Below are 144179 nucleotides of genomic sequence, written 5' to 3' on the forward strand. Positions count from 1 at the left end.
ATGCTCTGTTTACAAGCAGCACTAGGCTGTAAAATCTAAAAGTAGATTTTCTTGATTTCTAAGCCTTCACTGTACATGTATAGGATAACCGTTTAAATTGTTTATTATCATTGATGAATTTGGAAAAAAAAAATCTAGGAAATTTAGATTGAAGCCATAAACAATTCCCTCCCTTGCAGTAGTAGCCTAATTTTACAAGGAAATGCTTTCCTTTTAAACCTTAATGTTTCATCTCCAGCATCTTTTGAAAAGTGGGCTCTAAAAATAATTAAAGCTGTAGGCCGACATGAAGCCTACATTTTTGACATGTGAATACCACTTAATACCAATACCATGGTTGTAAAATGTTCATATGTCCAGCATGCATAAACAGCTTGATAACATTCCTGATTGTATTTTTAGAATTTAGGACAATTATGTTCTGATTATGTGGGCAAAGAACAAATAAGTTTGCAACAGATATGAAGATTTGGGCCTACATTTAATCAATGATTACTTCATTCACCAGTACTGTACTGTATGTAAAATTATGAGGTGGATTTTACGATTTACAAAAAGAAAAAAAACTTTCCAGGACTAAGACCAATAGGATTTGAAGCTTATACAGAAAATGATCTCTGCTAATTCTGAGAAACGTTACAAGGCACTTTAATAAAAACCACCATGGACCCATGAAACCACAAACACTAGTCTTCAGTCCCCAGTTCACCCACACACTTTATCACAGACCATATTGTACAAGTGAGAAGTACCTGTTGTTTGCTTGACAAGGGCTAAGGGAGGGTCTACTTTGCTGAGTTCTATATGTGGCTGTCTGAAGCCCCTCACAGGCCAAGGTCCATTCAACCATGGACACACAACAGAAACATTGCACAATCCAGACCTTTAAACCCATTCATTATGTACATAAGCTTCCTGGATTGCTTGTGTAAGGGGGGGCTTGTTGTGCAATCATACCAACTGTCAGTTCAGAATTAAAAGGGAAGGAATACCTATTGTTTCACAGCAGTTGATGAAAGACCTTCTGCTTCTAATACTCAGTCAGTCAATATGACCTGTTTTGCAATCATCATGGTTATCCCGATATTGACACATGTAATGCATGTTGAAACAAGACCTGAAGAGAAAATTCCCCATTTTAGAGTAAGTTTGTTGGAATTTCCATGGGCCTTCACCTGCATATATAGAAGTGCAAAGGTAAATACCATAAAGCCTACACACTATAAAATTGCAATGTCACTGTTAAAGATTTTGACCGCTCACTGTGCAATTTAAAACTAAGAGTGAGGATACTTTTCTGTTCTAAATATTCTATTTATTCAATTCTTGGTCCCAAAAATTACAAATTTCCTTTCTGAAAAATATGACAGTAAGGTACCTAAATTTGAGATGATGCATGTACATTTCAATGAACTGATAGACAGATATATAATGATTTCAAAATCAATGCTTTAGAACCATTTGAACTGACAGAATTGTACCGGTAAGTTTTGTGAACAGAGAAGTTCATAATACTAATGCAATTGCCAGCCATCAATTAAATGCACAACTGTCTTGTGCACCTTCACTGAGAAGTTTGGAATACCTTAGCTATTTCAAGCTTTACTGCACATTATTCATGCAAAATCAACCTGAAACTTAGCCCATGTCAATATGCAAATTTGGACCCCCATTACATGTATTTCGAGGAATCATGGCACTGTCTGTGCCTGGGGTTCGAACAAATGTACATGAACATACTATGTAACTGTAAGACATCACATTCCATAACACGACCTTCTGCTCTGAGACACGCACATTTCAAAGTTGTAGCAATGATTTCCAAATGTAAATGTAATACTTCTCCTGACCCAGATATGCCACAAACATATCAGTTGGCAGGGAGGGGAAAATAACATCTGAATGGAACCAAAGTTTGCGCAAGAATACGCATTTCATATTGTCCTTTTACAAAAAAATTGTCTAACGTGTCTGAACATAAATTGGCAAGTCTGAGTCATAACCAAGAATAAACAGCATTGGATATTTTATTCAATACACAACTATAAAAATATCCATAGTACCTTTTTAAAGCTTTCTGTTCCAAATATTTGAGATAACACATAGTCTTAAAAAGTAATGAGGAAAACATGTCAGTATCCATTTTCAGTCAGTCTAGTGGACACTGATTAGTAACAACTAGTCCACCTACGATCAACATTGTTATTTCTCAACTCATTTTTGTGATTATTATTATTATTAGGGTCATGTCTGTAGCTATTCATGTGAGGAATGAATCTTGGCTTCCCATTGTAGCTGGAGTTGTAGGCATTGTTCTTTCCCTGCCGGGACTTGAAGGGAATGTTGTTGCGATATCTTCCTTGGCCTCTGTTGCTGTTGTTGTAGTGTTGTTGCTGATGGTGTGGTTGGTGGTACTGTTGATGATGGGAAGGGACGGCAACAGAATGCCAGCTGTTGCTGTGATTGGTGGTAGGGGATGTTGGTGGTGGCGGCACCGCGAATGTGACTGGAAGCTGCGAGTACAGATTGACCGGTTTCATTGAGGTCGACTGGAACGCGAGTGACCACTGAACACTCTGGGCAAAGTCCGTGATCAGCTTGAGAGTCTGCCGACGCTCATGGCTCATCAGGCACACTGTGCTGGCATCTATGACTCTCCGAAGGATTATCAAATATTCGTACTTGTCCACATCTTCCGCAAAGTGCGTGCTCAGATAGCTTTCAAGTTTCTGATGCTGCTGAAGAACGTCTGAGAAGTCAATGAAGAATCGAGAACACATGTACCTCTCCATCTTTTTTATCTCATCCTCGCAGGCAGGGCTGTAGTCCCGTGACAAGAGGTTGCAGTACTTGAGCAACCCACCGCCCCGGATCTCTTCCGGATTTCTCGTCGCAATCAACTTATTGTGAAGGTGGTACAAGGCTTCCTCAAAGTTTCCAAAGACACTCTCTCCCACAACAGAAGGATAGAAATGCCTGGTCATGGGCACTTCAGATATCTTCCGGAAGAAGAGAAGAGAATCCAGAACAATCTGGAAGGAATCCACACTGAACTCAAACTGTCTTCTCATTCGATCAACAAACTTCAACTCGATATTCTTGCCGGCCATGTTCAGGAGACTTATCAAGCTCCAGCGGTCGTTATCATTGTAGATTTTCACCATTTTCTCCGTGTAAGCTTCCTGCATGGTGCACGATGACATACGTTCCTTATTAACTTCCTTGGGGAGAAAGTTGAGCAGGCATTCGAACACAGCATCACGGATAATTCCTGTGTTTTCCAACTTTGACAGGTCTACTCCAAAAATCAAATCCAAGTCGTTGTACGATTGATTCTCATCCGTACTCAAGATATAGCTAGCTGCACCCCCATTCAATCGAATGCATCGGACATCAATGTTGCTGTCAACCAGTTTTTCACGAACATTTTCCACTAAATCCAAGAGAGTAACATCCAAGGTTGGGAAGTTGCCCCTGCCATGCACGGCAACCGGGGTTGTCAGCACCTCGTCCAACCGCACAACCTGCGGGTAGCTAAGCACCTGAAATCGTGCGCCAGACTCGGTTGATGCCATAATAAACTGGAGAAAAAACACAATTTCCTGAGGATAATTGTGCGAATCGAAGTGGTTGTGCGACGAAGAGTATTATAAATCACTGCATAAAGTATGTTTCAAGAGAAAAAAGTCCATATGCTTGACGAAGTTTAGGTTTTCGACTTGTTCACAGCTGCAACATAAACGGAATGGAGAGAGATTGGTTCTGGAAAACAGCTGTTTAGAATGCGTCGACTGCTGCTGTACGTATTTGGTGCGATGTTGCGACATGTACGTAATTCTCCAGCTGTGACAGCATAATATCCCTCCGCATTAAAGCAACGATAAACTGGAGATTATTTTGACATGATTTCACATTTTTTTCGGAAAAGAAGTCATTCTACTATATGATAATATCATAAAACACTAGAATAATGTAAATAAATTGGTTTTGTCAGAATTATATAGAACACTATCCGATCTATATTTCGACGATGCGCATAGATTTCCACACAATCCAATTATCTCGAGAGTAGTGCTTCGGCACTGTCAGTTTTGCACCCCTCCCCCTTCGAAAGACTTCGCACTGATTGGCTGATTAGTCTGTATCCCATGGCAATCGGAAGGCAGGTGCCTCGCCCACGTTGAGAGAACGTTCATTCATAGAATCGTGGTGCAATAATTCCATTCATAATGGAAAAAAATCATCACATTGCATCTTTCAAAAAATTAGGCGGTTTGTACCAAAAAAAATGTGTGGTGATTACGGTGGAAATACAGAAAGGAAATTGTAGTTGGGGTTTTCTTTAGGAGAAAACCACATTTTCGACGCAGTTGGTTTAACTAATTATTTTCTTGCCTCTCTGTATTTGAAATATAATACATTTAAGCTATTTAACAATCGCAAGCCACACATTTAGACGCAATTTGCTGCTCCAGAGAACGTTATTATTTTTGTGTGAGATATTTATTATTTGTTTGTTCGTTATTGTTTATTTTTATAATTATATATTTTAATCATGGTTTCATGTATCGGCACACACATATTCCTATATCATGCATGGTCGCTTTTCCAACATATAAAATAAATTGGGAAAATATTATTTGTATGCATGTCCATAATATGCCTAGAAAATATCGCACTGTTAATGGCATTGACTAGCTTTGCGAAGATGTTCACGAGTACATGTGATGTATACAAATCCTGAAAACAAACATTATTGAGAATGAATAGCTACAAGAACACAGCTGACCACGAATTAATATTTTCGCGTCTTGGAGTCATTGATGGAACACATAATATGAAGAGCTCAATTGCAAAAAGGGGTTAGATCCGTTTTTTTTTATCAAATCTGATTTTATTTTTTTTCTCAATGTATAGATTTTTAGTAGCTCTATAAGATGATACCAAAGAAAAGTTGAAATTCCCATTTAGAAGTGAACAAAAATGGCACTTCACCTTTTTTCAAAAGGGGTTAGATCCATTTCAGTGTGTTTGCAAAAGGGGCTAGATCCACAAAGGTAATTTTTTGGGGGGGAAAATATAAAAAATATGAAGACAGCTAGGCAGATTTATTTTATGTTCATATATTGCAATATATGAGGAAATAACAAAATTATTTTCTTGGAATGGTGTAAAGTGGATCTAACCCCTTTTGCAAACAAACTATCCTGAAGAGCTCATTTGCAAAAGTGGTTAGATCCATTTTACTTTATTTTGGTCTCAATCAGTGGCGTACCTGGCATATTTCGTCAGGGGGGGGGGCAAGCGACAAGAATGAGCAAGGTGGGGGAGGGGTAGTAGGCATGGACGTATAGGCACATTTTTTTTCAAGGGGGGCTGATAATCATTGCCCAAATATCAACTTCACAGTTTTTAATTTTCGAGCGAGCGAACATCTTTTTCAATTAGTATTTAGTCTTATAAAGATAATATTTGCGAGCGCGAAGCACGAGCTGAATTTTTTCTAAAAATTTTGACCTAAAATGATACATTTTGTGCACTTAATTATGAATAGGATGGGTATCTTCCTTAATGAATTATGCGAGCGCGAAGCGCGAGCTAAAAAATTTGATATTCCTAACTGGCACTAGACATTCTAAGCAGTTTTACAGGATGGGTATCTAAACAGTCGTGCGGGCGCGAAGCGCGAGCTAAAACTTTTGATATTCCGACTTAAGATCTGGATATTCTAAGCACTTTTAAAAACCATGAACAAATTGGTTTCTAACTGAATAATTAATTGATGCGACCGCGAAGAGCGAGCTAAAAATTTTGATATTCCTAACTGGACACTAGACATTCTAAGCACCTTTTTTTTTTTTTTACTATGAACAAGATGGTAGTTAAAAACAATTAATTGGTGTGAGCGCAAACTAATTTTTTTTTATATTTCGACCTGAAAACTTTACATTCTAAGCACTTCATTTAATTATGAACAGGATGGAATTTTATGCGAGTGCGAAGCTCGAGCTGAAATTTTTATTGTTATAATTATATATTACATAAAAGTTGTTCTCTACCTTTTTCCTGTCCCTGGTCAGCCCAGTCCGTCCACATTATCGGTACAGAGAGCTCTAAAAGTCGCATTTCGCAAAATGCCAAAGAAAATTCACTTTTCTTTTTATCAAAAAGGGGTTGGATCCATTTCAGGGGCTAGATCCACAATGGTACATTTTTGAAAAATTTATTTAAAAAGTAAAAGAAATACAGAAACAAGATTTTCTCGGAATGGTCTAACCCTTGCAAACAAATTCTTCATAGTGTATGAGAAATTAATAAATGATAAATGATAAATCCATAATTTATTGTTCGAAATAGACATGAAATGAAATACTCCGAAAATTTGCTTTGCCCAATTGATCGTGGGCCCGGCAGCCGCTGTGCAGCGCCAGATCGACGAGGCTCTATCCCTTTAATCGTTGAACGCCAAACAGGGTAGCAGCAACTCCCATCTTTTAACGTCATTTGGTCTGACGCGGCCGGGGTTTGAACCCCCGACCTCCCGGTTGTGAGACGGACGCTCTACCAACTGAGCCAACACACCGGTTTAAGATGGTGTGTACTGTCACTATATTTCACGTGTTTAAAGTACTATAGATAATGATTTTCGGACGCGACCTTTTTTGTGTATTCTGGGTTTCATTTGTTAAATTTTTGGTAACATGTCACAGACACATGTGAAAAGTGGGGACCTTGCAGGAGTTGTTGAGCAGATTTTTAAAGTCAAATCAATCTACGAAATATTTTTGAAGCACATTGATTTACACGATGTAAGTTTTTATTTGCATTATTTCACATTTTACAAAGGAAAAATAAATGCTGAACTTCATTATTTTGTGATTTACCTTAATTTTTTTATTCATGGGGGGGGGGGGGGCACAAACATTACTCGTATTCAAGGAAAATAATGATAGTCGCTCTAATGAGCAAAGGCACGCTTTTTGTTTGTTTGATTTTAAATTTGAGTTCGTCTGACGATTTCACTGAGAATTATTTTCAAATTGGATTGTCTGAAGAAATAATATCTTTAAATCAAAGTTTGTGGCATTATTTTATTCACATATCCACGCTACGGAAATGCAAGTTAAGGGGTGAATTGATCTACCCCCCCTCCCTATCAATACACGTGATGACATAACTTTTATGCCTAAATAATAATGACCCATACCCAATCTGCAATAATTATAGTCTTTTTCTATGCCATGATAATAGGCATGTTTCTGTCTGCAGTGGGTTTGGATATTTTTTTAGGCATGTATACCTGTATGTCTCCAATGAGCCCCTCCTCTCACTGTCTCTTTCTTTCTCTCTCTTTCTCTCTCCCCTCTCTCTTTCTCTCTCTCTCTCTCTCTCTCTGCATTACCAATATCATCTACCCCGTCCTTGCCCTTCTTTTTATGTCACGTCCCTGGTATGATGAAAAATACCACAGCGAGAAATCAGTGAAGATCGAGGGTCGATAATGATTGTGACGTCATCAAGTTACAAGGCTTCGAATCTCACACTTTTATACCCCTTTCATAAACCTATCCTCCAATTAGCCGCCTAATAGTAATGCGGATAATTCAATAAAAATTGCGTTCACAAACTCCGAAAATTATCCGCATTATTTTTACGAGCGCCCGACCTGAAAAAGGCGGATAATCGTCATGACAACTGGACACGCCCCCTCCGATGCGGTTGTGTTGGAAAAGGGTGACCTTGTGACCGCACCATGGCAATTATCCGCATTATTTGGAAATACGTTCATAAACTCAAAATCTTGTCCCGATGCTGCTATTATGCGGATAATTGCAGCATCAAAATAATGCGGATAACTCTGGTCTTCCTCTGATTTTACGACCAAACTATGCTGCTATTAGCCGCATAATTGGGTTTATGAAAGGGGTATTATTGTGACGAACAGACGAACATCTGGTGAAGACAGGAACTTGTTGAAATACCTCGATAAATGAACAGATGTGTTACAGAAGCTAATTCTACGAATCCAGGTCAATACGGCATTCGAAACAATGGTACAAATGAAAAGAAATTATCAGATTCCGTTTCTGAATGGCTCGTGACGACAGTTTGCATACGTTCGCGGAGAGGGGGGGGGGGGTGGAGGGGTGGCTTTCTCGAAAGGGTGAGTTGAGGGAGGGGAGTTAAATCAACGCACCCTTTTGAGACAACCTGGGTATTGTGTGTCTGTGTAAGTTTGGGTGTATTGCGGGGGGGGGGGGGTCCTAGAACTTTATCAATTATTATGCAAATTTATTCAAATTCAAATCAGTTGCAAGCTCTTTCCTTTTCTGATTTCAAATCAATCATTAATGTTATTATTCAATATATACATATTTTCTTATGGAAACGACTGCTTTAGAAAAAATACTCAACACAGCTTTTCTATACCCCTCCCCGCCTATTATTATTATCATTATTATTATCATTATCATTCGTTTGGCGTCACCTGTGCCTGGGAGGCGCATAGCGAACTGAATCACTGTGACCTGCAGGTCTCTCCTCCCGATATGATAACTGATTGGGGCATTGCAGATGAACCACTGCACCGGGGTTTCCCCCAACTCTTGGGTTCTCGTGCAAAGGTGGTGACTGACTCCCCTCCCTCCATGCAGGGGCGTCAGCGCAGATGATTATCTATCTTTTGAGGAGGAAAACAATAGATGCCCCCCACGAACAAACGACAATCCTCTGCGCTGATACACATGCTTCCCTCAACCCACACCCATTCGTGAGCCACCGCCCCCCCCCCCTCCCGTCCCTGTTACTCTCGAAAGGGTGCGGTCATCCTCCACCCCCAATTCGTGATCGCATGTAGACTGTCGTAAGCCGCGCTAGTTCTTCGTTCCCTATATCCAGAATGGAATACACTGTCTGACGTCAATAAATTTTCTGTTTAAAAATCAAGTACTTCAATTCATCACAAACTATAGTGTAGTAGGTTTCACGGTACACCATGTATCTTTCTTGGGTAAGAAAGATATAAGGTGTACCGTGATACCTACTATACACTATTCTTCCTCGCCATGGAAACCTTCACAAGTTACAACAAACTATAACTTATATCAAAATATGTTATTCAAGATAATTCATTCTACATGTTCTGTGCGATTGACCGACGTGATGAACAGACCCCTTTCAGAAAAAAAGGAGTACTTTGTGATGTATGGAAAAAAAACATTTAGAATATAGATAGGCCTATATGCCACAAATAAGAATAGGGCAAATGACAAGTATCTTATTTCTAGGCACAAACGAAAATATAATGTATAAATAATAAGCTAGTTCGGATAAATGCCAGGAACTGACAATGTTATAGAAAATATAAGACTTCCTTTTTTATTTGAAAGTACCAAATGAATTATTGATTAATACCAGTATAAAACATAATATCATTATATTATGTATGATTGCTTAATTATTGATGAATAAAAGATGAATATACGGCTGGCTCAGATTAATCAGATAAATCCCATCCGTTTACTTATTAGCCAAATTCATTTTGGTTTTCATCGGTTCTTATTTCTCCTATCTTCTATTTTTATTTAATTATATTTATTTAATATTAAAGATTGACAATGAACTTTGTAACCTACGACTTACTGACCGTATACTTTGATTGAATTTTGTTAATTATATTTTGTGAACGAAAAAATGAATCTCAAATTTGAAATGAATTTAAATATGAATAAATAAATTAGTGAAAAATCAAACAAAACACCCAAACTACTCCCAATGGACCCCCCCCCTCTTTCCCTCTCACAACCTCTTTTCTCTTTCTCTTTCTCTTTGAGACGTTTTATACAGCCCTTAAAAAATAGAAAACGGTGAAGTTTTGTCAGTATAATATGTTTCTCCGTAATTAAAGGGCGATAAATCGGCATTTTTTCCTTTACTCACCATGTTTTTATATTTCTCAAATCAGTCATTGTCCTTCAGAATAACAAGGTGATAATTATAACACAAATATTAAAATACATAAAAAGTGGAATTAATTTTTCCGGCGCCGACAAGAGGATCCTTGCATATAGATGCTGGCATGTACACTGTCAATGGCGGGTCGGAAACGTTTAATCGACGATTGCATTTTTCAAATGAAAAGATCACAAATTGCATTTAATGGGGGCCACGGAATAAGTTTCAAAGTGGGGGCTAACATATTCATAATTATTTTGATTGTTATCTTCACCGTATATTTGTAAAAATCTAGCAGCCTAATTCGGTTCCATAATAGCCCAAGCACGATGAATGTTCATTGTTTAGTTTACGAATATTCCCCTTTTATGCAAGTAATTTTTTGTTCTTAATTGGGTCCCCTTCTACCCCTAATTATGCTCTCTCTTTCTTCATTGTTCTTTTTTTCTCTCTCTCTCTAAAAAAGATAACTGGTACACATAAACAATTTGGGGTGGTAAATGGTGTCCTGTCAAAAGAATGTAAAAATACTTAATTTATTGCTATCTTGATTAATACGAACTAAGACTTTTTTGTCGTACTTTGTGATTTTGATCAATCATGATATTTTTAAGGAGCAAGCACGATTAATTTACACCGATATAATATAATTATGTATATCTGTCGATCGCTTTAGAAAATCAAGACAGTGTTATCAAAGTATGAAATCATATATGGTTTTATCATTTTTAAATCATATATTTTATAATGCAATAATTATGATGCAGCCTCGGATCTATCCCCATGTTATTAACCGGATTGCATGAAACTTTTAAGTCATCTGAATAAGGTGGTCATTTCCAAGAAAAATATAATTAAGTAATCTAACCAGGCAGAAAGCTGTGATGAATGGGGTGTATTATTAAGTAATGCATATTGGATTCCACTTATCTCTCGTTTGACCGGAATAGCGATGAGGATGGCGGGATGGGTGACAATGCGTGGAAATAACTTCTTGTTTAATTTAACTTAACTTATCATCTCTGAAGATAAATTCATACTTCCATTCGATGTAAGGAGTGGCATAATTTGAGAATTGATAGGAAATTTTACTGGAACAGATTAGTTATCTTGAATTTTCTCCATTTAAGTTCACCATCTATACCTAATTATTGCAAAATAAAAGATGGGTTACGATGAAGCTTTTCATGCGTTTTTTTGTGAACACTGCTATTTAAGATTAGACCCTAAAATCAGGGCCGCGGAAACGGGGGGGGGGGGGCTTGGTGGTTTCAGCACCCCCCTCCCCACCTTATTTCCAAAACCGTGACTGTACAAAAAAACGTAAAATTACCATCTGATTGCGATTTTTTCATGGTCACCCGCCCCCCCCCTTCAAAACTGTTCCGCGGCCCCTCATAAGTCAGTAGGCCTATAATCCATGGTGCTATATAGGTTTAGGGGGTTAGGGTAATTCTAAGTACATAGTTTTGATTATAATACTACTTTGTATATTGTATACTGTCGTCATGCTGTGTTTAAACCAAACTGTAAACAAGTAGACACCCAAATATCACACTAAACATACTAACATGTGGGGTTCTCTTTAATAACTCTACGTAATCAACTCCTATATACGTACTTTTCTGTTCCGGAATAAATAGATCGACAATCCATCAAAAATTTAACTATTCACAGTTTGCTTCACAAGCAATGGAAAATATTTTTTTTAAGGAGAGTTCACGCACATGTCAATGAGTTGCTATCTTGATTAGATAGGCGACCGCCCCCGTACACACGGCTTGTCTCGTAGTGCACGTCGGACTGGTGGATTCATTTACGATACTCTATAGTAATCATTACCCCTGCATCGTAGTAAACAAACGCCCCCGCACTCACCCTTTCATTCCCCTAAGGATGGAGTACGGGGGACACCGGTCCTCCCACGCTGCGGGAGTGCGTACCCAAAGTCACATGGATTTTGATTGTACATGGTGCTAAAAAGAAAAAAAAAAGAATAAGTAAGGTGGGGGTACTCTCTACCGAGATGTTGTGCATTACAGTTTTTCTTCTGGTTATACTCACTGGGTTTTAACGGAAATTTTATTTTCGAACACCGAATATAACGTATAGGGGCGGCGGAACATATTTTCGTGGGCAGGAGGGCAAGCAATAAATGGAACTTAATGTGTCAAAAGGAGCGTTCGGTGCCAGTAGAAATTTTCACCATCCGAATTTTGTTTCTGCATTGAGAAGCCGTGTATTTCGTGGTAACGTAATGTGAGAAAAATATTTCCAAAGAGGTTTTCTGATTAATATTAAATTCAAATAAGCATGCATGTATATAAAATTTTATTGTTGTTGTTATTTTTAGGAGGTATTCCCACTAAAAGACTGCATGTGTATCTAAACAATTAATGCGAGCGCGAAGCGCGAGATGAAAGCTTTATTATAGTGACCGGAAAAGGAACCTGTTAAGGAATGTTTGCAGTGACTCGAAGATGATACCTATCGCACCAATCAAAAGAGGAGATGATTATATTTTTACTGACTTGAAAACTGGGCATTTGAAGCACTTAAAAAACCAACAACAATGAACCGGATAGGTATCTATAAACTAAACGATCGATGCCAGCAGCGCAAAGTGCAAGCTCAAACATTTTTTCTCTTTATTCAAGGCATCGCATGCTCACCTTTTAAATATGTCAGGTAAGATCACTTATCTTTTCAAAGGACACCCTGTACTGAGGATGTTATGACGTCACAAGATCTCAAGCAATTATTTATTTTGAGACGTCTTTCATTCATCTAGCGTTTTCCATCGAGGCGGAACTCATCTTTACACCCTCCTAAAGTAGTCCCGGCCCTCGGCTCATGAATAATTACGAAATCATTCTGTTAACCGTAAGTCAATGAAGATCGATGTTGAAAACACGACAAATGACTTCATCTCAGAGGTTTTTTTTCCTTAATTTGATGTTGCAATGTAAGTTTCCATATACACTTAGCTTCGCTTTCCCATAATCGGTTTTTTCCCTTTTATTTGACGGTGATTGGTTACCATATGGCACTTGTTTACACAAAAATACCCTGAATAGAATAGCAAGTCTATATCAGGAAATAATTTGACAGTAGACAAAGGAGTATATAGGCTGGCCTTTGCCGAACTTGCCATGATTTGCAAGGAATTAATGATAACAAGATTTTGTACAATAATGAATAAGGAGTGGCATAATCACCAAATCTTTTTATAATCTTTTAAAATTGTTCATTTTCCGTCTGTAAATATCGGATTTAGCTCTTGGCCAATATATGGAAGGCCTCTTCTCTATACATTCTAGAAGTTTCGAGCCCCGTCCGGATTAGTCGCCTACGCAAACGGTGACGTCAAAATCGTCATACGGCAGCGACGGGCAGCGTATTACGTCGCAGGATGCATAAAGCAGACAATGTCCCGAAACTGTGTGCAGAGTGGCGCCGTTTTTAAGTGATATTCAGAATAGATGACAGTTCACGTTCACAGTGCCACATAGTCCATTTGCATTGGTTGGGAACCAGTCATGCGGCACTGGAATCATCAGTGAAAATGAAGTAGAATAACAACCCCCCAAATCATACAACTTGGTTTAAAGAGGGGTAAATGAATTATCTGTTATCGGCCTGTTATATTCCATAAGTCTATGTTGCTATTCTGATTGATGGAAAACGTGGTCAATTAGAAAGCAATCGAACAAAAAGCGGTATTCTGGCTTTTTGTTGAAATTCCTATTTAAAGTGATTGGTTAACATTGGTTGAGCTAGAAGGTCACACTTGTCACCTGTGTCTGTGATATGTTACAAAAATGAAGCCCAGAAAAAATTGCGTTCGAAAATAATTATTTAGTGCTTCAAAAATTGAAATATAAAGTGACCGAAAACACCATCTTAATTTCATCCCATACACTTATGTGTACTATTTAGGCGTCTATAAGACGCCTATTTACAAAATCGGGGTTTGCCTTGTAGTGTTCGCTTTTCATTCTCAATAATGGTTGTTTTCAGGGTTTATTAGTTCTAATACATGCACTTGTACACATGTTTAATCTTGGTTTGAGAATTTTTTAAATCGGCTGCTCACAAAGTTAAAAAATACCTTTAAGTATAAAGGGAGGGGGGTCAATTTTTTCATTTGATTAAGTTCAGTCAGGTACTCACCCCTGCCCCCATAGAATTTTGGTTTCAGTGGGTGAAACAAGCTATAATTTCTCAGTGACAGATAACGTTGGTAGCGTATTGAGTCTAATTTTTAACGGGTATAGAGCAAGGTGTATGTATACATGGGCAAACTTTTTAAATTTGCGAGTGAGCAAAGCATGCGACCAAATAAGATCGACCTTTTCTAAAAACGAATATATAATTTTGTGATAGATTTTGATAATATGCCTTCCAAGAGAATATTTTTGATATTTTACCATTATTCCTTCCGTTTTTTTCTTACTTTTTTTTAATCGTGGAACTTTTGGGGAAAACTTTCCCCGCGCGCCCCCCCCCCCTCCATTATGTACGCGAGTGATCGAGTTCCCTTAGAAAGAAATATTTTTCTAATATCTTCTTACACAAGTTTAATAATTAACCTATGGAGGCAGCATGTTGTTTCATAACATAAGGTCTACGATCCTCGTGAACGCTCGCGCTCAGATTCATGCTTTGTAATCCCCGCTACTTGTTTAATATCTACAGAAGATAGCTTGATGTTTCTACGAAGTGCAATGTCTGCCTCAACGAAGCAACCACCTTGCCCTGAATCTCTGTGTGACGTCAGCACTCATTCACTGTCGCACACCGTCCCGAGCGGGCAAACAGTCTACCAAACTCGGCTATTTTTAGGCGCAAAGGACTGTTCTGTATGCAGCGATTGAAGGCTTTGTTCCCATTAGTCGAATTGTGCAAGAGCAAATCGAAACATTTGGATTATTAGTTTCGAATCCTGCTCCTTTAAAACACAGGGCTGACTGAATTCGTTGATTTCTGCGAATCCAGTCCAAAATGTTTATTTTCGCAGCCATACTGTCCCTTATTATTTTAAAATGTGTAAAGAAAAAGCCTCTGATGCAAACCAGATCAGACTGTTTTATTTTGGATGTCTTTATTTAGAATGAGGATTCTATTTCAACAAGATGGTCATGACAGTCATTCTTTTTTATGTATATTTAAACAGGATTTTTTGCAACATCCTCCTAGAAACCACCCCCTCCCTCCATTACAACAACATCATCAACAACAACTTTTTGAGAATTTTCCATTGGGTAATATTGCTGCGAAATGCTGTTATATTTTTATTATTTTTGTGTGTGTAAACATCCCCTCTCGATTTGCCCTGCATTATATAGGCCTAATTATTAATTTCTATATTCATTTATTCATTCGCTTATTAATTTTTTATTATTTATTTATTCATTCATTCATCTGAGACTCAAACTATATTTCATAGGAAGATACTACTAATCAAATACAGCAGCAGTCAGAATGAATATTCGAGAGGCATGCAGGCCGCGGGGGTTATTGTCAATAACACATTCCGTATGTTTTCCTTTAATCTGAAGAAAATATGAAATTGCATAAGTATGGATTTAATACTCGATAATTCAGGACTTTGACACAGATTTTGTGTGCAATTTATTTAAAAGTTGGAGCTATCATTAAAAATTCGGGGAGAATACCTCTTCCATACTGCTTTCGATGTCACATTATGCGGGCTAGTGAAAACGCACCTTTGTCAAACATCGAGAGGAGCATTTGGAAAAACCCGTTCGCCTGATGGGCTGGCGTCCTCTCAATTGCATGTTATAGCTTGTAACATACCATCCTCCTCACACATCTTATCGTTCCGAAATAAAACAAGTGGGAATCGAGACAAAAAAAAGAGAAAATCGATGGCTTAAAGTCATGATATTTCTGACAACAATAGGATTTGGTCTGGTTTATAATTGGTTGTTTATATATATTTCAATTCTATTGATATTGTAAGATGAGATGAACACAATACGGTAAATGTTTATTTCGATATTCTTCTGTTCTCTGGAGATCTTTCTTATTCTTTAGATAATTGTGTTCTATTTACGGTGTGCTTAATTTTGGGGAAAACGAGACTGTCATAGCAACCGTGTCGTCGACGTCATAATAACAAAATGGGAGCATTGATTGCTGCAGGATGAATGTGCTACATGTACGGATTTGTTTAGCTTCGGAGGTGAAAATAAAGAGTCGTTGAGAAAAGGTATATGTGTTGGGTTCATCAACCATGTAAACTGACAATACACCCCATCATGACTGTGGCGGTAGTGGCCGGATTTATAAAACAGGGTTAAATGAAGCCCCTCTCCCTGTCCCTCTGCTTTTAAATCAAATCCCAGTACAACTGAGGGATTGAACCTTTTGATACAGTACATACTAATTTCTGAAATGTATTCTTACGTGGGCGAAGCGAGCGTAAGCCCAAAGTATCGACGTTTTTCTTCAATGAATAAAAAAACTAATTCTCTCATAAATATATAGATTCTGATGACTAATTTCAATTTGAATAATACGAAGAAGAAGAAGGAGGAGGGAAATGGCGTAATGAGCCAAAAAAAAATGAAGGGGGTAGATATGGCGTATTGCGTAAAATTTATAACAAAAAGTTGCGAGCGAGCGAAGCGCTCGCAAGAATTTTGACATTTTTAATACAAAAATCAAATTTTGTGATAGATTTTGTCATAATGTTTAGAAAATTATTTATTTGTTTCACCCTTTTCTTTTTAATTCTTGGTCATGAAAACTTTTTTTCTTTACGCCACTGGAGGAGGATGAGAAGAAGAAGAAGAAGAGGGAGAAGAAGAAGAAGAAGGATAAGAAGAAAAAAAGGAGGAGAAAAGGAAGAATGGAAGGAGGAGTACTACAGGGGAAAAAATACGTTCATGTGCCGACAAAGGAGAAACAGACTATGCAAGTTTGCCTCTCAAATAAAAATGTTAAAAAAAAACCTGAACAATAAAACAAATAATCTGCTTGCAATGACCATGCCCGATATCTTATACAATCTCGTTCCAAAATAGTAGTTCTGATCTGCAATGGGGAGGGGTTATAGCCCCCTCCCTTCTAAATTTTGGAAATTAAACAAAAATGTTTGATAAAATGTTGTTCATAAATAATGCTAAGTTTTACAAAAAAGAAAATAACATTTTTTTTGTTCGCAAAAAAACATTTTTTGTTCGCTAAAGAATCAAAATGTCTTCTTTACTTAGGAAGAAAGGGGGCGGGGGTCAAACGCACCGTTCAATTTCCAAGTGTACCTTGATATAATTATGTTAAGCGTTAAGTTTCCCTATTAAAAATCATATTCTTTAATAATGATAATAATAAAGATAATAATAATAATAATCCGCATAGCGCTTAATACATCAGAACGACGTGTCTAAGCGTTTTACAGATATACATTATTATTACCTCGGTCGCTGAGTTCTCTCAAATGAAACTTGATAATATCAGGAGTGACGTCTGTGGCACCACCCAAATTGGAGCCATCACATCCCGTCTCGGGTGTCAAAATAAATTGCCCCCCCCCCCCCCCTCCGCTCCCCGCACGCAAAGACCCTTTTATAGCATTCAATACAACATATTCCACAATTTATTTACGTTATTCTTTGGCGTAAATACAAGCGTTGAACCCATTATTCAAGGGGGGGGGGGGGCAGTGGGAGGCTATTGTTACACCCCCCCCCACCTAAATAGTACAACTTCATGGATTTACGCCCATGACGTTATCCATTGCCCTTTAATCTGTATGAGGACTCGGGCCTATTATGGTGGCGCCTTGCTTATGAGCAGAACAGCTAAAATGAGCCGATTATAGAGCTATCCTGGTTTTATTCGGAATTATCTTTAAACCGAGGGTCGCAAGACCGGATGGGAAAATGCAGATCACTACATAATCCTTGTGTGCATTTATCCACCCATGGAGGTATAAAATGCGACCCAATCACAGATGACGGCTGGATTGTTATAAAGGAAGGGAAGATGACCCCCGCCCCCTCCCCATTGAACCCATTATTTTTTGTTCATTATTTTCCTTTTTTATACAATATTTTTTTAATTGATTTTATAAAATGTGATGCGATGTCGACTGGTATCTCAGCTGAATACAATCCCTACAAATACATGTACATGATGTATTATCTCTTCTTACGTTGGCGTCATGACTTAATTCAGCGTACTTATACAATGGCAGTTAGGATAATATCCAAATTGTTTTTCAATCCGTGGAGAAAATTAAGTGTCGACAATAATGGAGATAGGATAAAGAAAAAGTTTTATTTGAAATGAACACCTGTTCAACCCAACATAATCCTTAATCTCATAAAAGAAGGAGAAATTTGTTTCATCATTTAGTGTGTGCATTGTCTTTTGGCAACATATCATGAAATAAATTTTTCATAATGTTGCCGTTTTATGTTTTTTAACAACATCTTTTCATTATATTTTACACCAAGTAATTTTGATGGGACAAAAATCATGTTAAAATCATTTTAGGAATATTAGTCAAGGGTTTATGTTTAAACAGTATCACAAAGAAACAGGGTGGTTTTGAAAGACTGATCAATGGTCAATCGCGGGGTCAAACGTATTTAGGGTATGTTTTTCCAAAGCTCTTTTTTAAAAGACTATATAGCCAAACGTGTTTGGGGTATTTTTTTCCCCCAAGCTTTTCCCCGGGGTCATATTCTGGCGACAACTTGTTTAGGGGCCAAAATGTGTAATGAAAGCCCGCGAAAAAAAAATTAGGGTGTTATTTTACACACAGAGAAAAAAACTGGTTTAGAAATGGTTTTGTGTAGTTTAGCAATGGTCATTCTTGATATCAAGAAATCAAATTCTTCATATCAAGAAATCAAATCAATTAGAATTCTTGATATCAAGAAATGAATTCTTGATATCAAGAAATATGATTAAATGTTAAAATGGCTTGCCATACGACCGGTTCATCCTATTAACAACTAAAACAGTGAGAATAATATTAACGTTTTCTGAAAACCTAAAATTATACATATTACAGGAGAATGAAACTCTTGGAGCAAGTTAGCTTTTGTGAAAGCAGAAAAATCAAAGAATAAGATCAACAAAAGTTTGAGTAAAATAGGACTAGCAATAGAAGAGTTATGAGCATTTGAATGTCGAGATCACTAATGCTATGGAGATCCTCCCATTCTACTTATTCTACTTATATTTTAATGTTAATTCTTAATTCAGATATTTTTTTACTGTCTACCACATAAAAGGCACGCGTGCAACGCACAGTAGACTGACACAAGATGGCGCTCTTCCAGTTTCTAATGCGGGGAATATTGCGTGTGAAGATTTTTGAAGTGCATTTTTTAAGTGAAGATTTTTTAAGTGAGCATGTGTGAGTGTCTGGGTAGAGAAATTAGGGGGGGGGTACGGGAGTAAGGTGAGTGGGTAGGGACCATTTAGGCAAAATAACCTTCCTCTAATTAACGTTTAAAATAACAAAAAAAAATAATATTTTATCCATTTTTTTTCTTGTGCAATAATTATTATGTGCAAAAATTTATATTCTGTCGGGAAAAAAGTTATCTTTTACAAAGTCTGTTTTATTTGTCGATTGATATTCCCCCCCCCCTGCTTTCACATTGTTATGTAAGAGAAATTGAGCAGTTCAATTTTATTTGAAATAATTCTGAAAATTTGTAATCTCATTGATATTGATATATGTCTTTGTTTCATATACATGTACAAGAAAACAAATGGATAAAAGATAATTTTTTTTGTTACTTTTGATATTGTCAATAATTTTTTTTTTTTTAAAGTAAGTTGGGTCGGCCGTTTTATAAGGATATTTTTTTCCTTTTTGGCTGCTTCCCTCTCACTGCTTTTTTTGTATTACTTTTATGTCTTTGATGTTATGTAAACTTTGTTCCCATGTATTTTACCACAATTATGTTCATTTTTATGCAAAGAGCAAAATAAACTTGAATTGAATTGAATTGAACATGTACAAAATCATGATTTATATGAATTGTGATTGTACACTTATTGATTTGAAAGAGGAAGAAAATAAAATATTATTTAAAAAAAGATTGCTTATAGAAGTTGGACTAGCCTGCTCTAGTGGGAGCATTAATGATCTATCAATTTTATTTTTATTATCTAATATCAGATAATCAGAGAGCAAGATCATCCCACTATATTCCCCATACAGATCAGTGGATTGGTGGGTTTGATCTTGCTATTTGATTATCTGATACAATTACCCGGGGGGGGGGGGGGGCAGTCAAATATATTGCTGTACATACGCGTGACCCCCCCCAAAAAAAAACGTGTTTAAAGGGGCGTTTTTCAGTTTTGGACGCGGGCCGCGTTTGCACTCGTTAAGGGTATCAAAAACACTGATTTTTTTTTAAAGAAAATTTTTTTTAAAGAACGACTGGTCAATGGTCAATTGCAGGGTCAAACGTATTTAGGGTATTTTTTTTTACAAATTACGTTTTTTTTTAGACTAGCCCTGAAACGTGTTAAGTGTACGTATGTCCCCCCCCCCCCCCCCCAAGTTTTTTCCCCGGGTTCATATTCTGGCCACAACTTGTTTAGGGGCCAAAATTGCCAAAATTTTGCACACAGAGAAGGCTCGTTTAGGGCCTTTGGAAATAATTTGGCCACACGTGTGCATGCAGCAATTCATTTGACTGCCCCCCCCCCCCGGGACAATTACAGTTAACTTTTCTCTGGGCGGTACTGCATGTTGTTTACGAGCACTAAATTAGGCTTTTGATTTTGTGTGGGCAGGGGCCGGGGGGTGCTGTTTGTCAACAACGAAAAAAAAAAACAGTCTACCAATTACTCCTACTCTATAGGCCGAATGTGTCAACTGCACATTTAAAGTAAAGTATAAAAAAAAAATGCTATCAAACCAAATCAGCCCCCAACATTTTTGTTTGTTCTGTTCTGTCTTCGAAGCCTTTAGCAAGAGACAATTCTGGAACCTTTCAGAATTATTGCTATTGTGAGATCCTTCAATGAAGGTAAATAAATATTCCTCAGCAGAGCGACAGGGTTCCTATAGCTGCCGGCAAATTGATTTCCCACTGAGACACCATTTCCGATATACAGCACCCATTTTTGTTTTTTCCCCTTTCATTTCCTCTTCACTTTTTACATCAATGATAGATTTAAAAAAAAATATATGCATACTAGCTCGTGAACACGACGTAATTATGATGGAAATCGGTGATAGGGTGTCATAATTGCCATTATTCAGGGGCCTGGGGAAACAAAAAAAAATAATATAAGATATGGGGCTACATCGATCGAATTCGTAGCAGGAGTCTTATCCCTATAAAATGGTCCTAAGACATGACTTGATAGACCAAGAACCCCAGGAAAAGAACCTTATGTTAAATTAATGGTAATAAAAAATCTCCATCAAATTCGTATTGACCTCTAAAAACAATTACAAATGAATAAAAAAAAATACCAATAATACCTCAAAGTAATGTTGAAAATGAAATTGTGTCGCATCGTGTATTGCGCAAGCGTAATAATATGTGTGCAATGCACTGCGTGTGAGGTAGGCAGGATTGCGCTATGCTTATCCCATGAACCTGTGCTGGAAAAAATATGTAATAGAGCCCACTGTCGACCGAATCGCTACCATACCCGGACCCGTAACTAACCCCGGAGTTATGGCGTGCTAACTAGCAGTGGGTTGCCTATTTTGCAGCTGCAGATATCTCGCTCGGCCGGGTATTACGGACGTGTTTACGTGACGTGTGCCGAGAACGCACGTACGGTACGGTGGTACATGTAGCGCAGTGTAAAGATTTCGATGAAGCCTTGAAGGTGAAAGTTACTGTTGAAAAAATAACTAATTTCTCTCTAATTTGTACTAACTTCTCACAAGCTGGGCTCTATCGGGAATATGAAGAGGCGAACTGCCGACTGCGGCAGACCAAGACGTCCTGTGAAACGTACGAAGATCACGGAGGGTATTTACGGCAGGTAATTTTTGAGACAAGAAAATGAATTGAATTTCCCTGTGCGTGTGACTGTCAACTGCTCTGCATCTGTCAAGTGTGTGTGTGTGTGATTTGCCAGAAAAAAGGCAGAATAAAATGGCAGATTGGGTGATTTCAATTCGAGTCAGTACGATGTTGAAATCTGGTGTTGGTATTGTGACAAGACCACCTACGGTACCTGCCCAACACTTAGTTAGACCAAAACTTTAATAATTAAGCTTCAGACAGTCTCTGTATTTTGCATTTTTGGTTGTTCCGCTGAACTGCGTTCTGTTCATTTTCATTTTGTTGGCTCCCCTCACCAAAATACACTGAACTCTGAAGTCAGACAAAAGTGAAGAGTTGTCTTGACTCTTGTTGGCCCGTACGTACAGACAACGTAGCAGTAACATTAGATGTAATATTCGGCGGAAAACCCAAATTTCGGATCGTTTTTTGTACATAAAAATGCATTCTTGAGGACTTCATGATGATATGTTTTTTTTTTTTGACATACTTCTTCATCATGGAGTCTTGACACTCTTCCCATAGTCATAGACGCATAAGAGACTGACCAAAACAAAGATGGATTTTCCTAGGAAATCCATCTTTCACGATAAAAATCACGTAAATGGTGGTGATTTTATTTATTTTTACACCTTCCTATGCCTAATGTGTATGAAGGTTTAAAAAATTGGTTAATAAAAATGTTAAAAATTGAAGGTTTCTTACCAGACCGATCTCGTGTAGATCCCTCTATCCGTTTGTCAACAAAGCAAATACAATTGGTCTGACACTTGAACCGCTTCGTTATGACGTAGCTACGATTAGCGATGTTACAAAATGCGTTTTGAAGAACAATTTATAGATAAAAATTATTACTTATAATAATATGACCCCTTTTTCTCCGTTAAGAAATATTAAAGACACATTTTCTCGTCAATGTTGGAAACGTAAAGAAAACAAAATAGAAGTTGGAAACATCTTAGATTAGTTGACGATCTATCAGGACATGTTTTAAAATTGTTTTGAACGGCTAATGAGTTAAAATATATTTTATATATCTTTCGCTATGAACTCTCGTTCTCCCAGAAGAAATATAATTGACGAATTATTCCAACATCGTCGGAAAGGAAAACAAAAATGAATCGGCCGATGATCAGTTACAGTGTTCCCTTTAAGAGTTCGCCTCGGCCTCCGCTAGCGCTGAAGAGAAGATATCGTAAACATATATTGTCAGAGACAATAGCGAAATACACGTATTGCATTCCATTGCATTATAGCTCGATTATGCGCCACGTAGCACTTGCACGCACGAGACATCACATTTCAGAGTCTAGTCAGAATCTGACTTTTTACTCTGACAAAGGTGCGTCAAGGAGACGGTTATGGTTGGTCAAAATCTTGAACTGGTGCGTCACTTTTTTCTTTCTTGGCAGGGTCATTGTAAGTTAAAGGTGCGTCATTGTTAAGACACACATGTGCGTCATGGTACCATAAAATCCGACTCACATTTGACAAGTGACGCACCATTCCCGGGGGTCGAGGGGTGCGTCTTACAATTGATAGGTGCATTAAGGTCACACTTTTTCAGCCGAGCACGCACCAGTCAATCGCCATGGAATTTTAAGATTGTGATACCAGCGAAACCCTTGACCTACCTTACAATTGGAACCGTCCAGCGAATTTGACTTTGGGATCTTGCCTTCCGTTTGGTATTAATGGTTTTGATTAATTTTGTGTGAGCCATGAAAAATTTTTGATTGAAAATCAACTTCATGATAATTTTTAAAATGTGCGCAAATTATGGTCACCCCATCATACTTTAGACCGCGGTTATTGCTAATTCCTTTCAAATGATGATCAAAACATAGTCCTCTTCTATCCATTCGTTGGTCAACGTAAGTTGTCATCTCAGATGATGTCATCATCCTTACAGACGTATTTACCAGTCGCTATATATCACGATTTGTGCCGCTGCTTTGCGCTTGCACATGTGTGTTCGTTCGGAACTTGTCGCTCGTATGATCGGCCAGAATATTGAAAATTCTAATTTAAAAACACTTGATAAAAGCCCAACTCGTTGAACGTAGAGGGCAGCAACACACGGTTGTCATTTTTCATCTCAGGCAGAAAAATTGAAAAAATAAGGAATAAATCATCGGTAACGTATATTTTCGATATTTTCTTGGAATATATAGTATCAAAAGAAAGATTAGAGTCTAACAAAAATAGTGGGCCTTCGTTCAAGATAATATAATGTCATTTAGAATTTAAAGAAAAATAAAAATCTAGACAAAACCTGGTCGCCCGAATTGGGCGACATGATAACACATGCAGGCTCGCACTATTACACACTACCGTCCGTGAATGGTCCACCCTAACAAAAAGCTGAAAAATCCAACAAGCAAAACACTGAAAATTTCATCAAAATCGGATGTAAAATAAGAAAGTTATGACATTTTAAAGTTTCGCTTAATTTCATAAAACAGTTATATGCACATCCTGGTCGGTATGCAAATTGGCAGACTGATGATGTCACCCACTCACAGACTCACTATTTCTTTTGTATTTTATTAAACCATCCTTGTCAAGTGAAACAAAGTTTTATTTCTACCTGAATGTGTGGAATTACCATCATTTTAACAGTTTATGGTTAACTTAAGATAAGTTGGTCCTTATTGTCAAATTTGTAAAAATTGAAATATTGTTTTATTCAAACAATAAAAAACAAAAGAAATAGTGAGTGATGGACATCATCGACTCTCTCATTTGCATATTGCTGAGTTGTGCATTTAACTGTTTCGTGAAAAATAAGCGAAACTAAAAAATGTCATAACTTTCTTATTTTACATCCGATTTCATTGAAATTTTCAGCGTTATGTTTGATTTTTCTCTATCGATTCAAATCAACAATATTCTGGGGCGGACTTGACCTTTAAATAAATCCCCAGAAACAACGGTTATTCCTGTCTACCCAACACCGTACTTGAAATGATGCTGATGTTGGGATTGACCTCAGAATTATGTCATGACCCTACTACTACTAGGCTCTACTCTCTCGACCAAAAAGCTTCGGTCTCTGTTATATTGGTTGTTCCGCTGAACTCCGTTTGCTCCACTCACCAATAAGGTATATTGCTAATCAGAACCGCAATGCATCATGGGATCGCAAAGGGGGCCGTTAGCTAGCTCTGCGCACGCGCATTGCGGACTGTCCGCTAGTGCTGTCGTTAGTGGATTTTTAAGATGCATCTTAATCAGTGACATGTCATAGAGCAGGCAGAAGAGGCAGACAGGGAGTGTGAGGAAAGAGGATGGAAGTTGTAAAGATTAGAGGGTCATTTCAAATGAGATCATTTAGAATGAAGGCAGGGTTCTCAAGATGTCGGAGATCCATGCGCTGCCCCATAAAGAGCTTGCAGGTTGAGTTGGAGCTCCTTCAAAATGTGGCCACTGGCCAAACGTTGTGTTGGATAAGTGGACGTACATTAAGCAACTGGGCTCGTAAGAACACAGATGGCTGAAGGTGGGTCTGGAGTGAAATGGGTAAAGCGAGGTCTTAAAACTATTTTCTTTCTTTTAGGAAAGAAAAATCTCAATTTCGGCAATATACAGACCGTAGAAACGTCGATCAAAAAATAAAGATTGTCATAGTATTTTGAGTAGAAAACAGGTGAGGGATGTCCTCAAATTTGTCACAAACGAAGACAAATCATGTCATGATGAATTGAGTTTGTCCTTGTTTATGAAAGTCTAAAGATTTTTTTTTTACTTCCCCCTGCAGGAAATACATGTACATTTAGGATGCTATTTCGGGAATTAAGAGTGCTTAAAATGGATTCTGTGACTTCAATTTCCCACAGTTCACTGTCTATTTTTTATGACTTGCTGTCTTACTACAACTGTTATGAAACCTGATATGTTTACGCATACTAGTGTATTTGTGTCATCACTGAATAATGCTGGACATGGTGGCTCAGTGGTAGACCGTCCACCTCACGAATGGAAGATTGTGGTCCGCCCGAGCCATACCAAAGACTTTAAAAATGGCCTTTATGTCAGTTGCTTGACATTAGATCACAGAAGGATGATAATAACGTAATGTGATGTTATACAGGGTCTGTAGGGAGAACAGTTCATACAGAGAGCTGAAGTGGCTAACCTGGGTAAATAAGAATTATTTAGTGATTCATTATGCACAGAGAGACCTTGCTTGCTGCACAACAAAATACATTCATTTGCCACGTTGTTTTGCAATTTCACAGCAGAGAAGATCTTATACATCAAGGTAGTTCAACAAATTTGACAGATTTGTGTGATCTGGAAAAAGAATGTACAGTGTACATGTATCTGAAAAAGATCTGTGATATTTTGTAACAATTTTTTTTCTCAACAAGATAGTAGAAGAATGAGAACAAATTTTCTTGTAAAATGTGAAAATCGCTGTTAATCTCAAACACTGGCATACAGATAGGTGCTGGAGCCATAGACCCCCAAAATATTTCATGATCAAGGCTAAAGAAAAAAGAGAAAAAGAAAGAAACGGAAAGAAAAAGGGTGAATATCATTTATAGGTGCTGCTTTTCCAACGGCGGCAGGGGTGGTATCTTCAACACTGTTAACCAAGGTTAAGTTTTTTTCCTTTATGATTTTTTTCTGCAGAAGTATTATTGAATATGAAATGTCAAGATGTTTCTTGACATTTCCTGGTAATTTCTTCCTACAGTATTCTTGACTGTCAAGGTTGGCAGGTACATGTATGTCATTATTTAAATGAGGGAAGAGAATATTGAGCTGGGAAGATTTTCACTGTCACCTGGATAATGATAATGTAATATCACAATTGAAGTGGTATCGAGTGGTTGGAAAACAGGAATTTACTGGTACATACTATAAGAAAAAAAATTCTCTAACCCTGGAAAATACTTGTAGGTTGGGCTAAGGTTGGGGATTGGGGTGTTTTGGTCCTATATACTCGGGGGTAAACCGTGGCCCACTTTGGTTTTAGAAATGGGCTGGCTAGCACCTCAACAAGTATGAGGCCATTCTCATTACGCTTTCTAAAACTAGTTTACTGGAAACCGATTCAGGAAACCACTTTGGAAGATCGCTTTGCTAGCGTTCCCACTTGATCACACGAAAGTGGTTTTTAAAATCACTTCACGTAAAGCGCTCTTGTTGCTATGGAAACGCTCTCAGTGGGGTGACACGTTTCGCGCAAAATTCGAAACCGCAGCATAGGCATTCTACACCTGTCGTGGAGTAGCGCGCTCAAAATGTGCGAAGATCGCTTCCCGAAGAACGGTTGTGTCCTCACTTACGCTAAAACCAGTTTAACGAGGCAAAGCGATCTTGAAAACTACATCGTGAGGTGGTTTTCCAAACTGGTTTGGAAGATCGCTTCCAAGACCGCTTCGACCGTTCTCACTACGCGTTAAACTAGTTTCCACTAAACTAGTTTCCAGTAAACTAGTTTTAGGAACGTAGTGAGAACAGCCTCTATGTAACCCTGCTTTTTAAGCAGGGTTACATGTACATACGTGTTGAGGTGCTAGCCAGCCAATTGTGGCTCTTACAGCTTATTGTGGGCGTGTCGTGGTCTAGTGGTTCTAACTCTCCGTCTTTCAAACAGAGGGTCGTGGGTTCGAATCCTAGCCATGGCGTGTTTTCCTTCAGCAAGAAATTTATCCACACTAAGCTGCACTCGACCCAGGTGAGGTAAATGGGTACGGCCAGGAAGTAATTCCTCAAAAAGCTGTGCGCACCAGAATCGGTAGACTAGCTTAGCCGGAGTAATATAGGAGTGCCTCGAGCACCTAGCAAGGTGGATACGTGCGCTATACAAATCCTATATTTATTATTATTATTATTTACAGCTGTACATGTAGATGTACCTCTGAAACTAAACCAGGCTGAAAAAAAGTCTGGGCTAAACAATTAGCCAGTCACAGAAGTCACAAGTTCATGTTAAAGGTTGTTCGTGGCAAAATCGTCAATATTCAACTTTAATAGTCTGGTCCAAGGGCTTTAACCTTGATTTGGCAAACTGGGGTTAAGAAAGACAGTCCGAGTGTCCTGAGAAAAAAAAATGGGTTTAAACTTTAAGGATAGTCCGGGTTTATAGTATGTAATGTACATGTAGCATCAAGAAATGAAAGGTGGTGTACATGTAGTATCTGACAGGAAAAAAAAAATTGATAGTGGAATACAATCCAAGAAGGGAAGAGGAAATGATAGAGGGATGCTTTGTGTTTAGAAATTACCCCACAACATGATGATTTTTATTCAAGCTTTTTCATATTCAATTTTGTTTAGTATTTTTGATCTGAACAGAGAGGAGCATGTATTGTTATGATATTGATGCGGATATGAACAAATACTCATATCATACCATACTGTAAATATTATGATCGCAATAGAAGGTGAATCTGTGACACTGAACTTGATGCATGTAGTAGATTGAAAAAAATAATGAGGATAAAGTGGGGGGGGGGGGGGGAGGGGGAGCAAAACAAACATTTTTTCTGCCCTCATTTTACAGCTTCAATAGTTCGACAGGTTTAAACAATCACCATAAAATCTATGTATGTCATCAATTGGAATAATTTTTTTTTCACATGAATCAGAATGATTTTGAATTTTTACCTTTAAATTTCTTTTTAAACACATACAATGCACAGTATGAAATTACCATTGTCCTTTTCCCCTTTTATAATTGACCGCTATAATGAACATGAAGTATGCACATGTGTAATATAATATACCTTCCACTGTGTGTTGATAGAATCCTTTGTATCACAATACAACAATAATACAGTATTCATAGTATCTGTCCTACAAACACTACCCATATAGCAGAAGAGTCCAGTATAATCCCTCATTATTCATGCAGCAGAACATCCATTACCAAACTCGACAAATTTTGCAAGCATGCGCCTTTCTCACCATTTCCCATAATTACATCCTATATGCACAACCCTGAGGCAACGTCCCGGTGATTTGTACATTTGAGGGATGCATCCAGAAATCTCCAGTTACCATGACAACGGTGGATGACCTAAATGCATGTTGCGCTGATCTCTTTTTCTTTTTCGTTTTTTTCCCAGCTGATCTTCGTTTGCCAGACCATTTCTTTGTTTGGTGTTCACTACATGTATTATGTTAATCATATAGTGGTTCATACAGATTTTGTACATATTTTGTACAATGTGAATTCTCTCAATGCCAACATTTGTATACAGAAATTAAATCCGAATATAAATGCTGCACAATATTTGCTTTAATACTGCAGTCCTGTCTTTATAGCTGATGATTTTATAATTTTTATTTATCCTGAAAATGTAGGAGATACATGTATATACTTCACTATTATGCAGGTTGTTTTTGGAATATCATTTTCCATTTCCCCATAGCAGAACAGTGATTTCAGCAGTAATGTAGGTTGTACAGTGTTCATGTACAAACTTAGCTTGGATTTGGTTTCATATGGAACCATAAACTACCTAACGATGTTTTAAAAAATGAAAATCGTGAAGCGGTTTCCTTGTACATGTACAGATAGAGTACATGTACTTGGGCCTTATGATTGAGCGTCATATGTTGCAATACACATAATTTGATGTGTGGTGTGCCATAGGTACATGTATACATATACATGTACATGCATACAGGCTGAACGTGTTTTGTATGATAAGCATACCAGATAATGATCTGTACAATACGTGTTGAATGTCCTTAAAATAATGAATTAAAAAAGAATTGTTTGATTAAGTAAAGGTCGTCAATACCTGCTGTAAGCTTCATCTGCTGTATTCTCAAATTTTGCATTTTCATTTTTATCTGCAGTATTCTCAAATTTTTAATTGAGGCCTCTAATATAAATTTGATGCCTATACATGTACATGTATAATTGTTCATGAATTTCGCAGGATGTTATTTAGTGGGAGTTTTATAGTACTGGGAAGAGAGGTGGATCTGTGGGAGGATTGGTGTACATACTGTACTATATTGTAGACACACAGAGGTTTGATATACCCCCAGTAAATTATTAGGTGCATTGTTCAAATCCTGCTATCTTGCACAGCATGAAAAGTACATAATACATGTACATGTACATACAAAATTGCTTTTAATTTTTACGTGGCATACCATATCCATAATAGATTATAATGTACCGGTAAATGTTATTTGTATATCTGTATGTAACAGGCATGAAACGGTCCAGTAATGATACACAAATTGTAAACAGTATTTTGAAGTGCAGTCAGCAGCGTTCATAGCGCCATCTCAAGTCCTCAACTGCTCACATCTGGCCAGCATAATGCACCCGGGGGGGCCACTTCCATTGACGAGTGGATAACATGCGCGACCACGGGGTCTTGAAAAGCACCCTAAACACATATTTTCCATATTCTGAAAATGCACCCCTTAACAAGTATTGGCGTGTGAAACCCTACCCTTAACAAGTATTGGAAACAAATACTATTGGCAAGTATTCCCAGAACTGAGCCCCTAAACAAGTACAGCGATGTATTTTCCATATTCTGAAAAGGCACCCCTTAACAAGGATTGGAAACAAAACAATACTCTTAGCAAGTATTCCCTGAAATGATCCCCTAAAAAAGTACAGAGATATTTTATTGTTATGTCATGCGTCCGTCGGTCGTCGGTTTTACCTGTAGACACCATTATTTTGGTTTAGTACGGCCCCACCTTCCACACCTCGCGCAAATCGGACTCTAAACACGATAGTGTTGGGGCAAAAAGGACATCCTTTATAAAACATTTTGGTTTTGTTTTATCATCCCCGCATATTTGACCCTAAACACGTATATTTTTCCGAGCGAAATAGATACCCTTTTTTCAATATTTTTGTGTTTTTGACACCCTTATCACGTTACGTACGTTACGTGCCCTATCTTGAAAAAGACATCCTTTTTACGTGTTTTTTTGGTCGCGCATGGTATCCACTCGTCAATGTAAGTGGCCCCCCCGGGATAATGCAGCATTCCAAGACTAAATATTTAAATAAGTCAGTGAGAGACTACACTAAGATCTGTCTCATTACACTTTCTAAAACTAGTTTTACTGTAGACAGGTTCAAGAAACCAGTTTGGATGATCGCTTATTCGCTTTGCTAGCGTTCCCATTTCATCACCCTAATAAAAGTGGTTTTCAAAATCACTTTACGTCAAGCGATCTTGTTGGTATGGGAACGCCTTCAGTGGGGTGACACGTTTCGCGCGAAATTTGAATCCGCAGTGTAGGCATTCTACTCACAGTGTGTGGAGTAATGTGCTCAAAATGGAGATCGCTTCAAGACGAACGGTTGTGTCCTCACGCTAAAATCAGTTCACTGAGGCAAAGCAATCTTGAAAACTACATCGCGAGGTGGTTTTATGAACCAGTTTGAAAGATCGCTTCGACCGTTGTCATTAAACTAGTTTCCAGTAAAATAGTTTTAGGAACGTAGTGAGAACGGTGTCTATGTGTTGGTCAGTTCGCTCCCCCTTTAATGCTTGATTGCTTTGCATGCAGGTGAAGTACACTGTGCATGTAATTGTTTGGTACCTCCAAAAGCCTATCCAATATGGTATCGCACTCAGTCCTCTCCTTTATCATTTACTGTAATGCCATTTTGTGATAATCTTTCAATAGTTATTGAAATCATTTAATGCCATCGATGTTCAATATATTTCTCTTTTCCTACTCCCCATTTTCTTTTCCCCATTCGCAGTAGTACTTTCCTCTACCTAAAATTTCTTGGAATATGGGGCTTTGTTCTGCTGCTTGATTTTCTTCTGGAGTTCCGCTTTGAGTATCTGTGGCCCGTCTGGCTCCTCCTGAGAAGCATCTACGACTCCTACAAGTACCAAGGCCTGGTAAGCTAGATATATTCACACACTTTAACTTTAATAGATACACTGTACATGTATGTGCCGCGCAATGCCTCTTTTCCATAGGGCATATATTACAGAACAAAAACAAATGGGAAGAATATAAAATGCCACATTACTTGTAAATCTCCAAGAGGGGCATCAAACTTCAAATAAAACTATTATGAATAAAATGTTTAATATTATTTTCAATCACTGCTTCATGAGAATAAAGGAGAAGGTGAACTACTTCTTGCATCAAACAAAAAAACGGGTTTTGAATTTCTATGTTTTTTTCTATGGAGCATATTTCTCTTATTACAGAACAAACAAAAAATATTCAAAGGGCATAGCAAATCTCCATAGCCAGTGAGTTATTCAACTGTTTCAGTCACCACTTTATGAGTGAACTACCTCTTGCAACCAACGAGCATGTCTAAAGTTTCAATAGAGCACATTCTACTGTGGATATTACATAACAGATGGGAATACATGTAATTGAAAAGAAAAAGGCATAGCAAATCTCCATAGCCAATGAGAGGGGCGTCAAAGTTTAAATTCAACTATGAATTTATAAAGTTCTGAATATTATTTGTAATCACTGCTTCATGATAATGAAGAGAAAATCAACTACTTCTTGCATCAATAAAACTGGAGCATATTTCCAGCATTACAGAGAAAATGGGAAAAGTAAAAAAAAAATGGCACAGCAAGTCTCCAGGGCAAATGAGAGGTGCATCAGAATTCATGTTCAACTTTGAATTTATAACTGAATATCACTGCTTCATGAGAAGGAAGAAGTGAACTTCCTCTTACAACAAACAAGTGCATTCAGGATCAGCTCAATGATATCAGACCTGTCATTTTAACACTCCACATGTCAATTTAGAACAGTAATTTCCAAACATGACCATATTTTACTTTTTGTTTTGCTTTATATACATGTACATTGTGCATACTGTTATGCATGTTTCACAAATGTCACTTCTTGGGTGAGAGTGGTTTCAGTAAAATAATGACTTTTCAAAAGGTATGATTTATGAAAAGTACCAGCAACCTTAAACAAAAACCAGGCATATTATTAAAATACAAGCAACCACAAACCATTTTTGTTTTTAATGCAAGTACCGAGGCATTTAAGGGCCTTTGTATTGGGGATTTACAGCAGAGTTGTATATTTTGATGTAAATATGTATCTGTTATTTTTTTGCTTCAATTTCAATGGTTTGCATTAATCACATTTATCTTCTATTTTAGATAAGTCATGTAAATATTGTAATATTTCCCTAACAAAATGACACCACATATTTTATCATTTTTTTTAATACAAAAAGTTCAATCGTCTAAAAAGTTATTTACATGTGTTATTGATGTTTAAACATTTTCTCTCATTTTCCTTTCCATGATTACATGTATGTATGTACATCTACATGCACCTTTAAATTTGTAGATTTAAATTCATTTCAAGCTTCATCCGCCTATGATATTGTGTTCTTTATATTTTTTTCTTGCAGGCCTTTTCGGTGTTCTTCATTTTCATTGCCTTTACTTCGGACATGATTTGCCTGCTATTCATCCCGGTGCACTGGCTGTTCTTCGCAGCCAGTACCTATGTGTGGGTCCAGTTTGTTTGGCATACTGGTGAGTATCAATCTCATGGGGAAAAAAATTATGGGGGCTCGGGGCAATTCCACTCCCAAAATGCTTAGATAAGCTCTTGAAATTAAAAAGGGCGTAAAAAAGACCCCATTCACTGCCATGTAATAAAGCTTATCGAATGTAGCAGATAGGTCTAGGCTGTACATTGTAAAAAGTAGCCCCTGAAAAAAAAAATTGCATGGTATCAACCCTTTGAATGCATTACCACCTACTCAGCTACAGTTGGGGTAATAATATGATGCCCAGTATAAAGCTCAGTAGAGTATATGCTTATACAGGGTTCCCAGCCCATCAGGGAAATTAGGGAAATTAATTTTACTTTTTTTCCAGTCAGGGAAAAATCACGGAATTTGATAAAAAATACCTCAAATCAGGGGAAAATGCCTCAAAACAAATGAGGGAAAAAGTCCAAAGCATGGTAGTCAGTCAGACTCTGTTATATTTTGTTGCATATCAAAATAACATCCATTGAATGACTGGTTATTGTGGTACTAATTAGTTTTACATTATTGTTTTATACTGAAAATCCATGTAATTCACTGCAACAACTTAGAAAGCATGAGAAACTGGGAATTGGTCTAAATAATTATCAGGGAATTCTTAAACTTAATCAGGGAAAAATCAGGAATTTTGTTTTCTTGAACAGCCGTGAACCCTGTTATAGTAACTGTGGTATATATATTATTATAATTTTAATATATATATATAAAATATTTCCCCTGGTAATTAAATCTTTGTGGGAAAGTCGGGCTTCATTGTGTTGTACACTTTCCCATACTCATAAATGTTGATCACTATTTCCTTGATCTCATATTACGTTTCATTTCCTCTTTTTTTTTTTTTTTTAGATCGAGGCATCTGTTTACCAACAGTAGCGTTATGGTTGCTGTTTGTTTACATTGAAGCATCAGTGAGACTCAGAGGGTTAAGATCAGTGGTTCCATTTCATCTGGATCTATGCAGGCCTTTCGCTGCTCACTGGTAAATAAAGTCTGTGTAATAATAAAATAGGGATGCATGATATGACAGTAATTTCAAAAGATTGTGACATTGAAACTTTAATGAACAGACGACATTGCATCCATGATTTATCGGCTCACACAATGTTGTAAATGATGGAAGTTTCATTGTGTTTCAGGGCCCCGTCTTACAAAGAGTTGCGATCGATCTCATCAACCGCAATTATGGAAAGTCAGCAACGTCATCATCTAAACTGCATGTTTGTTCAAAATATTTTCCATATATGATGTATATTTATACATTCATTGTTCTCTTGAAAATTTAATTTGGTGTGCTTCTCTTTATTTGCATAGGACATTGTGCAAATTTCCTGTAGTAGAAATTATGACATTGATTTCCATATAGCAGAGGTTGATCGGATCAATCGTAACTCTGTATATCATGGGGCCCAGACCTGCCTTCGAAACAATACATGCAACTTGGACATCCCTATTACACTAATCCAACTCTGGGGGTTCCCAAGGAAAGGGTCATGAAAATGTTACCCCCTCCCCACCAATATATTCTTCCCCCATCTTCACACCTGTTTTTTTTAAAATGACTATTTGTATCATGACATTGTTTGTATATGACTTGACTAACAACTATCTTAACTTTGCCAACTACCTTGGGAACCTTGATTGTGATTGGCTGTTGAGCCCTGTTACCATGGTCATTACAATAATGGCAAAGTTAACAATAGATGTAAGTCTTTATGAACGGGCCCCTGATATACAGGACGATTTCAAAGATTACTTTTGCTTGTTGGATGTGAATCCTAGCAGAATTTACTTTGTAAATACCACCGATGTATCTTATTATATTTCAGTATTGGCTATCCGGTAGTAACGCTAGGGTTCAACTTCAAAAGTTATGTGAGCTATCGTATGAGGCTGAGAAAGCAGAAAGAAGTTCAAAAAGAGAATGATTTTTATATGCAGCTCCTGCAGCAGGCACTGCCTCCAGAGCAACAAGCGGCCAATGGGGTCGCAGTCGCTCCAGCTGAAAAACCTGCAAAAGGTGAGTTTCTCAAGGGCTTACGAGGTGTTTGAGATCGGCATCGGTGTGTCATTTGTGTTGATATCAGAGAGATACATCAAGAAACTGTTTGGTCTGTGGCATCGCTTTGTATAATGGATATCATGATTTTATTGTTTTAAAATTATTTTTCGTAAAATAATGCAAAGATAAAATCGGAAAACATTTGAAAAAAAAGTATACATAATGTGAATGAATGAGGAGGCAACTAGAAAGGCAAAGCCTTATTAGTGCAGCCACCTTTACAAAAATATATGATATTGTGAAATATATGATGTAATGAATACTGAATACCAGATACAGCTGATCATAAAAATCAAGTGTGCGATCAATCCCTAACCTTTGTGTTTTGGGACCCAGATAGTACAAATATGAATAAGTTGTTCAAACCACATACGGTAGCATAACTTAAGCAAGAATTTTTGCTATCCTTATCCCTCCTAAGCTGTTAGTAAAAAGCCTGATGAGCCTGTCGCGAATGGAGTTGGCGGTAAAAAGGAATCACCGAGTAGCAAGCAACCAAAGAACCATCCTGCGGGGGACGGAGGGGGAGGGGGTAATGAGAGAAGCAATGTGACTAAAGACAGCCGTAATAAACATGTTGGAGCAAACAATGCCAGTACGCATGCCAAGTCCACGTCGACTTCTCAACAGGACGGCAATTTCATGGACACAAAGACTTGTCAACTCTCATCATCCTCCTCCTCTACAACTTCATCATCGTCATCGTCGTCGACAACGAGCAATCACTCCGTCAATGAGTTTGACAACATGAAGGAAAATCTTGCCAATGAGCAGACGCAAGCCAAGAATCTGAAGCAGATTTCGGTTGGGTCGTCGACACGGCAGCGCAACCCTTCACCCGTGATGAAAGAAAACAGTTCGTCGGGGCAGGGGAGTAAAAAGCCCAAGCCGCTGCCTTCCAAGCTAGAAAATAAAGATAAGGACACTAACGTGAATGCAGAGCAAGCAAGAACGATAAATAGCAACAATCAGCAAGTAAAAACGGATCCTTCAAAGTATACTATAGCAAGGTGAGAATAATGTTACGATTATTCCTTAATTTTATTTGTTCAGGACTTAGTATGTAGCAGGTATGGACAGTTAATTATTGTCGGGGAAAGAAGGTTCGGGGGTAAAGAGAACCTGGGTGTGTCTCACACAGAGTTAAGTCTGACTGAATATGATGCTCAAGCGCTAATGCACTCATATTTTAACCTGTAATTTCACTGATTAAGACGTGTTCAAGCACATCCCATTATAGTGGTCTGATAAATATGGTGATGTGTTATACACCACATGCAAATAAGAATTTAAAAAGTGTGAATTTTAGTCAGACTTGAATATTTGTGAACACCCCGGAAAGGTTTATCTCATAAGACAACAAAAAAGCAGTGTCAGATATTGGAAGTGGTGCAACTCCAGCTTTTGGTTCAACTTCAGAAGCGGAGGGGATCCATGTTGTTTTTAGCGCCAAGCTGCCAAGGGTTTTCTCCTACCTCAAGTGATGTTCATGTAGCCTCCACTTCACTTCACTACCGCTACACTTCGCTCCACCTACCCAAACGTCAAGGTGGTGAACTTGCTCTGATACTCCGGAGAGACAAAGATGGGATTTTATGGGGGAAAATAAAAAACTCATGCACCAACATGATTTTAAAAAGAATAAAAAACTTATCTTCCTAATTTTCATTCTAATTTCACTCCATATCCATCCTCCGGTTAGTCTAAAAATTGGTGATTTAGAGCCAGTATCGGGTTCCTCACACGTAATATTAATACGAATTAATACTATTAATTCACTGCCGATTCCAAAACATCGCTAATGCAAATTGGCATGCGCGGAAATCGCAGCTCAATTAATGATAGGACTATAGATAGGGATCTTTTCGCATTGGCATGCACAGATCTCGATCTAAAGTCCTATCATGAATATTCATAATTTGAGCTGCGTTTTCCGTGCATGAGCAACTTGCGTTTGCGATGTTTTGGAATTGGCAGTGAATTAATACGTGTGATGAACCTGATACTGGCTCTAAATCACCAATTTTGAGACTAACCGGAGGATGGAAATGGAGTGAAAATTAGAATGAAAAGTAGGAAGATAAGTGTTTTTATTCTTTTTAAAATCGTTTTGGTGCATGAGTTTCATATTTCCCCTCATAAAATCCCATCTTTGTCACTCGGGAGTATCAGAGCGAGTTCACCACCTTGATTTTCGGGTAGGTGGAGCGTAGTGTAGCGGTATTGAAGTGGAGTGGAGCCTACACGACCACCACTTGAGGTAGTTTTCTCCCAGATAGGTCACTGATTGTTTGTGAACCCTAAAGACTAAAGATGAATAATCTTTCACAGGTTGGAGTCTGATATAAAGAAGCTGAAGGCTGACCTTCAAGCCAGCCGTCAGGTAGAGAGTGATCTTAGAAACCAAGTCAACAGTCTTTTAGCTGATGAACTGCAGGATAAAGAAGTCTTGGATCAGTATAAAAAAGATAATGAGTCTCTTCAAAATAGGTATGTATCTTTTCAGTCTCATTTTCCCTAATCTCCTCTCCTTCTCTCTGCCTTTCTATGTCTGCTTTTCTTTCTTGATCTATGCCATGCTGTCAAGTTATTTTTCTTTCTGAATATTTTAGTTGATGTCTCTGCTTCTACCTCCTTGAATCTGTTGCTTTGCAATGTATTTATATAGTCACTGTCTTTTTTTTTGTCTCTGTAGCGCTCTCCCTCTTTCTATATCTATCTCCTTTTATTTTACTATCTCTAAGCCTATCTCTCATTCTATCTCTCTCTGCATGTACATTGATTTTGCTGTTTGGTCTGTTATTGGTCTGAGCTTTGAATTAAAATGAATTCTACTCTCAAAATGTAAATCACATGTAAATATACCTTTAATCGTGTTTTATGAGGCGATCTTATTGGTCATTAATCACCTGATTACACGGGGGCTCGGGGAAATTTTGCTCCTGAAATGTTCACAGAGCCCTAGAAAATAAAAGATTAGCCCTGTAAAATTCCCATTCTCTGCAATGTTAAAGCTGCAGATATACATTGCAGATGTATGTTGTGAAAAGTAGCCCCCAGAAATAATAATAATAATACAAAAGGAATGCCTGATCACCTCTGTTGTAATTTCTAACCTTTGACCTGTGTTTTGACAGATTGCATAACCTTGTGACCCAGAAGCAGCAGGACAAGCAGAATATAATTCAGCTTGAGAAGAAGGTGAAGCAGGAAAGGGACGGTAGAACATCCCTTGAGAACCTCCTCAAAGAAGAACGAAAGAGTAGAAAAGCTGAAGAATCCTGTAGGCAATATTCTCATGCTGGGTAAGAGATATTGCCGTCAATATACGGACATTGGTTTATTGTTGGCTTTCCATAGCAGTTGAGACTAAAATGATATACAGTATTTCACCTTTCAAGGGTAAATTGCCAATTCGTCTACTGCCAACTCGTCCACGCACCACATGGTCTAACTTCATTAATCTAATGCCATTCCGTCCAACATTTTGGCTGACAACTACTTGGTCCAATAACCATTTGGTTCAATCATCACTTCGTCTAATCACCAGTTCGTCTATGACCATTTCGTCTCGTAACCAGTTGGTCTAATATCCAATCTGTTTTCATTTATTTCACACAATTAGCACTTAGTCTAATTAGACCAAATGGTATATGGACTAAATCACTCTTGGACCAACTGGTTGTAAGAAGAAATGGTGAGTGGACGAAATTAGACAGTTAGACACTGTGAATAGTGGACGAACTGATGATAGACCAAATGATAGCAGATAGGTTGGTAATTGGACGAATTGGCATTTAATAGAGCAATTGAAAATAAACCATTTCAAGCACTCATGCTTCTGTGATTATTGGTATTGACCCAATTCATTTCAAACAGCCATTTCAAGGGTACATGTCATTTGGAAACTTCTATTCCTTGGAACTGTAATTTACCATCACTATTTCAAAATGTTTAGGTCTGTAATGATTGATGCAGAGCGCATTTGAAAAAGAAATAGATATAATGTGATTTTCAGGATTGATCACTTAAGGACGTTCCACAGTTAAAGTGAAATCCATGTCATTTTCACCATACTTTGCACATAAATACTTTAGAACCTTAATATTCGAAATATGCAAAAATTAACATAGGTCCATGTGCTTGATTTTTTGCTATAGAGCTTCAAAGTTCATCCAAATTGATGTTCTTAAGAATTGCGCATTCAAAAGAATTTGGCATTTTTAGACCGCCCAAGATTACTACAATGAGTTTAAACCTCTATTACTCAGTCAAAATACATGAAAAAGTCATCAAATTTCGCAAGAGAGTTAATAATTATATTATTAGAATGGAGAATCTATGTATAGTGCTATTTGTTTGCAATTTTAAATTTAACAGCACTGTCAGTTCTTAAAAATGGCGTAAAAGATAACAAAATCCCAATCTAAAAAATGTGAAATTTCAGTAACAAACTACAAACGTACAATAAATGCTGCACTTCATTCAAAATCCATGTCACTTTCACCAAAATTTGCAGAGTTGTAGAGGAAGGTATACCTAAGAGGTACAAACATTAAAAAATAGGGGTTCATGTGCTTGTTTTTAAACTATCAGCATTTTTATTACAGCAAATGTGCTTTTTAAAACACCAAAAATGCGCCGATTGCTTTGTATCTGTGTGAAGAAAAAATCTAAACCACTCTACCATTTATTCAAACTCGGGGTAATATTAGTGATTCTTGGCAGCACTGCAGAGTAAAGTATTTTTAAATTGTAGAGAATTTTTTTTTTTGAATGGTCCATGGAATAATTCCATTTTTTAGCATCATGAAATAACGCATCGGATCTGCTCATACCCGCAGCTAATTAATCACCTGTTCATCCATTGTGACGTCAGCGCGCAGAGTGTAAACTATGCGCAGATCATAATGCGCACAAACATAACTGTGGAACGTCCTTAAATGATACAAATTTGAAAGTTTACATAATTTTTCAGTTGTTTAGTGCAGATACTAAGCATTTTGTTAAGAAGTTTAGTAAGTTTTAGAAGATGACATGTTCACCTATATGCTATCGGTTCTCATACTTGGCATGGTTCAAGGAACTCGTTGCTTGCGATTCAATACTAAAACAGCAGCCAGTGCAGCAAGCCTGCAATTTGCTACAAATGGCCATAGCGGTCCTTGCGATGTACCAGTAGTCTGAGGTGTGGATATGAGAATCCCACAGAAAGAACTTCAAATTTTGTGCATTTTATTTATCTAGTTTCTCACCTTAGATACATAGTATTCAGTATATGGCCTAAGCTAAGCAAGCTCCTGTCGTAAAATTAAAATTGCTTACTGCTCCCTGGATATCTCCTGTTCCTAGATTAAATTTAAAAGCTGATCTTGGAAGCAGGATAAGGATGGAGAGAGAGAGGGGCACTGGGTCAGCGGCCTTGTCAGACCCGGGCGCTGGCACCACTGTTGTAGCTTGCAGCGCAAGGCAGAGCGATAGGAAATGTATGAAATATCAAAGGTAACCTTTGACCTTTTGTAGCGCATATTCTTGCTTAAACCCCCATTCCACAGAGATCAAGGCCGCTGAAAGACCTTTGAAAGACCATGAATTTTGGTTGATCTTTCAGAGTTCTTTGAGGGGTCTTTCTGAGCCATTCCACAGAGATGACAAATTTCAGTGATCTTGAAGACCGCTGTAAGACTTCACAAATTTTAAGTCTTTCAGTGGTCTTTCAACGGTCTCCATTCTGTGGAATGGGGGCCTTAACCAATAATAGTAATGTAGTTTTATCATTCTGTACCCTGCTACCGGCATTAAGTACAGTTATGCTTCTGCTGTGTGATTTAACCCTATCTTAACTGGGCTATTTCAGACCAACATATACTGGGGGGGGGGTCAATTTGACCCCCCTCAAATTTTGGCCGTTGATTGCGTGATCACCGCGAAAATTTGCACACGCGTAGAGCCAGATGTAAACTACAAGACTGTATAGTAACATTTTTTAAAAATTATTTGCTTATATTTTTTTATTAATTAATTATGCTTAGTGTATGAACTTTGCCCCAATTTTGTTTTTGGTGTATGTTTTTGCGTTTAACTCAATTTATAAGGCAGTTTATAATCACTCGCGTCGCGTTCTGGTTCGTAATCACTCGCGTTTTGAATTTTTGGCGATTTTTTTTATTTCGGTGCGATTTTTTTTTAACGGTGTCTTCAATGAGACAGACATGCAGGGAAATTTGAGTTTCGTTTTAAGCCGGCAATTAAAGAATAGAAAACAAGCTTGATCCGCCCCAGACAGCTGGCAGCAGTCTGTTTCGAGGAGTTTTTTTCAAACATTTTTAATTTTTTTTGTGAATTTCTCTGTATTTGGTGAGTGGAGCCAACGGAGTTCAGCGGAACAACCAACATAATAATTAATAGACACAAAGACCGAAGCTTTTGGTCAAGATCCGCCCCTGTGGCTGTGCGCGCTCTCACGGTAAAAATTCGCGCGACGATCAAAGCCAAGGTACCGTACCGTCCCGGTGCCTTCCTGAAAACAGTTGTCGGCTACGTCATTTATCCAGGCCCCTTAAACAACTCCAAGCACGAGGTAACTCAGATTGAGTCAGAAATAATGGATTGGAAAACAGAAGACATGGCTTCAGGGAGTCACAGTAGGCTGGATACATAAACATAAATAAAACATTGTGATCAACAACAAATATACACTTGTAAATACATTACAATACAAATTACAATACAGTGTAGATTTCTTGTCCTTGATAACCCCCAAATTTTTTCATATTTTTCACCCTGCAACGTCCTGCAAGATTAATGAAAATCCATTTTACCATTTTTAAATTTTGTTCAGTGCACCATCATTATATAAAAAAAACTTATATCACACACACACACGATTATTTGTATAAAGGAACAATTTTGTTGGTCCCTCGGACTTCTTTATAACCAGAGTGCACTTTACTCCCCCTCCTACTTCTCTTTCTTCTCAGTCTTCTTTTTATTCCCATTATTATGTCATCTTATTCTTCTCCCTGTTCTTCTACTTCTCAATTTCTTCCCTTTCTCCTTATTGTTCATTTCCCTTCTCACTTCTTCCTTTTCTCTTCTCAGTCTTCCCCTTATTTTATCTTCTCTTTCTCTTCTTCTACATCCTCCCCTCAATTTTCTCTTTTTAGTTTCATTTTTACCCCCTTATGTCCTCCATCTTCTTTTTTCTTCTTCTACTTCTCCTCCTCCTTCCTTCTTGCTTTTCTTCTTCAGCACTTTTTTCCTCCCTGATTTTTACGTTAGTGTAGAATAATTCACAAAGAAAGGGAGAAGCAAATAAATAGTGATATTATGAAATTGTAGCACCTCGCTATGCTTTATAAAGAATACCACAGACTTCAGGAAAATCCTCCAAAGGCAAAGCTAAATCGAGAGTAGCCTTTCCTCCTTTTTCTTCTTTATTCCTTTTCTCCTTTCTTTCTCCTTTTTTCCTTGCTTCTTTCTTTCTGTCTGTCTTTTTTTTCTTTCTCTTTTCTCCCTCTTTCCCTTCCTTTCTCCCCCTCTCTCTTTTTTTAGGGGGAGCCCCCCCCCGCTTCCGCCGCCTATGGCTCTAAGATTTAAGATGTGGAATGTGATTATGTTAAAACAGTAGTCAAAATTTGCTTGTTATCTTAAACAGTGGTCGAGAACGTTTTATTTAAGGCACTTACCAGCTTAAAATAAAACGAAACTCGAATTTCAATTTCATTTTATTTTTCCAGTACGTTTGTCCCATTGAAGACACCGTTAGAAAAAAAATCGCACCGAAAAAAAAAAAAATCGCCAAAAATAAAAAACGCGTGTGATTACCAACCCGACGCGAGTGATTACGAACGCGAGTGAATATAATAAGCCATTTATAAAGCTAGTAGAATGCTAATTTTTGGTGAACATATAGATTTTTACATTTCTAACAAAAATCTACAAAAAAAAATTGCTGAAAAATAATTAATTTATTATGTGTCTTATTGTTTTTTTATTTCTTATGTATTTCTTTGTTTTTCAAACCTTTGTTTTTATTGTTGTTTTCGATGAACTTTGTCGAGGACCCTTTTGCGATCATAAATAACATAAAATAAATCCATCCAAACCAACAAAAGTAGAAATAATCATACATTTATGATTTTTGGTTGAAAAACACAATTTACTTTGACTTTGTACACGTACAGGTAATCACGTTTTTGAGCAATTTTGGGACCGACATGCATTTACAAAATATTGCGTAAAAAGGTGGCGTAGCGGCAAAATTTGTTGAGGGGTTAAATAAGGGTTAATCCATGTAAATCCTATCAGCTAGGAATCAGTCTCCACACAAGATAGCATTGGGACAGTTCTAAACTGCTTGAGGTATTGGTATATGGAAAAAAAAAAGTGAATGCCCATTCATGTGGACATTATCATCAAAGACACTACTAGTGGAATGAAACGCTTGGGAAGAGCGTCTGACAGCGTTGAGTAAGTAGACTTGACGTACTGGTCACCAGTTTTGGTTGTGTACATAACATACATGTATGAGGGAAATGGTGGAAGGGTGAAGGAATAGGTGATTGTGTCATTTTAAGTTTTTTGTCTTCAATTTTTTTAGAGGTTTCTGGGAAAGAAAAGATGGAATTATCCCCATGCACCGCCCTTGTTCCCTCTCTCAAACCCCCTCTCATTTTCCCCATATGTTTTATACACAGCCACTTGCACTGTGCAAAGTTTTACTTACTAAATGCTAGTGGGCGCCCATCACCACTAGCAAAAATTCCCCTTGTAATGTCTTTGTTTTCATCCAATCATTTGGATTAGTATTCACTTTTTGATTGGTGCACTTCGAAAAGTGTGATATGTCCACATAAGCAAAAAAAAAGTTGATGTTAATGTCCACAATGAAATCTCAATATCTAATGAATGTATGTCTTTGTCTGTCTGTTGTAGTCGTTTGTATCTTTTGCCTTTTTGTTTTGTTTGACACAGTGGTGTAGATGAGTGCACAGAAAACTGTCGTATGAGACGCCAAGACCAGGAAAGCGAGATTCAGCATTTATTGAAAGAAACGAGAGACAAAGGGGATAAATTACGGGATTTAGAACAAAAGATTGAGGTAAGTTATGGCATTGCATATCATAGCATCATTCTTTCTTTTTAATAGTATCAAAGTTTAATGGATACTGCAGCTGAAAGTATGATTTTTTTTAATTGTTCACAAACCTTTTTGTTGTGATCTCATAAAGAAAAGTAAAAGAATATTTGCAAAGGAATTTTAACGTACATTCTCAGATGGTAACAATTTCTCTATCTGTATAGATAAAAGCACAATGATTAAGATGTCAATCTTAATGCTATACCCATGTGCACATTCTGATGAAATAATCAGTACATAGTATAGATGCCTTTATAACACAGACAGTAATGAATCTGTATTGTTTGAAATGTTTTGAATTATTAAATGTGTCTTTTGTATCTTGAATTATTAATGGCTTTAGCTTATAATGGGTTTGATGATGGTCGAACATTGACTCATTTCACAACGCCTGTGTGTTTGTAATCCAGCTATATTGTTGGGTTTCAAAGTTCAAACTGATTCAACATTTTAGCTGCCTCTTTCAGATAGTGACATGAGGTCGATCCGAAGACATCTGTAAAAATCCATATACATGTATACACTCAGATACACATAGATATATAATATAGACCCCTTTAATGGAATTCAATTTCAATTTGATTTGATAATGACAGTAGACTCTGATTAAATCGACCTTTGATAAGAAGAATATTCACCTATTAATCCAAACATTTTTTTTTAGACAAGAATATGCAATCCTGTCACTTATCTCTGTGAGGTCAAATTTTTGAACAGATATCTGTGGTCCTCCAAGATTTTAATTTGGCAGATGCGCTTGTAACTCTGAGAATTGAATTTTTCCCCTCCGCAGCTCCGGGAGCGTCAGGAAATCCAGAGTAATAACGAGAGGCTGATGAATGCCCTGGTTGCCATGCAAGATAAAACAGCTCAGCTGGAAAATAGTCTTAGTGCAGAAACCAGACTTAAACTAGATCTCTTCTCAGCTCTGGGTGATACAAGGCGACAGGTTGAAATAGCTCATAGTAAGTAATCATTGGAAATTCATTTTGGAAATGCATATTTTCAAAATCTCATTGTCATTTTGACACTGCATTAGACTTGTGTGGGATGTTGCAATCTTTCTTTACCTTTATTGATTTTAATTTATATTCTTATATATGTTAAACACTAAAATGCGTAGGCAATATTATAGGTAAGTTTTCTTTTACATTCAAACAATATATGAATTACAAATTGGGAAGTTATCTTTTCTGTCATGGCTTTGACCATATGAAACTACTTGTGGCAGTTACTGTAGTAAATCAAGAAAATATTTTTAGTGATACTTTTAATTGTACTTGTTTGTATGTTTTTAATGTACACAAGTAAGGCATATATTTCTATAATGCCTCTGGAAATCCTCAGTTTTATACCTCTTTCCATAGGTCATTCTCCCACTGAAAACTGAAATACATGTATATTCTACTTTTTATTTTTGTAATGTGCAGGTCAATTACATCACAAGGAAGTTGAGATTCGTGAGTTAAAGTCAACCATAGCTGACCTGATGGCAGTGATGCCCATGTCCAACTACCCCGCAACCTCCAGCTCTGGCAGTGCAGTGGCCTCCCCGCGGTACTCGGTCAACTTCTGCAGCCCGCGTCAGCCAAAGACCGATGAGAGCACCCCTCCAACAGTGGTCACCAAGCCCATGGCTGGGGTTTCCCCTCTCGTTCAGCAACAACCACCACAACCACCTCAGCCCCAACCGCAGCAACGCTCCAACCCAGGGACCCCTCCCCCTGGTGCGCAGTCGCAGGGTACTTCCCCCGCGAAGTCATCGGTGCTCGACCCCAACGCAGCCGTCTACAGACCTAAGAGTAACTAGAGTATAGAGAAAGGGAGAACAGATTTAAAAATACAGAATTTTCTTGCCAAGGTGTTCTTTAGTCATGTTGTGATGCTTCATTTTCGCTTGCTTATCAATGTCGGTGTTTCATTGTTTGTAACATAGCTCACATAGATCACAGTCTACAGAAACCATTTTACAGAAACACATTGTGAATGTGTGTTGCCTCATGAATCATCCAGAAATTCTAGAGTAGGCTGGTACAGTCAGTTCCTACTTACCATACCAATCCATCATACAACACTTATTTCACCCATTGGATTTAAAAGTTTTCAGTATACCACAACAGGGCTTTATAGTAATCCAAGGCCATGACTTTGTGTTTCCTATTGGTTGGTCTAAGTGCCCCTTTCACTAGCCTTTCATATTTTTTTTTCCCTTTTTCATTTTTCTTAACTGTGCCGTCATATGGAAATGTGCCCTTTTGAAAAGTGGCCTTGCTCCAGAATTATAGAAATTATGGCCCACCAGTGGATTTCAAGTTCTGGCATCTTTCCCGGTTTTGCTTCCATGGGTAGTATTTGTGTTGTGGACTAGAAGGATAGGCTATGCATTGAAGATTACAAGGTTTTTGTTTCCATGATTTGTTTTTTGTGTGCAGCCACAAGGCAGTCAACCCTGTGTTGAATTTCACACCATTCACATCATTCTTATCTATGGAAAGGCATTCATGCCATAATTTTTCATTTACTCTAAGATGCTTGTGCACTGAAAAGAGGCATGCTAATGAATAATAATTGCATCAGGATGACTTTTCTAAAGTGCTTTGCATATATATTGTTAACCTGGACAAAGAGTTGTGATTGATCCAGTCAAAGCCAGCAACCCCAACCTCCCCAACATCCAATATGCATGTTTCTGTTCAAAGTGTTTCTACATATCTTTTTCTTGACTATTCAGTGTGCTCTTCTGTTTCCAAAGGGACAGTGAAATTTTTTGAATGAATAAATTATGACATTGGGTCTTGTATAAAAGAATGAACACTCTTCTGGCATTGAGCTTCATCAAAACTTGGCTATCGTTTCATAAAGACTTTTTTATAATAACTATAGCAAACATACTATCAACCAATCAGATTGAAGTATATCAGCAACTTGACACTTTCATGGCGAATTGTTATTATAAAACATTTTATGAAATGGGCCCCAGGTATTTGTGGAGGATCTGTTGAGAGGATGCTATTAAATGGCCCAGGGGGGTGATTCATTATAAGGAGCAATTCCCTTCCTAGGAGCGATTTGTGGGCTTGATATTCGTACCAGCCTAATTTCAACCCCCAAATCTCTGATTCACTATTAAAACCACTGTTGTCACTGATCCAACCAACTCGAAGATTTGTTGTCTGTAATCCAATATCAGTCTTCTGGCATAAACCTTGATCAAATATTTCAATTTTGTTTATTTGGATTGCAATTTTACATTATTTAGAATTATATTTCTCATTGAATTTCCCTAAGATATTAAAGAAGCAGACAGACTTGAAGTTTGCTTGAATTCTCAGAACGATTTGTCAGGACAGCATCTTTGGTATCGGTAAAGACAAAATGACTGCTTGTATAAAAATCAAGTTTTCATTTTATGTTTGAGCTTCACTTCCACTGCTCACATGGCTAAAAAAAAAAAGTTTTTTGAAACAGAATTATATCCTGACTTCTAAATCCATTATATTTTAATATCAGCTAGAACATCATCCCTTGCACCACTCTGCTCTTTCTCCCCCCCCCCTCTGTTTTCTGATGACGAAATGCTAATTTTGACCCTTGGATTGAATGTCAATACAGCCTCCTCATTTTTGCTGTGATGTGCAGTTCAAGATACCATAATACACCCTTTGTTTTCTTTGTGTGCTAGTTGTCTGGCGATCATCAGTCATAATAATGATATAGGATTTCAAATTTACAATATTTTTCTTCAAACCATCTTCACCAAGTTTTCTAATCTAATTAATCATGTTATTTTTTCTTTCTTATGGTCCCTGATAAAAAGGAACAATATACTGTTAAAAAAAAAAGAGTATGAAAAAGGAAATATTATGTCTCTGGCACCAATATCCTACTTTTGACTTAACACTACAATCTACATTAAAGCAGCATTGCTAGTAGTATACTGAAATGGAGCTCTGCCACGTGGGAACATGACTTTTAATCTCTAGGACTACATGTGAACATAACTTGTAATGTGTAGAACCACATGTGAAAACAACTTTTAGTCTGTTTACCCACATGTGGGCATAATTTCTGTCCAGATGTCGTGAATAATGCAACCAAGAATTCTATGAACACATTTTTGTGAAGATAAATGTTGTATGTTACCCTCTATCTAGAAGTTCAGCAAGCAATGAAGCATCACATGTGAACACACCCTATTTTCTGTAGTCTACTCACACTAAATCAGCACTCGGTGAATGAGCCTCATTCACACTTAGTAATATAGTATGTAGCACAAGAAAGGGAACATGTTTGTACACGTTTGGTACATGTATGTAGGAAACACCTCTCAGATCTGGTAGCCTTGTTCCATTAGCAAATAATTTAAGTACCATACTCTAAACTCTGGTTTAAAGTTGTGGTTGAACTATGGATCGCCAATTGTCTCACGATCATCTAATGTTTATATTCAATTTATTGGTTATTTGGCACTTGAATCATTTATAGCTATCTTGAAACAACAATAAAAATTGTTTTTACATGAACTTGCATGAGAAAAGAGAAAATTGAATCTAAATTCTTAAGAGCCTATCAATTGATATTACATCACAAAGCATGTTTTTGGTATATGGCAGAAGTTTGCCCTTATTTTTAGATGAGAGACACCAGTTGCATGTAGACAGTGGCACCAAAGTATTGTGGTCAGGCAAAGAAATTGGAAGGTTGAACCATTGTTGAAAATGAATGCATTGAGTTGTAACGATTTCAAAATGAGTTAATGCAGAATCCAATAAAATTACCACCCAAGTGTCTGTATGTATGAATAAAAAGTATGCACCAAAGGATTTGAAAAGAAATTACTTAAAGTGATAGGTTAACATTGGTTTGACTTTAAAAAAATCTGAGCTAGAAGGTCACACTTGTCACCTGTGTCTGTGATATGTTACAAAATTGAAGCCCAGAAAAAATTGCGTTCGAAAATAATTATTTAGTGCTTCAAATATTGAAATATAAAGTGACCGAAAACACCATCTTAATTTCATCCCATACACTTATGTGTACTATTTAGGCGTCTATAGGTTTGCCTTGTAGTTTTAGCTTTTCATTCTCAATAATGGTTGTTTTCAGGGTTTATTAGTTCTAATACATGCACTTGTACACATGTTTCATCGTGGTTTGAGAATTTTTTAAATCGGCTGCTCACAAAGTTAAACAATACCTTTAATTGCTGAGAAATCAGCAAAATAAGCATGGAATTCCGCCCCGCTCAAATGTCAGGATTTTTTCTTCATAGAATTATAATACCCTGTCCCACATATGCTTATCTGTGTTTGCTATCTTCATTGTGATTGTTTTTCAACTCGGATTTTATGATTTCACAAAGTTCGGTGTATGTATTACTGTACCAGATCCAGATCTACAATGGTAAAGTGACAATTAAAGGGAATGGTCCGGGCTGAGAGTATTTATAGCTTAATAAATAGAGTAGAATTCACTAAGCAAAATGCCGAAAAATTTCATCAAAATTGGATAACAAATAACAAAGTTATTGAATTTTAAAGTTTAGCAATATTTTGTGAAAACAGTCATCCTGAATATTCATTAGGTGGGCTGATGAAGTCACGAGGCCCTGGTCTCATATGCACTGTTTAGCTGCTTATGTGTTCCTGGGGAGCGTTACATAAAAGGATGTGTCGGACGTTTTATCCAACAAGTCCTGTTTTATCGGAAAGTTACCGTAGCAACAGTGTCTCTCAGCCAATCAAAATCTAGGAAAGTTGTCAGATCTGACAACGTTTCGGACAAAAATGTTGATGAAACGCTCCCTAGGAGCACACTTACACAAATTTAGTATTATCCTGGTACCTATTGTTCAAAAGGCTTTTAGCTGACCAATCAAAAATTCTGTTTCATATGTTATACTGTATGTTTTTATGGTGCATATCAAGACAGACATACATTTATATTAAGAAAAGTAACATAATGATAATATCCTGCTTTTCATACCAGTGGCAAAATCCATGATGTCCTACTATTCAAGTGTGGGGGGGGGGGGGTGAAATAATAGTTATCCCCCCCAAAAAAACCAACAACAACAATAGGTTAACCCCTTGGATTTACATCTGTATTTGATACAGCACATGATGATCATTATCATTAGAATTTTAGATAGGCAAACATGCTTTTTGAAATGGGAATTACATAGAAATTTCAATCGGTTTCATGATTTGATGGAAGACCGTGAAGTGTTCACTGTTGGGTATATTTCCCTCACACAATTCACCGTAATTTGATAATACCCAAAATTGTTAAGTGGAGCAAGGCTACCTATCGTAAAATCTCAAGTCAGAGTTGTGTGTAGTTAACTGTAGGTCATAGTTACTTGTACGTGTATGTTTGAAAGCTGTAAGCTCATGCACCATGAGAAGAAAGAGTATAGTATTAGCTGTGTACATTGTATTGAATGTGTCACACTCACACACAGCATTAAGAGCACATGGGACTATACACAGAACTCTGGTTAAACTTCAACCTGGTCTGGCAATTGGTATTTTGCAATGAATGGTCACTTTTATCCTTCATAATAGATCTTAATTAGTGTATTGGGAATTTGAATGACAGATTTCATCAAAAGTTTCATTGTTATCTCCTCCCTCATAAGGCTAGAAACAAATCTTCAGAAATCTAGGGTCCTTGATACTTTGTGGAAGAAAGAACTTTGAACTTGACCCAAATTATTTCTCCCTCGAAATTCAAGTACATGATTGCTTCCTCTATCCAGTATGGGTACGGTTGCTGTATGAAAGGTAGCATCAAGAAGCCTGCAGACAAGACTGTAGTGCTTACTAGTAATATGCTTTTCACACTGCACATATTTTCCTTTTTCCCCAGGAAATTGGTGGGGCTAAAGGGGAGGGGGGTCTTAGCTCCACCAATTTCCCGGGGTTAAGCTTAGCCCACTTCGGTTTCACACTACGTTTTAGCAAACTGGGCTAGCACGGTAAACAGTATGGTACTATCTGGCCCTGTAAAAAGCAGGGTTAGCCAGCTTATTGCGGTGCTAGCACCACATTTGCGGTGCTAAGAAATCCAGTGTGAAACGAAGTGGGGCTAAGCATTAGCCAATCAAGTCAAAATTGCACGTTAATCACGTTCTGTGTGGCAAAATCAGTCTGCGATAGTCCGGGGTTAAGGCGTTAACCCCAGCTAAGCAAATAGTATGGGGTTAAGAAAGACAGTGTGAAACCAAAAAAAAAGATAGTATGGGGATAAGGATAGTCCGGGGTTAAGGATAGTATGGGGTTTAGGAAAAGCAGTGTGAAAAGTATATAAGTGAACTGTCAACTATCGTGTTGATGAGGTGTGCATGATTTTCACCCTTTTGGATCATGTGTTCCAAACTAGTTTGCTTTGCACTCTGTCTTATCTACAGGCTTTGATGGAGCAGGCCTATTGACAAATATATATTTTTTCTTATCAGGGTACGTTTCATGAAGAACTGTAATGGTGGCATTAATGCACAAATTATATAACAAGTTTACTATCAGCCAATCAAATTGAATGATTTCAGTAGCTTTAAACTGTTATTGCAAATTTGTTATTTTAAGAAGTTTTATAAAATGGACCCTTGATTGACAGCCAGCCACTTTGTAGATCATGTGTTGGAGGGATATTGTTAACTCTCAGGCTCCCATAAGCTCATGTTTCTATGCTTATTATAATGCTGTATCCACCAGACCTGCCCTTTGTGAAATCTGTTATACTGCCCTCTACTGGTACAACCAGACCAGGTTTTTTTCCCAGACCGTTCTTTTGTGCAGATGAGCACTACACTACTCTGTCAGGGCACGTCACTTTGCTTCTGTGTGTCAGTAATCGCGTTGGTCAATGTGTAATTCTTTTTAGGCTTATATTTCTGTGAGTATAGTGGCTAGTTAAAGTTGGTTTCTTGTGTCTAAAAATACTATTGAAGTAGAAGGTCTGTAGCAGCGGTGTTGGAAGGTCGTTATGACGTAAACAAAAACGTTTTCGGTTCAGAAGAAGACGTTTGAAATTCTGCAGAGTTTGACATTGCAATGTTTAAAACGATCTGCTCGTTTGGGTAATGAGTTTCGAGAATAAGTTATGAGACATTATGTTGACAGTTGGAGATAGATTTGATCCTGGCGTACGGTCAGATCCCAACTATTGCTTCACGTAATGTCATATGGGGTCAACGCATTCAAGTAAAATTGAAAAGAAATGCAATTTGTGGTACATGTTTTTTTATTCGGTTGCTATTTGTGATCATCTTGGAGGAGAATGTAGAAGTGCAAGACAGATAGATGAAAAGAGGGAGGGGAGGGGGGGGGGGGGGGGTGATAGTGTTATTTTAATACACGAGTATTTTCCAAAAGGGGATAGAGTCAGGATACAACCAACACAAATGGACATCTGAAATAAATTGTGAAATATATATATATACCATCACCCTCCGCTGTAATACATAGACATGCAGTTTCTGCTAGAACCACATTTATTTGCAGTTTGAAATCAAAGTGTATATATCATCCAGAGAGAGAGAGAGAGACATATATGTGTGTGTGGGGGGGGGGGGGGGGTCAGGAGCCAATCTGAAAACTAGAAAGAAAAAGGTCATCTATAAAAGAAGAAAGAAAAAGATAATGAAAGAAAGATGTTTTAGGTGAGGTATTAACTTCTGTCTGTAACGTTAGTAATTTGTATCGATCCCGTAAGAAAGGGAAGGAAGAAAAAGAGGAAGAAATTCATAATTGTATTGAATAGGCAAACGAAAGAAAAAGGTTGCAATTTTCGGTCAGAAAAATTAACTAGCAGAAAAAAGGGCCGCTCATATCAGCCTCCTGGATTATCATATTCAGTTTTTTTCTTAAAATCGTATAATGAAAGAAAAACATTCATCCTAAAAAAATCAATAGTAACGATATAAATGATGATAATAATAAGTAATAATAACAAAAAGCATTGGAATGATTAGGATGGGGGTATCAGTTCACATTTATTGCGATTTGGAGGATGATAAATGCCCTCGTGATGCTCCTACACAGATTGATAGCGAGCCAATGTAAATGCAATAAACAGTAACCCATACAAAACAAATCGCCAGGACTATATTTATTAGTTTACACCTTGCCCTATTGTACTTGAAAATGATATGTGTTTGTTCTTCCCGGATCTGTGTGTTTTAAACCAGCATACTCAGCACTTTTTCACATCACACTTGTCATATGCGACTAAAATACTCAAGGAGTACATGGCCGTGCGCAGCAGGGGGTGGGGGTTAGGGACAGTTGCCCCCAAGAAATTTTGAAAACTTACATTTTTCTTGACTGAAAACTTTCACAAAATTCACCAAAGGTATGCATGAAAATTGTTCAATTTCACATCACAAAATGCAAAAGCCTCTCAATAACAAGTTTACGCGTACTGCCCCCCCCCCCCCCAGCACAAAATTTAATTTCTGCGTACGGCCATGGAGGAGTATATCAACAGCAATGAACTTTATCAACCCAGATGACCATGGGCCTTTTCACACGTGAATCTTCAATCATCATTGTAATGATGATTGCTATTGTAATTGTAATTGTGACTGTGATTAGCGTTCGTGCCTCTAATCATGTTCTAGTTTGGTTTCACACTTGCTAAATATTCGTCATAAGCCTTATTTTTCACTGGAATCATATTTGTTTTTACCGTGTGAAAGGGCGGTATGAACAATCGAATCGAACTATTTGATATCAGCAGGGGCAGGGGACTGATAGCGCTTTGACTTACCGCCCTTTCACACGGTTAAAACGAATCGTAATTTGAATGATGATTCTAGTGAAAAATCAGGCTAATGACGATTTTTTTTTTTAGCACGTGTGAAACCAAACTAGAACATGATTAGAGGCACGAACGCTAATCACAATCACGAATTCAAATTCTACTCTGGAGGTGAATTCCAGTTAAAGGGGAATCCAGCCTTTGCCATAAAATGTTGTGTTGGGAAGGAGAAAAATAAATTAAACAGAATGGCGAAAGTTTGAAAGAAATCGGACAAGGAATAAGAAAGTTATAGCTGCTTTTAAATTGAGATCACTAGTAGTATGTAGATTTCAAATTGGCAACTGGGTAAGTAAATTATGACAAGGGGCAAGGACAACTTTCTCATAGGCCATGTGCTTTATCAGGGATTTGTGGTTTTCTCCTAAGTAGGCCTACCCATTACCCTGGGGCAGTAATCTAAATATAATCCAGGTAGTATATTGTTTTATGTCCTCATGAAACTTTTTGGGAAAATGACATTTTAGCCACATTATGTATCAACCGCGTAGCCAGGATTTCATTTTGGAGGGGGCGGTAAATGCACGCGAAGCGTGCCAACACTTACAGAGCGCGCAAAGCGCGTAGGGGGTGGGTGCAGGGAGGGGGAGTTTCCCCCTCCCGCGCGAAGCGCGAAGCTTTTGGTGTTTCATAAATTAAAATGAAAAGGAGCCGTCTCTCTTGTCTCTAGTACCTATATCAGCTCCAATTCAGTTGACTATATTGTGATTTTGAACATTGCTTTCAAAAGTGATTGTGAACGCACAAAAAGGAATACAATGGAGGAAATTAAAATCATAATAACCCCGCGCGAAGCGCGGAAGCTAAAGCGTTTTATCAATTTTTTTGCCATGAAAAGGGTCCCGAGAAAAGGGTATTCTCAATGAATACTTCCCTTGGAAATATCAGATTTGATTACAAACAATTTAGCGACAGTGCATATCTTTAACTCGCAAAACAGAGGAGAAGAAGTGTATATGCCGGGAGGAAGATATTCCTCCCCGCGCAGAGCAATAAAACTCTGAAATTTCAAAGGGCGGACGTTTCATCAAATGCAGATATATCTAATACCCCATCGGCTCTAATTCAATTGATTTCCTAAGATTATTGAACTTCATTACAAGGAAAATAGTGCGCAAAAAGTTGAAACTTCTGTGATTTATTAAAATTATATAAAAAAGGATTTCTTTGACTTATCCTGAAGCGCTTCATTTTGAATTATAAAGAAACCTAAGTGTCATTCCAAATTTCAAACTGAGGGCGCAAAACAGGACAGGAGATGAATGTGCAGGGAAATAACATGAAGATTAATAGAATTTGAAAAAAAATATTGTACTTTTTTATTTAATACGACACGAATTTTATACATTCCTCTTTTTAAATTAGGAACCTGTTTGCCCCAAATTATGGTTGTTTAGTAATGACCTGAAAAGCGGGAGAAGTTGACTTTATGGAGGTGACGGCAGAAATTGATATAACGATTTTACCCGCCCGGAGCCGACCCTACCAGAAGTTGCGTGATCAATTAAAAAAAAGATAACTTCATATACTTCGGCCTAACCTTCCTCTAATTCCATGCCTTAATCTATACATTTGAACTTTAACTGGCAAGAAACACATATAACCGAGGTGGAAAATCAGGGTTAGAGAAAGGGTGGGGGAAACAATAGAGAACTTCAATATTGTCATTTAACCGCGCGCAGCGCGGAAGCAAAATGCATATATAAATTTAGAGCAAAAGTGAAGGAGTTTCTTCTGAGAAAAAAAAATAAAGAATAAAAAGAAAAAAACCCGACAAAGCTACCTTTCTTCCCTTTCCTCCCTTCCCTTTTTCTTTTTTCCTCTCTTTTTTCCCTTCTTTTTTTTTCTTTTTGGGGACGTTTTGGGGGGGGGGGCGACCGCCCCCACCGCCCCCCCTGGCTACGCGCCTGTTATGTATTGGAGTACATGGAAGAGTAGTCCTTGCCTTAATTACATCACTATGACATCCCATATGCGGCCAATTTGAAGTCTCCATGGGTATAGTGATTACCAATATTTACAACTTTTAAAAATTCATAACTTTCTTGTTGTTTGTCCAATATTGTTCAAACTTTCACCTATCAACTTGTCTGATTTTTCTTTTCCTTATAAAAACAAGTTTTCATTTGGGTTGGATTCCCCTTTAAGTTTCACTCAAATTACGGCACGAAGTTTGCGTGTGAAAGGCTTGACCTCCAGAACATCTTTTTTTTTTTTTTTGCGGGGGGGGGGGGGGCTTACGTGACCTTTTAAGCACTTCTGTAGATAATACGATAATGTCATGCACTCATCGTAGTTTGTGTTTGCGATGCAGTGCTTTGACAATTCACCAAGGAGACATACCGCCTTCGCTCGGGAATTTTGAATTCAAATCACAGTTTTCAAGTGAGCGTGTGGAAGGTCCGATGATTCTAAAGACGAATTGCGATCATCATGACAATTAAGATTCTCGTGTGAATTAAGGCCCTTACATGATTCCTAATTCACGCATGAGTGAGCAAAAACAATTTGAAGAAAGGATACAAAAAAGTCATTTTGCTGGCAGTATCTGAGTTTCAAAAAGAAAATTACGTGTCTAAATATTCAATATCCGCTCTTTACTTTTATACTTCAATCACAGAAATGGTAAAAAGAACAAAGCTTTGTTTATTTGAAATAAATATGCAGAAATGTTAATGTCACACTTTCTTAAAGACACGAATGATACCATTCGCTGACGGAAGGATTTTTTTTTCTGGACGCGGGGAAGCAAGAAAGTGGAGAGCGACATCCTATGAAATATTTCACAGCCCTTTGGAAATACGAGAAGTCCCCTTAGTGTAATGGGCCTAAAATTTTGAGGGGGCCAGATGTCCATGGCGTATAGAGCAAAAGTCATAAAATGCTGCAAGGGAGCAAACATTTTTTTTTACCTTTTATAAAAAACACCTTTTTACATAGATATTTTAGCCTTGCCCCTTTCCTTTCCTTTTTTCTTTGTTGTAATCTGTTTAGTGGGTTGCATAGCCTACAATTAAGCCCCCATCTATTATAGATGGTAATAGATGACAATACGCTAGTGCCCTGGCAGGGCATATATACATGATTGAGGGAATGTGTACCTTGGATGTTAGTGGAACGTAGCATCTCAAATTTCTTACGTCCCCTGGATTATAATGTACATATATATATATGGATTATTTTTCATTGACAGAAAGCTGGATTGTGAGCCAATTAGCAATAATCATAAGACCATATTGAATACATTATCATTAGTTTACATCTAGTCACGTTTTTCGTCTGATATTGGCCTTTTTTCCAGACCTATTTCATACCACTTAGCTTAAGCCCCTTTCACAATTGACGTACGACCTGTTTACGACCACCTGCAACAATTTTTTCTTGTTGTTGCGCGATCGATCCCTTGGTGTCTTGCGAGCACTCGCAGTCGTTGTAGACGATCGCACAAACTCGAGGTGGTCGGAGGTGATCGTGAGTGGTCGCATCTGAACTTTGAACATGTTCAAAATCCAAACGCGATCAAATACGATTGATTCACTCGCAACAAGTCGTACCATCGGTCGGGCGACCATCGTGTTAGTGTTGTTTAACGTTGTACGACTTGGTGCGAGAGGTGGCACAACTAAGTATAGTCGCATTTAGTCGACTGGAGGTCGTACAACACTTGCACATGTGCTGGAGACCTACAGAGACCAGTCTTGCGACTGGGTGCGATAATATAAGACTGTTGCAAGATCGATCGAAATTATGGCTTACAACATTCCACTACCGTTGCATTCGCTTGTATGCGACTGTTCAGCCCCTTTCACAATTGACGTCCGACCAGTTTACGACCGCCTGCAACAGTTTTTTCTTGTTGTTGCACGATCGATCTCTTGGTGTCTTGCGAGCACTCGCAGTCGTTGTAGACGGTCGCACGAACTCGAGGTGGTCGTGACTGGTCACATCTGAACTTTGAACATGTTCAAAATCCGAACGCGATCAAATACGATCGATTCACTCGCATCAGGCCGTACCCGGGGTCGTACCATCGCTCGGGCGATCATCGTGCGAGTGTTGTTCAACGTTGTACGACTTGGTGCGAGAGGTGGCACAACTAAGTAGTCGCATTTACTTGACTGGAGGTCGTACAACACTTGCACATGTGCAAGCGACCTACATGTACATAGACCTGTCTTGCGACTGGTTGCGATAATAATATGGGCCATAAGACTGTTGCAAGACCGATCGCAACGGCTTACAATATTGCACTCCCGTTTCATTCGCATGTATGCGACCGTTCCACTCGCAATCCCTCGTGCAACACTCGCATGTGATCGCACGAGCACAATAAGAGCATATGCGACTTACTCGTGCAACGGGGTTTACTGGTTGTTTTTGTTGTACGACAGCTGTTGCAACTGTGAAAGCCTCTGTGCGATCTTATGAGATGACTAGCGATTGATGCCTGTTGCAGCCTGTCGCACGACCAAAAGGTCGCAAATGGTCGTACGTCAATTGTGAAAGGGGCTTTACTCAGCACTTTTCTTTCGTGCGACTAAAATGCTTGCCGAGTCGGATCCGTCTAGAACAAGGGAAGGACTGATGCCTTTCAAAATCTCCCATTTAACCTGACTAATGCATCGCCGGATCGAGGGTGTTAGGCGAAGGGTCCACCACCAATCACTGGCGGCGCCAACAACAGAAATAAGAGGGAAAATGAGAAGAATAGGGGGAGTGACGCTGGAGGAGAAGGCGAAATAAGAAAAGAAAGAATAATGAAGAATAGAAAGAAAAGTTTAAAATAAAGGGAACGGAAGAAGGCAAAGACTAAAACTTTTAGGTCACAATATCAAAATAAAATTGTTTTGAAAATTTTCAGTAGGCCCTAAAATGTCCCCCTGCTGACTATGACAATGTGTACTGCAGTTAGCTGCCCCCCCCCCTGCGATACTGGTGGTGTCGTACTCCATCAAGATCAAGTATCTATTTAACACCAACATGCTTCTATTTTCAAGTATTTATTTAACCTCAAGCTGGGAGAAAACATTTATTTTATTAAATAGCTTGGGTTCGTACGGAAAGGACACTCTGGTTTAGTCTCCGCAGTTCCGAAGTCTGATCACTATAAGGACCAAACACAAAGCGACAGATCAATATGCTGAATTCTAAAGGTAGGACCTGTACAGATATTTTCAATTATTAGATTTAAAAAAAATATTAGCATCGTGATAACATCCATTTGAAGTGTATGGAAATAAATAGCAATGTCGATGACTATTTCATTATGCGTGATTATTACTTTCATTATATCAGATTATTTTTTTTTTATTCAGTTGCATATGGAACTAATAAATTAAAAGTAAGCGTCAATGAAATATTGAAGAAATTCTGATGAAATCTAATCAAATTTCAAAAGACACTCTGAAAGATTGATCATGTTATGATTGCCAGATTAATATATCATTTGCTTATGGGCAATTTCTTCTTCTTCTTCACATATTTCCTTTTCTGCCAACTTTATTCTCTTTCTTTAACCTTCTTGTGGGCATGACTTTACCCGTGTATACCAAACGACGTGCAACTGACATTCAATATGTATTCATTTTGTTCGCACTCATTCAATTTGCAACAACAATTTGCATAGGTTTTGTTATCTTTCCCCAAAGCCAAAGCTACAATACATATAGCATGTAACCTAATATATTTTAATGACATTTGTCAAATTAGGTATCAGTCTGGATTGAAATTCCTACATGATAAAGCGACAAATTTTTACTTTGATGACGAGTGAACCTATACAAGAATTTAGTGACCTACTACATAATCGAATATATTGTTACATGTGTAAGCAAATGTGTCGGAACCATGACTGGAACGAATATTTTTCTTGTTCTAAACACTGTCTTGAACACTTAGCTCCTTTCAACCAGTTGAATGATAACGAGCTCGATGATGTAATATCGGCTGATGAACACTTAGAAGACAATTTTGATAGAATTTCTCATTTACATTTTGATCCTTTTTTAGCACATGCAAGCTTTGTCCCAAATGACGATGTTGACCAAGACTTCCAGTTCTATACTGAGAGTTCAAATGAATCTCGGTACTATTGTTCTGAAGAATTTAATACAAACTTTGAAAATATTGGTGTCCCGAGCAGCGGTAATTTTTCAAGCATTCACTTTAATGCTAGAAGTCTTTTAAATTATTCTGATGACATTTTAAGCTGTCTTAACTCTTTGAAATTTACATTTGATATAATTGCCATATCCGAAACCTGGCTAAGATTCGAAAGTTCCCTTGTTTATATGCCTAACTACTCGTTCGTTTGCAATAATAGGAAATATTCCAGAGGTGGTGGAGTTGGAATGTATATCCATGATTCTTTTAATTTCTTAGTACGCACTGACCTTAATTTAAGCGAAGCAACATGCGATTCTTTATTCATCGAACTGGAACAGTGCTCAGGGAAAAATATAATTGTAGGAACCTTGTATAGAGCCTCATCGTTGGACATTAATTCATTTATTGAGGAGTTTGATAGCATTTTGATCCGTCTTTCCAGGGAAAATAAAAGGGTATTTTTGACGGGCGACTTAAATATAGATATTTTAAAACACAACTCAAATTATCAAAGTAAGAACTTTGTGAATTGTCTTTCGGTAATTTTTTCTCCCTATAATTCACAGGCCCACAAGAATTACTAAGACAAGTGCCACCCTTTTAGATAATTTTCTGACAAATCAATTTGACTTAGATACCAAAGGTGGAGTAATATACTCTGACGTGTCAGATCACTTGCCAATATTTCATGTAACTTACATGAATGTTAGTAAAGTTAAATCGATAAATCATAACGTATTCCGTATAGTAGGTCTTTTACAACACAAACTATTGCGAAATTTAAAAACGAAATCGAAAATTCAAATTGGGATGAAATTTTCAATATGCAGGCAGGATACTAATCAATCATATGACATATTCATAACCAAATTTACTACATTATATAATAACAATTTTCCATTAAAAAAACACCCAGTAAGAAAATTAAATTGAAATGCTGGATGCTTCAATCTATTCGATATAAACAATCTATATACAAATATATATCCATAAACCAACAGTTAGAAACGAAATTAAATACAAAAATTCTCTTAAACAAGTAAACTGTTTGAAACGGCAGGCTAAAAAACATTATTATAAATCTAAATTTGAAGGATATAAAAATAATATAAACCGTACGTGGCAAAAGATCAAATCAATATTAAATAAAAGAAGAAAATCAACCTCCAACACCATAGTTTGTGATGAAGGTCGATCGTCAGACCCGTTCCGAATAGCAAATACTTTTAATATTTTTTTCGTTGAAATAGGTCCAAAGTTAGCTAATATCACTCCTCAAAATAATACAGATTTCAGAACTTATCTATCTGAACCAAATTCAAAATCTTTGTTTTTAAATCCGGTAAGCCAACGTGAAATATGAAACATTGTCATGCGTTTCGATAACAATAAAGCCCCGGGTCTTGATGAATGCTCACCCAAGATTGTTTAACTTGTAATCGAATTAATTAGCGAACCTTTATGTCATATATTCAATCTATCGTAAACCTCTGGGGTATTTCCTGAAGAAATGAAAATTGCGCGAGTTTCTCAAATTTTTAAAACTGGTGACAAAGAGCAGATTTGTAATTACAGTGCTTTCTATATTTTCTAAAATATTGGAAAGATTATTTATAAAAGGGCTTGTAATTTTTTTTTAAATAACAAGTGTCTTTTTGAATATCAATACGGATTTCGTTGTTACCACTCAACAGAACTAGCTCTTCTCGAATTAACAAATACCACAACTGACTACTTTGAGCACGACTCATTCGCAATAGGGATATTTATTGACTTGTCAAAGCGTTTTAAACAATTAATCATAATATACTTTTATCAAAACTAAATAAATATGGTATTCGTGGAACTGCCCTCGACCTTTTTTCTAGTTACTTCTTAAATCGTAAACAATACACCATTTATAACTCCGTTCAGTCTGGATTTTGGACAATTGAATGTGGAGTACCTCAAGGGTCATTACTTGGCCCACTTTTATTTATTTTATTTATTAATGACATTTATCGTTCGTCAAATCTCCTTTCCTTTCATGTACGCCGACGATACCAATATTGTTTATTCTGATAAAAATCTTTATCACTTGTGTGAAACTGTAAATACTGAACTAACAAATGTTTGTAAATGGTTTTGTGCAAACAAGCTTACCGTTCACTATAAAAAATGCAATTACATTATATTCCGTAACTCCACAAGGCGTATTGATCTTAATCATGTAGTGGTGAAGCTTAACAACCAAATTATTCCCAGGGTTGAAAATACTAGGTTTCTTGGCGTTATCATTGATATTAATTTAACATGGATACATCATATAATGAAATTGAGAACAAAGTTGCAAAAAATATTGGAATAATACATCGCCAAAGTTTTTACTTGCCTAAAACTGTATTGCATACATTATATTGCTCTTTAATCTTGCCATATTTTTATTACTGTAATTTGGTCTGGGCTACCAAATACCAAACCCATCTTAAAAAATTATGTTCCCTTCAAAATAAAATTGTGCGTATTATTTCTCCAGACGACAGGATACCACTAACAAATACTACAAATTTGTTTCATTCCCTAAAATTGTGTTGAAATTAGACGACATCAACAAACTTTAACAATGTCATTTTCTCTATAGGTGTTTAAATTATCAAATTCCACAAAAATTTCGTGATTCATTTACGCATGTTTCCAACATACATCATTTTGATACCCGCTCAAATAATCAAATATTTATCCCCAAACATAGAAAATAACAACATTCGTTATACTGGCCCCAAAATATGGAACGAAATTCCGGATTACTTAAAAAAAACCTCTATCAACAACTAGCTTTAAGTATAAAATGAAAAAATTGCTTCTGTCATTTTATATATGAATATTTTCCATCTTACGTTTCCTTTTGACTGTAAGTTAACATGATAACATGAACCATGGACAATTGGTGTTGCGGCATTTATATTTTGCCCCCACTGATACATTTGTTGAGCATTCTATATTTTATTTAGTAATTCATGCCCTCCTCCCCGCTCACGTCTCCCTCTCTCGTTCCCTTTCCTTCTCTTTTTTTCTCTGCCCTTTCCTTTGTATCGTTTATTGTATATATTGTATTTTTGTCTATATAGGCGCATCCCGCCACAAGCCTCAGCTTTTAGGGTATACGCCTACTTCCTTAAACCCAACATGTACATATCTATATTTTTCAAAACAAATTGATTTTTGTATGAATTAATGTACATGTATACCAAAAATGTAATGAAATGGAAGAAAATAAATGTTTATTTGAATTGAATTGAATTGAATTGAATTGAATTATTGACACTATTCGAGTTGTATTATCCAACACGAACTATAAGAACCCTTCAAAATACACATAGACCTATTGAATAACTAAGAATACATTCATAAAGAGTCATAACATTTTGCAAGGCAGAGCAGGGCGAATAGGGAACATTTTAAAATAGTTATGAGAGATCAAAAGTTTATCTTTTTAAAATTTATATTTTTTGGACAGAATAAACATAATTTCCGGAAACAAATTCATACTTTACCCCAATCACTTTCTTTTTTTCCCTTGGTCATTTATTATATGAAAGCATTCTTATGCCAGTCTTTTAAACTCTCTAATCCTTTTCGACAGGGACCGCGTAACGTGGTGGGGGGGGGGGGAGGGCTTCAGCCCACTGTTTGTCCATAAACATAAAAAACGTAAAAATGACCACCGGAAATGTGGGGTTTTTTTATTGTATTTTTATATTTATTTATTTATTCATTATATATATATATATATATATATATATATATTTTTTTTTTTTTTTTTTTTTTTTTGGGGGGGGGCATGGTCACCTCTTACACTTTCGGCTCAGTGCCACACTATGAAAACCATCCCGCGGCCTCTGTACAGTCACCGGTGCAGTATAAATGTGTCCTTATATACTTTTTTCACTGTGATAAGAGGGAACAATGTTATATCAAACACGTGTTAATAAATGATAGCCTTGAACGTATAAACAGTACATGTTCTTAGTGATTAAACTCAGGCAGTGAATAAAGTTGTATTCTGATAATTAGCATGGGCGTATGCAGCGGGGGAAGGGTAGTTCCCCCCTCCCCGGAATTGTTTTTCCTGAAAGATTTCACAAATTCATCAAAGGACAGTATGCACGAAATCCTTCAATTTTACTTTAGAAAATGCACTACAGCCGCAATGACCAATTGGCATGCTTCTTGCCCCCCCCCCCCCTCCCGCTATGGGCCAACATTATTTCACTAGTGTTTTATTTAAAGAGAAAAAACATGATAATTCTGATTTCGAGTCAATTATTTCTAGACCTATCTTACTTCGAATGACATTTTATAAAGCCTTAAACATGATAAACAAACCAATTTTCTTTCTGTGGGGTCAGTTATGGCGAACTGATCATTGATACTAATCATTTTATGGCAATAATGTAATAATTCATACAAAAAAATGCGGGAGATCACTATCTTAAGATAAGAGCTTGAAATTGAGGATGACCTAGAAAGGATAGAGAGAGCAAAGTATGTCGGGAAATATAAGAATCCCATCTTACATATATATATGTATTCATTTTTCAACCTTCGCAATGTTTCGTAGTGTGTTTTAAAAATGTCGTGAAAAGGAAGGTATGAGTTCAACATCTAAACCTTCCGTAATATCGTGTCCATCTTTTCATAGGTCTTATGGATAGGATAAAGGACGGGGAGACTGTCATTGTTGCTGAGGGGTATATCTTTGCATTTGAACATCTTGGATACCTGAAAGCCGGACCGTTCACCCCTGAAGTTGTAGTGGATCATCCCGAGCTTGTACGTCAGATGTACAAGGACTTCGTGCGCGCAGGAAGTGACGTAGTCCAAGCTTTTACGGTAAACTTTAAAGGGGTACTCAATTGAGAAGTTAGGGGAAATTTTCACGGGCGAGTCACACATCAATTAAGCCTACGAGTGCCACGATATTCTAATTTCGCGCCATAAGAATTTAATAAAATAGCTGATTGGCCTGAAAAGAAAGCGCAAGGAGCTCTCCATGACACACCGTGAAGGGTATCCTCTTCTCATTCCCCTTATTGTACATTTAGTTGTCCCCGTACGTGGCTCTTTCTCCCTTTTAGGCGCAAACTTCTCCTTACTCATTATTTTCTTCCCTTTCGGCTTTCTTTCCTTTCATAGAGGAGTCATCACGTTTTAATTTTACTTCCATTTCCCTCGTTTTATTCCCCTATGCCCTGTCGCGACGCCACCTAAGATCTGCTTTTCCACTATTGGAAGTAAGCCAAATGATCAAAAGTTCATACGAATAAAAAACATATGTATTTTCATCTAAAAGTTTCATTACCCAACATTGTGGATTAAAACAATCCGATAGTTTGTAAGTACATTGTATTTTTCATAAGAAGAAGAAGAAGAAGAAAAAGAGAAGATGAAGAAGAAGTATACATTTATTGATTCTTTTTTGCTTTTCAATTATATTTTGTTCTTATTACAAAGCAATCCAGGAATTTACAATGCTTATTAAAAAAAAGCGCCTCAGTCTATTTGCCCATAATCAAAAGCGCTGATGAAAATGAAAATTGTTTACCAGAAGCCTCTAATCATGATCATAGAAAGAAAATGAATACAATGAATATTGTTTCTTTTTTATAGATGAATCTCTTTACTTATATATTCATAACTATATAATCATAATTGCCTTTCTTTTCATTTGTTTCTGCAGTCTTTCATTGATTTTTTATTTTGTCCGTTTGTATTTAATAATCTATTCACTGTTTAGTAATCATATATTATTTACTCAATTTTAATATGATAAATTTATATATTTATTAGACGTTCCTTGTTTTATAAAGGACGCATGTCGCCTTTCATTTATTTTCCCCATTCGATGAGCAATTAAGTTTATCTTGAGTTTCAGTTACACCTTGCGGATTTTCCAGTAAAAAATATCACACTAACAGCAGCATATTATTCAAGAACATTATCATACACACATTGGTAAATAATACATGAAACTATACAACCTCATTATAAATGAATTACATATATGTACATTAAAATAATGGCAAAGGGATTTACATGTGAAAATTAGGTCATCGAAATAACGATTTACTTATTTCATTCATCACTCATTTCTTCATAATGTTAGATTATAATAGGAATTTATCCAATTATCTAGAGATATGTTTGTTAATATCCATACAATCCGTCATCTTTTATTGTTATTAATACTATTTACATCTGACAATTCTTTCATGAATAAAAAGGGTACAAAGCTTTGGCCAACCATTTGATATCCCCCTGTCATAATTAATTATTTATATCCATACAGTACTATGGTCATCGTAACAAGTTCAAGCTCGTCGGGCGGGAGGACGAGCTCGAGAAACAGAACCGTATTGCTCTCAAGTTGGCGAGGGAGGTGGCTGATGAGACGGGAACCTTGATGTGTGGTGACCTCAGCAATACGTTTGTTTATGAACCTGACAACGAGGAGGCGATCGCTACCACAAAACAGATGTTTAAGGTATAATGATCACATTCAATTCAATTCAGTTGTTTTATTTTCCACTTTCAATTTCAATATTATATTTACAATTATGCTACAATTGACATAGTAACACATAATCACATTTGAAGTATATATATATACAAAAATTATAACATTACAATGGACAATTATCAAATTGAAATATAAATAATTGAAAGGGAGGGAGGGCCAACTAAAAGGAAAGCTTGTATAATGAAGGCCCCCTGATATTGAAATTACGTGTTTATAGCAACCGAATAGTTTTTTTCTTTTTTTACAAAAAACAATATATACAGTTATGTAATATGTACATTATAATACAAATCATATGCGTCATATCAATAAAAGAGAAATCATACATATAGTGTATACAAATAATTAAAGGTTTCCTAATTAGCACTGAAGTCTTAATTTGTAATTGATGAATTAAATATTTAGTAATCATTCAGGAGAAATTATTTAAGTCTTTTTTTACATTTGAACATTATCCATATGCATGATATGGTATCATCTTATGGGGCGCTGCAAAAAAAAAAAAACCTTCAATTACAGAGTAAATCCCAAACCAAGAGTTTTAAGTCCTTTAATTTAGCGCAAATTTATAGTTGATTTGCGTTCAGTTGCAACTCAATTTTAATATAGCATCGGATCATTACCTGTATGCTTGGGTTTGGGACGCAAATTTCTTGTAACGCCTCAATAGTGTATATTGCACGGGTAGCTGGGATAGAATGAGGGGATAGGGCATTAATCACGTGAATGGGTAAGACTTTCATTCTACTCGTTTTATTCTATTCCTCATCATAAATTAGTTTTTGATAATGATGGTTATCATTATAATTTTGATAATAATAAATTTCATTATGATTATATTTCTAACAATTGAAATACATAAAATAGTTTGCAGTTGATAATATTCATTATAAAGTACAAAATTACAATGTAAATTTGTTTCTTTTTTTGTTGTTCATCTCTTCCTCTCGATCTCCATCTTCAATATAACCTTGAAAACTTACAGGAGCAAGTTGAGTGGGCGGTTGACGAGGGGGCCGATTTTATTGTGGGCGAGACATTTGGTCACCTAGGTGAAGCGATTCTTGCAACCAAGGCCATAAAGGAATATGGAAAAGGTTAGTATAAAAAGGAATGAGGTTTTCAAAAGTAAATACTTGATTTTGTGATTTAATTTTGGCCTGTTTTAAAGTCCCATCGGTCAGATATCAAAGGACATTTTTCAATTAGGACCCCTCGGTAGACCAGCAGCAACATGACTGATACTGCTGAGAAGGACCATCCTCCCGTTTTCAATTTGTTGATTTCACATGTTTTATTTGATATCTATTGCTACTTGTTTTTAACGGAAATTCAATAAAGCAAATTTAATGTTGCAAAATGAAAATATGAAAATACAGGGGGGGGGGGGTGATGGGAGTAGTAAATGGTCACTATGGTAAATTCTTCTTTTCATTACCCTCTCTCTCCACTCCAGGTGTACCGGCAGTTATCACCATGGGAACGCATTTCAGCAAGTATTCCGAAGATGGCAAGATATCGACCGCAGACGATGTCGAGTTCAACGAAGCCCTTCGACGTCTCGTAGCTGCTGGTGCCGATGTCGTTGGCTTTAACTGCATGTCGGGACCAACGTCTATGCTTCCCTTGCTCGAGAGCGCTGTGAAGGCTAATATCGGGGTAAGCAGGTTGATATCGGTGGAGAGGGCAGGGGTAAAAGAGGCACTTTTCCATTTTGAGGACTGTTTTGTGGCCGGGTGCTGTTAGATTTTTCGACGTTAAAGTTACTGTAGCTCATCTTGGATTAAAAAAGTTCGATTATTACTTACAAGTCGTAACAAAAATTCAATATAAAATTTATTGGGTACTATGTCCTTTCGAGCCAGAATATTCCTTTACAATTAGCACTTTATTCTTTGTTAACGCTTCAGTGTAAGTTAGTGCAATATAAATCAAATTTCTAATTTTACATACAGGCTCCTTTGGCTGCTCTACCAGTGCCATACAGGACAACTTTGGAAGAACCAAATTTCACATGCATCAAAGATCCAGCAACAGGTAGGACCTATGAATATTCGAAACTGTTTGCCAGTGAGGGCGATATTACTATTTCTAGTGGCCATTTGCTCAAGCACTTCTTCTTCTTTTTGTTTGGTTTTGCTGGCAACCACTACTGGCACCAGTTGCTGGTACTCACTTCGGTTAGGATAGTCTAGATCTGGACGTTAATAGTTTGTTTGTTCGGAAAACCCTACAAAGGCTACATTCACTCATCGCCCACAGAATACACACACCGTCTTTTCATGACTGTGTGTGGTGGGTGAGTGTAGGGTTTTCCGAAAAAAATAAGTACTAACGTCTGTTGGGAAAAAAGTGGAGCAAATATTCACTGCTGAATGGTATGCGCCGTATAAACTAAAACAACAACTACAACAGTTGTACAGTGGCCCATAACGCTCCATAACGGCTCAATCGAATTTCGACGTACTATTTCGGCGCTTCGAGACGCGTAGCGTCCATGCGTTGCCGGTCGAGACGCATATCGTCCTCGTTGTGCTGGTCGACCTGGCCTTCTGATAGTACTGAATCGTGAACAATACAACCGATGCGTCGGGAGTTACGTAGAGCGATGATAGACATGGAATATGTCGTTAAAATGGCTGCAGTATAAACATTTAAAATGAGATTTATACAGATTGTTGAAAGGACACTTAATCTGCGTTAACCTGCAAAGAATTACACAGAGCAAATCTTGTGTTTCATTTTCTTCATATACAGGACAGCGAGCCTTTTATGCCGATCTAGACTGCCTTCTCTGCTCTCGCACTGACATCGTCAAGTTCACTGAGCGTTGCGCCCAACTCAAAATACCATACCTGGGACTATGCTGCGGAAACTCGCCTCACTACACACGGACCATGGCCGAAACTCTAGGTAGGGTCACAGAGGCATCCAAGTTTTCACCAGACATGTCTAAACATGGATTCTACGGTTCAAAAGATGGAAAGGTCAACACGTACTACACCAAAATGACCCAAGATCTGCCAGCATCCAGACCCATTGTCATAAAGGAATAGAGAAGACTACACTCGGGGAGCGACAATGGCATCAAAAGTCGGAAAGGTGATTTTTCGAAGGGGGCAGCTTTAGTCGAAATGGACTTAAAACGAGAACATAAGGAGGAAGAAGGAGGACAATAAGAAAAAGAATGAATATTTGATTTTCATTATTGCATCGTATAGATAACGGATCACATATAACCTATAAAATACAGACGCGTTTTCTGTTTTAACGTGTCTAGGCAAATGAAAGTAGATATCCCGGCTCGTAAACTAATCTATTATATGTGTTAGATATGCAATAAATGAGTAGATAGTATTTTTAAAGTCATCAAAACAGTTAATTGGATATCACATAGTTTGATAATTACTTTTATAGTTGCTTCTTGTTGAGTTAAAAATGAAGTCTACCCAATAAAAAAAAGTTGATTTATAAAAGCGAAAACTCAAACAGACGCTATAGGCCAACAAACGTAATAAAAGTCAGATTGGAAATGAAAAATGTATGGCACTTTCGCTTGATTTAACTATACGACTTTCTGCACAACACTGAATGTATGCAAATAAGGGCAATTGATGACACATTTTCATTTTTTAAATTGTTGTCAATAGAATTGTGGGAGACCGCCATCTTGAGCTTGGAGCTTGAAATGGGTGGAGGCTTCGAAAGGAAAGGGAAGAGAAACACAGGCTATAGTGCAACAATCTAGAATTTATGATAAAGAAATTCGACATTCAGTCATAAAAAATTATAGTGATATGGATGCCGATATGATAACTGTACCTTTTGACCATATTTACGTGGAAGTATATCCAATCTACGTTTTACATTGGAGAAGGAATATTAAAATAGTTGATATACATTTAAAAAATACCAAGTAAATGTCATGTGCGATTACACATCACCCTCATTTGAATACTGCCCAAATTATGTATAACGAACGCTAAAATATAGGTGAATCTGTAATCGCTATGTAATACAAATGTCTTGTTTCACATACATCCAATTTTCGGCATTATTCTTGTTTCATTTGTAATTAAACCCCACATAATTGTTTGAGTTGAGTTTGGACTTACATTCATCACTGACCTGCCATCATTAGTACATGTACATGATTAAGCTTCGTATGTTTCTTTTATTATAAAAAAAAGTTCAATTCATGACATTTTATTCCTTAGTAACAAAATTACTTTATACAATGAATAAATAATCCAAACGAAATTATCCTGGAACATACGCAACTTGTAAACAAATGCTGTAAATTCATTTGGGAATAGCAATGAGAGCGGTAGACTTTATTGTATAATCTGATTGGTGATAAAATGAAATTAAGTATAGGAATTCACCTTTTTACAAGCAATGATTTACAAGATTTACTCCACACTTCAGTAATTAAGTATCTTGTTTTTTTTCATTTCAATATCTTATGTTTTGTATACTTAACTAATTATAATTGGGATTCGTAATTGGACTGTTGTTACAATAATTTTGTAATGTTTATCACTGTAATTTTGGTTGATTTGCAAACTGTGAATAAATGAAATGAAATGAAAAAATTTGTTTCGTGTTCAAGTATAAACGTCTTCTAATTCTCTCTTCTGCTGTGAATGAGTGCAAATGAAAAGACCTGTAGTCTATAAATATATCGGACTTTGTGGGGATCTAGGTGTCATGTTGGTCAGTGGCGTACCTAAGATTTTCCACAGGGGGGTGGGGGGGAAATTCGTCCGCCAAAAAAATTGACAAGAAAAAAAAAAAGGTCTTCAACCAAAAATAAAGGATTTCGTACCAGAAAAAAATTGACAAGCAAAAAAAAAAAAAAAAAAAGATCTTCAAGACTCGTCAGGGGGGCAGGGATATGTCATTTGCATGGGTTGTGACTCGTCAGGGAGGGGGGGGGGGGCAGTCTGCCCCTTCTGCCCCCCGTAGGTACGCTAGTGATGTTGGTTATCTGTTTGATTTGACGAAATCTGTGTATTTTCACAATAACATAACTCCTGACGGACAGCGGCGGACATGCTGATGATCCACTAAATTTGAACAATTACAGACGTAGGCCTACATGGAAATCCGATGGTCATCCTATTATTAATATTATGTTATTTGGCATTTCAAATAGATAGAAAATACAAAGTTACAACCAAGTCAATCATAACCTTTGCGTCTAATTGGAATATCTTCATTGAAAGTAAGAATCCGACGACTGGCGGGGGCAGTTTAATGACATCTCGGCAATATTCTGAGAGATGGTCTTCCATCCCACCGATGTATCTGATGTGATGCATAGTATGCTACATATAATGGTAAAACACTCATCATCACTGATTTCTCCTTTTTTAAACTTGGAATTTCTAAGCCCTTCATCTGACTGTATTCTCACTGTTTAACTCTTATATCTCAATTGTTGAAAATTTGGAATCTGAATGCATTTTATAATATTTCATCGAGAAAGATAAAATGTATATATTGAAATTATTTTCACGTTTTTATAACACCTGTCAATAAAGGCCCAATAATTATCATGCTTGGCTCATAAAGTCACATGTGTGTACCGCCGTAGAACAAACTCACATTTGCCTCATATGACCTTGAAGGAATTCATGCTCCTGAATTATATACAAAGGTCTACATCTAAATCAGGCATTTGTAATTAAAATGGTAACAATATGCAAAAAAAAACTAACGAGTCTAACCATAAAATTAACTAAAGAACGATTCCTCTCTTATGACCTTGCCATTGGCATGAAATGTTCAGGTTAACATGGTTAACGGATGTCGGACGAAAGTTCACCCATTAGTATTTGTAAATAGTTTCCACTGTTGTATTTGTTTAACCGAGGTAACCCAGAGGTTCTAGTACATTTTTGCGGGGTCCAGGGGGGAGGGGGCTTGGTTCATACGACAGTCATACACGGCCGATCAGTGGGAAGCGAATGGCTTAATTGTCAATTACCAAATACATTTTTTTTGCACTTGAACATGATTTCCTCTTTTTTTTTAGGGGGGGGGGGTGTCAAATGCGAAATGCGACGCTGCTCTCTTACTCTATTTCTTTCCAAAGCATCCTGATTTATATTTAGGAGTGGTAAGAGTGGGGGAGGACTAAATAGGCATTCATTTTCCTGGTGGAAGTGTTTGTCACCATACAGATGCAGTATATGCTGCTGCTGATGATGACGATGATGATAATGATGATGATCTTGATGTTGCGGTGGTTGGTGGTGGTGGTGGTGGTTGGTAGTAGTAGTTATGATGGTGATGAAGATGGTAATTATGGTGATGGTGGTGATGATGGTAGTGAAGATGGCGATGGTGATGATGGTGATGATGATAAGGATGATGATGATGATGGTGATGATGATTATGGTGATGATAATTATGATGATGAGAATTAAGATGATGATGATGATGATGGTGGTCGTGGTAGTGTCGATGATGATGATGATGGTGATGATGATGACTTTTCAGACTATCACAGCTCATTTCGCCTTACTTCGAAACAAACCATTTAGCTCTTTCTGTGTTTGCAGAGATGAACATTCGGCTTTTCTAGGAGATACTAGATATGAACGTAACCATAGTAACAAAGTAGGTTTGATCATCTCTATCGGCAAATTAATTTGCATCCGAACCTAACCCTTTCACGCCTTCCCTATATAAAAAAGAAAGGTCTTTATCTCTTTGGAAATGACAGCGAATGAAGAAAAATGAACAATCACAATGTTGTCGTAACTAAGATTAACATATACCATATCTGAAAGATGATTTTGTTTCCAATGATAATACTTGTTGAATATTATTCTTATATCGCTTTGCCACGTTGCCTTTTTGTCATTTATTACTAAATTGTGTTTCTAATCGCTAGCGAAGCGAATGACGAACGAAAACAAAAATCTGAAATCTTAAATGTGTGATGGGTAGACATTTCACATTCCAAATATTGTGATTATCGGCGTCTTACTGTAAGAATAAGAATGGCCGCTTGATGAACAAATCACGAATGGGTGTACAATTTTCAGGAAACACTGTCATGGTTATGTAATGTTTGGAACTAAATTCGAAATTCAAATTTCAGGCAGATTTCCCTGAAAATCAGCAAAGTGAGAGCAATCCTTATCTACATGATCCTTTAATGGTTCGATTTGAATGTCAAATAGTAGTTCTGAATATGTGATTACAAGAATTATTCAAACCCTAATTCTTAAATGTGTGATGGGTAGACATTTTACATTCCAAATATTGTGATTATCGGCGTCTTACTGTAAGAATAAGAATGGCAGCTGGATGAACAAATCACGAATTTATATACCACATGTGGGCATAGAGAACGAGTTTTATTTGAGCAAAATTCAATATATTGTTCCTCTAACTAATCATGATTGTGATCTAAAGCAAAAGCAAGATAATCCACTTGATATATTTAGATTCATTATAGAATCGAACACTGTGAAACCCAATATCAATTTTAGATTCAAGACCATTATCGTTGTCGGGGGGGGGGGGGAAGCTTCAGTCACAGAAAGGCCCCCACATAATAGTACCGCGCCCGCCTACGGCCAAAGTTATTCACCAGGGTAGGCTCATAAATCGAATTTATTATGTTCTATCAGCTTGATCATCTGTCTGATATGATTGCACGTGATCCCAACCTTCAACATCAAAGGCAACATTCCTGTATTAGTTTCCATTCTTTAGTGAGTCTTGTGTAATAAGCTGGTGACATGTCTAAGAGTAAAGGTACGTACATTTTTTAAATACAATTTTTAAATACATTTTAAAATTCTTCCTCCTAAAGTTACCTCTTAACATTCCGCACTTATTTGCCACAATGAACTACACATGAAACATATAAGGCAAGTCTGTAATTTGTTTGGTTCGTCGAGACATTGTGAATCTTGAATCTATTAACAAAGTAATTAAAAACTCTTGATCATGTTTGATTTCAAGAATCCAAACGTATCTCACTGTGAATACAAATAACTTCCCACTGTATTAACATGATTAAACGAAGTTTCTCTGAATTCCCTTCGACTTTCTACATAAACGTATACAGTACCTACCACTAAAAAAAAGTCATTTAAAGGTAAAAGAAAGTAGTCACAGCAAAAAATTATTTCATGAGAAAGTCTTTTAAATCAAGGTTAATTGTCACCATATTATCATATATCTAGATCTGGTATATTAAAGTAAACCTATCTTTGTGAAATCATGAAATCTTAGCTCAAAACCGATAATTCTGATTACCACTAATACAGAAAAGTATATGTCATGTATGTTGGAGAGTATATTACTATTGATTGGAAGAATACCCGATATTTGATGAAATTCCGTGCTTATTCTACTAATTTTTCATCATTTACACATTTTTTCAGATATTTTTTATTTATAAAATGTTCGAACTCAGTTTGAGATCGTTACTACAGCTGGTATTTATCTTAAAATCCATGCACTTATAATTTCGCTAAATAATCAACTCTTTTCTCTTTCTATAGTAAAAGGATTGCTGCAGCGGATTCAAGATGGAGAAAGTGTCATTGTTGCAGAGGGGTATATCTTTGCCTTTGAACGTCTGGGATACCTGAAAGCCGGGCCGTTCACCCCTGAAGTTGTAGTGGATCATCCCGAGCTTGTACGTCAGATGTACAAGGACTTCGTGCGCGCAGGAAGTGACGTCGTCCAAGCTTTTACGGTATACACTTATGTTTATTTGTCTTGAATAAACAATGGACAACTGTACTATCCTAATAAAGATTATTAATGTTTTTTTTAGTTGCGAATTAGGGTCTGAATAAGTCTTGTAATCATATATTTATATCTACTATTTGACATTCAAATCGAACCATTGAAGGATCATGTAGATAAGGATTGCTTCCAGTTTGCTGCTTTTCAGAGGTTTTACTAAGAGCAAATCGCGGGATGTTATTTGAATTTTGAGTTTAGTTCCAAACAATACATAACCATGACAGAGAACATCCACGCAATGTCTCCAATTCCCAATATTTTATTTTTCATTAGCCACATGCACTGTGGGCATCCAGATCTGTTGGTTTACCATGTTGACTTGCATGCCCATAGATTTGTTGAACTTTCCCACAAAGCTCACTATTCTCAGAAAAGGTATGCAGGGGCCCTACTTTTTTTTCTTTTTTTTTAATTTCCATTTTTTGTGTCTGTCAATAGTACTATGGCAATCGCAACAAGTTCAAGCTCGTTGGACGAGAGGACGAGCTCGAGAAACAGAACCGTCTTGCCCTCAAGATGGCGAGAGAGGTGGCTGACGAAACGGGGACCTTGATGTGTGGTGACCTCAGCAATACATGGGTGTATGAACCTGGGAATGAGGAGGCGATCGCTGAGACCAAATCGATGTTCAAGGTAAAACGAGCACGTTTAAAAGCATTTCTTAAAATCAAATAAGTCTTTTACATGACATGTTTTCAATTCATGAGGAACTCCTATATGACTCTTCTAAAAGATCATGTTGCACTTCACCACATAGTATGGCACGCAATCTGGGGCCAATATCACTATTTTGTGATAAGTGCTCCCATCTGGGTTGGGATACCCTCACTCCTCTCCTGTCCGTATAATAGTCGTATTTCACAAAGCATCTATGACATGAGTTGATTGTCCGTTGAGTCTGAATTTTTTTTACAAAGCACCAATTATATAATTCGATTCATATCCTGTCTTCTTTTTCAGGAGCAAATCGAATGGGCGGTGGACGAGGGAGCCGATTTTATCGTGGGTGAGACCTTTGGTCACTTTGAAGAGGCTCTTCTAGCAGCAAAGGCCATCAAGGAACACGGACAAGGTAAATGAATTATGGTGTACGAATTCTGAAGATATTGATTGAATATACCATCACTTCCGATGTGAAAATTGTTAATATTTTTTTCTTTAAAGAAAATTAATTAATTGGTAATTGAACATGTTTTACCAAGTAACAGCCTTAGAAAATTAAACAGGAAGAGGGTGTGTCTTTTCATTCAGATCAGTGTTGTTTTGTTATCGACTGTATTTGTAAGCTTTCACATGTAGATCAATCAATGTGTTCATAATTTCTCATGAAGATCCAGTCTGCCTTCATTTTTCTTGACTTCAGAGAATCGTAAAAGGTACACTTTGCATAAACCAAGAAATTCACATTTAATGTAGGCCAACCTAACCTTATAGTCCTTTAGGGTTCGTGTCGTATAGAATGGTGGTTGAGCAAGTCGGCAGCTTGAGTAATAATGAATTCCATCTTTCTCATAAACCTTTTCATCAAGGTGTACCTGCCGTGATAACCATAGGAACGCACTACTCTCAGAAGACCCCTGATGGAAAGCCTACCACTGCGGACGGTGTGGAGTTGAACGAAGCCCTTCGCCGTCTTGTAGAAGGTGGAGCAGATGTGGTTGGCTTCAACTGTACCAGGGGACCTCTCTCTATGATACCAGTCATTGAGAGCGCCGTGGAGGCCAATATCGGGGTAACTGTTAATCAGATTCATACAAACTTTCAAAAGATTCAAAACATAAAATGCAAGTTCTTCAATATAATAACTTCCATCGCTGACAGTAGGTCTATTAAAAGGATAACATTTGAATACTTCAACATGTAAAAACTAACATGTATCTATAATTCTCGATTTCCTTTTCATCATGCGTTTATATTCTTCAGTGATCAATGATCAAACCCGAATCTTATGAGCATTTATGCTGTTTGGCAAGCTTGTGACAATCATTCATGCTATTAAAGATTTTTTTTTAAAGTAGACTTAACTTAGAAAAAATCATTTGTAGTGATAATAATATGATCTAAGTTTTACTATTACTGTACACAAAATCCTTCATTAAATATTATCTTTGGTTGTCCTCTTACAGGCTCCTTTGGCTGCGCTTCCCGTCCTATACAGGACAACGGTGGACGAACCCAGTTTCTTTGATCTTCCAGATCCTTGGACAGGTATGTCACTGTCGTCCTTATGCCACAGTCACACCAACGAAACCGACTCCAAACCGAACAATGGTAGGATGTTAGAAATAACATGATAGCTTTGATCGGTCTGAAGTCGTTCCGGCGGTGTGGCTGTAGCACGGAACATAACGGATACTCATAGACAATGAACAGCAGTGAGAGTTATACCATGGACTTAAGAGGAACTCAGAACTGGGAACGCATGTATTTGTAGATGCGTTTGTATTGGAGACCTTAGAGTAGGCCTACATGAAATCAAACTTAAGTTGATAAGGGGCTTAGATGGACATTGATCTGGCAACCCTACACTGTAAAAAAATGAAGTGCTAATTTAGCACTTACAGTGCTTGTATAGTGACTGCACTACGAGTGCTGATTGTCTAGTTTAAATTTGAACTTAAAAATCAGCACTCGTAGTGCAGTCACTATATAAGCAATGTAAGTGCTAAATTAGCACTTCAGTTTTTACAGTGTATGCTACCATTAAAAATATTTTCCATTATATTTGCATATTACCTTGGCGATCGCAAATATTCTGAGGACAAAGTGTGAGAGTCCCTTGAGGGTGCAAATGTCATCGTAGCTTCTTTTAGTAGCTAATTATTACAATGCTTTTTAATATATTTTCAAAGGAGAGAGGGCGTTTCCGCTTGACCTTGACTGCCTCCTCTGCTCACGAAGGGACGTTGTCAAGTTTACGGAACGGTGTGCCCAACTCAAGATACCGTACGTGGGACTGTGCTGTGGGAATGCCCCTCACTACACCCGGGCCATGGCCGAGACCCTAGGGAGAGTCACAGAGGCATCGAAGTATTCACCAAACATGTCCCTACATGGGATGTATGGCACTGATGATACCAAACTCACCACTTACTACACCAAACTTTACCAAACTGCGACGACCAAGAAGTAGGATTAATCATCGAAAAGCCATCTGCTGAGTTTATACTCGACGTTATTAAACAGGCTAATACATATACTGTAGAACCATTTAAAGCCAGTTTGAAGACTTTCCTATTTGTAAACCAAGATTTACTTATTATTGATTAAAAAAGGGATTACAAATTCGCTCCTCTGCAAACAGACCTCACTAAATTGATATCACCCTCGTCTACGACTCGGGCGATATAAATCTAGTATGTCGTATCGCCCCGAGGCCAGTCAATATTGCTTTATTATTGACCAAAACATATTAACATGTCACTTTATTTTGTCAATCATCCTAATAATATGTACGAGTAAATTTTTAAAGGTCAAGTCCACCTCGTGAAAATGTTGATTTGAATCAATAAAGAAAAATCAGACAAGCATAATGCTGAAAATTTCATCAAAATCGGATGTAAAATAAGAAAGTTATGACATTTTAAAGTTCGCTTATTTTTCACAAAACAGTTATGTGCACAATTTAGTCACATGCAAACGAGAGAATCGATGATGTCCCTCACTCACTATTTCTTTTGTTTTTTATTGTTCGAATTATACATTATAATTTCAATTTTTGCAGATTTGATAATAAGGACCAACTTGACTGAACCATAAAATGTTAAGCAATGGTAATTCAACATGATCAGGGAGAAATAAAACTTTGTTTCACAGGACAATGTGGAGAAAGTAAAAATATTTCATATTTCATATAATAAAAAACAAAAGAAATAGTGAGTGAGTGGTGTCATCAGTTCCCTCATTTGCATATCGCCCGGGATGTGCATATAACTGTTTTGTGAAATTAAGCGAAAATTTAAAATGTCATAACTTTCTTATTTTACATCCAATTTTGATGAAATTTTCAGTGTTACGCTTATTGAATTTTTCTCTTTTTATTCATATCAAATTTTTGTTGGGGTGGACTTGTCCTTTAACCAATTTTGTTCATTGTTCCACAATGTGTGCTCAAACAGGCTTTTAGATACTCATAGTTAAGATTGATATTTATAATTCATATTATCGGTTGGTTGGGCTTGATTATGGATTACTGACATGGTTGTTTGGCTTGGGCTTGAATAATAATTATTGGCATGGTTGGTTGGTAGCACTTGATTGTAAGGTATTAATTGGTTGGTTGCGTTTGATAACCCAGTATTGACATGGTTGCAGTGGCTGCGGAAACGGGGGGGGGGGGGCTTCAGCCCCCACTTTTTTTTCCAAAACCGTGTACAAAAACGTATGTGATTTTTGCATGGTCAGCCCCCAATTTTGGCTCACCCCCCACTTTCAAATCGTTTTTGGTTGAGTTTGAATGAAATGGTAGTTAGTTGGGCTTGATTATTGATATGGTAGGCTGGTCTGGGCATCATTATTCATGTTACTGGGTATGCGACATAGTTGGCTGATTGGGATTTACTATTTTAGTTATTGACCTAAGGGCTTGATTATAATAAGAAATAAACAATGGTCCTGCTTGATTTTTGAATTGGTACTTGTTGGTTGGTAATGATACAACAGGTTGGACTAATGTCATGGTTGATCTGCTTTAGGCCTATATGGTAATTAAATTGGCGACATGAATATGTATAATTATGGATACACGTATTTTGGTAATGCATCATACATCTTCCAAGGGGGAATGGCCAAGAGCGCCATGTTTCCAACCATACGTGGGGACAGTCTAGCATTACCAGAACATATTCTCAGTATGGGTATGTGGCCTATGATATTGAATTATTTGGTTCGACCATCATCCTTTTCACAAGGTACATACATAACTAGTCCCTCGGATCCTCATTACTTCCTGTGTAACCTAGGAAGTGTAACCTAGCTATCACATTTCCCCCATTACCCTTCTATAATGTCCCATAAAATATAATTTTCCTACAAATGCCATTTGTTTATGTTTATTTTAGAAACGTGCTGAGCAATGTAAAATCTTGAGCAAAACTATAAAAGTGATAAGTGGCAACGTCAACCTGATATCTTTTATGATATTAAAGTTCGTTTATTACCCATCGTTTCATATAAAGTACCTGTCTTTTTGACTAATCACCTTCGAACGACTTGTTTATGGGTAGTTTCTTTATATTTTATTTGCAATTTCCAAACAACCTGATTAAATTATTCTGTTTGATAAATATAGACTAATAAAAGCTTAATAAAGAGTTGAAATTAACACGTTAAATTTGTCAATTAATTATCTATATTATAGTTCTAAGGAACTTTATCACTTGTACTCTCTAAATTTGAAAGCAAATTTTTATCTTAGATTCTGTCACAATTTATCTATATACCACTGCCTCCGTCTAACATTAATCTTCAAACTTTGTTTGGGGTAGCAACTTTAGTTTGATATCAATGACAATGTCTAAATAAATCTTGGCCTATACTGTATGTGACAGTGTGTGGCAGGACCTTTCCTGTAAATCCAGATAATTTCTCATGCATCAGTTGAAGATTAATTTCACTCACAGACCGACCCACATATACTCTTTAACGATACGATATAATTATCTCCTTTAGATACTATTCTATACTTCTTAAATATTTCTACACTGCATTATATCTGTATGGCACAATGACAGTCACTGTCAGACTCAAATTGGCAGCATATACCAATGAGGGTGCATAAGCAATACTCATGGACCTATATGTCCATAATGCGCAGTCAAAGGAAACCCGGGGGGAGGGGGGGCTACCCGAATCATAACATGATACCGGGGCCAAACCAAAGTCGAAAATATGGGTTTCTGGAACTAAAACTTGGTCTTAAAATTCGGGGTCTCCGGAACGGCTCTAGGATCAACGATTGCTAAAAATGAAATGCTCTGGAACTGACCATACCAGAAAATGGGGGGGGGGGGGGTCTCCGGAGCAGCCCTTTCGGCGACGACCGGCTGCGGAGCAGTTCATGAAGGGCGCGCACTGGAACGAGAACCCACACATTTGACGGTCCTCCAGATTTTGAACAGAAAAAAGGGAATTTCTATGGCTTTCTAAATTGGTGATACTCTGGAACGGAAATGTAAGTTGGAAATGAGGGTCTCGACCGCGGTACATACGTATCATACATTTATACTAACAACCTCATAAAAATATAAACGTAAATGCATGCATGGTAACTACAAAAATACAGCGATTAATTGATTTTCCCCTTATTTTCGGAATCGTGGGCTAACCATGTTCAATCGGCTTTGCTACTTCCAACATTTAAACATTCGCGTGTTATCGTACAACCATTAAATTGCCGTTTTGTTGCGTTTTTTTCCTCTAAAAGATGTATGGTATACAGTCATGTATCTGGACACACTCCTGCACCCCTGGGTGCCATGCTTACAACACGTGGAAAATGGCGTGAACTATTTACGTTTTGTATTATTATGAATGCCTCATAAACGTAGATCTATTTGAATGAGGTTAAAAGAGGGACATAATGGGACTATCGTTATTCTTTGACCCGGCTTTCACCAAGTTCAGTTGTAAAAGTACCAGGGGTAAAGGTAGCTGAACAACAATCATGTCTGATAGGCCTAAGTCTAACGTTAAAGGTACGTTGCATGTTTTCATGGTTCTAATAGCATAGTTGCGACTATCATCCTTTTCGCATAGTATGACCCTTTTTTGCATCTAGCATTGTTCTTGGTATAATCTTGTAAAATCTAGCATGATCTATTTTCTGCTACTTTCTATTAAAAAAAAAACACAATTCTTAAATATCTGATAATGTGATTTAACCCGATTTATCATAAGTTGGAGATTAAATACAGAATCTGGTGATAAAAAATGGCAAAAACCGCTTAAGATTTTGTGTTGCTTGTTAAATAATTCTAAGAGAAAAGTGAATCTGAAAATCGACCTACCATACTGCATTTTGAATTAGCATAATCCTGACATTGTGGAGTATAGATTTGATACAATATCGACTTTAATTGCTGGAACACAGTATGGTATAAAAGAGCTTGCCAATTTTTATTAGAATTAATTTATAGTTGCATTCCTGTTAATGGTTGCGTGTTTGAGAGTGTGGGTATGTGTGTGTGTGTGATAGAGGTGGGATGATTTCTGATTAAAATTGTCAAGGGCAGGACTTATTTGATATCATGATTAAGTCCTGTTGGTAAATTTTGAAATGTTATAAAAACATACTTCAGCGTGTGTTTTTTGTCCTCCATTAGGATTGCTGCAGCGCAATAATGATGGTGAGACCATCATTGTAGCAGAGGGGTACATTTTTGCTTTTGAGCGTCTAGGCTACCTCAAAGCCGGGCCGTTCACCCCTGAAGTTGTAGTGGACCATCCCGTGCTTGTACGACAGATGTACAAGGACTTCGTGCGCGCAGGAAGTGACGTAGTCCAAGCCTTTACGGTAAATATGAAATAACATAAACCGCGTAGACTCATCTCATCTTGAATATTGACGGTAAATAGCTTATAATATAGACTCTTTTTTTTTCTTTTGTCACATGCTCACCATGGGGATTAGATTAATAAACACCCATGATCTCTTAACCTGACCTGGAAACAAAGGGTAAAGTAAACAACTTCCTTTGACTCCTTATCTGTCAAGTTCACCTCTAGAAATTTGGCAAACATGTACGACCCAGAAAGAGCAACATCAATACACAAGGAAGTTGAAACACACGGTCAAATCTTCCTCTCATAAGAATTTAGGGGGTAACTCATGTCAGAACCTTTTAAAACATTAGTACTGGAATAATATTTAATATTGAAATAAATTCAGTTATGAATTGACAATATGCAGACCGCTGTTTTCTGTCATCATTTAGCATAGCGTCTGTTCAAATATGGCAATCAAATGAAACACTTTCACATTCTCCTCTGTCATGTAAATAATATATGATTAAACAACCAATTGTTTACGGAAAACGGTATGGTTTATCTCCCCAGTATTATGGGAATAGACACAAGATGGGAGTCGTCGGCCGAAGCGACGAACTCGAAAATCAGAATCGTCTCGCTCTTAAGATGGCCCGAGAGGTCGCCGATGAAACTGGAACACTGATGTGTGGTGATCTGAGTAACACATTCGTCTACCAATCCTGTAATGACGAAGCTATAAAGAACACAAAGGAGATGTTCAAGGTAATTCACAACCGACCCAACTCTGCTAAAATTATGGGAGGCCAAAAATATCAAATTTTTGTGCACATTGCATGGTTTTTTAATGTTTGCTGCATTCTCTCTTAATTCTTTATAGGTCAAGGAAACTATCGTATTTGCTATTCCCAGATAGGATGACCTCAGTGTCGAATGCGCTGATAAATTGAGCCCTTTACTTACGAGATTTGTGTCACAATTAGCGGGCAATAGATAAAACGTAACATTAGACCAGAGTCGAAATTAAACCCGACTTCAGAATATGGGCAAAGATCAAAGAGAGCATTGATCAGATCTACTACCTTGATAAACTAGTTTTCCTAAACAGTTTGAGGCCAGTGATGATCATGATAGATGAAATATCTAACACCAGATAGGTGTTAAGAGTTTTAGAAAAAAATGAATTGAGGGATTCTTGACTCTGACTCATGACTGAACAAGAACATCCCTCCGTCTCAAACCGACCCACTCGAACCTTCTGGTATTAGCATATTTTTTCTACCAATTTTAATTTCGGAAGGAGCAAGTTGAGTGGGCCGTTGACGAAGGGGCCGATTACATAGTAGGTGAGACCTTTGGGTACGTCGGAGAGGCACTACTTGCAGTCGAGTCCATCAAGAAATATGGAAAAGGTAAGATGTACACAACCATGACGAGGATGCATCAAATAATAAGATTTCAAGGTTTAATGACGTTACGCTCAGGGTTATCAACCGTTGTACAAACTCTATCTTGGCCTACGAGGTTCAAAATGACCCACCTGGTCATGTTTCTATTACCTACGGACTGGAACAAGACGATGCAAATTAGTCCTTATGCATAAATGGCACTACGGTATAGATTGAGAAACTACTTGCGACTGTGGGGAGGATCAGACGATGCAGCACCTTTTGGTGTCCCCCACCCCGAACAAAGCCATGCACTGCAAAAAAAAAATCTTTAAACGCCAAAGCCAGCTAATAGAGAGTTTTCGAATTTACTACGGAGCCGCTCTCTACAACGCACCGATTCCTTTGACAATGCACTTAAAATTATAGTGGCGAGCTGAGAGGCATTTGTCGAAAGTTGGTGGACCGGAACAGCAGATCATCCGAAGATTTGCACCGGACGAACAGTTGCAAATATGTTATTGTCCAGAGTCAAGAGATTCCGCTGCTGTCCCGGTCCACCAACTTTCGACAAAACAATAACGTATTGTTTCAATACTGAGGGACCGTATAAAAAGCCTGGCTTCCAAAGGTCTCCTCGTCTTCCTTGTCTTTATATTACTTTCCTTTAATAATTATCGATATTTGTTGCTTTTAAAGGTTTTCGACATATGCGTTAGCATATAACCGTACATGTATCTTGTTATATGTTACTTTTTCACGGAGGATCAATAAAGTTCATTCATTCAGTTCATTCATTCAAAAGCCTCTTAGCTCTCCATCTTAATTGGACAGGACGTATGTAGTGAGTCGTAGAAAACTAGAACATCGATCATAACACCGGAATATGCTTATCGTATTCATACTCAGTGATATGTGTGTGATCATGGTTGAAAATAGACATCATTTTCATTATATTGATCATATACTCTTCAAAAGGCAATTTTATATATCAGTCGATGAACCATCTTTAAACTATTTAATTCTTCCACTTTCTCGTTTTTAAAGGAGTCCCTGCTGTTGTCACGCTGTCGTCACACGTGAAATGCGACGAAGAGGGTCGAACTTGCACTCTCGATGGGGTCGAAATGAATGAGGCGCTTCGACAGCTGGCCGAGGCAGGGGCTGATGTAGTTGGATTCAACTGCACCATGGGCGGAAATCCCAGGGGGGACAGGGGGGACGTGTCCCCCCTACCAAAAATAGTAGGGGGGACACAATATCAAATGTCCCCCCTACTATTTTTGGTCTTTTATGATGGAGAAAAATGCATCATTCACATTCAAAATAATACATGTATTTTGGACTAAATGACCTTACATTTTGAGTGAAAATCTTTATTTTTTTGCTTGTCAAGTTTTCCAGAGTGAATAAATTAAGATGAGGGGAAGACTTGGAAATAAAAGAATCTTTCATGTCAATATATAAAATTTTCGCTCACACTTCGCGCTCGCATTATATGGAGCTTAAATATCAAGTTTGGAAGTCAATATACATTATACATTTCACCTCGGAAATCGAACTGTCATTATTTTGTGTGATTTACAAACTGATTTTTCAAAAAGTCCGTCTTCAGGACAGTCACTCCTGAAGACGGACAGTCAACCTGCCCGAAACGTCGAGTCTCTCTACTACTCATCATCTCTACTCGCCGACTCAAGCCAGCATCTCCTCACTAGCTCTACTACTCAAGCTGTTCTCAACTCATCAATCTTTCCTGGTTTACAGTCCTTTTCAGGACTACTTTCAAGAAAGAATACTCTACTCTCAAATCTCCACTTTCTCGCCTATCCATTTCTTCTTTTCTCCTATCCACTGTTTCTACAACACTTCACATGGTGTACCGTAAACCACATCAGCGATTGCCCAGAGTGTTCAAATTTTAGGAAAAAATACATAAATTTGCCCCCCAAAAAATTGCTCGCGCTTCGCGCTCGCATTATATAAATAAGGACAATGGTATAATATATTTATGTTGATTTATAAGAATAAAGCTAAAATGTGACCATGAGGACCACTCCTTCAATGAAACAGACAAAAATTACCTTCAAGCGTCCGATCGGGGACTAACATATGGCTGAAAACATTTTTCGCCCCCCCTCCCCTATTGGCGAAGGCTGGATCAGCCCATGTTGTCCCCCCTACCTTTCGGGACAGATTTCCGCCCATGAACTGCACACGGGGGCCAGAGACCATCATGAAATTGGTCGAGAGTGCCTCAAAAGCTGGACTAAAGGTTGACACGAATGAACAATTCTATTAACTTCGTTAAAAATAAGTATCACCCAATTATCATTAATAACCGTACGATAGATGAACATGATGAGGTGAAACAAAACCAACCAAAACTGAGGAAGGGGATCATGAAGTTTCAAACGAACACTACGATTCAGGAGCTAACTTCTTTTAAATAATTATCACATGTCAACATACAATCATTCTAATTATGATGGAGAAAATAGCCTAAGTAAGCGTAAGATTTCAAACATGTCATATTATGTCATTATTGCCCTTGTCCATTCGAATGCTTAGAGCACCAGACATGAAGGCAGAAGGATCCATTTTAAATTATTTGTTGTGATGGGGGGGGGGGGGGTGTCAGACCCGAACAGACGACATTCCGTTCTCGAAGCGGACGCGCTCTCATTTAATCGAGATTTCAATTTATCTCTTTTCATTTGGTATACAGGTCCCATTAGCTGTTCTCCCTGTGGTTTACAGAACGGCAGACGAGTACCCATCTTTCCTTTCTCTCCCGGACCCAAAGACAGGTTGGTATGTCTGCTGTGATGCAAGGAACAATGTGCACAGCATATATCACAAATTACTCAATATTGCTCTCTGCGCATTTGGCTCACTACTCATTAGAAGCAGGTCTTTTTAGGAGGAAGTCATTCGCGAGCCAGTCATGTTGAAAATCGTGCGGGGGGCTTAAATGTATTCCGAACAGGCGCGGCACCAACAAATGCATTAAAATCGGGACCGGGGCCAAAGATGGCCTCCATGTAATTATAGAGGTGGCATAAATTTACAGGGGCATAATCGAGGTACACGCCACAGATTCTATCGTCTCTTACCCTCTTCCCATTATCTCTCACATGCAGGTGAAAGAGCCTTCCCCGATATGGACTGCCTCTTGTGCTCACGAAGAGAAATCGTCGCGTTCGGGCAACACTGTGCCAAGCTGAAAATACCGTACGTGGGGCTATGCTGCGGCAACGCCCCTCACTACACACGAGCTCTTGCCGAATCGTACGGCCGTCGCCCGGTAGCCTCCAAGTACTCGCCCGATATGACGATGCATGGGTGGTTGGGAACAAAGAAAGCAGTCGTCAATGACCATTATTCTTCAGCCTACAAGACTTTCGAAAAGGATAACTTTTAGTGCAGTTACCATGTTAAAGCCCCCTCACACCTACCAAATGTAGGCGGACGAAGGGAAAATGCACGAAATGCACGCGAATTCAAATAAAATTTTCGTCAAATCATGCGATCAGTAACTATTGTAAAATTATATCAACGAATGGTAAGCGAAGGATAAATATGACATGCGAAGGATATCGATTTTTCGGTTCACCTCTCCGAGTAAATTGCAGCCGAAGGCGAGCGAAGGGTTGCTATAACCCCAAAAGATGAACGAACAGTGAGCAATGGTTTGATATGGCGTGCGATTAGAAACGAAGACGAGGGGATAGATCGGGCGTTTTTTGTACCTTTGTGTGCACTCCTCGGGGTGTAAAAAAGTGACCAGGTCCGACCGGATTTCAGTACGGCCAGAGAAGTCATCCACCTAACATGCCATATTATTCGTCTTCTCATTCGCTCGCATTCACAATCCATAGTTTGTCTTAGTATCTCTTAGCCTTGTCTTCGCGTATGTGTCGCTATTAAAATTTAGTAAAAGTTCGTATTCGTTTCCCTTCGCATAGAAGATGGCAAGCGAAAATCCGTTTGTCATAATATCTTCGTTTCCATGCGCAAACATATTTTGTCATCGTGTTGTTTCGTTAAGGGTTCTTTCGAGACCGGTCCACTTTGGCAAAAGCGCGATGAGGGACTATGCGCGACAATAACACACGAACGATAAACTAACAATTACCGCAGACTAAATAAGAGATGCGAATTCAAACAGATGACCAACGATTTTTCAATTCGTCGGGAAATTTTAAACATGTTCAAAATTCCGCGCAAATTTGAATAATCGCAGCTGTTAGTTCAGAAGTTGTACGAACCCCAACACGAAGGGTAAATATGATTTACTATCAGTTACTATTGAAAACGATTTTTAATAAAATGCCTTTCGCCAGCCATCGCAAGGCATATTTCAGGCAATTCGGTTAGGTGTAAGGGGGTCTTTAATTTGTGATTCGATTGGTACTAACTTGTTGTCACGGTTTGGTCTGGTTGGTCTGGAGGCACAGATCCATATTTGACACTTTGACCAAGATTATACCATGTCTGGAACGAAAACTAGACGCCAAATTCTATATCTGTGTCAGTTAAGTTTATTGGTGATACACATTTCGATAATGCTTATTTTGTGTTAGCATGACCTTGATGATTTGGTGTATATTATCAGTATTTTCAAGGTGTCCTTCTTAATTAATTTGATTTATTGATATTTTATTATACGTCAAACGAGTGCCCGTCTGCGTTTTGTTTGCTGCTAAGTTTGTTAATGTTTCGTTTTACATTCAAATCCTAATGTGAATCTTAATGCTGTAACATTCTGTACATACGTTATGCATTTTGTAAATATGTTTATTGTTATTCAGGGCCTCATGGAAGACCACTAGTTATTGGTGAATGGGCTACCCTGTCAAAATATCAGAAATGAATAAATAAATAAATAAATAAATAAATAATCATTATTGCTTAATCATGGTAAAATATCGTAGATCTGAATATTGGGCGAAGAAATAGAGAATTTGAAAAGATAAATAAATGTTACACTTATACGGCGCATTACATTGACATTTTAATGTGCTTTACAATAACATTAAACTAAATCAATTTATTTCAAGTTTTGTATCCCTGTTGTCCTTCGTACCAAACCTTCAACATTGTTCAAAATCATTGCTGACTCCCTAGATCTATTTTCGAAGGTTTAAAAATAAGAGGTCTCTCTAAAAATAAATCTACAAGCTGAGGGGCTTATTATATTCACTCGCGTTCGTAATCACTCGCGTCGGGTTGGTAATCACACGCGTTTTTTGATTTTTGGCGATTTTTTTTTTTTCGGTGCGATTTTTTTTCTAACGGTGTCTTCAATGGGACAAACGTACTGGAAAAATAAAATAATATTGAAATTCGAGTTTCGTTTTATTTTAAGCTGGTAAGTGCCTTAAATAAATCGTTCTCGACCACTGTTTTAAGATAACAAGCAAATTTTGACTACTGTTTTAACATAATCACATTCCACATCTTAAATCTTAGAGCCATAGGCGGCGGAAGCGGGGGGGGGGCTCCCCCTAAAAAAAGAGAGAGGGGGGGGGGAGAAAGGAAGGGAAAGAGGGAGAAAAGAGAAAGAAAAAAAAGACAGACAGAAAGAAAGAAGCAAGGAAAAAAGGAGAAAGAAAGGAGAAAAGGAATAAAGAAGAAAAAGGAGGAAAGGCTACTCTCGATTTAGCTTTGCCTTTGGAGGATTTTCCTGAAGTCTGTGGTATTCTTTATAAAGCATAGTGAGGTGCTACAATTTCATAATATCACTATTTATTTGCTTCTCCGGCCCTTTCTTTGTGAATTATTCTACACTAACGTAAAAATCAGGGAGGAAAAAAGTGCTGAAGAAGAAAAGCAAGAAGGAAGGAGGAGGAGAAGTAGAAGAAGAAAAAACGAAGATGGAGGACATAAGGGGGTAAAAATGAAACTAAAAAGAGAAAATTGAGGGGAGGATGTAGAAGAAGAGAAAGAGAAAATAAAATAAGGGGAAGACTGAGAAGAGAAAAGGAAGAAGTGAGAAGGGAGATGAACAAAAAGGAGAAAGGGAAGAAATTGAGAAGTAGCTATATAGAAGAACAGGGAGAAGAATAAGATGACATAATAATGGGAATAAAAAGAAGACTGAGAAGAAAGAGAAGTAGGAGGGGGAGTAAAGTGCACTCTGGTTACAAAGAAGTCCGAGGGACCAACAAAATTGTTCCTTTATACAAATAATTGTGTGTGTGTGTGATATAAGTTTTTTTTTATTTTTTAGAGTGGTCACAAAATTCGAGCGGAGTTGACCTTCCTTAGAGCAACACGCTTGTGTGTTGCTGCCCTCTACGTTCGTTGATATTGACCAAAAGCTTCGGTCTTTGTGTCTATTAATTATTATGTTGGTTGTTCCGCTGAACTCCGTTGGCTCCACTCACCAAATACAGAGAAATAAAAAAAAAATTAAAAATGTTTGAAAAAAACTCCTCGAAACAGACTGCTGCCAGCTGTCTGGGGCGGATCAAGCTTGTTATCTATTCTTGGTACTTAGAACAGTAGTCGAGTACATTTTATTTTAAGGCACTTAATTGCCGGCTTAAAACGAAACTCAAATTTCCCTGCATGTCTGTCCCATTGAAGACACCGTTTAAAAAAAATCGCACCGAAATAAAAAAAATCGCCAAAAATTCAAAACGCGAGTGATTACGAACCAGAACGCGACGCGAGTGATTATAAACTGCCAGCTGAGGGGTGTGTCACCGAGTAGACTTATATGTTTTTATGCATGTCAGCATTATTATCGGAACAATAAGATTATTCATATGATACAATTTCTATTTGTACTTTCTATATCGTAAAATTTTATATTGTGAAAGGTCCATAAATAAAGGTTGAACTTTACATTATGATTGTACACTGTGTTGAAGAAAAAAAAGAAAGCGAAAGAGATAACTTATGACGTTGGTTTCATAATTCATGATATATGTCAACATTTTCAATGGTCGAATAAAACAAATTTACATCATTAGATATAGAAGAATCAGACTCTCGAAATATCATCGAAATACATTGGTGAGAAACTTTTAGCATTTTTTGTTTTACCTAGTTTTCGCACTTAAATTTTTTTTATAGTTATGCATGTATTATATTTTTTTAATGTGCGAAAAATGTTAAATATGTTAGACTCCTCCTCTTTAAAAACTCTTAAAACATTAAATGCATATTCAAAAACAATATTTATTACAAACGTTATTTTGCACAATCCTCCTATATTTTGTATGTCACTGTCTAGGGCACGTGCAACTTGGACAAATACTGTACATATTGCTTATTTTTGATTATTTTTCTTTATTTCGTTTTGTCTTTGGAGTTGAAATGAACTTGTCCTGAGGTTGAGTCGACCTTTAAAGCTTTCAAATGTAAAATTGAACTTTGAGCAAATTGGCTAGAAGGTCACAATATTCTAAGTCTCTTATCATGTTTATAATGTTTACATGCAGCTCTTTCTTTACAGTTCAATGTTAACAGGAATATGAACAGTCAATATGGTGGTGGTGGTGGGAGGGGGGGGGGGGAGGTAGATAGTCAGTTGCTCGCCATCTATCTGGTAATTCCATTATTTTTTGCATTGAGGATTAAAACCCGGACAAATTACAGCAAATGTGTCCAATTGTACAAAAGGGTCCTGTCGACCGACCCGCTCAACAAAGCAAAATGTTGAAAATTTCATCAAAATCGGATAACAAATAACAAAGCTATTGAATTTTAAATATTTGCATTTTCCGGTGAAACAGTTCTAGGCATGTCTCATGAATATTCATTAGATGGGCAAATGATGTCCCATCCCCACTTTCATTTTTCTTGTGTTATTACATGAAATCATATTTGTTTTCTTTTTTTTTGACATATCAGTGGTGGAAACTAACCATGCTTGATCTCTAAAACGGCCGGCCTACTTACTATTATATACATTCATACATCGACCCCACGTCTTATACCGGAGAAATTCGTCTTACACCGACGAAATTAATCACATTTAAAATCAATATGAAATTATTAAACATGGCACTTGTTTAGCATACAAACTCTTAATTTAGTTATTGAATTCCGATATTAGCCTAACTGATTCATTAATTCCTCACTGTTCGGTGTCTTTATCTGTTCATTGGTCAGGGTTGGACCAGTCGCGTGTTTCCGAACGGTGCTAAAAATGGAGAGAAAAAACACATAAAAATGTGCTTCTTAAACATTGCATCATTCACATCGTCATTATGGTCACATGACTTTGTTCTTTATCAAACTAAGCTCAGAGAATGGATAGCAATGTGAAATATCAGGGAGGAGTCACGAGTATCCCTTTGTAAATCGGATGCACCGAGTAATATTGTATAGACGCCTTATTTGCAAAGTGCTAATCAAACACCTTTCAATCTGAAAAAAGCAAAAGGTGAACCAAATGTCTTTTGAAAACGAATTCCAAATTTGATTTATCATAACGGAGAATAGTGTTATTATCCCAATGCAAACCCGCTCTGCTATAATGATAAAATAAATACATGCACGAACCGTGAAAAACACGATACCGATGACAATGCGCATTCATTTCATAGACAGTATAGCGTATGAGCGTATGATGGGGGGGGGGTGTCCCCGACAAAAATATTGATGGCCTTTTGTTGGCTTGCCGGGATTTTTTGTTTGCTTCCCAAAATCGTGAAATTTGACCGATCTTTCTTTTAATTATTGTTATTATTTTTTTAGTTGTCCAGTCAGTCTGCAAGCCCCTGTGTGAATGAGCAAATGAGCAAGATTTATCCAAGTCCTCTCGTGGCTGAATTCATGTCCCTGCAAAATCTCGTGAATTGTGAGACTTTGTTTCGCAAAGAATTCAACCACTTTCTCCTTGAGTAAAATTGATTATTTTTGTACCATATGAAAGAATAAACATTATTCTTTTATACTAATTATATTTTTTTAATGAAATATTTTGATAAATAAGTGAATTTTAGGCATGAAAAGATGCCTCAAACAGAATTTTCTTCCTATTTTCTTTCTTGCAAGTTGTGCAAAATTTTGTGTTTTAGGCACAAACATTATTTATATCATCAGAAAGATCAAACTCTATACTTTCTTAATAATAATATAGGGTATTTATATTGCGCACATATCCATCTTGTTAGGTGCTCAAGGCGCTCCTATATTACCCGGCTAAGCTAGGCGTTCATAGCGCACACAGCTTTTTAAGGAATTACTTCCTACCGGTACCCATTTACCTCACGTGGGTTGAGTGCAGCACATTGTGGATCAGTTTCTTGCTGAAGGAAATTACGCCATTGCTGGGATTCGATCCCATGACCCTCTGTTTCAAAGTCCAAAGACTAATCCACTGGGCCACAACGCTCCAATGTCACAATGTCACTTATGATATGTGGCACCTTTTCGATTGGTCAGCAGCCAGCTTTTCCCACCAAAATGCAAGACGAGATTTCTGAAATTTCTGAGTAGCATAAAATCCGGAGTTCCGATTGGTTGAATAGTGTTTTCAAAACAACAGGCGCGGGTAATTTGAAGAGATTACCACATGGTGAGTGTGACCTTGCAGAGGCCCAGTGTGGGAACATTGGAATTTGCGTGGGTGTGTGGTCTCTATGACCAATCAGAGCGCAGTATTGTTTTTAAACTGATAAATGTACTTGGCCTATGAAAAGCTGACTGCTGACCCATCTAAGATACCCCTTCTTGTAAAAGTTATATCATATTAAAGCGTAGATCTTCAGTTTTATCATAATTTAAAAATTATTTGAGCCCAACCAGAAATTAAGTGTAAAAACAACAAGTTTTGTTGCATGAAAATAATTATTTTGTTTCATGTTTTAGATCAAAAGTTTCACCTATGTTACAAAATCTTTTTAAAAATCCAGACACATGACCTAAAAGAATGATATTTTTTCTTTATAAAGATACCAAAAACATAAAATTTGGTCAATATTTAGAGCAGCAATGGCCGAATAAAAAGAGGTGTTTTCGTCCGCACCAAGCTCATTAACAATGCAAAAACCTTCTAGTCATGAATATCACTTGGATAAAAGAGGCTACTTTTTGAGGGGTTGCCGACTGACTGTGTCAGAAAATTGTTGACCTTCATGACAAGTTTTCCAGTTCAGTGACGACGCCACTGTCACAACGATAGCAACGACTCCAGTACTATCAAAACTTATTATATCATGTTTTAATGAACTACCTTCGGTCGGTTTGGAGTCGTGTTCGTCCGTGTGTCTGCGTCAGTTTTTTGTGGACTATGAACCCAAATGCAAGTCGACAACCAAAATAAGCACGAGGAATAAATATCCATGCATTCAGATAACCAGGTTCTGTTCGACTTTTCGTTACTTTGTCTTTAAGAAGCTGAATTTCTGTCGCTGGAGAAGAATATACAGTCTTACCATGCCGAAATGCAAAGGTAGGTTTTGTTTTCTATTTAAATTATGTCCGTGAAAATATATTTAAAGATAATACGAGTAATTCAACTGTAGTTTGTTCTTTAGAAGAAATAATTTTCCATACTGAGAAAGATAATTCAGATTGTTTATCTGCTATTGAATAAAATCCAATCGATGTAAGAGTAGATAACATTTAATAAAATGGAACTACATTTATATATATATATATATATATATATAGCATACGCTTGATAAGAATTCAGTCGAAATAGACTGGTAGAACTTGCTAAAAATAAATAAACAAGAAACCTGTTTTTAAGTTAGCTTATTATGACATGATTAAAAGGCCTAATATTTTAGCTTTCGTTTATCGATGACGGTTATGATTGGAAGTTAACATAGGTCAGACAGAACTTTGAAGCATATTTACAAAATAATTATTTTTGTTTTGTTCGCATAAAGATTTGATGATAATAGACTGATTTAGGTTCTTATCTATTGTTGGGCAATATGGTGACATGCAGCAGTATAATTCCAGCTGGAAAGAACATTGTATTCACAGTAGGCCTATAGACTAAGTGGGTGTCAGATTCAAAATGCTTAAATCTCAAATAAAACAATGTCAGGATAATTTCACACAGTGAAAACCTCCACAGTGTGAGTATTCACAGTGTGTTAAATCGTGGAATCTGTAAATAAGAGATTTCCAATGCTAAATCTGAGCATTTTTACGATGTGGAGATGATTTCTCATCGTGCTCTGAATTGTTAACACACCGTGAGGACACTGTAAACACAGTGTGAACTCAATGTGAGGACATTGTGGGCTCACTGTGAGCACACTGTGAACTCACAGTAAAAACACTGTGAACACACTGTGAACATATTGTGAGCTCACTGTGCGCACGCTGTGAACTCACTATGAACACATTATGAGCACACTTTCAACACACAGTTAACCGTGAACACACTGTGAAAAGACTGTGAAAACACTGAATTCACTGTAAACTCACTTGAACACACTATGAGCACACTGTGAACACGCAGTTAACTCACTGTCAACACACTGTGAAAATACTGAGCACACTGTGAAAACACTGAATTCACTGTGGCCTCATTGTGAACACACTGTGGGCACACTGTGAACTCACCATGAACACACTATGAGCACACTGTGAACATACAGTGAACTCACTGTGAACACACTGAGCACACTGTGATAACACTGAATTCACTGTGAACACACTGTGGACACAATGTGAACTCACTGTGAACATACTGTGAGCACACTGTGAAAACACTGTGAACTCACTGTTAACTAATTGTGAGCACAATATGAGCACACTGTGAACTCACTGTGAATACACTTTGGGACACTAGACCTTTTCCAACAGAGATATCTTTATTTACCCAGAGATAATTCCGGTATTACTTTCCTTCCCAGGTCTCCTCGAGCGCATAAAGGATGGAGAGACTACCATTATCGCCGAGGGGTATTTATTTGCCTTTGAGCGTCTTGGCTACCTGAAAGCAGGGCCGTTCACCCCTGAAGTTGTAGTGGATCATCCCGAGCTTGTTCGCCAGATGTACAAGGATTTCGTGCGGAGCGGAAGTGACGTAGTTCAAGCATTGACTGTAAGTTGACCTAACAATGCAGGAGTACGGGAGTTTTCACTTAAAATTCCCTTAAATATTATGCAATTTTTTTATATTGCATCATTCATTTTTAAAATGTTAAGTTGTAAATTACCTCATTAAACGATGTAAAAAAAACATCAAAGATACCAACCGTGATTTTTGTTTTGTCCAGATGAGTTTAAATAATGTGCAAAGTAGGTTTGTTTTCATTTCCGAATCAGATAAAAGAAATACATTAAAGAAAATGCACAAAATGAGTAATTAAACACATACACAGATTATAATCATAATCATGATAAACAAATTTACTTCTACTATTTATTCCTTTTCGGATTCTGTTTAGGAATCATAGATTCGGATAAGAAATCCATGGATCTTATGAAGGCTCACATGAAAAATAATATAAACTATCTAAAATATTGACGGTAGACGTGATAAGCTGTTTTAAGGCCAGTGGCGAACAGATGGGAGGTGGCAGGGAAAGGGGCGCTCGCCCCCAATCATTTTTACATGAATGGAGAAAAAAAAAAGAGAAAAGGAAAGAGAGAAGGTGGAAACGTGATATTTTTTTTTTGAATATTATTGTCAAAATCTATAATTGAAAATTGGATTTTTGTAATTAAAAAATGGAAATGTTTGCACGCTCGCTTCGCTCGCTCGCATTAAAAAAATGCCCAATACGCCATATCTGGCCCAATACGCCATTGGTCAAGGCAGATTATGTTCACTAAACCTTTTTTTCCTCCTCAGTACTATGGAAACAGATACAAGATGGCCATCGTCGGTCGCGGTGACGAGCTGGAAAAGCAGAATCGTCTCGCCCTTAGACTAGCGAGGGAGGTCGCCGACGAAACAGGTACCCTGATGTGCGGGGATATCTGTAATACATTCGTCTACCAGCCCGGCAATGAGGAGGCTATCGAGAAGACGAAAGCGATGTTCAAGGTTTAGTGGTGTTCTATCGATAGATTGTTACAGAATTGTATTATTAGTTCTCATTTTACTCTCTTCCTGGCCCTTTTGCTTGTTTGATGACGTGTATCGGCATCAATTCAGAGCATCGAACGATTCCATTTTAGTAGGCCATTATGCTGAAAATGATTTACTTCATACATCTACAATAGATTACTTCATAATCATTAGGGCCCAATTGCTGAATTCTAGTTCAACTGAAATCGTACTCGTGGAAGTGCATATGGGTCGCAAATTGTGTCGAGACACCACCTATCAACCATATTAGAGACGTTTTAATTTCATTGGTAAAATAAAAAGAATTAATCTTAATCACTTGATCACTGGCGGATATTGATTGAAAATACCTACAGGCTATACTAATTTACACGTCTTGCATTATAATTACCATTAGGAGCAGATAGAATGGGCGGTAGAAGAAGGGGCTGATTTCATCATGGGCGAGACATTTGGGATGTTTGGTGAAGCTCTTCTTGCTGCGCAGGCTATCAGAGAACACGGAAAAGGTAGGTCCATTTTCTTTTTCTATTCTAAAGTTCCAAGGTGTCAGGCGTATGTACACTTTCTTGTTTTACAGTGAAACAACCTCGCAGCTCGTGTTCTGGATTTGTATCGTAGCATTAAAGTATGATGGTAGGCAATGAAGTCAAGACAAGTCATTATCGGCATCAACATGATCGCCATGAAGAAGGCGTTGATTTGACAAATGAATTTGCAGAATTCTGGCTGGTTGCGATTTTGGCAATTTCGGTAGCAAACTTGTTAAAAGCCCTCTCACACCTGACCGAATGTACGCGGACGAAGGGTGACGAATGGAAAAATTGACAAAATGCACGCGAATTCAACGAATTCAAATAAAATTTCCGTCAAATCATGCGATCAGTAACTTTTGTCAAATTTTGTCAACGAACGGTAAGCGAAGAATAAATATAACATGCGAAGGATATCGATTTTTCGGTTCACCTCTTTGAGTAAATTGCAGCCGAAGGCGAGCGAAGGGTTGATACAACCCAATAAGACGAAATAGAAATGAAGACGAGGGAATAGATAGGGCGTTCTTGTACGTTTGTGTCATCGTGTTGCTTCGTTAAGGGTTCTTTCGAGATCGGTCCACTTTGGCAAAAGCGCGATGAGGGACTACTAAAACACGATAAACGAACGATTACCGCAGACTAAATAAGAGATGCGAATTCAAACAGATGAATAAAGATTTTTCAATTCGTCGGAAAATGTTAAACATGTTCAAAGTTTCCGCGCCATAAATCGCAGCTGTTAGTTCAGAAGGTGTACGAATCCAAACAGGAAGGGTAAATATGATTTACTATCAGTTACCATTGAAAACGATTTAAAAAATGCCTTTCGCCAGCCATCGCAAGCATGGGTGTCGATCGGTATTCTTGGTTGGGGGGGATGATTGTCACAAAAGTTCTTGTGGATGGAGATCTTTCAATATTACCCCCACTAAAATCACAGGTTAGGACATTTTGGAGTAATTGATATGCATGGTGTTCTTGGAAATTCCTTCATTGTTGTAGTGTACTGTACTTATATAATTTTTTTTTTAATTCAATTTGTGTTACAAATAAGCCTATTCTAAACTCATACGAAAGAAAAAATGACAAAAATTGTCTGGACCATGTACATAGTGATCTGTTTATTGAGCATGATTGATGGGGGGGGGGGGGGGGGAATCATGAATCAACGTTCCAAAGGTGCTCGATCATACAAAACGAACAAACTCACCCACACACCCCTACACCCCCACACACATAGGCCTATATTATATATATATATATATATATATATAAAACTCATGAGAAAGAGACACCTATCTCACCCTCACCAACAAAGCGAGCGCGAAGCGCGAGCTGAAATTTTTTAGTATGATATGAAAACAGGAAAAATGTACCTGTTTGGGTTTGTTTGTAGTAAATCATGAGGAGCATAAATACATGTCTCTCACTAAAGAGCGAGCTAAAATTTCTTTATATTCTGACGTGAAAGCTTGATATTCTAAGCATTTTTGGTACCAATAATTAAGATGGGTATCTAGAAGAACAATAGATGCGAGCGCAAAGCGCCACCTGAAAATTTTGATATTTCGATCTGGAAAAAAGGACAGTTTAATGGACGCTTTTGATAAAGAATAAGATATATATCCAACAAAAGAATATTGCAAATCGAAGCGGGAGTTCTTTTGAGGTATATAGAACTGAAAACGGGACATTCTATTCACCTATTTAATCATGAAGAGTATGGGGTTTTGGTACAGAAATGATGCGAGCGCGAAGCGCGAGCTGAAAATTTTTATATTCCAATCTGAAAAGCAGACATTTTGAGCACGATTTTAAATCAAAATCGAGTTGGAATGTCAATCTCGCTTGCTGGTTTCAGTGTAGCATTACAATCTTATTTTATTTGTTAGTTGCACATGCGGAATTATTGGGAGGGGGCAAAACGATATGTTCCCCCAAATATTTTCATTCCCCCCGGATCGACGCCTCTGTGTATACAACTTCTCTCTTAAATCTAACCCGACTGGCAAAATCTTTTTTCTTAATGCATGATGATAACATGCAGATTCGGACCAATTAAGACTAGCATAAATTACAAACTGTGTGGCTTCTCGTGCGCCATCGGGCTTACCGTCATTCCATAGAGCTATTACTGTAATAGCTATATGGTCATTCCTTAGACGATTTATCTTGCCACCCTTTACCTCCCGTTTATTGTCCACCCTTTTGAATTAATTGATGTATTAAAATTAATTTATTCACCACTGGTGGGATGGAACGCTCTATCAACAAAAGTTGTTTTTCGTTGGGGTCCTTTTATGTCATGTGTTAAAAAATATCATATACAAAAACATTTCACTCTTTTTCATCTTGAACCTCCACCCATCTGTTTAATAGTCCTGAAAAAGAATGTTTTTATTTAATAACAATATACACAAATTGCGAGGGAAACAAACTGATTGATGGCATAATCATCATGATCAAACTTTTCATTTTTTCATCATCATTATAATTTTTCTACCCTAAATTATTGGGGGGGGGATAATAATACAGGCCATCCCCCCCACTTGAAATATTGGGGGGGATATATCCCCCCCATCCCCCCCGTGATCGACACCCATGATCGCAAGGCATATTTCAGGCAATTCGGTTAGGTGTGAGGATGCCTTTAAATTGGTAGGTATCACCCTCATTGGCCTCGAGGTTAAATCCCAAATCCAGGCCGCTAATTGGTGACCACACTGTCAAATGTAGCAAAGCAACCAACCATCATAACCATAGCCAAATTATTGTGCGGATTGACTGGCGATCAGTTTTCTGGACGAGCTTTACAACGATCCTATCTATGCCGACAATTGCACTTTAGTGCCAACTCCTAAGCCCCGGGAGAGAATGAATGTATACTATAATTAATTTACGACAAGAGGGATGGAAATATCTAAAGTGGGAGGGGGTGGAGATAATTTTGTTTACATTATTTGGTTCATTATAAATATTCAATCAACAAGAATATGCAGAATTGCAGTCTCGACCCTTTTAATGTTTAAAAATGGAACAGGGGATATAAATTGAACTTCAAGCTTAATTTAATAAATTTCAACTGTATTCTTATTCTATCCCATAGGCCTGCCAGCAGTCATAACCATGACTCCTCACGTCAGCCGAGACAGCGAGGGTCGACTTTGTACACTTGATGGAGTCGAGTTCAATGAGGCCTTCAGGAGATTAGTCGAGGAAGGGGCAGATGTCGTAGGGTTGAACTGCACCCGAGGTCCAGAACTTATCATGCCTATGATGGAAAGCGCCATCAGAGCAGGGATTAAGGTAAACGACAATTAGCAAATGATTCGAGTTGGATTTTTTTAGGGGGTAGGTCCGCAAAAGAGGACCCGAATCCAGACCCCCCAAAAAGTAAAAAACAAATTTATATGCTTTCGAGAAAAGTAAATGTTTCTTGTGGTACAAATTGGCTTTCCGAAGAATTCTAGAGCCCTTTCCAGTTTGTAATTCATAGACTTGTCGACATAGTTATTGCTTGTACATTAAACCGTTTTTTTTTTTTTTTTTGGGGGGGGGGCATATAATATTCATAGTCAATGTAAAATGCTCTATTGTGAGCTATGCTACAACCTATCATACCTGAACGTGCTGGTGTCTTTGATGAAAAATACGACCGTTCCCTCACTCAATGTGTCATAATTATTAAGAGTAATACACTGTAAAAAAAATATTGGGAAAATTTTAACCAGCAGGAGAGTAATTATGTGTCCAACCAATTTTAGGCAGTATTTTACCTGATGCGGGAAGCACATTGTCCAGTAAGGCTAACAAATAAGCAGCACTTACTTTAGAATAGGGAAAAGTTTCATCACATTGGAGAAATAAAAGTGCCAAAAGAAATGCCCAATGTTGGTTGGACACATAATTACCCTCATGGATCATTGTTACCAAATATTTTTTAGACTTTCTCATTGTCTTTATCCACTGTTTACCTGTCAGGCACCTTTGGCCGTTTTACCTGCTCCCTATCGTACCACCGAAGAATACCCATCAATGCTCTCTATACCGGACCCTAAAACAGGTGAGAAACGTTCCTTAAGCACCTGCCAACATGGCCAATGACGCATACATTGAGGGGAATTAACGAAATGTAATCGATATTTGATTATTAGGCGAAAGTATCATCAAGGTTTTTTTCTTGTCTACTGGTCGAGATATCGTCACCTTTTACCATTATCAGTTTATCTGAAGGTATATAATTTACGGCACGAGTCCTGGCTCCAATAATATTGTTCTCACTATTTCCTTTACGATCCAACAACTGACTGTGTCTTCTTCTTTAAAAAAAAGGCGATGTAAACTAACGTCACCATCCTGTCTTTCACATTTCCCATTCTCTCGGGCCCAGTCGGGTATATCCGTAAGCCTTCGGGGATGTCATCAATTCTCCCCGCATGACCACGCAAAACTAAGGATTCGTTTCGCTCTGTTTCGTAAATGCTGACCCCTAGAGATTATTCACTGGCTGTGCTGCGTGTTATGTATTAAACAAATGAGATGATACTTTCAAATAGTTATGAGACGCATTTCTATCTTTCTAGAAGAACGGTAATCTAATCATTGTTATATCTTTTGTCGAATAATTTTTTTCGTCTCTTTTTTCATTGAAAATGTCAGGAAAGAGGGCTTTTCCAGACAACCTCAACTGCTTACTCTGCTCCCGTACTGACATCACTGAGTTTGGACAGCGGTGTGTCCAACTAAAAATACCAGTCGTGGGTCTGTGCTGCGGAAACGCCCCTCACTACACACGAGCTCTCGCCGAATCGTACGGTCGCCGTCCCGAGGCCTCCAAGTACTCGCCCGATATGACGATGCACGGGTGGTACGGCACCAATAAGGATATTGTGAATCAACACTACAGCGACACTCTTCAGAAACTACCAAGTCTTTGATTTTTTGTTGTCATGTTGATTTGGATCATATTCGATGTGATTTAATATTGAATCGAATAATGGAGCTTTGTGTTACGCAATGAATTCCACGAAGCCTTCGACAGTTCAAAAAATGCAACATTACACTGCAAAAAATTCGGTGTTAAATGACCACCAACCCGGAATCTATATTGTGTCCACACCAGAGAAGTGTTAAATAACACCCGTTTGGTTTTGATCTAACACCAGATAGGTGTTTATACAAAACCAATTAGGATTAAAACAGCATCGGTTTGATTCCAAACTGGTGTGCTACTAGTATTTCAATGGATATGAGATTCCGGGCTGGTGGTAAATCAATACCGGGGTCTTTGCAGTGCTCCTTCTGAAAGTAAAGAGATGTAGATCACTGAAAAATACAGGCAAAGTGAGGTCAGGCAAGGCTCCATACACAGTTTTTTTTAATTGTATTTTAGAAAGGGCTGGGAGAGGGGCAGGCCATATTCTCCGTAGCCATGGGGCCACTTTGTCCCAGGTTTGGCTCTGTTCAAAATTTCTAGAGCTAATTAGTTGTAAACAGCAGGAAGATTCTTCTCTAGATCTAGATAACACCTATCGAAAGACTTTTTTTTTAACTTCAATAAATGACTTAAACAATTAATATGTCGTCACTAAGAAAAAGTGTTAAAAACGTAAGTGCAATATATGTAGTGACATTGACCATTGTGACCTCAAAAGTAATAAAAATCGAAATAGCATGTTTAAAACGAAGTCAATCGGGTTACTGTCGGTTGATCCGTTCACTTGAGTTTCGGGGCTCGAAAAAAAAAACACGGAAATGGGTTTCAAGCGTGTAAGGGTCCAAGACGTTATGATAACCCCTTTACACAATTTAACCTAAAGATGGCGCCGTTTTGAAATCCAAGAGTGATAGAATGGTTTAATCTAAAGTAGCTTAAGTTTGTATTTATTCATATCACGTCAATATTCAGTGAACTATCATCTACGACCAGCTGTCCCATATGTCATGTAACATGAAATGCATAAATTTCAATTTTTTAATGGTTCGATAACTATTTTTTTTTCTTTTAGGAGCGTGTGTGAAATAATTTGTCGATAAACTGAAGGTAAGATAACATCATTTTATTTTTTTAGAAAATGACAATTCATTGATTTTTTTAACTACACGATATATGAGGAAGCTGATCGCATAGGAGTCACAAATGGAAAAAAATACTCTTATATCTTTTTAGATATTTTCTGGATTTCCTCAAACATTTACCAATATTTTCTTTTGATAGGTTTTCCTGCTATTTTTACGATAAACCGATCATCAGGATGAACTTCCCCTTAAAAAAAAAGAAAAAAGAAGGGTCACGGACTACATGGTTTCTGCTCCTATTCCTTAGTTTGTTTTTTTTATTATATGTAGGATAGCCCCCTAATATACATATTATGTACGTATTTGTTGTAAAAATATTCAGAGTATAGGATATATCATCTCTAGAGTATTCCACAAATATACGTTTTGTTTATAAACGAAAGGTTGATGATGCTTTGAGTTGTAGTAGTGATAGAAGAAATGTATTATTCTCGAGACTGAACAATATCGTGTCTGATTTTAAGGAAATACAAAAAATGGTGAGGACTTACTAAGACGATGAATTTTAAAATGATGTGAATTAGAGAACGAATAATTTTGTATTTAAATTAATCATAATATTATACTTCCATTTATTTGTATGAATATGATTTGATTTTAAACTGTACACGTATGATTTGATTTATCGTGAATAAAATTGCCCATTGGGGCAAATGTGGAAATGGATGTCTGTGTGCGTTCGGGTGTGTGAGGGTGAGTGTGTGTGTGTGTGTGTGAGGGTATTTGCGTTTATAAGGACTAATTGAGCAACTACACTTTCGTTGGTAATAATACATTCGACATGTTATAATGCATCGTCGTATAGTAAAAGAGTCAATATTGGTTATTAATCTTATTACGCCATCTGTTGGTTCAACATAAATATTTTTATGAGGATTGTACTTTTTCTCATTTGTTTTCATATCGTCTACAGTTTTGTTTACAGTTGCAACGAGTGAAATGACACAAAAATTTCCAAAAGATTTCACAAATTTCACTTTGAACTCTTTAGGAAGTCTTTTATTGGTGTTTTTCTGCGTTATAGTCGCCCATGACCAATCGAAATGCAAGGATTTCAGTTGCTTCCAAAAGTACCAAAATTATAGTAACCACGGGATGAAACACGGCTGCTCAGATTAAGGGATTATTATTATGCAAAATATGTACGCTATAAGATAAAAATATCGCCTTCATATCACTGGGAGCAAATTTGTAGAATACCATTTTAGTTCCCTCCTTACAACCTCGATGGAGTTCAGGTTTTTTTAGGCAAAAATAAATTGCCAATGAAACAAAGGCAAATCCGCCATTTTAATCTGTTACATGTCAAATGATTACAACTTTTTAATGTAAGTTTTGTACTGTGCATCCAATTTTGCTATATATAGATATATATATCACCAATCATGTTCATTCACTTTTCTGTCTTTCATTGATCATTTCATTTTGGTATTATCTTTTAACTCTCAATTCCTTTTAATGTGACTTTAATTCGTCAGTACTTCCTAGTTGCTTTCCAAAGATAGACATGTATGACTAAAAGAGAGATAACTGAAATGCCGCAAATGATGAAAAAATACGGAATTAAATGGAAAATGACAAAGAACATGACACCTAAACAGCTATGAAAATAGATTTTTCCATATATTTAGTATCGACTATTATACCAAGATAACCACAAATTCAGACTTTTCCCACGAGTCATTCAATGTAAAAGCCACATGGAAAATATGTGTGGAAAACTCATTCAACTTTAAAGGTAAACATTTGGAATACATATACATATAACTTACGTAATTATTCTTTTAAATCGAACCTCGAGACCTCACAATTCTTCTTATTATTTATTTGACCAAATCATGATACAAACATAAATGAATAGTATACATGGTAAAAACAAACAATACAGAATGGAGCAGTGCTACAGGCTGGTCAGGGGCGATAATAAAAGCATAATAAATGGTTGTTGCTCGGAAGCATATCGACCATAGCCCATTTTTGCAGCTCACACGTTCTCCGGCTACCAAATCCAAGAATAATTATTATTTTCGCTGAAAAGTATAGCTGTGATAGCAGATTCTTCCTTTACATGGTCTAATTTCCCACTGTCAAAAATAGATAATAAGGAAGTGTTATGCATATGACGTTTGGAAAGTTTCGCTCCGAGACACACGACGGGGTTCAAGAACACAGTAAATGAATTAAAAATGTCCGTCAAATGATAATGGACAGCTGAGAGGCTTTTGTCAATAATTAGCGAATCGGACAGCTGATCGTCGCTAAAATTCCGAGCTGATGAGAACTTGCAAATATGTCGTTTGTCCTGAGTCACGAACGACACTGCTGTTATGATTCACCGATTTTCGACAAAGACTCCTTTGTCATGAAGAGCTTTTGACAATAGATCCTCTACGTTCCAGAAAGCGTCAGTGTAGTCGTTGCGAAAACTTCCTAATTTCATAGATGTTGCCGCATCAATAAAATTTACTTTGGTGTTGAGATTTTCAGGCCTTGGTCAACATGGTCAAGGTATTAATTATTAAGATATTTTATGTACAAAGCAATAAAATACAGCCATATACGCTATCGAAATACCCCTCCAGTACAGCGGGCCCTCAACAGAACGTGTTGTTTTGTAAGTCTTTCTTGTGACTCAGCTTGTAATAGAAGTCCTTAAAACTACCCCGTTTAGGTCGTATGTCCTAATCGAAATGAGCCAAACTACCCTGTCGCTGAGAAAATTGTCATGGTTGTGTTTTAAACCCATTTTTAGGAAATTTAGGCATGGCTGACATTGCATGAATTAGGTCCAATGGGGTATTTCTTTTTTGATTGTCGGCTCTAGCTGATCGTGCCGATCTGGTTAAGACTATACCTTGATCAAGATCTCCCTGGACTCCCCAGAACACAGCTATTTGGAGACATGTCCAAAAACACGTCAACATCGTGAATAACTTAAAAAGCTGAACAATAAAAAAAAATACAGTAACTGGCAATCATGTTAATAATTAGCTTTCCAGTAAGGTTTGGTATGTCCAGTTGCAGATATGCGAAGTCCCTCAGAACATATACGTAAGTTTGGTCTGTCAGCCTCGCTCGGCAAATGTATTCATGGCCAATCTACCAGTCTTTATCAACTTCCTTTATATGATTCTATAAATTGCCTCTTATTCACTACATGCTGAAAAGCTAATATAGTCCCTTATCATATTCCCATCGGAGTGATACCAGGGGGCCAAAGCTCTGGAGTGAACTGGGCATCCTTATAAAGTGTATTATAGCTCATTCCGGAAAGAACTGTGCATATTTTAGACATTTCCACAACCCCCCAAAACATCGAATGTATTGAATGACCTGATGACCGGCAAGTCAAAGGATCCATCTTCCATCTTTCCATCATTTTGCCTCCGACGAAGATTTTGCTAGGATCGAAAGCTTAGGCCCCTTTTGACTTTCTAATCTTTCCATCTTGATTGATACTCTACAAAATTGGTTTGGTCCTGTAAAAATGAATTTCTCTTCAAAATACGGAAATTCCACACATTAAGCCAAACATATAACCTAACATCCAAACCAAAACCCAATCTTAATCATCACCCTCACATCACTCTGAACTCAAAATCCCAATATCCTTATCCCAATCCTAACCATCAACCTTCATAGAATTCACTAAGAATAAGTGGTCGCGGGAGAGATTATCGCGTTGCCACAAAATAAAAATACAGACGTTATGCTATTAGAGGGAACCAAATCAGTTTCACTTGACTTAGACTTGACATAAAACAGCAATAACCAAATAATAAAATAAACTCTTACATGGATGATATCCTTTGGCAAACGTCTTAAAATGATGCCTCGGAAGCATGGTAGTGCCTGTTACACTAGGAAAAACACATTAATTACATTGTTTTGTAGGTCGGCCATTAACTTGTTACTTGTCGGAATAGACCGGTCTCCGTAGCTAATATGTGACCAGTGGAAGAATTCAGTAGTCAACCACTTAATGTTCTTTTTAGATGACTAGGACAACATCGTGAGGAAAAGGGAAATCCAGGAGCCTGTTTGCCACATTTAACATCGTTGAAAACAAGTCGGCGGAGAAAATGTGGCATCAAGATGTGTTTTGCTGGGTGTCAGTATACACGTAGGCGCAGGTTTGTGGTCCCGATGTATTTTTTCGACTTAAGTTTTGGATGTAATGTTTTAACCAATATATCATGTCTGTGTATATCCTGTCGCCTGTTTGGTCTACCGTATTATTTTGATGAATTTGTGTTTTAGTCAAATTACATGACTGTGTAAGTATGGCGTATTGCAAATCTGTGCAGGGGGGGGGGGTGCCCTCTATAGCAATCTGTAAAGTTACGCACTAACCCGATGACGTAATGGGAACCCAGAAAAGTTTTCAGGCATTCCTGTTATCGGTTGCGTAACTAGGAGGGACCATCCACGCCCCTCCACCATCGGTTGAAAAAGGAGTAGGAACGAGAAATAAAGATAAAACAAGGAAACGTAAAAAATACATCTAGAAGCTCTCGATTGCTTCGTTTGACAGACTTTTGAATGCTTGTTTAATTCCATATAAAAGATATTATTTCGCACATTGTGTTCCATTTTGATTTGAAGTTAAAAGTTACCATTGTTCATATGATAAGATATTTAAGCAATATGTAATGTTTAAGTATTATTTAAGCAATATAACCATAGCTGCATTTAACTCACTCTAAGAAGATTACACAAAAGGTATCTTTAAGTTCATAATGATTTATGCATTCCCCCCCCCCAAAAAAAAAAAAAAAAAAAAAAAAAAAAAAATCTTCTCCAGGTATCGCAATAGCTACATTCGGGTAAAACCATATGATTAAGGCCACATTGAGCCTTTTTTCACTGTCTATCGATGTATCATTTACACACATGCTATGTGTGTGTGCGTTTGTGCTTGCGTGCAGGCGTATGGCTGGTTGAGGGGGTTATTCTGTGTGGAGGTGCCGTGGCCTGGGCGCCTGACTACACCCAAGTCGTGGGTTCGATTCACTGCACGGCACTTTATGCTCTTGAGCGAGGATTTTTATCAACATGGCTTTTCTTTTTCTTGAATCTATATGAATATGCTCTGTGCATTACTGGTGAAAATGTATGCATGTGCTTATTTAATAAAATGAAGAAAAAATGTTTGTATAAACTAATTAAGTAAGTTTGTCTTAAACGGAGTTTTTGTCCGCAATTTTGTCGGATTTAGGCCTTCTTAAACATGTACATGTATAATATTATCTTTTAAAGAAACTTGCTCACTCACAAGTTTCTTTTAAAAAGTAAGAGCCCTTTAAAATTCTAGTGCAAACAGTTTAAATTTTTGTACAAAACTATCTTGACAAATTTGGTTTGTCTTGTGCATCACCTTATATTTGTATATTCAAGCCTATTTTGGGCCTAACCGATTATTGAGTGAACGAGAAGAGGACTATTACTCTTTCAGTTAGACCAAGAATGATAGACCTACTTTATCATGTTTATTAGAGTAATCATTTCCCTTTCCCATTTCATTGGTTCGTTTTTTAAGTCTAATTTAAACAATTTCTTCTAATGTCCTTAACCACAATGGCCCGTATTCTGAAGTCGGGTTTAAATTAAACTCAGGTTTAAAGTTGTGGTTTAAGTATGGGAAGCCAAAAGTATCAACATTTTTATTAAGTTGTATGTTTCTTATGTTTAATGTGCTCTTTCCTGATTCATCGATGGTGAAGACAATCATCTATTTATACTTCCTAGACAATTATGAATGATTTGAGAGCCAAATGAGCTGAAGTATGATATCTCTACTGTTTGTGATTTATGTAACAATTGGCTATCCATACTTAAACCACAACTTTAAACCAGAGTTTAAGTTAAACCTGCTATCAGAATACGGGCCATTGTCTCAACATACCATGCGTAATCATATTATCGTGTTCTCCTAAAGCTTTGGTGCACCCAATGCACATGATACATGCAGTGCAAGCAACCATGGTTGTACAATGCGCCGGATATCCGCAAGCAGAAGGTGTTACCGGTTTAGGACGATTAGGGTTTGGATAGATTTAGGGAAATCAGATGATTTGAGACCATTATTGTCTATACCTACCAATTCGAAAGCATCGATTGTTTGACTACTAGCCCTTGTGACATTCACTATAGACTGTTCTAATTTCGAAAACGAGGAGTTGCAAAATTCCCACGTCACTTCATCAGCCGTGTTGGATTAATATTCTTTTGACTGGATCGTTCTGGAATAAATAAACCAAAACTTAATATCATCTACTACAAGTGGTTTTTCAAATGATTTATCAACGAGATAAAACATTTTCAAACTTTTAGAGCCCGTGTTTGATATAAACTCTAAGATATGGAATGTGTAGTGACGGAACTACCTGGAGTGTTGATACTCCTTCTAATCTACACTGCTCGACTCGCAAACTGCCAAGGAGAGCCCTCAATTATCAGTGGACCTGTAAACCAGACTGTAAACTTCGGGGAAACCGTGACGTTAACCTGCAGAGTCAGAGACAAATCGGCAGAGTACATTGTTGCTTGGTTCAAAGATAACCAAAGAATCACCAGAAGTACCAACGAGAGCCTTGATTCTCGGCACCTTGATGTGTCTCGCTTTAGCTTGTTAGGTAACTGGTCCGAAGGGGACTACTCGATTGAGATCACAGACATCATATCTCCAGATAAAGGACGATATCAGTGTAAAATTCAACATGTTTCTACTAGACAGTTTGTCGCAGAGTCAGATAACGGCACTTTGAACATTGAGTACCCACCGTCGACCGACTCGTTTATGTGTTCGCCATCACAGCCCAAAGACTTGCGCGTTGGCTATGTAATCATTTTCGGCTGTCGAACGGACCTTGGAAATCCACCTGCATCTCTGACAGCGACCTACGACTCACTGCCCATTAACGAAACACCCGACACACCTTTCAACGAGAAAAGCGTGAGTTATAGAAAGATTCTGGATAGGGAAGACAACGGGAAGGTATTCCGTTGCATGTTGAGCCAGGAGTTACTACCACAGCCAGAATACTGCTCAGTCGGCCCGCTGGTTGTTGAATATAAACCAATGGACATAGTGATAACTTCTGTAGTTCTTCCCGAAGACAATCCATCTGTGGCGGTTGTCAATGTCAATGCCAGAAGTATTGTTTTTACATGCGCTACCTCAGCTAACCCTGAGGCTCAGTACACCTGGACAGTGATAGAAGCACAAGGATGTTCCAAGGGTATAAATCACATAACCCTGCAAGACCAGTTGATTTTAACGAAAGTCGACATGGCATATGATGGAGCTGTCATCTCATGCACGGCCAACAATACCATCGGAGAATCATCTACTTCCATTACAATTCATGTATTGAACGATGATCCCGATGCCCTGTGCTACACAACCCCCAAACCAGCAACCGATGGAGTAGTTCCGACGCCATCGACAGCCCCAGTTATAAATCCGGTGACGCTGACAACCATGCATATCATCATAATAGTCATCGCGACCGCTTTCCTAGTCGTCATCATCATCCTCGGCTACATCGCCTTCAATCGACGTCGGGAAACACCAATCCAGCTAACGATGATGTCTGGTCCAGATGATACCCGCTCCATTGCCGAAAGCATCATCTTCCATTCCCGTCACAACACCCCAGACCCCGAACATCGAGGAAATTCACTGGGACGGATGCAGAGCAACTTCAGCACCATTTCCTACGACACCCAGAGTATTGATTCCGCTACTGCACTTATGCACCTACGATCTTTGGAGTCACCCGAGTACAAGGCCAACCCAAAGCTAACTGGATCCCCCACGCGTAAATTGGGTGGAAAGTGCGGCAAGGAGTACGGCAAGGAATACGGCAAAGAGTGTGGTAAAGAAATTCCCATGGATGACATGGACCGATCTCCTTTCCATCGGATCCACGCCTCGGACAACGTGTATGAAGGGTCGCCGAAGAGAGGCAGCCCGCCATCGCCGCCCAGCGAGAAATCTGCTCTTACCCGACAACCAAGCGAGCATAAGTACGAGGAGTGTCCCCCTCTAAAGAAATACACGACCCATGCAAGTCAGACGGATCTCGCTTTTATCGATGATAAAATTGAAGAGGAGAGGCAAGAAATATCAGACACCAGTGACAGTGATTCCGAATTCGATTACCACCCAAAAAAGCAGAACTTCAGTGTGAACAACTGTAATATAAGATTTGCGAAACATACCGAAGTTTGACCACACGTATCTTAAATATGATCTTTATACTAAAACCCAACTTTGAACAACATAGAAGTTAATCAGTTAATCAAGATAATTGTAGTACCTAAATATGGAGAATAAGCTGTAATAACATATCTTACATTTACCGTTTACTGTACTGATTAGAAAATTATAATTTAGATTAAATCTACCATTTCATACGTCTCTGAAAACTCTGATTACATTTTAAGCAAGTCAAAGAAAGCGTATATGCTGTAAACAAAAATAATAGTGTGTGATATCTTACTTACGTTTCTCTTTCTGTATCTTTGTGCAATTTTAGTATTTTATCCATCTTTCTTCGTGATTATCGTTTCTTTATTAGATGAAACGATCAATGATTCAATAAATAAATCACCTAAACATACTTATCGTTGTCATTTACGTGTAAAACACTCACGAAAATGCGCCATTCTCTATGACTTTCTCAATGCATTCGACTACCTTTCGAAAATTGAAAAAAAAATTATATCACGTCGTCATCCCAAGTAATGGTTTTTTCTGTTTGAAATGCAAAGCTTAATGTCCTTATTAGCTTGAAAATTTGATTCAAATTCACTGGTGCATATTTTTGTTCCGTTCTTGCTTTTCCTTGTTTTAAAACTGTGTCTAATCTTCCTTCAATTCATTCATTCAAAATGAAAAAATATAATAAAAAAGTGAATTTAAACTTACGGATTAAGCAAACACAATGCCAGTCATTTATTTCCGAATTCATGTAAGTTGGGCATTTCAATTGTAGATTTTTTTTTATTCTTTAGGAAATATTCCGTTATGCCTCCAGATTTCAACCTATTACATTATCTTTTACGTGTTAAGAAAAAAAAAACGTTGAGTAACATTACGCTCCCTTTCAATCCTTCGGGCATGAACGAGTCGCTTGGAGTATGGGACCAAGTTCATTGCATTTCTCCACGGTTACTTAGCCGTTAAACATAAACAACATTTATGTTGATGCTTTGTAATGTCTACTCAAATACAATGGAACTCTTGAGATGATTGTTTTATAGAAGAAACTAAACTTACAAGTAAGTAAAACGTTTAATTAGGGATAATGATAATATCATGGGGGATAGGGGATCGTTTCCGTAAATGATCTGGTATTTCATCAAATCTACGTCGTAGTAACAAATTAGGAGTTTTTTGTCTTCATAATATTATTATACGATAATAGCTGCCTTTACATTTCTTGTATATTTTCATTATTGATATCACAGTATTTATTTTATGTACATGTACTTAGAATGTCGTTTTGACTATGGAATTATCAAGTAAGTGCAAAATTGGAAGTTTATTACTTTGTTAAACTATATTTTGCCGGCTTGGACCATTCTTAGAAGTTGTTTGAAGAAAGGTACTTCTGAAAGGAAATGATGATCATGAATCTGAATGGATTGGGAATTTGCACAAAATCATTTAAGTTAGTATTTCAAACTCCGCATTGTAATAAATTGTATAGCAAAGGTCTGTAACATATTCTTTCCTACGGAAATATGATGTAAATTAGTGTAATTTTATAGTAGAGTTATATGGGGGTGTATTATTGTATATTGAATTAGAAAAGTATTTGTAAAAACAAAGATAGCCTTTGTAATATAGAGATAATGTAAATATAAAGAGGGGAAATAACGAAGAAGAGATTTTTATTATTGTGCCTCGAATTATTTTTTTAGTGAAAAGCGCCAAGAAAGAATCAAGATTACTTTACTGAATAAAGACATATACAGTGTATGAGTCTTCCTATCATAATGAAATAATAAACACCCACACACACATCCATATCACACCCTCATCCCTTATTACACACAAAAAAGAAGACTAAAATAACACAAAAATATATAATATTTACTAAACAATACATCACTTTGTTGTGATGAATCCCCCTTATGTTACAGGGGATACAGGTGGAGAAAGAAAGAGAAGGGGGGAGGATAGATAGAGCGAGATGAAAAAAAAATATAGGGGACAGAGATACAGATGGAAGGGGGAGAGAGAAACAAACAGATCGAGAGAGGGAGAGAGAGATAACGTGGGATTTGCTGATGACACCGGAAGGATATAACCTTGTGCTCCGGAAGTTACCAAGCGGAAGATGTACACATATCAGTAGTACAGCACTGAGTTCTATTAACGTTGTTATCATGGCTGTGTGCTCAGAATAAAAGCCAAAAGTCATTGTGGTTCAGTAGTTTGTCAAAAAATATTCCATGTGAAACTGACACGTGAGTATTTTATTATCGAAATGCAATGGAATTATTATCATTAAATTTGCTATTTGCCTGTCAAAAAGCTGTAAATCATGATAATAACATTAACAAAAATCAGATATTGATAATCATAATACGTGTAATAACAACAATAATAGTGATAAAAGAACATTAATGACTAAAACATTACTAATAATGATGATAATGATTAGTAATAACAGCAATAGTGTTAACGATACTAATTGCAACATTTTAATGAAATTAATAACAATGCAAGGGATAGCAATGTTAGTAATGATAAAACAGAGCAATAAATAACTAATCATTAAATATAAATACATATTTTAGAGCAGAATAAGAGAAAGTGTCTGTGAATCTTTTCATGCTGGATTTCTACTGGTGATTGCATTTTATTTTTAATTTTAGTCATTTAATCGAAAAAAGGCCTACAAGGCCATTTATATCAAGAGCACCCTTAAGATGTCTTCATCTTTTAATTTCCAAAATAGTTCACAAATTTGATTTATTTCATATATTCATTAAATGATAATTGCATATTCATAGTTCCCACTGTCATGAATCGCGCTACGAACGCCGCGATTGCCCTTTCGTAGCTGATCACAGATTTTTGGTCACCTTATCTGATATTTGACGTTCAGATACGAGGTCATACCAAGGAGGTTTCAAATCAGATGGAGTAACAGCATATAAAATCTCTTTGAACAAGTTTAAGAACCGCCAGCAGAAAGTATGTCAGGCATGCACTTTGCTCAACATCTCTTGCAATTGTGTAGACAAATGATTCCCGCATGACTCCGCAGCTATAGGTCATACATAAAGGGAAATATGCTTTTGTGATGATAATTACTTTTTCGCCGCATCTTGGTCTGGTTATATGTGTAGTACATAATTCGGAGGCACGCGAAAATAAACTATGCAATATGTCCTGAAATATGACTCAAATTTGCTCGACTGGGCATGTGCGGGCACTCATCCGGCATATACAGTAATGAATAACAATATTCCACCGACCACATTTGAAATTTTCATTCGCCGCAAACGATCGGAAAAGTGTTAAAATCTGGTTTCAGTAAAGGTCAAATTCTTTCTTTTTTCACTAATTAAAAGTTAATTGATATAATATGGGCAAATATCTCATCGTAATAGTCCTTCGTTATTGATGTTTTGTCATGCATTCAAACTTCAGTTTGTTTATTAATATGAAACATAAAAAATTGATACAAATGAATATTAATAAAATTTCACCCCTCGGATTTCTTCATTGAAACTGGCGGCTTCGAAGGCGGACATCAAAAATGTCCTCATTGCCGTTCTTTCTTTTGTGCTTCTTTAGAAATGAACAGCTGCTTGAATAAATTTGTTGCCTGATGGAACTCCAGTCATAGAATCTTCTTGGTCATACTAATGGATACGATTTAATGCGCTTGAATTGGAGTGGGTCACGATTGGTCATTTTTAGGTGGCACGATCTTGTATCCCGTTCAGATATGATCAAATACATTCCGATGGGATTGCCCCGATTGAGTACGCGGTTAGGTAAAGATCTGATACGAACATCACGATCAGATACTTGATTTAGGACTATCTGGCACGTGCATGTATGTTTGGATACGACCATGACGAACCGTTGTGGTTTGTTACGAAATTTTGCGGACTGGGGTCGCAAGTTATCCCGAATTGCGCTTCATCTGGAGACTGGCTGATATCAATAAAGTCCAAGTGGCCATAGACTTTATTCGTTTATTGACTTTCAATATAGTAAATAATGAATACTATGACCTACAACCATTCATAATGACAGGAGTATAGAAAGATAACAGATGACAGCAAGACAAATTAATGAAATAAATGAAATCCACTACCACCGAAAAAATGATAAAAATGCAAACTTAAAAATTCCTTTTAAAAATCAGAAATTTAATTTGCAAACAATCTCTTTCCTTTCCCGAAACAAAGAAAGACTACAAATTGTTTTGACGTAGTCACCCTCGCCCCCCAAAGAAAAAAAGAATACAAACATATTAATAATAATAATGATATAGGGTATTTATATTGCGCACATATCCACCTTGTTAGGTGCTCAAGGCGCTCCTATATTACCCGGCTAAGCTAGGCGTTCATAGCGCACACAGCTTTTAAAGGAATTACTTCCTACCGGTACCCATTTACCTCACCTGGGTTGAGTGCAGCACACTGTGGATCCGTTTCTTGCTGAAGGAAATTACGCCATTTCTGGGATTCGAACCCACGACCCTCTGTTGAGGGATCCATAATTGTCCTTCTCCATAGGAATAATACACACTAAACTTGTTTCTTGATTACCTAGATCACCCCGATTTAAAATAACGATTAGATGTGATCTGTCACGTTCTCTTGAATTCAAGTACGTTTTGATGTGATTATTACGATTGACAGCTCATCGTGTTGATCGTAGAAAATTTTGAAACCGTTCAAAATTTTACTACGATAACTATGATTGCCATGACTGACCCCGTGATCTGATACGATCACCACGATTATTCTACGATTAAGACCACGATTTAAATCGTGGCGCAAATTGTGACAGTCGGAAGTACGTATAATAAAAGACACCTCTATGACAAAAAATATATTCGATAAACATCGGCCGTTAAGTAGGGTTAGCTGTTGTTTTTACTTGAGCTGAAAGTGCGTTTACATCAGAAAGACGTTTTGTCGTCAGTCTTTGAAAATTATACAGATATGAAGAAGAAGAAGAAGAAGAAGTCGAAGGAAAAAAAGAAGAAGACGAAGAAGAAGAAGAAGAAGAAAGAAAAAAAGAAGAAGAAGAAGACGAACAAGAACAAGAAGAACAAGAAGAAGTGAAAGCAGAAGAAGAAGTGTAAATCCGACCATGAATAAGTTTTGTCCTTATTTCTTTACGATTAATCTAGAAAATAGGACAGGCAGAACAAACTTGCTTGGTGTTATTCCGTGTATAAACTAAATGCGAAATTAGTCTCCTCTCAGTAACTAACATAATTGATTTTCAGATTGAAGGCTTCCTTAGCGACATTTTCCATGTATATCCTTGCTCCTGGTAATTTCCGACGCCTTGGTCATTTTGTTCACGATACAGCCTTCAATACTCCGAAGACAGGGTAGATCGGCAGAGAGGGGACGCTATGCGTCACTGGGCGCCGAAATAGTACGTCGAAAACTGGACTGTGCATTACATCGTTACTATCTATCTGATCAGTGTCTCACGTCCCTGATCTGATCAAGAATCGCGTCGATAAAACTGTTCTTTATTTAATAATGCTTGGCTTAATTAGAATCTTGTTTTTCATTTTGTATTTCATTTATCCCGAATGGCTATTTTCAACAAAATCATTACGATATATGTACAAATAACAGAATGAAATACAAAATCTCAGATTAGACTTGGTAGATGCATCATACCAGAAGTAATACTACGAGTAATAGGGGATCGTGTATAAAGTGAAGCTTCCTGTCTCTAGATGTTAAGCGTTTGTGACGGTTTTATTAACCATGTTGATGAAAATGTCTTTGTCACCATTAATATTGATGTGTGTTTTGTCAATATAGGTTTTAAGAGAAGATAGATTTGCCATTAGGATAACCCTCTCTTGCATCAAAATTTAAATTTTCATCATCCCTTAAATATCATCTAAAGATTTGAGTGTATCAATATTGATAAATCAACTTTATTTACTATTGTTGCAACTGAACAAATATATACGGATGCGACATTCAACACTGCCAGACGCCGACAGTAAATTGCACTCTATCTCACCTGAATTGAACTTGCATCCTCAGTAAATAGCGTACATGTACGAGTCCGATTAATAACATACTTTTTAAGATGACACAAATGTTTTTAACTTTGATCCAGAGGCCACACCACAAAGGCCAATTAGGGGATTGCCACCAATACGTTTTTTTTTCAACTAGTGAGGAAGAGGAGGAGGAGAAAATGACACAAAAATGGGGATAAAAGGAAGAAAGAAGACTACAAAAATAGAAGTGAGTCTCATGAAGTCTATATCAAACCTTGTTGTTAAATTGAAAATATGTGAAAATCATCTTTAGGTCATATTACCCCCCCCCCTCCTTCACATATGAAAATATCTTGGCATCGCCCTTGTTCTAATCCAATTTTGAAGCTTGCCGTGTGAACCTAACCAATGTCATAACAATAGTGACAGTCGAGCTGCACCTGTATGGGGTCATTGGTTCGGGTCACAATGGCATGATTCCTCAATTAACCCCCTCAATACTTCCTACGTCCTATGACACATACCATTGGTTGGTAAAGGGTTAAAGATGTCGTTTGTTTTACCTTAAACGATAATGATAACAGGAAGGAAACCACTCCAAGACACAACCATGACGAGTCGGAAACCGGTAGAATCCGAGTCTGGTGTCATTGCTATTCTTGACCTGTAGATGACTTCAATCAAAGATGGTTCGAGAAGATATATTTTGGCAGCTGGATGGAATCATATTCGATAGTGTTTTTATTTCTTGTTGATATATGTCTACTACATATGGGTCTTATCTACAGTCATAACAATAATCATCATCATCATCATAATCCTACTCATAATCATCCTCCTCCTCATAATCATCGTCGTCGTCGTCATCATCATCTTCTTCTTCTTCATAAATTATCATTATCATCATCATCATCATCACCATCATTATCATCATCATCATCACCACCATCACCATCATCATCATCATCCTCATCCTCATCATCATCCTCATCATCATAAATTATCATCATCCTCATCATCATCCTCATCATCATAAATTATCATCATCATCATCATCATCATCATCATGAATTATCTTCCATTAACAACAACAGCAGCAGCAAGGACAGCATCAATTTTGCACTTTCCTCCCACCATTCTTTTCACCTCCTCCTCTCCAACCCCTCCTCCTCACCAACCTCTGTCAATGTTTGGTGTGTTTGCCTTCTGGGCCGTAAATATTTGAACTTATATATATCTTCTGGTGAGATCAGGGTGGTAGATGGTTCTTCCTGTAATTCATAATATGGGTATTTTCTTATTTATATCCAATAGGTCTGTTTGTTAATAAATCTATTGTTCAAATCAGTATTGTTTTTTTTTCTTTGGATTTTTAACGTCCGTCTACGAAATGATCTACAACATGACATCTGGGGCATAGTTTTCATATATTACCCGTCGCTATGCTTGGTAATACAATCGGGGGCTTCATGTTGTCAAGAGCAAACGTTTTCTTCAAAAGTAGGCATAATCAATTGAATTTGTTAGGAAACAGGTCTAATCCATGAAGAGAACATAACTCCTTGTAATCTTACTTTTTCTCAACAATACTTGTTAAATGTTTCTCATCACCGTCTTGGGTTTCATCCTGGAATATTTTTATCACAACGATGACAACGGTTATCAAAATTTCGTTTTGCCATTTCAAATGTATTATTCATCAATTATACGTCGTGAGATACAAAATAAATTAGCATTTTACCCCATCGAACAGTATTCGGCCACCCTTTGCTTGAAAGATGTGTACGTGGAGGATAGAGTGCGGTGGAAAGGCCATTCGGAAATGCCCTTGTTAATTGAAAGTTCAATTAACCCTATAAAGGCATCAACAATTAAGAGAGTTAACGGACCGTGCAGAAAATAAACGATAATGCAGCTGGTATGGTCAGAGAACACAGGTTTATTTGAAACGGATAAAATGAAACTTCAAACATGTTCAAGGCCGGCGCTGCTGTCCTGTAGTAGCCAAATGGAGCATTTCTTTAAAAAGAAAGATGTTCCCCATATGTTTATTCAGCAAACCATATTTAATGAACCTGTTTGATTCTTTCTCTTCTTTTGGATATTTAAAGTCAAGTCTCCTCAATTATTTTGTCATCTAAAAGATATCCATTTTGGGGGAAATATTTTTTATTTGTTCAAGGTAACATTATGATTAGAAATCGTAATGTTATATAGCCGCAATTATACTTTATAAGAAACGCGACACGTAACATTTTGAAAGATAATTTGTCTTTATTGTTGAGAGATCGTATAGAGGTAGAAACAAACAAAAGCAAAACAAATAAAGAGATAAATATTGAGTTGTGGAAAAGGGTCCTCGGAGGATTGTAATTCCTGTTCATTTCATTGTTGTCATCGTATTCAGACAATCTGTATTTTTTCCTTGTCTGTACCTTAAATAATTGTATACAGTGTGTTTTTTTTGTTTTTTTTCATTTGAAAAGGGAGATATTGTAATAGCTTTATATTTTTTTATGTGGATTTGATATGTAATAAATGAGACCAGAAATGGTATAAAGAGAGAAAAATGATTAGGATTAGAAACATATCCTGGTAAATGACACGAAAGTAATATAGTAAACTTTGCTCCGTACCAACAAATTAAATACGATGTGTGTATAATTATTTCATTAGAGAAAAAGGGCTAAGTCATGCTCATTACTGCTACCTTTGAACTTCAAGCTTTTTGAAGGAAATGACTTGACAGCTACTTTTATTTCATGTACGCAGGAAAACGAAGATGATTTTTTTAGTGATAAATGATTTGAAAGGCCAAAAAAAGAAGACCAGTGCTTAACTAAAATCAATATAATAGTGTGGGCCACCACCCACATTGAGAACAACAACAGAGAAATAATGAAAGCATTGAAGTTGAAGAAATTAATCAGTTGTCTCACGATGGTTCAAACGTTCGAAATCAACGTGTGATATATAGTAAGACAACCTAATAATTTCTTCAACTTCGTCCATCGCCATGATGAACCTTTTCCACACCATCAATGAAAGCATTTGTTTTAAACAAGGCATAAAGTCAAATCTGGATTTAGTTGATCTGGGGGCACGTTTCACAAAACTTGTTATAATAACAAATTTGCAATAACAGTTTAACGCTACTGCAAATATTTGATTTGATTGGATGAAAGTAAACTTGTTATAGTACTTAGGCATTTGTTATAAGAACAAGTCTGTATCATGTTTATGAACGGCCAGAACGGGAACCTGATAAGAATGATAAATAAAGTACAAATCGAAACTTTTGACAAAACACGTAAAGAGGTAAAAGTCTTAATGGTTAAACGATTCATATTTCACAGTCCTTGATTCTTAAGTAAGCGGTTTTGAAATCGATTTAATTGCACTCAAATTAATTGGATATTGAAATAATGTCAAAAGAGGTTTTTATTTAAATTTTGATAAAACAAGGGAAACGAAGAGACACTAACCTGTCAATAAAAATAATGGTAAAGAGGAGGCTGTTTGACTTTGACGTGAATAAGGAAATATGAGACTGATCTTAACATTTTTTGTTTTCAATTTGTTATCAATAATGGCGATTTACCTAATCTATTTTATTGCCTCCTAAAAGCGATCGGATATTTAAAAGTTGCCAAAATAAGAGTTTGTGGTTAGTTTGTGACGTCAATAACAGAGCACAAGGAAATTATAAAAGTAGATCATGAACACGCACTCTGTTGTATTTGTTTGGCTAAGAGTATAATCACATTTATTGAGGAAACCCTTTACATTGGATCGATAAGTTTTCCAAAACGGGACAATCCCTATTTTTGAATATTTATACAAATCAAGTACATTATCTGATTCGGTTTCTATTAGCGAGAAAGGTTGACTAGTATCCTATCTATATTGCAAATAATTTATTTTACTTTTTACTTGTATATTTCTTCCTGAGATATATTTCATAGTCTTCGAGAAAAAAAATTGCCCTCAATTTAATTCAGTATGATGATTAATATTTAGAGGGACAATGCAGCCACCCCCCACACACACACGCATACACAAACAGACAACACTGGCAGTAAAATGTGATTTTCTAATTATACCCCTTTCATAAACCCAATTATGCGGCTAATAGCAGCATAATTTGGTCGTAAAACCGGAGGAGGACCAGAGTTATCCGCATTATTTTGATGCTGCTATTATCCGCATAATAGCGGCATCGGGACCAGATTTTGACTCATGAACGCATTTCCAAATAATGCGGATAATTGCCATGGTGCGGTCACAAGGTCACCCTTTTCCAACACAACCGCATCGGAGGGGGCGTGTGCAGTTGTCATGACGATTATCCGCCTTTTTCAGGACGGGCGCTCGTAAAAATAACGCGGATTATTTTCGGAGTTTGTGAACGCAATTTTTATTGAATTATCCGCATTACTCTTAGGCGGCTAATTGGAGGATGGGTTTATTAAAGGGGTATCAGAGAGAGAGAGAGAGAGAGATGAAGAAAGAAAATGTAAACATAATTCCTTTGCACCCTATGGGGGGGGGGGGTGAGAGTGAGAGAAGGGGGATATATAAGAACAGGGATCCACATTAGAAAATATTGTTATAGCGATTCGGATATTTCCCCTATAATGAATGACGACTGAGATATTTAGTTCCTACTGTGATTTCACTTTAAAAACATCAACAAAATAAATAAAAAAGATTGGCTATTTCACAGGTGAAATAGAATTGATTTTCGCCTCTCACTTCAGGAATATATAAACTACCTTCTAAAACAATGTCAGCCAACGTTAAGTTTTTACTTTAAATTGATTTTTACTTTCAACTGTCTAATTAAAATTTGATATCATGGTTCGATGACTTTTTTAATTCCATTTTTATTCTCGAAGGAAATGGTTAGTTGGTTAAGTGATTGATTAATTCATTGATGGATTGATTGATTTATCTATTGATTGATTGATTGATTGATTGATCAATTTATTGATTGATTGATTGCTTAAATGATTGAAATAGGATCATGGGACCGAGTAATGAAAGCTCTCGGCACTGGCAAAACTGTTATTACCGAGTTTTCGCTCAGCGTCGTGGAATGAATCCTACAATGCACCAAAGGCTTGAAAATGCAAGTCAAACCAAAATGAAGTCGAGAGTCGGTGAAACGTTTCAGAGCTGACGAAAAATCGCAAATATGTCGTTTGTCAAAAATCACAGGATAAAAACTGCTGTTTCGATTCATCGACCCTCGACAAGGACTTCATTGTCATGAAGGGCATTTGACAATAGATTTTCTACGTTCCAAAAAGCGTCTACGTATCTATTGCCAAACTCCCTAATATCAAACAGAGGAACCAGTCACTGTATTTCTCAATCAATCAATCAAATCCAACGATGCTTGTAAGCTGTTAGTCTGCCAGTGCAGACTCTTATTTGACACTTTAACCAATTATATCATGTATAAAGTGAAGACTAGACGCCAAAATCTATGTCTTTGTCAAAAACTATAATATTATTGGTAGAGCAAGTCACAGTACGTAAAGAATCTACTCTCACAACTTCAGACTCTGCATTCTTCACTAAGCGAATTGTGAAAACCAAGGGTCTGTGCCTGAAGACTGGTCAGCTATGAGGCTTGTTGCAGAAAGAGACGCGATCAAATATCAAAGGTAAGCCCCTTTCACAATTGACGTACGACCTGTTTACGACCGCCTGCAACAGATTTTTCTTGTTGTTGCACGATCGATCTCTTGGTGTCTTGCGAGCACTCGCAGTGGTTGTAGACGAACGCACGAATTTGAGGTGGTCGGAGGTGGTCGTGACTGGTCGCATCTGAATCTGAACATGTTCAAAATCCAAACGCGATCAAATACGATTGGTTTACTCGCATCAGGTCGTACCATCGGTCGGGCGATCATCGTGTGAGTGTTGTTCAACGTTGTACGACTTGGTGCGAGAGGTGACACAACTACGTATAGTCGCATTTAGTCGACTGGAGGTCGTACAACACTTGCACATGCGCTAGATACCTACAGAGACCAGTCTTGCGACTGGTTGCGATAATATAAGACTGTTGCAAGACCGATCGAAATTACGGCTTACAACATTCCACTACCGTTGCATTCGCATGTATGCGACCGTACAGCCCCTTTCACAATTGACATCCGACCAGTTTACGACCGCCTGCAACAGTTTTTTTCTGCTGTTGCACGATCGATCTCTTGGTGACTTGCGAGCACTCGCAGTCGTTGTAGACGGTCGCACGAACTCGAGGTGGTCGTGACTGGTCACATCTGAACTTTGAACATGTTCAAAATCCGAACGCGATCAAATACGACCGATTCACTCGCATCAGCTCGTATCCGGGGTCGTACCATCGGTCGGGCGATCATCGTGGGAGTGTTGTTCAACGATGCACGACTTGGTGCGAGAGGTGGCACAACTAAGTAGTCGCATTTACTCGACTGGAGGTCGTACAACACTTGCACATGCGCTAGATACCTACAGAGACCAGTCTTGCGACTGGTTGCGATAATATAAGACTGTTGCAAGACCGATCGAAATTACGGCTTACAACATTCCACTACCGTTGCATTCGCATGTATGCGACCGTACAGCCCCTTTCACAATTGACATCCGACCAGTTTACGACCGCCTGCAACAGTTTTTTTCTGCTGTTGCACGATCGATCTCTTGGTGACTTGCGAGCACTCGCAGTCGTTGTAGACGGTCGCACGAACTCGAGGTGGTCGTGACTGGTCACATCTGAACTTTGAACATGTTCAAAATCCGAACGCGATCAAATACGACCGATTCACTCGCATCAGCTCGTATCCGGGGTCGTACCATCGGTCGGGCGATCATCGTGGGAGTGTTGTTCAACGTTGCACGACTTGGTGCGAGAGGTGGCACAACTAAGTAGTCGCATTTACTCGACTGGAGGTCGTACAACACTTGCACATGTGCTAGCGACCTACATGTACAGAGACCTGTCTTGCGACTGGGTGCGATAATATGATGTGCCATAAGACTGTTGCAAGACCGATCGCAACGGCTTACAACATTGCACTACCGTTGTGTGCGACCGTTCCCCTCGCAATCCCTCGTGCAACACTCGCATGTGATCGCACGAGCACAATAGGATCATAATCGACTTACTCGTGCAACGGGTTTTACTGGTTGTTTTTGTTGTACGACAGCTGTTGCAACTGTGAAAGCCTATGTGCGATATTATGAGATGACTGGCGATTGATGCCTGTTGCAGCCTGTCGCACGACCAAAAGGTCGCAAGTGGTCGTACGTCAATTGTGAAAGGGGCTTAACTTGACTTGCGATTAATGAAATGCGCAAACAAGAGACTTGCGCGTTATCATTTTTTAAGCTGCGTTTAACGGGCCCTTGAAAGCTTATTGGGCGATAAGTATAAATCAAAACTCCGACAAGTTTTTTTTCTTATTAAAAACCATATCGGCATATCTCTGCGTTAGATAGAAAAAATGAAAACGACCGACGTTTACATTTTGGTGGCCATACTTGAAATTTTCATAAGTTCATCTTAAGCTCCGAGAAATACACTGTAACCTAAATAGAGTTTATGATATAATATTTTGTTTGAATAAAAGAAAATACAATTGGAAAGTACATTATTGCACTTATTACGAGCGTATTAAATTTTCTATCAATATGAAAACTGTCACAATGATAGGAGCCTTAATTTTGCATAGTGTCAAAATTCTGAATTGCACAGGAAATACTAAATTGTCCTCGACAATTCACGATAGGAAATAGCAAAGATACCCTGGAATTTCCGAGTCAGACATTGAAATAATTAATGGCGGATTGTTTTGAACCACAATAGGTTTATTTCCTCTATAAAATGGTCATAAAGACTGAGTAGAATGCCCTTTTTGAACAAAATGGGTGATCTATATTGCAACAACACCTGTCCACTCCAAAACATTGAAAAGAGAATGAAAAAATGAAACACTACATTTGACGTTTCTGATGCACTTGTTTATGGACCGTATCTTCGGAATCTGTTCGACACTCCCATCTTTAGAAGAAAGGATACAAGAGTGATCAATTAATAGTTGGATTTTTTTTTCAATTTTCACACCTGTGGTAAAACCTTTTTTTAATCTAAATTTAATGGGTAGGGCCCTGAGTTTTTAAGGTATTTTCAAATAGGGATGTTGCTAAACATTGAAATGTTGGATGAGAACACGTAAAAAATATCTCTTTCAACTAAAAGTGCCCCATTTGATGCATCTTGCCAAGAGTGTTTTGCTGGCTTCTTTATAAAGTAACATCATAAAAGAATATAAATGATGAGATCAATTTATATGAATACAGAAATCTTTTTAAAAGCAGCTCAAAAACCAACGCACAATTCAAACATTGTCCAATATACGCGTTTCTAATAAGTTTAAGATGTGTTTGATGTTTCGAAACCGTATTTTGTTACAAATATTTTTGCAATGGGTTACAGGTCGGATAAGAGTAAAAACTAATCGAATACTTTCTTCTGTGCATCAGTATGCATGAACGCTGCCGCACTACAACTTTATGGTTTTTATGATTTGTCATAGTCAAAACGCCATTGGCTCTGTAAACGGTAAGTATATGGGAAACATAATTACTATCATCACAAAAGCAGTGATTTGATTGGCGCCTGCCTGAGGGAAAAACAAGGTTTCACATTCAAATTATTATGAAGGTAAATGTAAAAAAGGAAAAGAAAGGTAAATTTCGGGGCAAATTTTCGGCAAAACACATCGGTTAGTACCATCATAAAGTACAAAAACATCGCATGATGTCTGTCTCTTTACATTTGTGACAGTCCCCTGATTTTATATCTACAAACCAACACAAGAAAAAGGAAATGAAAGAAAGCTATCATAATACTGCCATTGACTGAACTTTCCGCTCGTGTCACACGATCTCCTGAAAGTGTTTTGACAGATAAAATTGTTTTTTACCACCCCTCCGCGTCGGGCATGTTCGGTGTGTCGACCCAAGGGAAGAAGGGATTGGGGGCGAAAGAGATGGGTGGGCGAGGGGGCTATCACAGGGGCTGCGGAAACAGGGGGGGGGGGTGGCTAGGTGGGCTTCAGCTCCCCCCACACACACACACTTTTTTTTCCAAAATGACAATTTGATTGTGATTTTTTTTTCCACCCCTCCCCCTCAAAACCGTTCCGCGGCCCCTGTTTCATCTCGAGGGATTCGGACGACTGGCACATCTACCCCCCTTTGTTTTCTTTCAGCCTCGGGAATAAAAGATATATATGTCCGAAGGGTCCAGCCTAACAAATTAAGAAATAATATATTTTCGAGGTAGATCAAAATTTCTCCGCCAAATACCCTGTGATACACGTAGCTGGAGATTTCAGGTGCTTTGACATTTTTCATCTTTCTTCCTTATACTTCGAATGGAAATTTGTTTTGCAAAATTTTAAGAAAAAAAGGGTGCTTAATCATCAACAATGGGCAATCAAAGCACCAATCGTATTACGTCATTATTAATTAGTTAATTTTATTAATCAATTTATTTATTCATTTATTCATTTATTTATTTATCGATGTATTAATCTTTTATTAACTTAATTTCATTTATTTATTCATCTATTCATTAGTTTAACCAAAAATAACAACACAAACAAACTCTTCTCAACAACAATATTGCCAACACTGTTAAAAATGCACGGTTGCATATTTACCTGCTTACAAGTATGTTTCTTTTAACGCTCTTTTTCAATGGAACTACATGTCTTCCTATGACTGTCCCACTAACTAGAATATGTACAAAAGGGTGCAGACTGCCTCAAAACTCATCTACCTGATGACTTTAAACGAAAGTAATCACACATCGGTTTACGCTGATCAGTTAATTTCATTATCCTTGTCAAAGAATTTAACCTTTGTACGATTTGAGGGTCGATGACCTTTACTCTTCATAATCAAAATAAAAAATTTGATGAAATCGTATAGGCCTGAATTATTAACTTGATTTGTTTTAATGTTCATTAAAAAACTCAAATATTTAACAATATATCCCAATTTCGAAACTGTTTGGAGACAATATTTCACCCATTTTAATTCTCCTTTTTCCATCTTTGTAATTGTCATGATTCTAGAGGCAGGCCAGTCACACCGGAACCGAATCAACTGCAAATCCATCCGAATACACGTATTTGGGTTGTTTCGGGAGTATTCTGTTCTCCCTCGGCGAATGCGAGAAAATTCCAGAAAGACTTGGGGACATTCAAATCCAACGAAACCATCCGAATCAGGCCGTATTCGGGCAGAATTGGTCGGAATTTATTCGGGAGAATTCGGTATTTTGTGTACCCCGGCCTTGAACCAAAGTTATAGGAGGCGCGATAGCTCAGTCGGTAGAGCGGGGGATTCGTATTCTGGTGACCCGGGTTCGATTCACACTTGGTGCGCTAGTGCCCTTTGGTAAGGCATTAATCCTCATTACCAGGTCCTTCGGAGAGGACCTTAAGCCGTCGGTCTTTTGGTTGCTTGCTTACAAGCATTCATGCTTTCTTAGCAATCAGGTAAAAAAATCCCCACCAATCAATCAATCAATGCTATTCGGAGTACCATGGACCTGTTGGAGGTCCACGATATTATGGAGGGACTGGGAGTGTGTCTGTGGCTGCCCGAACCAGACCTTGCAAAGCGTCTCATATACGTTTCCAATGAGTCTACCCAAACAAGGTTTCCAGAAGCGCAGTAGTGAGGAACTCTTATGAATTAGCCTAAACTATAACTCAACCCAACTACATGGCATCAGTCCCTAAATCATTCAGGAATGTCAGAACTTTATTTTTCATGTTGACTGCGCTCTTTTGTCATTATTTGATTTCGAATATACAATAATTCGCCGAAGTTTATTCTGAAAATTTGAGCACTGTGCTCTTAAATTTGAGGATTACTCAAACATTAATAAAATATTTTGCAAAACTTTATAAATTGTCCTGTTACTTAACAACAACAACAACAACAAAATACAATCTAATCATTCTGGTGTAATCTTATATCAATCAAATTACTAATCATATCCGGCCTTGTTTTGTTGCGAGCGCAATTCGACCAAGATAGAGATCACAAATATTTTTTTCCCACCGAGTATTAACATTTGTGTGTTTTCGGGATATACATTGTTTTGACAACGAAATCATATTTCATACTTTTCTTTTATAAATCCATCCGTTTCTGTTACAACGATCAGTCTGTATGATTGTTCGTGTGCAGGCATACAGACAATCGGGGGAAGTGTTTTGCGAATCTTTGAAAATACCACAAAACCACTTTCATCTCACTACATAAAGCAATATTGCACAAGAGAGCATTCATCGATGTTCTATGTAAATGTGATCCTTTGTATCTTCCAATTTATTGAAATTGACTCTTTTGTTTTCCGTCGACAACAGAATATTAGGAAGGTTTCGCATCGCGAAAGAAGGGATTAAAAAACACGGAAAAGATATTGGAAATGCCGGTCAAATGACAAAGCCCAGACCTCTAGAGGACTTTGTCGGAAATTGGTGAACCGGAACAGCAATTTCGGAGCTGACGAAAAATTGCAAATATGTTTGTTTTTCCAGCGTTCAGGATGGAACTGCTGTTTGATTCCTCAATTTTCGACAAACACTTCTTGGCTGCTCTTGGTAATGAAGGGCATTACACAATACATTTTCTCTGTTCTAGAAGTCGTTCTGCGTCGTGGTGCAAAAGCTCCTTATATACTGGTAACGTTGGTTCATCTATGAAGCGTAGGTTTTTATATTACATTTCAGTCCTTCAGGGCTCTGTATCACAAATGTTTGCGATCAATCGCTAAATTTCATGCAACGCGGCCCAGGTCGGACTAGGCAAGGACATAGTGGCCATTCAACCCTGATTTCAAGTCCCTGAGAGTGCCCTCCCCCCTCTATTTTTTTTTGGTGGTTGTCAAATTTTCTCCAACCAAAATCAGCTCCATTCGGGAGTTGATTTTTTTATCCTTGTCAAACTTCACCTGGTTTCCTGCACGAGTATTTGGGACACTATCCAAATGAACTCGATCAAGGTCGATTGATCCCGATCAAGGTAGCTTGCCGGTGATTTCCATCAACTAATTTTCTCTCAGCCAATCAGATGCACTGATTTCCAGAAGTCAAAGCAAAATAATAGATATCAGATAACGAAAAGAATGGAAAGTGCTTTGGATAATCATAACAGGATTCATCAAAACACGTTAATTTGAATCTGTTTTTTTTTTTTTTTTGGGGGGGGGGTAGGTCGTTGGTTTCTGATGATCAGAACCGCATTGCACTCGCGTGGGGTTACTTTTAGAAAACAAATGATTGCCTCATCCATTATGCATATTTTTTATTGAAAATTCTATTCGATATACAAGTACTATTAATGACAAATATGCACCGTAAACTAATCAGTGGGTCTAATGTCACAATCGCACCAACGAAACCTAGTACGTGGTATGTCATTGAAAATATTAAAGTGTTTTTAATCGGCCTGTAGTAGGTTTGGTTGATATGCCACATTCACACCGATCAAACGACCGACCACCTATATTACGTTATTACCAACGACATAATATCGGTCGGAATGGAGTTGGTTTCGCAGTTGTGACTGTAGCACGAGTGGCCCAAAGCCAGTGCAAAAGAGCTATCCGAGTATAGATGGCGCTATACTGTAGACATGGTAGAAGCTGCAATTCGAGAGTTTCTTTCTGAAGATGTGCAACATACCCATCTGATGTTGTTGATCCCAAAATAGGGAGTTTTCATACAGTGACGGCTGATTCAAGACAGAGAAAATGCATTGTCAGTGACATTCATGACAAAGAACAACCAAGAAGTCTTTGTCGAAAATTGGTGAATTAAAATAGCAGTTTTGTCCTTGACTCGAGACAAGCGACATATCTATTTGCAATTTTTCGTCAGCTCCGAAACTTCGGACGAAACTGCTGTTCTGGTTCATAAGTTTTCGACAAAAACCTTACAGCTTTTCATTGTCATTTGACGGGCATTATCAATCCAAAAGTTCTGTATTCTTGAATCCTTCATACATTGCGGAGCGAAAACTCTATAACATTCGCGTACGAGCAGATGGTCAATATGCCCCCATGCAGCCACATTGGATGGCATTATCTCAAGTTCTGCACTGATCAAAGAGTTCCTGGTTCGTGACGCAGAATGCAAGATTCTGATCATGTATCATGTATCTTACAATCCACAGCAAAAAGAAATGATATCGTAGCTGTCAAATATACTCCTTACAACATTTTTCAAACCAAATGGTAATGTTACTAATGATCAAAATCGTGCTCGCAAATATTCTTATTTTCAAACAAACATTAAATCATACCATGATAATTGCTACAAAACTTCACCAAATATTTTTCATTGTTTATCCAAGGTATATGTCACAAGTCGAGTTCCTAAATTGTCATTTTTTTTTAAATATATTTTTCTTTCTTTTATCTCCAAAAAATTAACCGAGGAAGAGATTCCTTAATATTTACATTTAAACAAAATGTTGTTAATGATCGGGCCAGTTTAAATGTATGGCAAAATAGCTTCGTGGCGAATTGCCGCCGATTTTCTTTCTTAGCGCTCGTCGCTATGACAATTATGCAAATTAGTTCCCCGAGCGTACGTGGCTCGTAATTTCTGTACGAATGTATAAACGTATACGTATGTGCCACGCCCAAGTTGATACGTCGGGTAAGGTGTATTGGTTGGTGTACAAGCTAGTAGCAGGCATTACGTTTTTTGCTTTCGTTGAGTGAAGACATGTAGTCGTCTGAGTTTAATTCCTGCCAGTCGCCATTTTTATGTTTCCTGAGTTGCATTTTCAAGTTGTTTAGTCACCAAATGAATCTTCAGTAATTATTTACCAAGTTTTTAATCAACTTATGAGACGTGTAGAGAAGTCGTCCTTTTTGGTGTGTCTGAAAAACTCACTGCGGTGGTAAGCAATGATTGTATTTATTTATCTCTCTGTAAGGCAAAATACGACTTTTGAAAGCATTTGAATGCTAAACATAGTACTGATTTTAAATTAATAGTTATTGAGTATTGCTATAGATTAAACTCAATTACTTAATGGAAAAAACGGAATAAATGAATAGCCAATGTGATAAAAGCATCTTTTGTAGATCATTTCCATCATTGATAGTTAATTTGTTATTCTTATGAAATGTTTTAAAGAGCATATGAAAGGATAATTTAATCTTTTGAAATGATTTATTTATAAAGATTTGTTTACCTCGATCTTTAATGCGTTAGATAAAATGAGGAAATGTAATCCAATCGGACATGATTGGCATGTATGCTTGAGGATGAATGCGAATGTTTGTTTGGGTAAATATAGTTCTTAATCTCAAAGATCCTTTTCTCGAAAGACATTTTGGATTATTGTTTTAATATAGAGTTCCATCGTCGGGACTGGAGTCGGCCACCCTATCGGGTACGATTATGCAGCCATTACTGATCATCAAGGACAGCTCAAGGTCGTCGTTTTGGGACGTCGCAACACCGTTCACCGATTTGTCGCAGAAATATCGACAGCGCCATCACCGGCAAGAGTTGGAACCGTGTTTCAAAACCAAGGGGCCCCACCCTACCGCGAACTGATAATCAGGGGAGTTTTTCATCAACATTTTCATCCGACAAGTTGTCAGATCTGACATCTTTCTCTGATGTTGATTGGCTGAGAGGTACTGTTACTATGGTAACTGTCGGATAAAATGGGACTTGTCGGATAAAACGTCCGACAAGTCCTTTCATGAAACGCTCCCCTGGTTTCGTGTGAATGCGTGTGTGTGATTGGGTGTGGGTGTTTCATTTAGTCCGTGAATATTTTTCCTCTTCAGTTAAAATATTATTCAAACTCTCCAATGTATTTTGAATACTCAAGTGTTCGATTATGTTTTCCAAGCTTTCGTATTTAATAATAACTGTTGATATTCTCAAATTTCAGTGTTCTAGGGAAGATGGGAATTAATAACCCACTCTGTTGTAAACTGATATTGGAACGAGAACTTACTAATTAAATGTTATTATAAAATTTACTCAAAGTGTCAGGGTTTTGTTGTACTGAGTATCCGTTCACAAGTCTACCTCTCTCTTTTCTTTCATGACCCAAATATAGGGCCGTGACAGTATACAATCAAGACTACTCGATAGCACTTGGACCTATTTGGGGACCTCCGCTGAATAATCAATCGTCGTGAAAGGCATTGTGTAAATAGCGGTACCAGAAATGGCCTTAAAAGGGAGTTTTTGCTCCAGTACGTACGACGAACTCAAGAATACAGAAACTGTTCTGTCATATTCCCCTCAAGACAATGAACAACCAAGAAGTCTTTGTCGAAAATATTGGTGAATCGAAACAACAGTTACGTCCCGGACTCTGGACAAACGACAAAGGAACTCTTTGAAAAGTTAGGACGAAACTGCTATTCTGATTTAGCAACAAAGGCTTTTCGACAAAGACCTGCCAACTACCCGTTTTCATTTGACGGGCATTTTGATCAATACATTTACTGTGTTTTTTTAATACGACGTGCGTCGCGATGCGAAAATTTCCTATCATGAAATGACTATAAACAAGGCACGGACCTAGACTACTCTCGAATAAGCTTCTAAGCACAGTATCGAAATGAATGGCTAAAAATGCTTCTCTCTTTCAGAACATTGCCATTTCCATTATTTCTGTGTTTTTTTTTGGACAAAAGCACTGTATCTTCGTTTTGGAAACTGTATTCCAACGAATGGGTGTTGGGGAGCAAAATTATATAAATCATGTCCTGCGTGTTGCGTCACAATGTTAGTCAATTTCTTCCTTTGTTTCGTCATAACATTGTATTATATCATAGTGTAATATTTCATTCCATTTGACACTCGTATCAATCAGCTCGGGAAAAATACACGACCAAATCCATGCACTGTACTTCCGGGACTGGTCTCGTTTGGATAAAGCGCTTCCGGGTGGTTTCTGTAGTAACGGGTAAAACGCGTTTCCGATCTTACCATATGTGTTGAAGATATGTCAGAAAACCACTTCCTGAAGATTGACACTTTCTCTGAACAAATTTGGCACGAGTACTGTCACAATATCTCACCTGAGTTTCGTCATTTTTCTTAATATAGCAAAATTACATTTTACAAAGTGATATATGCTACTAACAGACCCACCTAACCCTATAAAATATTTTCGTTTGGAAACAAATATGTTTCGAGGAAAATAGTTCAATTCTGTTTGGATTAGTAGGACCTATATAAAATAAAATTAGGAAATCATGATAGATATTCTGATAATTAAAATTCTGTCTCTAGTTTTCATAAATGATTTATTTCCTGCAATTTGCTGCAGATGATCAACTGACAAGGGGCACTATATAAAAATATGACATCTCCAAAAGGGTTAACAATGTAGGCCGAAATGTGAAAAAAAAAAAATAGGCATCACTATTATTTGTAACCAAAATGACTCCAGATAGATTTTGCAAATGTTGTCTTTCATTTTCTATGTATTCTTCTTGGTGATATGTTTAACATATCCGAGCAAAAAAAATACACAAAGACTCCCCAAAACATCACGAATATATATTTTTACCATCGTTGGTTCATAGTGTCAACAACTATATTTCAAATCGTTGGTTGAACAAGCATAAACACTGAACGCTTTATTGTACGGATATGTATATCATCATGGAGTTTCGATGTGCACTATACCAATTCAAAGAAAAGGCTGATAAGAGGAGCCAAAGTCCATTCATACATCTATGAAAATGTTACCTATTGATTACAAGTTCCAAGTAGGCAGGCCGATAACGCAGAAAAGGGTGACTTCAAACTGTCAATTGTTCAAGGGGGTGCAGATAGGCCTACGTGTCCGATCATTTTTAAAGTTTTTTTAAAACTTTAGTCGAGAAAAATAATATAACCTGAATAAAACATGTTGAGTAAAACCAAACAAGCAAAAGATTTCTTTTAATTTTATCGAAATTCGACTCCATGACTAAGCCAATTGGTTAAATGGCATTTGAAATTTTGTTCCATTTTAGGGAATCCTCAGTACGCATCTTATTATGAAGATGCAATGAACAGGATAATAATGCAATTTGACCACTTTTATCAGTTTTGTAATATAACAAATCTTGTTAGTTCTACATTGTGCGCATCATGATCTGCGCATATTTTACACTCTGCGCGCTGACGTCACAATGGATGAACTGGTGATTTAATCAGCTGTAGGTAATGTGAGCTGATTTTTCTCCTTATCTGCACTAACTGCAGGATGTGTTATTTTATGAAGCTGATAAACTGGAATTATTCCATGGACCATTTTTTTTATTCCTCTACAATTTCAAAATAGTTTCTCTGTAGTGCTGCAAAGTATGATGAATATGACCCCGAGTTTGAATAAATGGAAAAGTGGTTCGGAATTTTTCCTCACATAGATACTGCTTTTGGCGCGTTTTCGGGTGTTTTAAGAATCAAATTTGCTCTAATAAGAGTGCTGATAGTTTGAAAACAAGCACATGAACCCACATGGTTTAATATTTGCACCTCTTAGGTATACATTCCTCTACAACTTTGCAAAGTTTGGTGAAAATGACATGGGTTTTGAATAAAGTGCAGCGTTTTTTTTACTTCTCAAGTTTGTTATTGAAATTTTTGAGGTTGAGTATCTTTCCCGCAATTTCTAAGAACTTAGAGTGTTGTTAGACTTAAATGAGCAAAGAATTGACAGCAATATAGATAGATAATCCATCTTACGGATACAATTAGTAATCATATTGCAAAGGTTGATGGAATTTTCATGGATTTTGACTGAGTAATAGGGCTTTAAACTCATTGGCCCATATTCTGAAGTCGGGTTTAACTTAAACTCAGGTTTAAAGTTGTGGTTTAAGTATGGACAGCCAATTGTTACATAATTACTAACAGTAGAGATATCAAACTTCAGCTCATTCGGCTCTCAAATCATTCATAATTGTGTAGGAAGTATAAATAGATGATTGTCTTCACCATCGATGAATCAGGAAAGAGCACAGTAAACATAAGAAACATACAACTTGATAAAAAATTTGATACTTTTGGCTCGCCATACTTAAACCTCAACTTTAAACCTGAGTTTAAGTTAAACCTGACTTCAGAATACGGGCCATAGTTGTGATCTCGTGAGGTCTAAAAATGTCAAATTCTTTTGTATGCGCAATAAAGAACATCATTAATTTTGGGTTAAGTTTGAAGCTCTATAGCAAAAAATCAAGCACATGGACCAATGATAATCTTTATATATTTGGAATATTCAGGTGCTAAAGTATCTATGTGCAAAGTATGATGAAAATGACATGGATTTTAAATGTTTTGGAGCAAGACTACGGAACCATTCGCATTTTAGACGGTATTAAGAGACTTTCGCTTGTTTTCGGCGCATTTTGGGCTGTTTCAAGCCAACTCGCAATAATTTGGACACTGATAATTTGAAAACGAGCACATGGACACCACAGTTTAAATATCTTAAATTCTTCAGAATATATTCCTCTACAAATCTAGAGAGTATGATGAAAATTACATGGATTTTGAATGTTTGGGAGCAGGACTAAGGAACCATTCGTATTTTAGGCATTTTGGACGGTATTAGACTTATTGCCCGTTTTAGGCGTATTATAGATTGCTTCAAGCCAACTCGCAACACTTTGGACACTGATAGTTTAAAAACGAGCACATGGACCCCATATGTTTAATATTTCAACGTCATCAGAATATATTTCTCTGCAAATCTAGAGAGTATGATGAAAATGACATGGATTTTGAATCTTTGGGAGCGAAATATGAAACCATTTGCATTTTAGACGGTATTATACTTTTTGCTTGTTTTCGGCGTACTTTAGGTGGTTTTCAATATTTTCAGGCCAACTCGCAACACTTTGGACACTGATAGTTAAAAAACGAGCACATGGACCCCATATTTTTCAACATTTTAATGCCTTTAGAATATATTCCTCTACAAATCTAGAGAGTATGATGAAAATGACATGGATTTTGAATGTTTGGGAGTGAAATATGGAATCATTTGCATTTTAGAGGGTATAAGAGAATTTTGCATGTTTTTGGTGCTTTATAAAAATAGGCGATTTTCAAGCCAACTTGCTACATTTGGGACACCAATAGTTTAAAAACGAGCATATGGACCCCATATTTTCAATAATTTAATGTTTTTAGAATATATTCTTCTACAAATCTGGAGAGTATGATGAAAACGACATGGATTTTGAATGTTTGGGGGCAAAACTACGGAACCATTCGCATTTTAGACGGCATTATTAGAATTTTGCACGTTTTGGGCGCATTTTGGGCGATTTTCATGCCAACTCGCATCACTTTGGACACTCATAGTTAAAAAATGAGCACGTGGATCCCATATTTTTAACTTCCCTACACCTTCGATGTGCATTCCTCTACAATTTAGCCGAATTTGATGAAAATGACATGGATTTTGAAAAAAGTGCAGCTTACAAAATACTTTTTTAATTTTTGAGTAGATTCACGACTTTGAAGATTTGTTTTTTCAGAGTTTTTGCACCACTTCTTGCCAAATGAGGGCGCTGTTGACTCCAAATAGATATATTTTTATCAATTAAAAGACTTTCTCTTACTTTGGTATACACCTTGTCATATATCTTGAAAATTTGATGACGTTTGATGCGGTATCCACTGAGTAAAGATGATTTAAACTCATTTGGTGAATTCGTGAGGTCTAAGAGAGGCATAATTCTCTTGATTGCGCAAGATTGCATATCATTCAAATCCGGCGACTTTGAAGACCCGTAGAAAAAAAATAAGCACATGAACCTATATCATTTTTTGCATTTTCATAATGCATGGATACCAAAGTAACTCTCTGCAAAATTTTGTGAAAATTACATGGACTTCATTTTAATTGTGGAACGTCCTTAAAAGTTAAAACAATGTTGTGCTTCCACATTACATCATATTTATATATCAATGACGTACAAATGGGAGTAGTTTTAATTTCATGTAATAAACATGATCAGAAAATGTTTGAAAGATGATATCATCAAATCGTTTATTACATCTCTATGTTAACGTGCATGTGATTAATCAGAAAAGAAACTTAAAATACTAGCAATCGCTCGCCGGTTGTTCCACTTCGCTTCTTCGCCCCTCCTCCGTCCTTTATTTGTCATGTTTGTCCTTTTTAGATGTTTTCAAAAAGTTCGTGCTATTTATATCTTTGATTGATTCTTTAATTAGGCTGGCTTCATCTGTACCTCCTATAGGCCTGTTGTCTTTGATGTCCTACAACTTAAATACAAACAATCGACAATTTCGTTTTTAATTATGAAATTGAAAAAATTAATGCTACGGCGTTAAGGTAGACATTTTTTCAATGAATGAAAAAAATAACACTAAGGGCTATCTCACTGCAATAATTGATTAAGGCTATTAACACCAAAATAAAAAGTTATTAAATACCCATATAATATTATGATTTATAGGGGGTCAGGCAGAAGCGGATCCAGAATTTTCCTTAAAGGGGGAGGGCACATTTTCTGAGGATAATTTGACAAGCAAAAAAAGGATTTTTTTCACCAGAAATTGAAGGTCATTTTGTTCACGTAAAATCTGAGAAGCAAAAAAAAAATTAAAAAAATAACTCACTTGTAAAAATTATGAAGGACGTATTTCCCATTAAAGTATATGTGCTGTGACTTTAAAGGGGGCAGGCACCCTTGGGTAAGAACGGCATATTTACATTGAAAAGTTTGATGATGGTTTCATGGGGGGCAAGATCCGTTTGTGCCCCCTTGATCCGCCACTGTAGGGGGTACACGATGAACTCCAAACAATCCTTCTCGATTCTGTTTATCTTGAACAAACAAAAGTGTCGGACGAGGTTTGTTGTTTAACTGCCGAACACTGATCTATTACCACAAACAAGGAAACGCCTTTTTAAAAAAGAACTTCCTGATTCATATTTTTAAAAATATATGGTAAGAAATTTGTGACGTTTCAATATATTGAGTACTTATCTTTGTATACTTTAGTAACTATGTTAATGTGCGGCCGGTGAAAATCTTGGCGATGATAATTTTGCTGTTGTTGTTCACTTTATTATCGAACGTAAAGTGTGCAGTAATGCGTGTTGCTCTAATAGAAATTAATAATTACTGAATAAATTTTTATTGAATGGTGATGGAGATGCTGCAGCTGCTGCTGCTGATGATGATGTTGATGGCTATGTTGTTGTTGATGATGATGATGATGATAATGATGCTGCTGCTGCTGATGATGATTATGATGATGATGATGATGATGATGATGATTATGATGCTGATGATGGTGATAATAATGATGATGCTGATGATGTTGTTGTTGATTATGATGATGACGATGATGTTGTTGATGATGGTGATGATGACGATGTTGATGGTGATGATGATGACGATGCTGATGATGATGATGGTGATGATGACGATGTTGATGATGATGATAATGATGCTGCTGCTGATGATGATAATTATGATGATGATGATGTTGATGATGGTGATAATAATGATGATGCTGATGTTGTTGTTGATTACGATGATGACGATGTTGATGATGATGACGATGCTGCTGCTGCTGCTGATGATGACGATGTTGATGATGATGATGGTGATGATGATGATGATGATGATGACATGGATGTCGATCCTGGAGGGGTATGTGTGGGATGGGCCTATATCCCCCAATATCCCCCAATATCCCCCAGCCAGGCGCGAGCACGCGTAAAAAGGGAAAGAGTGGGCAAGTACGTTACGTATAGGCCTATATGATTGTAACGTTTAGGGTGTAAAAAACGATGTTTAAAATACTGAAAAGGTGATTCATTTCCATTACAAGTCTTCTGGGGTTTCACAAGCCAAATTCTTGTTAAGGGATGCATTTTCATAATCTGGAAAAGACTTGCTTCCCTTGTTTAGGGTGCTTTTCGAAACCCCATGGTCGCGCCTGGTATCCACTCGTCAATGGAAGTGGTTCCCCCCGAAAATTTGACTCTAATCACCCATTTCAGGGGAAAGTAATACATAATGCCCATTAAATTGTGTGCTAGAGGCATATCGTTTGTGTAGGAGGAGCTGGGAAAGGGGAAAAAACGCAAAGTTGGGTGAGTTTCAGACGAATAAGCCTATTGCATAATGCTGTGTACATATCAGCGCATGCGAAATGGTTCAGCTGGAGAGGTGATCTGACCCATGGAATCAATTGCCAGTGATCCACCAATAATCCACATTAGATGCAACATCGATTCGATGGACTATTATATCTAAGTCTGAATTCAGTAAGATTTTCCTCACTCAATATGTACTCGATTTGTTTGAAAAACCACTTTGTTATCCATGTCACAATCTACATTTCGCATGTCTCCAGCCAGCTGGAGTCATGATAGTACAGTCCCGCCGCGAGCTCAGGCAGGCAAATGGCGTGGCATGGCATGTCATGCTGGTATCGTATGAAAGAATTTTGCACACAAAAAGCAAGATCTATAGGGCCTGTAACACAAAGCTTAGCAATGATTGAAGAACAGTTTTCTACGTTCGATTATACACTCTAAAAAATACCTAGTCATTTTCGACTAGATTTTCGGCTCATATTTTTTTGACCAGATTCTAGTTATTTTGACTAGAATTCTCTCAATTTTGATACAGGTTTGACTAGAAACTAGTCTACTAGTATTACCAATATGGCATGTCATGCTGGTATCGTATGAAAAAATTTTGCACACGAAAAGCAAGATCTATAGGGCCTGTAACACAAAGCTTAGCAATGATTGTAGAACAGTTTTCTACGTTCGATTGTATTAACTATAATGTACAATCAATCTAGAAAATCGAGTCTATGATTAATCGTTAACTTTTGTGTTACCGGACTCTATAATGTTGAGTAAAACCAAACAAGCAAAAGATTTCTTTTAATTTTATCGAAATTCGACTCAATGACTAAGCCAATTGGTTAAATGGCATTTGAAATTTTGTTCCATTTCAGGGAATCCTCAGTACGCATCTTATTATGAAGATGCAATGAACAGGATAATGATGCAATTTGACCACTTTTATCAGTTTTGTAATATAACAAATCTTGTTAGTTCTACAGGTCTTCCTTTCAAAATGTAATATTGTACATTTAAAAATTATGTCCATTTAAAAGTTAAAACAATGTTGTGCTTCCACATTACATCATATTTATATATCAATGACGTACAAATGGGAGTAGTTTTAATTTCATGTAATAAACATGATCAGAAAATGTTTGAAAGATGATATCATCAACTCGTTTATTACATCTCTATGTTAACGTGCATGTGATAAATAAGAAAAGAAACTTAAAATACTAGCAATCGCTCGCCGGTTGTTCCACTTCTCTTCTTCGCCCCTCCTCCGACCTTTATTTGTCATGTTTGTCCTTTTTAGATTTTTTCAAAAAGTTCGTGCTATTTATACCTTTGATTGATTCTTTAATTAGGCTGACTTCATCTGTACCTCCTATAGGCCTGTTGTCTTTGATGTCCTACAACTTGAATACAAACAATCGACAATTTCGTTTTTAATTATGAAATTGAAAAAATAAATGCTACGGCGTTAAGGTAGACATTTTTTTCAATGAATGAAAAAAAAAACACTAAGGGCCATCTCACTGCAATAATTGATTAAGGCTATTAACACCAAAATAAAAAGTTATTAAATACCCATATAATATTATGAATTATAGGGGGTCAGGCAGAAGCGGATCCAGAATTTCCCTTAAAGGGGGAGGGCACATTTTCTGAGGATAATTTGACAAGCAAAAAAAAGATTTTTTTTTCACCAAAAATTGAAGGTCATTTTGTTCACGTAAAATCTGAAAAGCAAAAAAAATAAATAAAAAATAACTCACTTGTAAAAATTATGAAGGACGTATTTCCCATTAAAGTATATGTGCTGTGACTTTAAAGGGGGCACCCTTGGTTAAGAACGGCATATTTACAGTGAAAAGTTTGATGATGGTTTCAAGGGGGGCAAGATCCGTTTGTGCCCCCTTGATCCGCCACTGTAGGGGGTACACGATGAACTCCAAACAATCATTCTCGATTCTGTTTATCTTGAACAAACAAAAGTGTCGGACGAGGTTTGTTGTTTAACTGCCGAACACTGATCTATTACCACTAACAAGGAAACGCTTAAAAAAAAGAACTTCCTGATTCATATTTTTAAAAATATATGGTAAGAAATTTGTGACGTTTCAATATATTGAGTACTTATCTTTGTATACTTTAGTAACTATGTTAATGTGCGGCCGGTGACAATCTTGGCGATGATAATTTTGCTGTTGTTGTTCACTTTATTATCGAACGTAAAGTGTGCAGTAATGCGTGTTGCTCTAATAGAAATTAATAATCACTGAATAAATTTTTATTGAATGGTGATGGAGATGCTGCAGCTGCTGCTGCTGCTGATGATGATAATAGTGATGATGATGTTGATGGCTATGTTGTTGTTGATGATGATGATGATGATAATGATGCTGCTGCTGCTGATGATGATTATGATGATGATGACGATGATGATGATGATGATGATTATGATACTGATGATGGTGATAATAATGATGATGCTGATGATGTTGTTGTTGATTATGATGATGACGATGATGATGATGATGATGATTATGATACTGATGATGGTGATAATAATGATGATGCTGATGATGTTGTTGTTGATTATGATGATGACGATGATGTTGTTGATGATGGTGATGATGACGATGTTGATGGTGATGATGATGACGATGCTGATGATGATGATGGTGATGATGACGATGTTGATGATGATGATAATGATGCTGCTGCTGATGATGATAATTATGATGATGATGATGTTGATGATGGTGATAATAATGATGATGCTGATGTTGTTGTTGATTACGATGATGACGATGTTGATGATGATGACGATGCTGCTGCTGCTGCTGATGATGACGATGTTGATGATGATGATGGTGATGATGATGATGATGATGATGACATGGATGTCGATCCTGGAGGGGTATGTGTGGGATGGGCCTATATCCCCCAATATCCCCCAATATCCCCCAGCCAGGCGCGAGCACGCGTAAAAAGGGAAAGAGTGGGCAAGTACGTTACGTATAGGCCTATATGATTGTAACGTTTAGGGTGTAAAAAACGATGTTTAAAATACTGAAAAGGTGATTCATTTCCATTACAAGTCTTCTGGGGTTTCACAAGCCAAATTCTTGTTAAGGGATGCATTTTCATAATCTGGAAAAGACTTGCTTCCCTTGTTTAGGGTGCTTTTCGAAACCCCATGGTCGCGCCTGGTATCCACTCGTCAATGGAAGTGGTTCCCCCCGAAAATTTGACTCTAATCACCCATTTCAGGGGAAAG

The 144179-nt window shown here is 37.4% G+C and overlaps 7 protein-coding genes across 8 annotated transcripts in view; 6 read left to right on the top strand and 1 right to left on the bottom strand.

Annotated features, from left to right (window-relative positions):
- Nucleotides 1-3812, bottom strand: part of LOC129259079 (terminal nucleotidyltransferase 5C-like) — a 9821-nt gene extending 6009 nt beyond the window's left edge. Inside the window, exon 1 of the mRNA XM_054897346.2 lies at nucleotides 1-3812. This exon is cut by the window's left edge and continues 6009 nt beyond it. Coding sequence (XP_054753321.1) covers nucleotides 2169-3575 — 1407 coding nt within the window. The 5' untranslated portion in view covers nucleotides 3576-3812 and the 3' untranslated portion in view covers nucleotides 1-2168.
- Nucleotides 3813-21520: 17708 nt separating this feature from the next.
- Nucleotides 21521-52925, top strand: LOC129259078 (macoilin-like). Its single transcript, XM_064098309.1, has 11 exons — nucleotides 21521-21963; nucleotides 31699-31843; nucleotides 33352-33478; nucleotides 34345-34477; nucleotides 35325-35515; nucleotides 35979-36567; nucleotides 37889-38047; nucleotides 38695-38862; nucleotides 44534-44660; nucleotides 45493-45664; nucleotides 46130-52925. The coding sequence occupies exons 1-11, from the start codon at nucleotides 21884-21886 to the stop codon at nucleotides 46507-46509; spliced, it is 2271 nt and encodes a 756-aa protein (XP_063954379.1). The 5' UTR covers nucleotides 21521-21883; the 3' UTR covers nucleotides 46510-52925.
- On the top strand, nucleotides 52485-71780 carry LOC129259077 (betaine--homocysteine S-methyltransferase 1-like). 2 transcript variants are annotated; one of them, XM_064098310.1, is made up of 9 exons: nucleotides 52500-52595; nucleotides 59567-59674; nucleotides 65308-65498; nucleotides 66955-67149; nucleotides 68171-68282; nucleotides 68642-68844; nucleotides 69141-69222; nucleotides 69943-70287; nucleotides 70836-71780. In XM_064098310.1, exons 2-8 carry the CDS (start codon nucleotides 59659-59661, stop codon nucleotides 70239-70241), a joined length of 1098 nt encoding a protein of 365 aa, XP_063954380.1. In that variant the 5' UTR covers nucleotides 52500-52595; nucleotides 59567-59658; the 3' UTR covers nucleotides 70242-70287; nucleotides 70836-71780. The 2 variants fall into 2 exon arrangements, with proteins under 2 accessions (XP_054753318.2, XP_063954380.1); XM_054897343.2 differs by having other exon boundaries at nucleotides 52485-52595; nucleotides 69943-71780.
- A 3026-nt stretch (nucleotides 71781-74806) lies between these two features.
- Nucleotides 74807-82895, top strand: LOC129258484 (betaine--homocysteine S-methyltransferase 1-like). Its single transcript, XM_054896745.2, has 7 exons — nucleotides 74807-74961; nucleotides 75717-75913; nucleotides 76405-76599; nucleotides 76927-77038; nucleotides 77496-77698; nucleotides 78093-78174; nucleotides 78819-82895. The coding sequence occupies exons 1-7, from the start codon at nucleotides 74946-74948 to the stop codon at nucleotides 79097-79099; spliced, it is 1086 nt and encodes a 361-aa protein (XP_054752720.2). The 5' UTR covers nucleotides 74807-74945; the 3' UTR covers nucleotides 79100-82895.
- LOC129258483 (betaine--homocysteine S-methyltransferase 1-like) lies at nucleotides 82631-89410 on the top strand. The gene is made up of 8 exons (XM_064098954.1): nucleotides 82631-82661; nucleotides 83289-83479; nucleotides 84022-84216; nucleotides 84752-84863; nucleotides 85887-86029; nucleotides 87052-87114; nucleotides 87568-87649; nucleotides 87983-89410. The coding sequence occupies exons 1-8, from the start codon at nucleotides 82631-82633 to the stop codon at nucleotides 88261-88263; spliced, it is 1098 nt and encodes a 365-aa protein (XP_063955024.1). The 3' UTR covers nucleotides 88264-89410.
- A 5532-nt stretch (nucleotides 89411-94942) lies between these two features.
- On the top strand, nucleotides 94943-105118 carry LOC129259605 (betaine--homocysteine S-methyltransferase 1-like). Its single transcript, XM_054897878.2, has 7 exons — nucleotides 94943-95253; nucleotides 96677-96867; nucleotides 97621-97815; nucleotides 98237-98348; nucleotides 101482-101681; nucleotides 102357-102438; nucleotides 103035-105118. The coding sequence occupies exons 1-7, from the start codon at nucleotides 95238-95240 to the stop codon at nucleotides 103310-103312; spliced, it is 1074 nt and encodes a 357-aa protein (XP_054753853.2). The 5' UTR covers nucleotides 94943-95237; the 3' UTR covers nucleotides 103313-105118.
- A 5222-nt stretch (nucleotides 105119-110340) lies between these two features.
- Nucleotides 110341-114349, top strand: LOC129259076 (uncharacterized). The gene has a single exon (XM_054897342.2). It carries the CDS (start codon nucleotides 110815-110817, stop codon nucleotides 112687-112689), a length of 1875 nt encoding a protein of 624 aa, XP_054753317.2. The 5' UTR covers nucleotides 110341-110814; the 3' UTR covers nucleotides 112690-114349.
- Nucleotides 114350-144179: the final 29830 nt, after the last annotated feature.

The sequence above is a fragment of the Lytechinus pictus genome, chromosome 4 (genome assembly GCF_037042905.1).
Source record: "Lytechinus pictus isolate F3 Inbred chromosome 4, Lp3.0, whole genome shotgun sequence".
In the NCBI taxonomy this organism is placed as follows: domain Eukaryota; kingdom Metazoa; phylum Echinodermata; class Echinoidea; order Temnopleuroida; family Toxopneustidae; genus Lytechinus; species Lytechinus pictus.

Excerpts from the sequence above, each read along its gene's own strand:
- LOC129258484 (XM_054896745.2), top strand. Across the intron at positions 77,699-78,092 it reads CCGTGGAGGCCAATATCGGG|GCTCCTTTGGCTGCGCTTCC; the intron begins GTAACTGTTAAT and ends GTCCTCTTACAG. Across the intron at positions 78,175-78,818 it reads TCTTCCAGATCCTTGGACAG|GAGAGAGGGCGTTTCCGCTT; the intron begins GTATGTCACTGT and ends ATATTTTCAAAG.
- LOC129258483 (XM_064098954.1), top strand. The coding sequence starts at position 82,631 with ATGTCTGATAGGCCTAAGTCTAACGTTAAAG. Across the intron at positions 86,030-87,051 it reads TAGTTGGATTCAACTGCACC|TGCACACGGGGGCCAGAGAC; the intron begins ATGGGCGGAAAT and ends CCGCCCATGAAC. Across the intron at positions 87,650-87,982 it reads TCTCCCGGACCCAAAGACAG|GTGAAAGAGCCTTCCCCGAT; the intron begins GTTGGTATGTCT and ends TCTCACATGCAG.
- LOC129259605 (XM_054897878.2), top strand. Across the intron at positions 97,816-98,236 it reads AGACGAAAGCGATGTTCAAG|GAGCAGATAGAATGGGCGGT; the intron begins GTTTAGTGGTGT and ends AATTACCATTAG. Across the intron at positions 98,349-101,481 it reads TATCAGAGAACACGGAAAAG|GCCTGCCAGCAGTCATAACC; the intron begins GTAGGTCCATTT and ends TCTATCCCATAG.
- LOC129259076 (XM_054897342.2), top strand. The coding sequence starts at position 110,815 with ATGGAATGTGTAGTGACGGAACTACCTGGAGTGTTGATACTCCTTCTA.
- LOC129259078 (XM_064098309.1), top strand. The coding sequence starts at position 21,884 with ATGAAGAGGCGAACTGCCGACTGCGGCAGACCAAGACGTCCTGTGAAA. Across the intron at positions 31,844-33,351 it reads CCTACAAGTACCAAGGCCTG|GCCTTTTCGGTGTTCTTCAT; the intron begins GTAAGCTAGATA and ends TTTTTCTTGCAG. Across the intron at positions 36,568-37,888 it reads TCAAAGTATACTATAGCAAG|GTTGGAGTCTGATATAAAGA; the intron begins GTGAGAATAATG and ends AATCTTTCACAG.
- LOC129259077 (XM_054897343.2), top strand. Across the intron at positions 67,150-68,170 it reads CCACAAAACAGATGTTTAAG|GAGCAAGTTGAGTGGGCGGT; the intron begins GTATAATGATCA and ends GAAAACTTACAG. Across the intron at positions 68,283-68,641 it reads CATAAAGGAATATGGAAAAG|GTGTACCGGCAGTTATCACC; the intron begins GTTAGTATAAAA and ends TCTCCACTCCAG.